At 41.3% G+C, this 144,179-nt stretch overlaps 3 protein-coding genes and 2 pseudogenes across 3 annotated transcripts in view; 4 read left to right on the top strand and 1 right to left on the bottom strand.

The window, feature by feature from the left end:
- The window catches only part of LANCL3 (LanC like family member 3), a 98,799-nt gene extending 84,764 nt beyond the window's left edge, over nucleotides 1–14,035 (top strand). Inside the window, exon 5 of the mRNA XM_036070370.2 lies at nucleotides 4,900–14,035. Within this exon, the coding sequence (XP_035926263.1) occupies nucleotides 4,900–5,059 (160 nt within the window). The 3' untranslated portion in view covers nucleotides 5,060–14,035. The remainder of the gene's footprint in view (nucleotides 1–4,899) is intronic.
- Nucleotides 14,036–15,063: 1,028 nt separating this feature from the next.
- XK (X-linked Kx blood group antigen, Kell and VPS13A binding protein) lies at nucleotides 15,064–58,214 on the top strand. The gene is made up of 3 exons (XM_078065213.1): nucleotides 15,064–15,640; nucleotides 22,686–22,948; nucleotides 54,369–58,214. The coding sequence occupies exons 1-3, from the start codon at nucleotides 15,396–15,398 to the stop codon at nucleotides 55,193–55,195; spliced, it is 1,335 nt and encodes a 444-aa protein (XP_077921339.1). The 5' UTR covers nucleotides 15,064–15,395; the 3' UTR covers nucleotides 55,196–58,214.
- On the top strand, nucleotides 47,918–48,365 carry LOC118521681 (large ribosomal subunit protein eL30 pseudogene; annotated as a pseudogene).
- Nucleotides 58,215–90,911: 32,697 nt separating the features above from the next.
- Nucleotides 90,912–125,873, top strand: CYBB (cytochrome b-245 beta chain). The gene is made up of 13 exons (XM_078065210.1): nucleotides 90,912–91,009; nucleotides 92,916–93,011; nucleotides 94,350–94,460; nucleotides 103,306–103,390; nucleotides 105,832–105,977; nucleotides 108,001–108,191; nucleotides 111,283–111,412; nucleotides 113,792–113,884; nucleotides 116,399–116,652; nucleotides 117,581–117,743; nucleotides 119,499–119,645; nucleotides 122,103–122,227; nucleotides 123,535–125,873. Exons 1-13 carry the CDS (start codon nucleotides 90,965–90,967, stop codon nucleotides 123,659–123,661), a joined length of 1,713 nt encoding a protein of 570 aa, XP_077921336.1. The 5' UTR covers nucleotides 90,912–90,964; the 3' UTR covers nucleotides 123,662–125,873.
- A 3,123-nt stretch (nucleotides 125,874–128,996) lies between these two features.
- Nucleotides 128,997–130,490, bottom strand: LOC118528903 (G2/mitotic-specific cyclin-B1-like; annotated as a pseudogene).
- Nucleotides 130,491–144,179: the final 13,689 nt, after the last annotated feature.

Here is a 144,179-nt window from a genome sequence, read left to right as displayed (position 1 = left end):
ATATTTTATTATTCATTTTCTCTCATTCTTCCAACTGTATTTTAAAATCAATTTTCAGATTAAAAAATATTCTGTGGCAATTTGATTGGAATTTCAATAAATTTATAGGTTACTTTAGTGAGAATTAAAATCTTTAGAATATTGTTTTTCTAGGGCGGCTGGGTGGCTCAGTTGGTTAAGCAACTGCCTTCGGCTCAGGTCATGATCCTGGAGTCCAGGGATCGAGTCCCACATCGGGCTCCCTGCTCAGCAGGGAGTCTGCTTCTCCCTCTGACCCTCCTCCCTCTCATGCTCTCTCTCTCTCATTCTCTCTCTCTCAAATAAATAAAATCTTAAAAAAAAATTTTTTTTTTAAATATTGTTTTTCTATCCAGGAACGTGGTATGTTTTCCCTTTATTTAAGTTTTTAGAAATGTCATTTGGTAAGGTTTTGATCTTATGAAGAAGGTCTTGCATGTTTCTAGTTAATTTTATTCCTAGGTATTTTATGTTCCCAGGTTTGTGAGTAGAATCTTTTCCTGCACTGTATTTTCAGGTCATTTATTACTGGTATTTACGAAAGCTTTTTAAAACGTGCATATGGGCGCCTGGGTGGCTCAGTCATTAAGCGTCTGCCTTCCGCTCAGGTCATGATCCCAGGGTCCTGGGATCGAGCCCCGCATCGGGCTCCATGCTCTGTGGGAAGCCTGCTTCTCCCTCTACCACTCCCCCTGCTTGTGTTCCCTCTTTTGCGGTCTCTCTCTCTGTCAAATAAATAAATACAAATATTTAAAAAAATAAAACGTGCATATTATTGCAGTTTAGCAATCTAAGATGCACTTCTTTCATATAAATCTGCATTGTATCTTATAAACATCTTAGTTTTGATAGATGTAATGATATATCTGGCCACCTTTCTGAACTCCATTACTGTTTCTATTAGATTTTCATTAGAGTCCATTGGGTTTTAGACAGACATATTTGCAAATAATTATAATTTTGTTACTTCCTTCCTCATTTGTATTCTCCCCCCTCCTCCCCCATTGCATGGGTCAGAATCTCCATGAAAATGTTCATTAATACGAGCAATAGTAATGATGATTTTATTAGGAATGCTTCTATGTTTCACCCTGACCTTTGAAATTTGCTTCTTATGATGTATATCATGTCAGATCATGACACTCCTCTGTTCAGGAAAATCCAGTGGCTTCCCATATGACTCAGGAAAAGCCAAAGTCTGTCCTTTGCCAAAAGGTGCTACAGGATCTTGCCTCCCATTACCTCTGTGAGATCATCATCTGCTCTTTTCCACCTAGTTCTTTCTACCACAGTGGCTTCCTTTTGGTTCTTTGAAGGTGCCAGGTGCAACCTACCTCACTGTTTTGTTTCTCCCCACCCCACCTGTAATGCTCACTTTCTACATGTATCTCCTAGGCCCCTGACTTCATTCAGACCTTCACTCTAAAGTCATTTTCTCAGAAAGGTCTTCCCAAGCCAACTTAGCTAATATTCAATGTAAAAAAAACCAAAAACATAAAATACCTTTTATGACATTTGCCAGTAGACACTGAAGGAAAAATACTAATATATGTCAGTCCTCCATTTGAAGCTTCATTGTCCAGGAATTCTGTTAACATATTTTGATTCATGGCTCCCTAATCTGTTTGGTTGCAGCCTGACCCTTTATTTCCCAAACGTAGAAAAAGAAAGTCCTTTTGGATTCTGTCTAGACTAATGTGGTATCACCTTTGGGATTGGTTTCATCAGAGATTGTCAGGCCCTAGAAAGCCTAGTCAAAAGAGCCAGAACAACCCCTCTATTTTTCTGGCAGACCAGTCCTAGATTACACACTCTCTTAGTTATGAGGTTCTGGGGTCCAGGGCCCTTCAGACAGGTTCCATTTCTCACTTCCAGGTAGAGCCTGAAAATGTGCAGGTCATATCTGAATATATGGGCGGCATTGCATTTAATTGCTTTAGTGTACTGAAATTTTCACTTCATTATAATTCAAAGTTAAATATTCTATGGCCCAAACTGGGGAAACTTCCCTAATTTTGGCAGTTCCTAAAACAGTAATGTCAGACAATATGTACCTTCTTGTAATAAACATTACTTAGTCACTGGTTGAAATTTATAGTTGCAGAAAAATAGTTGATAATGGTTTCAGTTTCTTCTATCATTATTTAATTATTCAGGGTTTCTACCTCTTCTTGAAATAATTTTGGTAGTGAATATATTTCTATAAAAACATTTAGTTCATATGGATTTTCAAATGTTTGATGTAAAGCTTTAACAGTGTAGTTCCATGATATTTTAAATTTCCCATGTCTGCGATTATATGCCTTTTTGCATTCCTAATGCTTTTCCGTTTTGGTCAGATACCAACATTTTGTCTATGTCATTCATCCTTTCAAGGAACTGGCTTTTGGTTTTGTTTATTGATTCTTTTTGTGTTTCTTTTGCTTCTTAATTCATAGAAACTTTCTGCCTTTCTTTTGATTTTCTAGTATTCCTTTCCTTTGTTATTTTCTACAGTTAAAAAAAATATTTCATTAGAATACCTTACATCTTTCTGATAATAACAGTAATAAAATTCTCAGATGGATGAATTTTCCAGAGTTCAATTCTTGTCATAATCAATATGTTTTGATATGTAATGTTCTCAGTGTCTGTAATTCTTTTTAGTTCTAGAATTACCATTCTGACTTCTATTTTGACAGAATTTTTTAGAAAAATAAATTTGTTGGCTTGAAATTTGCATCACTGAGTAGATTTTGGGAGCAGTCATTTTCACTTTATTTATTTATTTATTTATTTATTTTTTAATTCAAATTCAATTGGTCATTTTCACTTGAATGTGATAACTATACCGGTCAGAACACAATGAAACTGCTACTCTCATACATTGCTGGTACTCTTATAAAATACTATATATCATTTAGAAATTATTTTGAAAAGCCCAAAAAATGTTTATCATATTACTTTTAAGTAAAATGTAGGATATTAATATTATACAGACTATAATTTCAATAATGTGCTAAATAAATCAAAGCTTGGGGGGGAAAAGGTCAGGAGGAGAAAGAGCAAAATTAACTATGGGTTTCTTTTCAAGAATGGTAGAATGGTAGTCTCTGTTTTATAAACATTCTACTATGTTTATGTGAAAAACGATATTTACCATTTATCAAATGCTTGCCATAAGCTCAGAGCCTAACATATGGTATCTTTAATCTTTACAGGTAATCTTACACAACTCTGCAACTTCACCATTTTAAAGTCAGATTAAGAAATTTGCCAAAGGTCATATAACATGAAATTATCAGAATTGGGGATCTCAACTCCAAAGCCCTTCCTCTTTCTGCTCTACCAGAGCTTCTTAATCTAGGGCTTGTGAATTTACTTGAGAAAAGTATATCTCAAACTGAAATGGAGCATTACCTTCAATTCTGACTGTAGGTAATAAGCCACAGGAGAAGCAGCAGTAGCCGTGACTCTCACCAGTAGAAGTCATAGATATTCTCACGTCGTATTGCTCTTATTGCAGATATTATGAAATATATTTGACTCTCATAACTACTTAGAAATGTCAGCAGTTATTAGACCCACTACTAGATCTTGTTCTTTAATGTGTTAATAAGGAATCCGTATATTATTATTTCACAAATTGGGTTTTACAACTTTTGCTAACTGTGCCTTGATATAATTAATTTCCTTGGGAATCCTGTGTATTTTATTTTCTGTATTTGAAGACTTTTTTTTCTGGGAGGAATCCAGACCGCGAAATGATCCGTGGCACTGTAAAGCTTATGACTCCTTGAAGCTATACTTTGAAGTTTCATTGCATAATGACAAATTTTGAATTAACTCTTTAAGAGGCATCATCATTATACTGTTTAAAATCTTTAACTCCATTTAAAAATTGTTGCATATTCAGGAAAACAGTTGATAAAAAAATTGTACCAAACAGAATTGCAGTATGTTTCCTGCTGACTTATTTTAAGCTGCTGTTGATAATTCCAAGAGCCCTAAAAAGATCAAATAAGTAATTACTCTTCGTAGGACCCCCCCCACACACACATACACATAGTAGCAATAATCTAAATGTATGGCAGTATCAGTTCTCAGGCCTTACCAACCTGTGGGTTCCTCTGAATTGGTGATTGTGTCAGCAGGTCCGAAAAGAGATAACACAGATCACAGCACTTTCAAAGCTGTAAACTACTACAGTGTTACTCACTATCAACAATTTGAATAGGATTTGTGGCAAATACACGTAGAAGAAAAAGGATCTTTCATCGAGAATCTAGAGGCTAGTGATGTATTTTTAAGGCAGATGTCCTAAAAATAATCTATCTTAGAGCTGAGTTTGCTATTTGATGTCATGATTATAAAATGTTGCTTGCCTTTTCCCATTCATCTTATTCCTATGTTTGCCCAAAGCACAGGTTGTATAAAATCTTGCCCATTTATTTTCACAGTCTCTGCTCTCTGTCACATAGCTCAGAAATGATATGCCTGCAGAATCACAGCATATTTACTCTTTTAAAGGAACAGTCATACCTCAGCTTGCTTCTATTCCAGATAAAGAAAAATATGCTTATTTATCTGTCTCTTTTACTTTTAATTATTGGATGACAGAAGGAATGAAATCCACAGAAAATACCAAACTGCTTTGCTTTGCAAACTCTGACAATAGTTGAATTTGCTTGTCAACACAATTTGTTGTGAAACATACACAATTATATAACAGATCCTCTTTTCTTTTTTTTTTAAACAGAGAAAAAGGTTTTCTTAAAATATTATATAGTTCTGCAAAGAAAATGGTGCTAGAACTTTAACTTAGCAGAGAGGAGGAAGAAGCAACTGAAGGCCAATAATATGGAAACACTCTCGTGTTCATATGTTCTTTTCTTCTCTTAGGTTTGCTGAGTTTTTATTTACGGAGGAATTCAAGGCCGGCTCTCGGGTCCTTGAAAGTATATACAGCTTGTATGAAGGCTTCTCCGGGACGGTGTGCTTTCTGATCGATCTGCTGCAGCCCAATCAGGCCGAGTTCCCTCTCTTCAGCGTCTTTGTCTAGAAGGCTCCATCTCCCACTGTGGCCCTGCAGAAGGTCACTGAGATTTCCCGAGCCTACCCGAGGCAGTTTCCACATAAGCCACATTCAATGGTTATCACAACCATGAGCCTTAACATTGCCGCCAGAAGGAGGGATGGGCGGGAGAAGGCAGGTGAAGGCAACATGGTACCAGACTTAAGGGAGAACAGTTTGAGAACCTGCAGAATTAAGACCCCACAACTCTTCTAAAAACCATAGAGACTTAAAATTTCAGGGAATAGGTATGAAACCAGAGATCAGAGGAAAAAGGGAAAGAGAAATGATCCATTTTTCAGTTATGGCATAGAAAACAAAACTGAAATGTGGACTATGTAAATAAAATGCCAGTACCTTTGCAATTGGAAAGAGAATTTGGCCATTTGTGGGTGCCCTCCACCCATAAATTCAGAAATAAACACAATCAAAAACTAAAGTAATTGCCCAGCTGAAAATTGCTAGGAGGAATGAAATGTCAGGTTGCTGAAGGACAAAAAAAGGAAACTCTTGGTTGTCTTAGGCCTTTACTTATTGAAATTCATGGTTTTTACTGAATGGATAAATTTGCATATGAATCTCTATTGTTAATCATTAATCTGGGCACTTTAAAGGAAATATATCATAACCTTTTTTTTTTAAAGATTTCATTTTTAAGTAATTTCTATGCCCAACGTGGGGCTCAAACTCACAACCCCAGGTGCCCCTAAACATATCTTAACTTAGTTTAAGTCCTGAAATTCAAAGTTCCTTTAGACCTTACATCTCTTTTCCTGGTTCCTTTTTCTTTCCTAAAGCTCAATTAGAATAGTAAAATTCATAGGTTAGCAAATACTATAGCAAGTGTTGCTGTCAAGTGTTTTTCTCAATTTGAAGCGTGAGCTGTGTCTTCTCTATTGTTAATATAAAATGCTTATGTAATCCCTATGAAGCTATTAGCTGAACTGTAAAATACACTCGTGGTAAAAATCACTCATCGCAAAGATCAGGGTAGCCACTACAAAGATATGTCATTTCTGCCTTTGCGGGAATACTGTGTTTCCTGGGACAGGCAGACCCTGGCAGAGAATGGGACCTAGCGATGGTGAAAAGAACATTGCTAAAGTTTATGCTGTTAGATTAAGAGATGAGTGAACTCCTTGGCTGATCACCTTAGTCTCCAAGACACAGGCTCCACTAGAAACTGTCTACAATACCCACTGAGCCAAGTTGTTATATTAAATTCTACCCTGCTATATACACATAGAAGTTGTAAAACTACTTCAGGTAAATAGGGGATTGCAGAACACGGTAGGAACATCTGTCAGGTCAGAATGCGAGCTTACCCGTTTCCTAGAATTTGGTCACTAGTGATTTCATATATCGGAGTGAGGAGGGACCTGCATGCCGTACAAGATTTAAGAATTATTCAAATAGTCATTAAATATTTGCATATATGTGATAGATGTAAAAATATATATGTATATTCTACATCTATCTCCATGTAAACCCAAACACTTATTAAGTTCAGTAATTCCTAACTTCTTGATTTATAGATAAATGGGAGGAGTTGGGAATACTCTGTTGCCTCAAAATATGTGTGTGTGTGTGTGTGTGTGTCTGTTGGCATGTATGTGTGTGTGCCATGTGCTGTGTATGTGTGTGCACATGTGTGCACACTTATTTTCCTGGGAAGAGGTTCTCTAGCATTCATAAGATTCTTAAAGGATCTGTGGCCAAAAAAAGGTAAAAACTACCTTTGTATATTTTATGACTTTGTTTGCACTCATCAGAACAAGTTAGGACAAAATGGTTTTGGAAAAACATGCACCTTTTTCATTTATTGTTCCATTTTCGTATCCTCAGATACAAATATATGAAATTGGCTTCAATTGTTCATTTTGAAAATACTCAGGTTAGAGCAACACCACATAAATAACAGCTTCGGATGACTCTCAAAGTTGGTCTCTAGAAGTTCTTTCATGAATAGTCTAGGCCCTCTCAGAAAGCCTTAAAGTGAAATGCCTTCTATGGAGCAGTCTCCTTTTGAAATGATAGTGGTACCTGCTTTTCAGCATCTTGTTTCAATTTCATTTCCTTTGGCCTCTATAGGCTGAAAGAAATAAGCATCCAGTATACAGGGCTGTATGGAATACATGCTTTTGTCATCATCCATCAACGCTTCAAGATGATTTAGGTCATTGATCCAAAGTCTCACAGCTAGGAAGGGGCAGAATGAAGATTCAAATCCAGGGTTTCGCTTCACAAGTATATTTATTCAGTACTCTAGACTAGAATCTGGGGATACAGCAGTGAACCAAAGTACCCCTGGAAGGTACCTTTTGTTTCTGTTTGCTTATCCTTTCACCATTCATTCTTGAAACCTGAAACCTAACACCCTAAGAAGTGATAATCTAGTTCAACATATCAGTTTCATTTCTAGGAACTTCAGAACAACTGGACTCATTCATGCTCGCCCACCCTTTTAAGGTCTAGCAGGGTAACCATGACATTGTGCTGACCCTTCTGAAAAGGCAACGCTCTTGTGTGTCAAATGCAAGCAAAGGCCATGTCTGAGTGTGTCTTTATGAATTGACACCTTGGTAAATTAGAAACAAGGTTAAGCTTGTTAAAAGTTAAAAGTTTTCATTTTCCTGAAAGAGTAGAATTGTAGCTTTTGGAAGATCCTCTTCTATCTTGTTTTCCCAAGAAGGGGGAAAAGACCCTTAAGTGTTGCAGTAGAAAGCATGGCATGTCCACTTCTTATTTAATTAACCAACTTGTTCCCTTCTAAGCAGTAACATCCTTTTCTGAATAAGTGCTTAGGCAGGTTGCCTCGTGAAGGTGACAGGGGCATTTTCACCACCACTAGTGTAATTTTAATATTAGTTACTCTATGTGGCATGAATAGTTATAAACCCCGAAGGTAACAGTGGAAATATTTGAGGACAGATTGAAAGAATCTCTCCACAACGGGGAGACTGCCGTATACTTTAAGAATGGGAAGTTTTGGAGAATATTACAACTCTGTGAATTTGCTTCATTAACACAATTACGGACCTTCTCTTCCATACATTTCCCCCAAATATCATATATTGTGCCCAATCACATTTCAGTCATCAGTTTCTACTTTTTTGCTCCATTCTAACCTAATAACTGAGGTTTGACGAACAGGTTTTTCAGCACATACACCCCTGTGATTCTTTAGGCAACTGACGACACTATTAAGATAATAGTATTTACTTTCTGATAATTCGAGAAACACTCATTTTGTTGTTCTGTGTTAATTTGGAACTCTTCCATGGCACTATATAACTTTAACTTTCTTTGACACACTAAGATTTTAATCAAGGTAGTACTCAAATTGTTTCAATTCCTGTAGAGAACAAATCTCAATAATTTCAATGCAACTAATGTAAGCTTGTGATTTATAACCATGCTAAGGAAACACATGAATAAAAGGACAAACATTAGTAATGCAAACAGCCCTCTGCACCTCACAGGATTGTCATGAGGTTGCCAATGATAAAAATGAATATAAGAGAGTTTTGTAATATGCAGGTCCTTTATATATTTTAGAAGGAACCTATATTTTAAGTACGTACTATGTGCGTAGAAAATTGTGCTCAATTTTTGACCTCAAATAAGCATTTCAGCCAAATGGAATCTCCATATGTGGATGCAGTGCTTGGGGTCCGGATCACTTGATGGGTAAAAATGAAGTGTATGTTTTTTTTATATTCTAGAACCAATCCTGACCATAGTATTTATGCCTCAGAAGGTTCTGATTCACTGGGGCTTAGTAAATAGGGATAGGCTGGTTTAGCTCGGAGCTCCTTTTAATGCAAATATTTATTTTGCTTGCTGGAAACAAAGGATTACAGTGTCAGTAATGTGAGAAAAGGAGCTGGTAGGCGAGCTCTGCAGAGCAAAAATGACCTGGGAAATAAAGTATTTTTGGTCTGCAGTATAATTCAGGCCTCAGGACTGTGTGACAATAGCGATAGAAACATACTCTCAATTACATATGAGGCCTTCTTTTGGGGATCTGGGTTATTTATTCAACACTGTCCCAAATTAATAGCTAAATGACCAGCCTCACATTCGCCAAGGCCACGTTATCTTGGCATAAACTTGGCCAGGAAAGCAAATGAAAAGGCAACCAAAGGGGTGGGTGGGGAAAGCTTGCTGGAGCTCAGCATCTCAGCGTGAGTTGCTGAGGCACTTTTTAATGCTAAGAACCAGTCATCTTACTTGTGGGTTTTATTGCTTCCTGGGACCTCTAATCCCCGCCCCCCCCCCCCCCCCCCCCCGCACCAACCTCCCCACGATTCAGCAACTTCTTGTCCTCCCTTTGGTCTTTAAATAGTACATTCTGATGTTTATTTTTTCCGGTGTGTGCTTAATCATGTGACCTCCTCTTGCCTGGGAGGGCAGGATTTCTCCTTATCTCTTCCATCCATGTCAGTTTGTAGCTAAAAGCTCCAGGCTCAATAAGGCTGGACTCCCCTCTGGCCAGAAGGGCTGACCTCAAGGTCAGCCGCAGCAGGAGTTGGGCCCATTGTGTAGTCAGGTCACAGGTCCAGAACAGCTCACCCCGAGCGCAGCTGTGCCAGAGAACAGAATGACGGCTGCATCTGTCCTGCTTCTCCTCCATAAAGAAACCTCGTCATTTTATTTGCACTGCTGTGAAAAATCCCAAAGTTGATGCTACATTAAGTATCTGGGCCTCCTGCATTACCATAACTCTCATACCGGGGGTGCCCTCTCTCCCTGTTTCTTTAATTGAAAGTGCTAATGAATTGAGGCCTGATGGATGATGCCTTTAGGGTTAAGAAACATTTTCAAAAATTCCCTTCAAATATTGAACCTTGTCATTTCCACCTAGACTCTTCCACAAATGGCGAAGTCCCTTATCTGCAGAAATTCCTGAATCTTCTTTCGCCTTCATGTACCTGTTACTTTCACCTCTGAACTGAATTTGAAAAATCATTTAAAACGAAAACCAAATCATATCTTTGTTCTTTGGAGACGTTTGTTGGTGAGTCAGATGGTGAAAAGAGCAGGCTGGCCTTCCTTTTCTTGCCTTTCTCGTCCCCGTACAGTATCAAGGAAGAAGAAGCGAGACAGGGAGAAAAGATGCAAGAGGCGAGGCTTGACTGTGGAGGACTGTGAAAACACAGTTTGCAAGCCCTTCCTATTTGTTTCCTCTTTGGTTTTTCCTAGTCTCCCCCCGCCCCCCCCCCGTAGGAAATTCTGTGTGTGTGTGTGTGTGTGTGTGTGTGTGTGTGAGAGAGAGAGAGAGAGAGAGAGAGAGAGAGCAAGACTAACTTAGGGAGAGTCAGTATCACATATGATATAAAACCCAACAGCCCTTAGATATATCTGAGTGGTGAATAGGTATATGCAAGCATACACTGATGAATGAATGGGTCTTCACTGTGTGTTAACTGCCCTCTAATAAATGAGTACATAATTAATGAGGGCCCTAGTTACACTTCTAGTTGTCTATCTTAAGCATTCATTTTCATTAAAACTTCTGCCATGTTAGAGCCATTAGTAGCCAGCTATAGAAGATAACAGATGTGAGTTTCACAAATAAAGCCGCAAATGCGAGTCACAAGCAATTTTAAAAAATTTTTCTAGTAGCCACGTTAAACAAAAAGAGGAAATTAATTTGAATAATGTATCTGATTTAACTCAATGTATCCCAAATATTCTCATCTCAACATGTAATCAGTATACAATTATTAATGAGATATTTTACCTTTTTTTTGTCTCGGGTCTTCAAAATCTGGTGTGTATTTTACACTTACTGCACGTCGCACATGGGACTTAGCCACATTTCAAGTGCTCACGAGCCACATGTGGGCTGGCTACTGTATTGAACAGCGGAGGGCTGGCATATACTGCTGTTTCACGGTACTGATGAGGTCTTCCCACAGCTGATGTATGTGTTTGTTGTTATGAGAGGAAATGGAGACAAAACACTGCATGTTATTTGAGTCCTGTGGTGTTTCCCCAGATTCCGAACACTAATACCAAGAGCTGCCCTGGGGAAAAATAGATTCTGTGATTAAATAAGTTAGGCAAGTGCTGTTCTTTTACCCCCTTTTGGAGATTTTTATGGTGTATTAACATATCACAGACTCGGAGAAAACCCTCTTGGATAAAGAAAGTTGTTGTTTGTGTCTGTAACGTTCAACCTCCTGATTGTCGCTGTCGCCCAGCTGCCAACTATAAAAACATCGTTAGTCTGGCATGCTATGTTTATGGTATACTTATAAAATTTGTTTTTTCTATAGAGGAGTTTTAATACTCTTCCCCACACCCCGGCCCATTAAAGATATCGGAACAATGGTTCTGTCCCAGAGTATTAATCCCTATTAATTATCTTGTCCTCACAGAGACCTGAGGTCATTCTTTACTACACTTCTGGGGACAAGAATTCTGAAAATTGCCACAAGTGTCTCTACATAAGAAAAATTTTGTGTCTTCCCCTCCTTCTCCACTCTTCTTGGAGCCTATCTCTACTTATTCTTTGTATTCAGAATCACCGGAGAGCCAAGATATATTGTCTTGTTCTAGAGCCACCTACTAAATTGAAACCAGCAGATGGCTTTAATGTCTTGCGCATGGACGTAGATCTTCAGAAAGTACCCAAATGCACACCTTCCTCTCATGCTTTCAGAAATTATGAGCACTCTAGAAAGACCAGGGGAGAAACATCTGAATGTGCATATGTGTAAACACAGAATACAGTCTCTTAAGTAGAGTAATGCCACCCTGCTGTTGCTTTCTTTTTGTATTTTGTGTGTGGTGTTGATTTACATGCTTTAATGTGTACTGTTTTTGTAAAGTGAGTAAAGTAGCCATGTTAGCAGTCAGTTTCAAGAAGATATAAACTATACTTAGCAGCTGTCAATCTTCAGCAAATGACCTTTTTGCCTTTGTTTTAGTGGGACCTCTGAAGCCGCCCCCATAAGTTTTGTTTTGCTGTCTGTGCGCTTAAGTGGCAATTACCGATTATCAACTTCTGTCGCTGAATTTGGTCCAAGTTGACTGCAGTAACTCTTATAATGTGTATGTATTCAAATAAGAAGATTGATCTTAATGATCAGTTTTGTCTCTGTTTTTTAGCACTTTAGTATTTCAATATTAGAAATGTCTTCTGAAGACGAGCCGCAGAATCCCTTTGCTCTTGAAAATGCAAAGTATACCATCGGTTTTATATAGACTCTCCAGGAGTAGGAGTGGAACATTTGAAATGCAAGAGTTTGGTTTTAGAATCTGTCTGATAATGACGGGCAGCCCCTTCTCTAAAAAGGTAACAGCTCCCCCAACTATGAACATCTGGGGGAGCTCTACTTGGAAAGGCAGTCTGAATTTTAATCTCATGGATTTAATGGCGCTAAATTAACAAACATTTTTAAAATGGATTTTGTAGAATCCAATTATTAAGGAAACACTTTGCAAAGCCATATAATGGGGAATAGTCAAGCACCACATGTTAGTTTTGGAGTGAGCATTTACCAAGTGAATAGAATTTACTTCACCAAAAAGATTTTTTGCACAATTGACAATACTTACAGTAATATGATTGTATCATTGGAGGAAAAAAAAGCTCACCCCCCTAATGATACATTTCACATTCTCTAGTAAACTAGTGCAATTACTTATTTTAGGGGATACAAAAGAATAATCTGTCAATAGAATATAACTGCTTATTCCTAATTGTATCTAGGAATGAATACATACTATTATTTAAAGTAGTATTAAATTTTGAAGAACTGATCAATAAATATTAATAAAATTGTACTCTTTGCAATACACTTGCCTCAGCACAAATGCAGAGTTAACATAAAATTATTAAAAAATACACCAAATAATAGAGATTAGTTGTTATTACTTTAAACTCCTAATTTCCATTAACATTAAATCCAACACCAGTTATGTTGCATATAACTAAAATTTTGAAAGTCTTGCACACAAAATGAGAGGCTTCTTCAAAAATGCCTTTTTGCCAAAAACAGGTTCTAGGACCTCTTGCTAATTATATTTCTTTAGGGGTACTTTGAGGCGCGTTTAAAGACGAATCGTTAGCAGTTAGGTCTAAATTTAGAGCAGAACATTCTGCCAGATATTTTACTATATCACAAAATGTTGTAGTACTGTATTTTATAATGAAACCAAATTCTCAAGTATTCTGGTATGTTACATATTATTATACCAAAAAACCACTTTCTATAAGTCTATTATTATGTACATAATATTTTAAAAAATGGGTATTTCAGTCCTAGGGAGAAAGTATAATGCAATACATGACATTAAATTGGTCTTTAGTCAAAATCCATTTAGGTATTACAGGGAAAGAGCAATCATAGGCTTGAATGTATACATTATTTTCAAGGACAAAATGGTAAATGATAATATATAAAGACATGGTCACTGGGGCAAGTTAGCTGGTGTGCGCACTGAGAAGGATCAACTTGCAAATGCTCATCAGATTTTAGCTTTTGCTCTTGGTTGTTCCTGGAGGGGAAGTGTACAGTCAGTTGATCTTGCCTCCCCTTCATGTGGGGGGGGGGGAGCTTTTCTCACAGCCACTGCATGGTATAATGAAATCTCTTTAGAAGCAAGATTGAGTCAGAAGCTTAGAGATGCACCTTACTGTTTTAAAAACTGCTGTTACGATGTTCTAAACACTGTGATCTTTCCAAATGTGTTTTCTGTATTAGTTTTGTACTGTAGAAAATAATTCACCATAAACTGGACTCTATAGTGTTTAAAGCAATGTTATTTATGGCTTATCTTTCCCCATATTTATGTACAGTCTACCTAATAATATGAAACCTGTGATAATTCTTTGCCTTAAAATAAAATCCAATGCTAAATATTGAGTGCGCTCTAATTAATAATTCTAAGCTACAAATTAATTTTTCCTTTAAAGCTTAATACAGTGTCAAATAAAATATTACCCAAATATTCTGTGGAGTGTTGCTGCCTATTCTGTGTTTGTGACAGTGTGTGTATCTTGATCCAGGACACGGTGGCCTGCTGGGTTCTATAAATAAATATTAGTAATCCTTTCAGAGAATGGGCCTGCTACCTCTCAGCTGTTGGCTGAATCCTCCCCTTAACCCTTGTAAATAGATTTTCCCATGCCACACAAGAATGAAGAAAAACAGCCCTTCATGTTCTCTCCCTCTACAATTTTTGTCTTGCTTTCTTCTGAATCTTCATATTCTATTTGTGTTGACATCATTTTCCTAACTAGAAAAATGACAGATATTCCTACGATTGATGGAATCACCTAATTTCAGCAGGGAAAGGGACCTTGTAATTATTAAGGTCTAATCCCTTATGGAACAGGTTAGGACCAGAGTTTTAGAGAGATTTAGTGACTTGCTCAAACTCTGAGGGACAAGGGGGTGGGCTGAGCCTATCCTGAGGTTCACAAGGTTGTCACAAGCTCAATGAGTGAAGAGGAGTTCTGGGGCTGGCACACACTAGCAAGCAGAGGTATGCCTTGGGCTAGAAAACCGTTTCCTTATTAGGTCCTGGTCTTCACTCTGTGCGAGTTAGTCACAGTTACAGAGGAATACATTATGTAGGCAGCTTTTCGGGGAGAGGTTTTGGCTCCTAAGGATTGTCTCTGATGCTCTTTAACCACTGCAAGCAACGTTTTAGACCACTGTATCTGGAAGGCTGAAGGGCATGCTTATTTGGCCCACTGAAACGGTAAATCCTGGATACAGGACTTTACGCCTGTACTTTGAAAAACATCTGTGTGGTCTGGTTATTTTTAAATGACTGGAAACGCTGCTCCTTGGAGGAATTAGGCGTTCCCTAGGCCCACAAAATAGAGACCTGGGATGGAAAGGCGTCCAGCCCCGGATTCTGTGCCCCATTGGCTGCAGTTTTTCGAAGGGATGTGAACGGGAGCGCGTGCCAAGGGCTCTAGGACCCAGAGGCTGAGCGCGGGGCCAGCAGGGCCCGCCGCAGCCGTTGGGGCTGCGGCGCGAGCAGTCGCAGGACGCAGGTTCGCGGCCCGCCTGAGGTCCGTCGCCGCGGAGACGCCGCGGGCAGAGGGTGGCGCGCGGGCGGCGCACGGTGCGCGTGGGCGTGTCTCGCCGGGGCCGCGCTCCCCGCCCCAGCCCAGCCCGGCCGGTCGCCCCCAGGCCCCGCTCCAGCGCCCCGGCCTCTGGGCCGGCCCCGTGCCCTCGGCGGGCAGCGCAGGGCGCGAGAGCAGTCGGGGCCGGGCATGCCGGGAGCCCCCCTCACCCCCCGGGCAGCCGCCGCCGCCACCCTGTCTGCCGCCGGTGCGCGCCGCTGACGCGCGGAGATGAAATTCCCGGGCTCCGTGCTGGCGTCCGTGTTCCTGTTCGTGGCCGAGACGACGGCGGCGCTGTACCTGAGCAGCACCTACCGCTCGGGCGGGGACGGCATGTGGCAGGCGCTGACGCTGCTTTTCTCGCTGCTGCCCTGCGCGCTCGTGCAGCTCACGCTCCTCTTCGTGCACCGCGACTTCAGCCGCGACCGCCCGCTCGTGCTGCTGCTGCACCTGCTGCAACTCGGGCCGCTCTTCAGGTGCGTGCGGGCCCCCGGGTCCCCTCCCCCTCTGCCCTGGCCGAGAGGGGCGGCCTTCCGGGAGGGGCGGGCGGCTGGACTGGGTGCCGGGCCCAGGCCGGCCCGGCCTGCGCGTCGGCCCCACCGTTCCAGTCACGCGAATGCGACAGAATCCGGGGAGAGTGGGGATGAAGCCGGGGCGGACCGCCTTCCTCTTAGGTTCTCGCATATGAAATTGCCAGTACTCAGCTGAACCTGACCAACAGAAATGGCAGGTGCGTATAGTTCGACCTCATAAAATACAAGCCTTCTCTGGGGTCAGGTGGGCTCTGGCAGGATTGGCTTGTGTCGTGACAAACCCTTGAGAAGTGTGGGGGGGCTAAATCGCCTTTAGAGCAAAAGCGTGTGCAGGTTCTTTAATTTATCAAACGTGGAGTTTCCTGTGTGCCCGGAACTGTTCTGAGCGCTTTACAAATAACTAATTTATTTAATTCTCATGCAGAGCTCTAGAAATTACGCATCATTCTCTTGGTGTGGAAACAGACAGGGTTGTAGAAATGCCTTCTGGCCCTGCCTAACTTACAAACATAGTGATTGAAGCTGGAACACAGTGTGCCATGAAGACAGAAACTTTCGTGCGTTAAGGAAAAAAAACCATCAGTGACATTTCTGGAAATTAATTTCTATTAACACAAAGCAAGTCGAATGCACGGTAATGAAGTAGACTGGCTTATCTAAGGACCATGAAGAGAGTTTAAAATGTGTTGTTTTGACAGCTTTCAACCCTGTAGGAAAAGCAAAACAAAGGATTCTTATCTGTATTAGAAAGCAATTTATAATACTGAATTTAGACACAGGTGATAGATGAATTGGAAGAGAGAGAAAGGCTAGAGCTCAGCTGCCAGAAGATTCGGCTAGCCAGGAATCTTTCCCTACCACTCAGTATCTCCCCTGCCCCAACACGCACAGAGACAAAAAAAAGTCCAGGAGCAAGATAGATTTTAGAGAGCCCTATTCTAAAACTTTGCACTTCACATTAAATACAGCTATCCCAGCTGACACTCAGAATACGGACCTGCAGTTCACACACAGGACAAACTGGGTGAACAAGTCTCCCAGCATCCAGAAGCCACAGAATCCTAGAAAGGAACAGAAACAGGTACACTAGCGGTACTAAGGCCTTGCTACTGACATCTGAGAGCAAGGGAAGAGTTAGGGGGGAAAAAAGAAGGAGAGAGAGAGAAAGAAAGAGAGGAATTTCAAAGTCGTGCAAACTGGCGCTATTTAGTGAGGAGGTAGTCCTCTCTGACCAAGTAGGCCCCAGCATCCTGATTGTAATCCTGCTCAGTAAAATCAATGTGATCTGACTTTGGGCAAGGCACTCATCATTTATTAACCTTATCTGTGAAAAGAAAACTCATTGCTCACGATATTTAAATGAAGTGACAGATCAAGGGGAACTGGTATTTCTCAGTGCTGCTTGTGCTAGATGGTTTGGTTGATGCTAAGATCCCTCAGTACGCTGAATCCTCACCATGGAGTAGATGTCACTTTTCCCATTTTATAGATGAGGAAAAGGACACCCCAGACCATGTTCACAAAGCTTCTTAGAAATTGAGTTCGGTTAAAAAAAAAAAAAAAAGAAATTGAGTTTGGTTAATTATGTTCCCTACACTCTGAAAGAAAGCTGAAGAGTGTGGAGTACATTTTACCAGTAGCCCCATCTTAAATTAAGGAAGTTTGGTCATCTTGGCAAAATCTAAACAAACGACCTCAATAGCTATCCAGGTGAGTGATCTCTATCATTACTGCCATTTAAAATCTTTTTAAATATTAAGAGTGACCCAAGACAAAGCTAGTGACATGATATGTATAAAAATAGGGTGGCACATATAAACCTGAGCTCAAGGAAGTATACCAAGTTGTAGAGAGTGGTAATTTCTGGATGACGGAGTTATGGGCGGTTTTAATTATCTCCTGGAAAATACAAAAAAGTGCATCATTTTTTCCCCTCATTATATGCTACTCTACATTTTTCAGTTTTTATAGTAAAAATATTTTAACTTTATTTTTAAAAAGTTTGATACTTTGAAGAGATAACCTCTCAGCTATATAAAAAGTTTCAATTCCATAAAAAGACCTCGTTTCAGAAAATTCTGAATGGGTCATTGCCTTCTTGGGGGAAAAACAGAATAAGACATAAAAAATAAAGCAACAAACCACCCCTTTCTGTCAACAAGGACTCTCCCATTCTAATGCAACTGATTTATTTCAAGGAGATACTGGACCCATGATCTTAGAGCTGAGGTACACAAAACGTGGGTCCAAACCTCTTAGCTTCCAGATTAAGAGAAAAGCAATTTGCTGACGTGTATTCGCAGGACTTAATATCTTATTGGAAGTTTTTACTGCGGGTAGTTTGATTCTATTTTAACTCCAAGACATCAGTTTTACTTAAGATCGAAATTATTTCCCCCAAACAAAAGAGAGTCATGGTCTGTTTCTTTCCCCTCCTTACTAATTTGACTTACTAATATTTTGAAATTGTTTTTGGAAAATTTAGCTCACTTTATTTTTGGTTGGGTACTAACTAGCCAAACTCATGTTCTTTTTGGGTGAGATGCTGTTTTTGAGTTCACTCAGTTAAACTGCACTGCATTTCACTGTAATAATTCTGGGCTAAATACTAAAAAGTAGGCCCCGTTCCTTCTTTCCTTTAGGGAAGCACTGGGAGAGCACCATATTTCATTTATCAGTCTTATATTTAAAACTGTAGTTGCAGTTTGTGTGGTTGTTTCCTTATTAAGCCTAGGTCTGAATGATATGATCATTGAATAGTATCTTGAATTTATTTTTTTTATTTTAAGGATGATCTTATTGTGAATGATAATAGATATTCTAGAAAACCAGAGGGGAAAAACACCTAACAACAACAAAATCTGTTTATCATCCTTTTACAATAATGTTAATTTTTTAAATAAATTGGGAGAAGGAATAAATATAAATGGGTTTCAAGTTCAAGGAGTTTTCCTCCATTTTTATTTACTGGTATAATGAGGAAAATCTGGGTTTATAAAAATGAAAGCTAAGAAGTTCTAGTAATTTTTTACAGAACATTGCAACATGATTCATGAGAGTATTTCTTTGTATAATAAGCTTTCAAAAGACTTTAAAATAATAGCCTATATTTAAGAGCTTTTTTTTGTTTGTTTGCAAAGTGCTTATACGTACAGTATTTAATTCCATCCAATGTAAAACCCTGAGACCTGTCATTTTCTTTTTTGTTACAGTTGAGAAATTGAGGCAAGTGGCTTTTCAAAGGTCACATCGTGCTTTCTATGTAACCAGTTTGGTTCTTGTGTAGCCTCATCGAGCATGTGTGTCACCTGAAGATAACATGGCGTATAGGAAATCATAGTATTTCTTTTGAAAACATGTTTTTGTTAACTGCTTTAAAGGGTCTCTGGTACCACAGGTTATTTGTGCAGACACCAACAAGCATCGTTTCAGCTATGGGATAAACTCCTTCAACTGTGATGCTTGAAAATGGGGTGAAGTGAGGGGCGCCTGGGTGGCTCAGTCGTTAAGCGTCTGCCTTCGGCTTAGGTCATGATCCCAGGATCCTGGGATCGAGCCCCGCACCGGGCTCCCTGCTCAGCGGGAAGTCTGCTTCTCCCTCTCCCACTCCCCCTGCTTGTGTTCCCTCCCTCGCTGTGTCTCTCTCTGTCAAATAAATAAAATCTTAAAAAAAAAAAAAAAAAAGAAAGTGGGGTGAAGTGAAAAAAAAATGGATCAGCCTGCTGATTATCTACATTATGGGTTAGCAGACTATGCCTCACTGGCCAAATCCCCCCACTACCTGTTTTTGTAAATAAAGTTTTATTTGGAACACAGCCATGCTCATTCATTTAATGTATTATGTATGGCTGCTTTTGCACCGCAGTGATGGACTGAATAGTTGGGATACAGGCTGTGACCTGCAAAGCCTAAAATATTTACTCTTTGTAAATCCTTTACAGAAAATGGTTGCCAACCCTTGGTCTACATGATACTGAAAAATAGCCTTGAACGATTTTGATGAAAATATTTAACTTACAGCTATATTTAGACAATCTCTCCAGCAAAAAAAAAAAAAAGAAGAAAAAAGAAAGAAACCCAACATTTGGAATAATTGGATGAGTCTTGCAGAATTTCAGGAAGAATGGTAGTTTGTTTCTTACCAGTTTTCTTAACCAGTAGTGGCAAGTAGGGGAAGTCTTAGGACCATACACACAGGTATTAAACACCTACTATGTATAAAACTCTGTGCTGAGATAAATGTATTAATTGGGAAAAACAGTGGATTGCGAGGATGTCCACTTGGGCTTCAGGGCCACCTCTGTCATTAGCCATTCTGGAACCTTCTATAATCCCGATTGGTAGACCTTGAAGTTTCAGTTTGTCAACAATTCAGTACATGGTTCCTGTTTAATACAGCACCCTCCTCAGCATCAAGAGACTGGCTTTCTCCTCTGAACCTTTATTTTCATTCATTCACCTCTTAGCATGTGCTGGTGTTTGGTTGTTTGTTTAGTCTTTAAAAGTCTAAGCTTGATTTTATAATTCAGGTAAAACATATTTGTTGTTGAAAGGACAGAAGAGCAGAAAACAGATACACACAATTAAAAAATTTAAAAAACACTAATTTGACTGCCTAAAAAGAACAATATTTACCATTTTATTGTATATTCTTACTCATATTTTTATAGAAGTAAGCTGGTAAACTATCTCTTGGGGGGAAAAGCCCTTGAATTGCAGAGTTTGCTGGTTTCTGTGATGTAAATATTCCCATCATGGCCTATTTCAAGCTACCAGTTTTTTAACAACTGGCTCACATGATTCCTAACAATTTAACAGTCTCTTGAGTCAGTATGAGCCAAATCCAGCACTCCAGTGTTTATGTGTATGTGTGATTTATATGTTTTTATATATGTGACTTTTTTTTTTTTTACAAAAAATGGAATTTTCTATGTATATTATAATTTACTCCTTTCACTTACCAAATACAGTAGACATTTTTATATATTAGTAGATGTATGTCTATACCATCAGTTTTAAGGACTGGGTAATACTTCATTGAATATATATATATTATGATTTATTTAATTATTGTTTTATTTTAGGACCCTTAGAATATTCCCGGAATTTTCCTATTGCAAATAATGCTATGATTCAAATTCTTGCAGTAGGCTTATATGAGAAATATTTTGAGAAATATTTTGTAAACCGAAAGTGCTATGTAAATATTAGTTGTGTTCATTATTATCCTCATTATGTATATGTACCCTTTTCCATTTAGATTGTGAGCACCTCTGAATGAGGCAGGTGTACCCCAGCTGTCTTTGCATTTCCCGTAGCACTGGCAAAGTCAATCTGCATTCATCACATATTTGAGAATTAAGATGATGGTCAATTTATTTTGTCTTGTAGTCCTTGTGTGAAGTTGCTAGGCCTCAAATAGTTCTTATAGATTTGAGTTTTTCTCAGAGAAAATTCAGTTGGATTAGCTGGACTTGAACTCACAGCCTGTACTTCATTATTTTCAGTTGAACAAATTGGCCCAGGCTTTTTTACCTGTTTTTATGTACTATATCAAAGTGTCTTTGACCCCATTGGACAAAATGTACCAGACAAACCTGTCTCCCCCACCATATCTCTCTTTCTCTTAAATACACACATACACTGCTATGTACCTTCTTCCTCCCAGGAAGGAATGAACAAAGACAGTAGTCACAAAGTATGTCCACTTTATACTTATCAGAGAGGCTCTTGCATTTCCTTTCTTACATCGTTTTATTATTTAATTATAAATGTATTCTTATTGCCATAGTTGCCTCGGGTGAGAGTACAAAGTTAACAACTTTCAATAAAATAGATGAAGCCATAAAACCTTCTGGCAGCATCATAAGGTTGTTATGAAAATGCATGTTGGGAGAAAAAAAACGTCCTTTAACAATTTTTAAACCTAAGGCCATGAACATTTTTCTTATTTCTAAGAAAAACCCATTTTCCCCCAGCATTATATTATGAAGATTTTCAAACATACAGAAGACAACTTAAAAGAATTATACAGTGAACACCCAAGTACTCACCACCTAGGTTCTACAGTTAACATTTTGTTTCATGCATCTTTCCATCCCTCGATTGACCCATCAATCCGTGTGTGTGTATGTGTGTGCACTTCAGAGTAAATCATGCAGTCAGTACTCTTCCTCCCTTTGGTATCCATATCATTACCTAGAGAGGAAAATCTAATTTTAAAAGCTAGGTACTCTGTCAGTCTAGAAAGGCGACTGGTTGAGGCTCCCTCCCTAGGGCAGGCTTATTCCATAAGTAAGACATAGCTGACAGACCTCCAGACAGGATTGACTTTAGTCACGTCTCATAAGGGTTTATGAGAGCCGAGAGCTAGGTAGTATATTGTGGTCTTTTAGGCGAGTGCTAGATGGCAAGCTGCTCTGTGCTAGGGGCTCTCCCAACCCGTAGCTGCTGCTTTAACGGAGGTGATATAGGGTATCTACTGGATGTGGAAAAAGAATATATATATATATATGAATACATATCTCAGTATACACACAAACATACACCCATATACTGTATTATTGCCACAACAGTGTGGCAAAGTAGGTGTTATCTCTGCTTTATAATTGAGGGAAAGGGTTCAAGGGTTAAATGACTTGCCCAGGGCTGCACAGCTAGTAAGTGTCATGAAGGGAAATTGAACATTCTTCTCTGGCTCTGGAGCCTGAACCACTTCCCCTTCCCTACTTGGTTTCCTTGCCTCGGTGGCCTTTGGCGTCCTCTCTCAATTAAGTTCACACTCATTTCCAGTCAGCCTGCTGGAGGGCCGCAAGAGGACTAACTTCATGCTCAGAACTCCTTGGAGTGGGTGATTTGAGAGAAGGGGCTGTAGTCCAGAGTAGCCACGTCAAAGCTTTGAGAATCAGGCTAAGTGTAAGCAGTGTAACTGAGAGAAGACAGAATCCTGTCTGTCTCTGATTATCATGACTTGCTGATTTGTTTCCAGGTGTTTTGAAGTCTTCTGCATCTATTGTCAATCAGGCCACATCGAAGAGCCTTATGTCAGCATCACTAAGAAGCGACAGATGCCAAAAAATGGCTTCTCTGAAGAAGTTGAGAAGGAGGTGGGCCAGGCCGAGGGCAAGCTCTTCACTCACCGGTCTGCATTCAGTCGCGCATCAGTGATCCAGGCCTTCCTGGGCTCAGCCCCCCAGCTGACTCTGCAGCTGTATATAAGCGCCCTGCAGCAGGACGTCACTATCGGAAGATGTATGTATATTTTTCATTTCTGCCTGCATTCCGGGTCAAAGTGGGGAGTAAAACAAAGTTGATTTTGTTTCATGTGAAATTCATTCATATATGCCTTCAGTTCTGAGTCTGTGTTCCAGTTACTAAGCTGAAAACTTAGTTAAAATAATAAGTGTTTATTTTGCGTATGAATCTGCAATTTGTGCAGGGCAGCCCAGAAGGGCTCACCTGCACTTCACTGTACATCAGCTGGGGTGGCTCAATGATAAGGGGCTAGAATCCATTGAAGGCTCCTTCCCTCACATTGCTTATGGCCGACGCTAGCTGTTGCTGAGGGCCTCCAATCTTCTCCATTTCATCTCTCTATGTGGGCTACTTGGGGCTTCCTCCCAGCGTGGTGGCCGTTTTCAAGGGCAGTGTCCTGGGAGCGAAAAAGAATCACCTTTTGTGATCCAGCCTCGGAAGTCACATGACATTATTTCTGCTGTGTTTTCTTTGTTGAAGCAGTCAAATATCCCATCGAGGTTCAAAGGGAGGGGAGGAAACTCTGACTCTTGATGGGGAATGGTAGAGTTCTAGAAATTCATTGCCGTGACCATTTTGGAAAAAACAGCTTGCTGTTGGCTGAAAATGCACCTGTCAGAAGCTGGGCCTCTTTGGATTTTGCCGCCGTCATTCAGTGATAGTTCTAAACCAGCTGAGCCCCTTGGTCGTAATGGGTTCTTTGTGATGAATGATCGAATCAAGAGCACTCTCCTATCTTCTTGAAGTTCTAATAGGTAGCTCAGCTTTTAAATGAACACAGTTGTCTAACCTTTGGACTGTTCTTGAATCATCAAATTGAGGGCAGGTTTTGGTTAAGCCAGATTTAAACAAAACAAAACAAAAACCTCTACATGCCTAAGACACAAGTGAAAAAACTTGATATGAGGAGAGGAAACAACTCCTCCCAAATATTATTCTGGTAGGTTTTACTATGTAGATAAGCAAAAATGAGTTAAAAGCCTTAAGTTGAAAAAAATACGTATTTAAGGTAACACAGAAATTGGAATTTTAAAAAAATAAATCACTCTTAATTTTACTTCCCTCAGTATTCTTTCTGCTGAGGCTAGAGTTTACCATCTAGGCTCGCTGGTAAAATGACTTAATTTACGGCAGGGTCACAGGGTATTTGCACGGCACAGCTCATTCAGGTTACCTCAGAGTGACTATGATTCTTAAGATATGTCAGGACCTAAAGTTGAGGTCTTGAACCTCAGTCCATTAACATTTATGTGAAATGCCTCCCACAGCCCCAGGCAGACAGTAGGTACTCAATAAATGTAGCGGCATCCTGGTTCTCTAAGGACTTATAACTGGAATGGGCATTGACCAAGGTGAGTCCTCTGCATGGCACTCTACCATTTTCCCAGTTCTTGGTTTTTTCCATGTGACAGGGACACAGCAAGAGACCAGAGGTGGTGATAGCCTACTTGATTTTGGCCAGTTGATCCAGTTTTTTTCCTCAAGTTTTTGAAAATGAAGATTGTCTTTGTTGACCTAAATGAAGAGGCCAGGTCAAAATTCTAAAAAGAGATGAGTTTATTTGGGAATAGCAGAGGAATTGTAATTTGGAACCCACACACTACAGCAAACTGCAGGCGAGTCCGCTGAAGGTTGGGGGTAGGCCGTATTTCTGGGCAGGGAATGCAAAGTGGGGAGAGTTCAGTTGGAGACTGTTACAATCCAAACAAGTAGAGACCAGCCTTAAAAATTCCTCAAGCAGACAAAACCAGTCCAGTCTTACAAACAAAGCTCAACTCAGCTCATTTTGCGAGACCAGCCGACGTGGGTCATTTCTTGTTCATGCCTCTGGGAAATCATAAGCAGAGCTTTCCAGGGTTGATATGAAGCAACCCCTGACTACTTCCCTATCATTAAGAAAATTCCAATATTATCAGTTTTGTTGTAAATCAGACACTTGCGGGAAAGCAGTCTCTTAGTCCTTAAATTTTGTTTTCCTTAGGGCACAGGCGTGAGATTTTCCATTTTATATCCTCTGGGTTTATATTAGATTGAAGTTCTTTCACATTTCCCCCTGTTGATCAAGATCTTTCACAGAAAACATTGCTGATCAGTTATGTCCTTCAGGTGTATTTATTAATTTTTGTCAAAAGTAAAGTTCTTTATAGGTGGATTGTATTGTATGTCCCATGGAGCTTAGGAGGGTTGTCCTCAGGTATTTTTTCCCATGGAGCAGAGGACCAACCTCAGTTGCCTTTCCTCACAGAGATGAGGAGGACCCCATCCTCAGGTGTCTTGTCCCACAGAGGAGGGAAATGATATGGAATTTCAATGGCCTCATTTGAACAATAAGAGGATTGAAAAATGAATAATCTCAGGTATGTCCCTTTAAGGTGGATGGCTTAGTTTCCATGATTATTTGAGTTTCAGGGAAAGCTTTTCAAAGGAAAAGGATTTTATTTTATACATACATTTGGGAAGAAGACATTTGCTTATTAATACAAAACAGTAGAAATTTAATTAAAAAGATTAAACTGAGGATGCAAAGCCCAATGATAGCTACTAATTGAAATGCACTTACCAGTTTCCCTGATTGCCCATGTTTAATAGATAAAAAATGTCCTGAGTTCTGGGAGGTTGGCCAGCTTCAGCTAGCAGCTTGATATTGTCCTTCATTATTTTTAGTTCTTGTGTTATTTTCCCTGACTTACTGACATAAAGACAACTTTCTTCTCTGAGTAGGACACAGGTTCCCCCTGCTGAGCAGAGAGGAGGTTTAGGGCCCTGCAGTTTTCTAGAACTACTTCTGCAAGGCTATCGATCTGGCTCTTCTGATATGCAAAGGCTTAGACGGAAGCATTGAAAGTGGCGGACATAACTATAGAAAGATTGCGAATGGTGTTTTTTGTTTGTTTTTTGTTTTTAATTTTCACTACTTCAACCCAAGGAAGAAAGGCTCTGGTGAAAGCAGGCCCCAAATTTTTCTGTCTACTGTAGGGTTATATATAGGTATCCAGCCATAATTACAACCTTCCCAGTTCCAATGTATCCTTTTAAATTGATAGGAGAAAGACCCTATGTTAGGTATATAAGCACAAGAGGGAAGGGTTTTTCTAATTTCAGTATCAGGGGTAAGGCAACAACCCCTCCACATCCCTTTTAGTTGAGGGGTAGTGTAGAATATGTTTCTTCCACATAAAAAGAAGTCCCTACTGTCTTCTAAGGATAAGGCATAATTGGGTCCTTTTGCCCAGATTCTTTCTCCTGGAATGAAAGAAAAGATCTCATAATCAGAAATGTAATCATTATTATACAGAGCACATGATAATCTGTTTTACTAGCATTATGGGAATGATTATGTGAGCTCTTTAAATTTCTATAGATCTGAAGTAACAAATGAGCTGATCTAGTATAAGTAAGATTTTGGTTGAAGTCTGGGAGATCTCTAGGAAAAAAGTGAGTTGAATTAAGTTTCCATCTTTTGCCAGATATTTGGTCAGTCCCCAGTGAAGTACCATTGAGTGGGAGCACATTAGCTTCCAATTTTCCCATCTTACTGCATTTCTATTGCCCCACCATAGGGAAGATGATAGAGTCTTCTGGATTCCAAAAGGGAGTGAATTCATGTTCATCTAGGTTCTATAAAATAGTATAGTTAACAGATATTTACTGGGAGATACCCTAGAGTTTTGCCATTTCCATTATTTTTTTTAAAAGAAAGATTTTTGGGTAAGAGTCCAGACCTGAGTGAGAGTATTGCTTTATGAGTGGGGGGTACCCAGTGGAAAACCATAATATTTTGTGCCAGTTTTCAAGGAGGGAAGATGTGTGGTTTCAAAGGTACCAAAGGAAGATCCTATACCTTTGTCAGGTAGGTTTTGCCATCCTTCTAAAGATAGTGGCCAGGCCACCAATCTAGGTTCATCATCATGAGTATTATTTACTCTGGCACAAATCCAGAAATCAGAAAGTTTAGCAGAATCAGAGAGTTTTTGTAAGGTGGAGCTAAAAGGATGCGTTAAAGCTAAAGTAAAGGATAGTACGAAAACTAGGGAAGAAACGATTGAAGACCTGAATGACAAGATTAAACACAGAGTGAGAAGGGAAAACAAACTCAGTACAGGCCTGGTCTATACATCTTGGGTACACTGTCTACTTCTGATGTCACCTGCTTCAGTTACTAGAAATTTTCGTTGTTCAGTCACCAGATGGTATGCCAGTCCATTCAGATTTGGGGGCTTTTTTTTTTCCAGATGAGACACATGAATCCAGGAATCTATTCCTTGAAGTTTGGCTGCTCAGAGGTTAGTTAATAACACCTGGTGTTATTTCCAGTAGGGCCTTTCCAGTGAGGTTGAAGGGAGTCTGTTTGGAGATGTCTTTTCCAATAGATGAAACATCCAGACTGGAAGATGTGATGTTTGATGTCTTGGTTTCCCAGGAGCTCACTGTGGAAAGGTTGTTCTACCAGAGTGTGATTATTTTCTATGGACTTGATCAGGCCTTTGCAAAAGTGAAGTATATCTCCCTACCCCCCTTATTAGTTGTGGGTCAAAAGAAGTCGGGGCTGAGCATATTGGCCATTCTGTAATTATTTCAAAAGGCAAAAGTTTATGTATCCTGAAGAGAGTAGATCTAAGGCTTAGAAGAACCAGCAGTAACGCTTTTGACCAGGGTATTTGGAAGATTTCAGCTGATTTAGCTAATTGAGTCTAGTAATTCCATTTGTACGTTTGACCAGTCCTGAAGATACCACAGTGCCACAGCTGCCGATCAGGCCAGGCAGCATAGACTTACCGAAGTCTTTGACCCCTATCACTATGAAGTTCAAAGGTGATTCCCCAAGTGGAAATAATCTTTTCTAATAGGAATTTAGGTGCAGAAGAAGCAGTTGCCTAGCTACATGGGAAAGCTTCAGTCCAATCTGAAAACATGCAAACCATTACCAGAACGTACTCCTGTCCAGTAGATGGGAGCAATTGTACGAAATCTGTTTGCCAAATATGAGTGGTCCCCGGGGCAAATTAAAATGTCCGGGACAGTACGGGTAGGTTTCCCTGGGTTAAACTTAGGGCATATGGAGTAAGGAAGGTAAGTGCGTTTTGCGGTCTTGTCAGCGTTTCCCCACCAATATTGATTCATGAACGTTATTTTATTAATCAGTGAGTTAATTCACATATGGTAGTTAATGTGGAAGTTTTAAATTTTCTGGCAGGACCGGTTTGTTATTGGGTCCAAACCAAGTTTCTATTCTTCATGACACCAATAGCCTTTAGATTTCCAATTTTGTTTTTCCTTTTCAGGGGCCAGTTGTTGTATTCCCCTAGCTAATTCTCTTGGGTTGTCACTAGGGGAAGCAGTTTTCTGGACTACAACAGAGGTTTGGTCTTTGGATCCCATAAGAGCGGTGTTTTTGCAGATATCAGCAAGGTGGTTTTCTTTGGCTTCCAGAGAGTCTGACTTAAAATGATCAGGGTCTTTCATAGTAGCCAGAGGTCCTGGCAGGAGTATAGCATCAAATAAATTTTGGACGTAAGGACCATTTTTAATTTTGTCTCTGCTGGAAGGAAACCCTGTTGTTTCCCTAACATTCAAAATCATAGGCTACTCCAAAGGGAGTAGCTGGTTGTAGGGGAGAGAATGTCTGACAGACACCTCCCACTCAGAAGGACAGAAATAGAGAACAGTCAGAAGAATGGCCCTGGATTTAAATCCTTTAATGGCTTTTGCTGACAGAAGAGCAGGCCTCCCTCATCTATGTGCAGCGTTGGGGACTAGATGAGGCTGTGGGCTTTGGTACCCGGGCCTCACCACTCCTTGGGTTGGGGCACGGCTTCCACCTGAGAGTAGGTGTTATCCTCAAAGAGGTGGCTCAGGTGCTGGTTGTTGCCCAGGGCCCTCTGCACGTGCTCTGGGGTGATGCACATCTTGTGGTTGTTGCGGGCCTCCTGGCCTGCCAGTTCCAGGATGTCGGCTGTCAGGTACTTGAGAATGCCGGCGAGGAAAACAGGAATGCATGAGCTCAGGCGCTGAATTTAGTGACCTTTTTTTTCAGTAGGAGGTCCATGTGGCTAATGGGGAGCTGCAGCTTGTTGCCTAATAGCATCAGGGAAAGCAACAGCAGCACTCCGTCATTAGAAACATAGAATAGGGGCGCCTGGGTGGCTCAGGTGGTTAAGCATCTCCCTTCGGCTCAGGTCATGATCCCAGGGTCCTGGGATTGAGTCCCGCATTGCGCTGAGCCTGCTTCTCCCTCTCCCCCTGCTTGTGCTGTCTAGCTCTCTGTCAAATAAATAAATAAATAAAATCTTTTTAAAAAAGAAACATACAATAGACAATAAGGGTGCTGACAAAATCTAGGAACTCTGCATATAGCATAGAACTGAAATAGTGATATTCTTAATATTTTCCCTATTCAACTTTAATCTGTGGAAGGCTGAATACCTCTTTTGATTTGACTTTTTCTTATGCAACTAATCAATACTAACATAACAAATTGAGCTATTTTTTTTTCTAATTTTTTATAAGGTAAAAAAACAATCTTCATGACTTTTTAGGGACCTCAGGAAATCTCAAAGACAGTTTTGAGTACAAAAGGTGTTGTTAAGTTTTATTTCATTTTTCATTTTGGATTCAGTGTTGGAAGGTAAAAATGAAAAGTTTCCCAGGAGATTTGAGACTTAAGATGGGATCATGGGTGCCTGACTGAGTGCATGAATGATTGTAGCTTGGCTATTTATTAAATAAAGTAACAATACAATATTTAAATAAACATACCAAAATCACTAACACATTTGTAAATGCAGGTTTCTTTTATTTTAAAGGGAATAATCAAGGGCATGATAAAGTCATAAGAAAGTGTTACTGTGGTGAGATATGGAATCTCTGCTATTTGGACAGATTACATAGAAGGTGAGGTGGGAGCTTGAATAAGGACCCTGAAGATATTCAGGTTCTAATCCCTAAAACCTGTGAATGACATTGGTGGGTCCTTAATGTAATCACAAGTGTCCTTATAAGGGAGAGGCAGGAGGACTTTTGATGACAGAGGAAGAAGATAATGTGAGGACTGCTGGCTTTGAAGCTGGAGGAAAGGGCCACCAGCCAAGGAATGCAAGGAATCCAGCTCTAGAAGCTAGAAAAGGCCATGAAAGGGATTCTCTACTCTAGGGCCTCTGGAGGGAGCAGGGCCCTACTGACACCTTGATTACAGCCCAGTGAACCTGACTTCAGACTTCTGACCTCCAGAACTGTAAGAGAACAAATGTGTATTGTTTTAAGCCCCCAGATTTGTGGTAGTTTGTTACAGCAGCCATAGGAAATTCTGGAACAAGTGATTTTACTTCAGACAGAAACATTCTCTTTTTGGCACTTAAAAAAAACCAACCAAACAAAAAAACATGTCTCATTATCTTGAGACTCCTAGTAGAGTCTCAGTCACATATAGTCTCATTCATATTTGTTACTTATAACATTTAAGCACTCGCATTTCACAGAGGAAACTAGGGGGTGGATAATTGTGAATTTCTGTCATTTTAGCAGAGCTCATGAATACACTCAACCTAGCTTTTATTCAGCTCCACGATTCCCTTATACATTTCACAACGTGGCAGAAATGAACACATTCATCTATAAACCCAAAGATATAGCCTCTTTGTAGCATATACAAATAAGCAAAAGTATATAAACTAAAATTATGCTTAGTAATGAGTGTTTTAGTATTCTTACTTAGAAATGATCTAAGTGTCCATTCTGTGTCTACTGTTTCATAATATCGGTCAAAGGTCTTCAGTTATCTAAAGATTTTGGAAACACTTCCAAGGTGACATACTACAAAGCCTCATTACTGTGGAAATACAAGTTTGTCAGAACAATGATTCAATTTGCTTAAACATAAATTGATATTTTTGTAATCTTAAACATTCAGTAGGTAATTCTAGCCCATTTGATTATAAACCTGTGTAAGTTTAGCAAAAATATACCGAAGAGGCATAAAAATGTATGCTTGTATTATATTTCACAGAAATATATATCAGAGAAAACATAGTTGTTTTCATTAAACCCCAAATATTGTACTAGTTGAAATTGTCAAAGATTTACATAAATTCCATATAAATTTGAATTTTTAAAATATATTTTTAAAATTTAGCACATTTAAAATATTTAATTTCTGTATTTTAGGAAATTTTTGTTATATTCCGTTTATATAAGCAATTACTTATCTATGTATGCCACTCAGAACAGAGCTCCTTTAAATGAAGAAAGAGACTTTATAATCTAATATATTAATACCATCGCAAGGTAAGAAAATGTTACACACTCACACAATCAGAGGTGAAGGCATTTCTGAATTACAGATATGGAGACATATAGCTCCAGAGAAACAGCTTCAATTTTACAATTTTAGCCATGGATCAAGGGTAAACACAGAAACAAAATCTACCCAGTCCAGATTTCAAAAAGCTATTTTCTTCCCAAAGGGCATGAAATTCTGAATTGATTTAAGCTTAAAAATAGACTAATAAACAAAAAGACTGACAAGCCAGATTCTCTGTTGCCTCTCACCCAGCAGGGGCTAGATCTCTATAAACCATGAGTCCATGTAAAGAGATCTCCAGATGGTCAGATCCACAAACCAAATTCCCATCCATTTCTGCCAACCATGGGGAATAACTTAATGGCCGTAAATGAACAAAAACAAAACAAATACATTAGTATGAGGCAATTTTTTAAAAGGCAGAGTGAACACAGTTCTGTTGGCACTTTGGCTTCAGCTAGGAGAGCCAAGAAAGGACACTCCTGAGCTTTAACTGTACATGAGGTACATTCTCCATGAACCATTTACCTGGTTCTGACAGGTGAACCTATCGGGCATCTCATTGTGAGTTTCAAAGCGGTGAAAAGATATTTTTCAAAAGGTGAAATCATGTCACTCATATAGATATGGATACATGTTTAAAGATTTTATTACTTATGAAGGAGTGGACAGGTGTTAAAAACCACTTCAGGGGCGCCTGGGTGGCTCAGTTGGTTAAGCGACTGCCTTCGGCTCAGGTCATGATCCCAGAGTCCCGGGATCGAGTCCCGCATCGGGCTCCCTGCTCAGCAGCGAGTCTGCTCCTCCCTCTGACCCTACCCCCTCTTGTGCTCTCTCTCTCTCTCTCAAATTAAAAAAATAAATAAATCTTTAAAAAAACCACTTCAAAAGAGAACAAAGGAATGTTGATTAGGAACATTGAAATAAAGATGTCCTTGGGAATAAAACTGGTTTTATTACACTGTGGGAGGAGAGACCATTGAACCTCCACTGGACCATGCACTTTGCATGTGTATCAGTGAGCTGACAGCCTGTATCCTGGAGCTGGCAAGCAACAAGGCCCATGACCATCGCCTCACAATATGTGGAGAAGGCAGTGCCAGACCTTGAGCTCTACCACTTCCTTAGGGATGGGGCAATCTGTCTAATTGATGACATGTCCCAATTCAAGAAGAATTGCTGATGCCGGTGTTCTAGAGCCTTGCGAGGGCCCTCATAGCCTCATTCACTGGCAAACCCACTCACAGTTGAGGGGGCCCCATGCTACTGTCATCAGCAAATGCTATTAAAGAGTTTGACTCCATGGGTATGCTTCTGACTCCTCTCAGTTTCTCTCATTTTGAGTTGGAAGTGTCTGTGGGGCATCATCATAGAGTTTGAAGATTTAGTTTGTAAGCAAGAATGGATGTATAGCCTGGAAAGCTAAATTTGGGGCCCATAGCAGGCTCTTGGATACTCTGAGCCACTTTTCCTTGGCCCTCTCGATTTTAGTGCAACTGTGGGGAAGAGTTCCACATGCATTGCCAGCATCCCACATCAACTACGAGTCCCAGGACACACTGTGGTATTTCTCTTTTTTCCTGCTTCCAGGTTTTCTCCTATGCCAGAGAATGCAGTTTAAGTATAGATGAGAAGTATGAGGGAACACTCACGAGGCCACCTGCAAACTAAAGGAGATGGTAGTCAGTGGATATAGCCTCAGCCTCTGTCCTTAAGATGGATAATTTGGGGTCCAAATGTTACAGTCCTCTGTGGATCCCCAGAGACAATGAGCCCTGCTTGCCACAGTGGTAACCAGCTTCATGTAGTCTTTATTAGCCCTGCTGCCTTCACTCCTTCACTTTGCTTCCTAGGCTTATATCCCAGATGATCCGCCTGCATCCAAATGCTTGCCTCAGGCTCTGCTGCTTGAGAGTAGTCATCTGAATGGAGGTGGTAATTTGAACCACAGCAGGCCAGGCACGGGCAGCTGTGGAAAAGGCAGCTAGATTCCTCCAGGGTACAAGTTCTGTCACAGACTGCAGAAGAACGGAGGGGCAGGTGTGTTTGAGGTTTGTGCAAGAGAATCAATGAAGTTGTGCACCAAAGATTCTTAACTGGATGGGGGGAAATAGAGGGTTCATTTGATGTGAGTGCTTGATAAGAATATAAAAAAACAGTTGTAGTAGTTCTTAGACAAGTGAGATGAATGGGTAGAAGGTGGTGGTTAGCATAGGATGTTTCAGTTAGTGATTTCAGAGGTGTTTATAACTCATCCCTACTGTTTCATTTCAGCCATATTTGGGGAAAGGCTGAAGAGGCTCTAGGGTTCATTGGTCTAATTTTATAATACGGTTCTTTGAACTTTGGTAACCTGACATAATTGCCTTCATTTTAATCAGGTCACTTCCCAGAGATGTACCTTGGCCAGACACACTGTCTAGCTTCAGAAAAAAACTTCCTTAATGTATCAGCTATTTCTAGGACCAGCTGTGTTTTATGAACTAATCTAAAGATAATAGTTACAATTTGTACATTCTTAGAGGCACATGGAAAGGATGTTGAAGGATAGCTCTGTGTGTGTGTGTAGTGCTTTGTGTGTGTGTGTGTGTGTAGTGCTTTATATAAGTTTATAAGTTTCTGCCACAACATCTCAGTTTTTTGAATGTGTGCACACACACACTCACGTGCACATATGCACATGCATACACAAAATAGAAAACATCAAAAGGAGTCTCAAAGGAAATACACTGAAATGTTAATTAGTTGTCTTGAGATAGTGAGGTTATGGGTTATTTTTTCTTCTTTCCACTTATCTGTGTTTTTCATACTTCCTCAATGAATGTTTATTAGTTTTTGTTGGGGGTGGGGAGAGTGGTCAGGCCTGATACTGGTCTAGCCATGGGTCTTTGTCTTACTCATTTGTGCATACCCAGTTTGGCACATATGGGTTCTCAATATATAGTCAGTGAATGATGAAAACTAAAGAGCATGGCAATCATATTAATTTCATTTTTATAGATGAAAAGGCAAAGGGTATCATTTAAGACATTGCAATTGCAAGTGATAGAAGTCCCAACTAAAAGTGGCTTAAAAATAAATAAAAATATAAAAATTAAAAAAAATATATAATATATATTATATATATCACCTCATATAATAAATTCAGAGGCAGAATGATCCCATGGTTGGCTGATTTATCGGCACAACAGTGTCATCAAGGACCTAGGCATTTTCCATCTTTGTGTCTGTTTCCCCTCGTGATTGCAAGAGGACTGTATATTCATAATATATTGCTGCATAGTAAACCACCACAAAACAATGACTTGAAATAACAACAGTCGTTTCTTTTGCCCATGAACTTATAATTTGGGCAGATCTCCACAGGGTCAGCTTATCTCTGCCTCATGTGGCGTCAGCTGGAGCAGCTTGACTGAAGGCTAGAGAATCCACTTCCAAGGGCTTACTCACATGGCTGGCAGTTTGGTACTCTGTTTCCTATTGGTTGCTTAGCTGGGACTGAGGGCAGAGGCCTTAGTTCTTTTCCATGTGGGCCTCTCCTTGGCTCCCTCACAGCATGGCAGCTAGGTCTTTTTTTATTATGTTAATCACCATACATTACATCATTAGTTTTTGATGTAGTGTTCAATGATTCATTGTTTGCGTATAACACCCAGTGCTCCATTCAATACGTGCCCTCTTTAATACCCATCACCAGGCTAACCCATCCCCCCCCCAGAACCCTCAGTTTGTTTCTCAGAGTCCATAGTCTCTCATGGTTCGTTTCCCCCTCCGATTTCCTCCCCTTCATTTTTCCCTTCCTGCTATCTTCTTCTTCTTCTTTTTTTTTTTTTTTTAACATATAATGTATTATTTGTTTCGGAGGTACAAGGTCTGTGATTCAACAGTCTTACACAGTTCACAGCACTCACCATAGCACATACCCTCCCCAATGTCTGACAGCTAGGTCTTAAGAATGACTGTTTTAAGAGACATGCAGTGGAAGTTTTCTGTTTCTTAATATGTTCGCCCAGAAACTGGCAGAGTCATTTTTGCCGTATCAGTCACTAGATCTCAGATTCAAGAAGAAGGAGACACAGACTCTACTTCTCAGTGGGAAGAATATCATCGAATTTGGGCGCCATGTTTTAAAACATCTACAGGTTGTTATAGGTCTAAACATCACATGTAGGCATGACCAAGTCAGGGAGAAGAGAGAGGTTTCTTCCTGTGTGCTTTTTTTTTTATTGGGGAGGAACACCTTTTCATTCAGCAGAATTCTCCTCGGGTTTCACTGGCCAGACAGAGGTCAGGCTACACCTGTCTCTAGCCACAGTAATAGAGAGTTACAGATGCCTCTAAGGTATAGATGCCCTTGTCCCTAAAGAGCAGTTGGGTGGGGCCTGGAATAGATAGATAACTTCATCTACTTAACCCAGTGAATATACCATGCAAATATCATTTTTTCCATTTGCAACAAAAAATTGTAGGAGACTGGTCTACAGAAATCTGGATTTATCCCAGGGGCCAAACCTGTGAGCATCTTCCTTTAACATGTGGGAGGGTGAGCATGTAATCAGAATTAGAGTTCTGCCTTCAAGGAAGAATGGAGGAAGGATACCAGTTAAGTGGGAGGCCCATCGTATCTGTTAACACCAAGGTTCAGGAAGTTTAAGGGCCCAAATCTAAGACTGAAACCCAGGATTTTGGATGCTTGGCCCTTTGCTAGTCTTTTAGCCAACACTGCTTCTCATGGAGATGGAGAATGTTAAGAGGTAGAAAGGATTTAAGAGGTCATCATGTCTGACTTTGTACTCTATGTAGAAGTCCCTTCTTTGGTGTCCCTTAAAGGTGGTCCACCAGCCTTTGCTTGGTTATATTTAGCAGTAGAGCTCTCAGTACTCAAAAGGCACCGTTCCATTGATAAAACTTTCTTGTTAGTATGTTCTTCCTTGTATAATAAGTTAAGTGGGACCTTTCCTTTTCCCCCAGAAGACATCAGGCCCAGGAGCTAGCTGTATGTGCCACATTCAGAAAAAAAAAAGAAAAGCCACTAAGAATTGGTTAGATTCCTTTCTTCAAGATTTTCCAAGTGTGACAAACCAGTCCTGCCACAATCAACCCCCACATCCCCAACCTCAGATTCTATAAGGACATACCTGAGGGAAAGGGTGAGAGAATAGGGGCTTCAGTAATATATGTGGTAAGAGGCTACTCCCTCACTTAAGCCACCTAAAGTGGGATTTCAAGATGAAGAGTGCTCACAACATGGGTATCCAAGCACTTTATTTCCTATCTTCTAAGCTGGGAACCCACAGGCCCACCCCACTGCTGTTCTCCTGAAATAGTTCACTGTGTGTACCCTGGAGTTTGGGAGTATTCACAAGCGTAAAGACAGACCTGATTATCATTTATAGATTTCTGAAGGTGAGAGACTTGAGGGAATAGCCTGGGGTGAGTAGAGACCAAGGTACCATAGGCCAGGAAAGGGGACAAGAGGTCTCCTTGATATCAGCTAGCCATTGTAAGTTACAGATCACCTAAGACATTTATTATTGCTCATCAGTCTACAGGTCAACCAGGCAGTTCTGGTCTGGGCCAGCCAGGCTGATCTTGGGTCATTTGGGAATGACTGATCTAGGATGACTGCACTTAGAATGGCTCACTTACAGGTGCTCTACTCCCGCAGCAGGCTAGCCTGCTGGTTGCAGGGCTCTGGGAAGAGTCAAAGCATGCAGGCTGCAGAGCCTCTTGTGATGTGTAGGCTCAGAACTGGGACACTGTCACTTCTTCCACATTCTGTTTCCGCAGAGCACAGTTGAGAGGAGACGGGCGGGGGGGGGGGGGGCGTGGGGAATAAATCCCTTTCACGCTAATACCGCACCAAGCTGACACTAAGTAGAGATTTTTCACTTGTATTATATGGAAATCAGCCTCCTTTAATCTTCAGCCTCATGGTTAGACCTGATTTTTTTCCCACTAAAGCAACACTAACACATCCACTCTCCCTTCATGGCAGACCTCCAAATATTCACAACTATCTTGTCTCCTTTTTCTTTTCTCTTCTCCAGATCTTCCAGTCATTTCTCTAATGGAATGCTTTGTAGCTATCAAGGTTACTGTACTTAACATAAAATCTGGCTTGTCACTTTTTTTCTTAAAACATGGCATTCGTAATTGCATGTGATGTTGCAGACCTATTCCACAAAAGCTGATAGCAGTGGGACTATGTTTTATTTTATTTTTTGGCTTTAATCTGAACTCTGTGATTTTATTTATGTGCCCAAATGTAGCTTCGGGAGGAGCTGAATGATACAATTGGTTTCTATGGATGGATATAAATTCTCCCAGTTTTTTGTTTTTTTTTTTTGGTCATACTGAGACCAGCTAAGCCAACATTTACCCATCTGTACCTGTACAGTGTATTTTTAAATATATAAAGGTAGGGCCTGATGTTTTTTCTTGTTCTATTTCCTTTTCTTGGATTCATGCCCAGGGTATCAGCCTGTCGAGATCATTTTGAATCATGATTCTCTTGTCTTCCCAGTTTTGTCCCAGGTATACTTGTGTGTCTTCAGTAGTTTACAAGAATGTGAGACTAGGACAGCCCCAAAGCCACAGCCTCCAGCTCCTTGATAAATGCCCTTTAGCCTGAATGGAAGTAGTGAAGAGTATGAGTACAGATTGCTTATCCAGTTGCAGATCCATCTAACTGCACTCATATTAGCATATGAGCTTTCTGTGACTTGCCCACAAGGATGTCATGACGGCTTTTTTGATGTTTCTCTGCGGTCTGCTAAAAACCACACACAATGTCTGCACTATCCGCCCACTTATTAACTGCAGATATTTTTTTCTTTGTACATTAACTCAAAATATTAAAGCATATAGACAGGAGTAGAGAATAATATCACAAACACCCACATACCTCCTTGTGTACTTTATCAGATATTCACATGACATGTTTGCTTCAGAATTATCTTTTTTTTCCTCTTTAAGAAATAACATATTAGTATAATTGGGGCACCCTGTGACCCTTGTCATGATTTCAGAATTTATCGTTCTCATGCAGGATTTATAACTTAATTGCATTTGTACTGTATCCATAAAAACCATACATTGATTTTGTAGATCTTTAATCTTTATCATACTGCAGACATCATCTTGAAATTTGCATTTTTGCTCCACATAATATTTCGAGAACCATGCATGCTGATGAATGTAGTGCTAGTTTATTTTGTGTGTGTGACTTAGAAGTGTTCTATTGTAGGCAACAATTTTTGGTAAAGGGGCAGATGGTAAATATCTTAGATTTTGCAGGTCATCATGGTCTGTGTCACTTATTCTTTGTTTTTGCTTGTTTTCCCGACCCTTTAAAAATGTACAAAACATTCTTAGCTCTTGGGCTGTACAAAAATAGGACCCAGTTTGCCAACCCTTGTTCTACCATATGAATCTAACACTATTTTTCCATTCTCCTTTTGATTTTATATGGCCTCCTAGATCTCAGTTTCTTTTATGAAGCAGAAGTGACAATGACTGTTTTGCCTACCTTCTTAGGAGGGTAGGAGGACAAGGCAGATACTGGTTTTGAAAGTGCTTTGAAATGTTACAGAGGCTGTTTTATTCCTTTCCTCTCTTCTCACTTCCCTTTTCTTTCTTTTCCTTCCCTCCTCCTTCCTTTTTGTTGGCCTAAGTAGGCTCTGAATTAAATTTCCATGAAGAGATCCGGGAGCTCATTGAGAAACCTAGGTGGTCAAGACACACATGAAGATCCTATGGGGCAGCTCGGGATTGGGGAGCTCTGAGCCCAAACAGTATTATATTCTTGCTGGAGGTTTCTCCACAGCTCTGGGGCATCAGTGCTGGGAAATTCAGGGGGCATTCTCATTCTGGGCAGCCTCAAAGCTGAAACACAGCTGGTACTTTGCTTAAATCCTCTGGGACTAAGGTCAGGAGCTTGGGCTCATTGCCTGTTCTATTATTGAATAGTGTAACTGAGCTGACCTCAGAGACCTTTTGTCTCTTAATTTATAAACTGCATCTATCAACACAGGCTTCACGGGATTGTTGTGAAAATTAAATAAGACAAGCAGAAAACATTGGCATGTGGTATAGGCCCTTGGTTAAGATGCTCACTATAGGTTAATTTACTATATTATTAATTGTTTATTTATGGAGGGTCCCCTTTTAGGGAAGCTACACTAGATGACAAGTCTGCAAGGGGTATGTGCCTACTTTTTTTTTTTGGGGGGTACAGCATTGGTAACTTTAATGGATTTTAATTTAATGAAATTTTTCACCTTATAAAAGGTGATTCAAGTGAGTTTGGATTCTGTGTTTTGGCTCCTTCTCTGGTCTTGATGCAAAACAGTGATGAATTAATTTTTCTTCATAGGAAGGTATTGCCAATGAGTTTAATTTCCTTAATAGATAGACAGCTATTCAGATTTTTAATCTCATCTTGTGTCACTTTTGGTAAGTTGTATTTTTCCAGCAATTTGTCCATTTCACCTAAGTTACTGAATTTACTGGCAAACGTTAATAATACTTCCTTATACATTTAATGTCTGTAGTGATAGCCCCTCATTTCTGATATTGGTAATTCATATTGTTTTTTTTCCTTGATCAGTCCAGCTAGGAGTTTATCAATTTTGTGATTTTTTTCAAAGAACCAGCTTTTGTATGTCTACTTTTAAAACTATTCTAAAATAAGAACTTTAATTTGAGAAAAATATGCATAAATAATAGCATTCCTCATACATTACTACAAACACCTCCTTAAGCACATGTTGAATAGCACTTGGCCTGGTGACAGGCATGTGAACATACTAAAGACTTTTTTTAAAAAGGTGAATTGAATTCACATTTTTATTTCTCAAGTGTGACATACTCAATCCTTCCTCATCCTCTGCTGTCAAAGATCACCCTGAGTGGGAGAAACAGGTTGGCTAAGGGCTGGAGATTTGCAGATGGGCAAGGGGAACATGTAGAAAGGGTCAAACTGGCTCTCACAGCTGTATTATAATGTGGGTAATAGTCATTGGTATCGCTGGCCTTTTTTTTTTTTTTTTTTTTTAAGGCTGATTCTGCAGTTTTTCAGCATGTAGGAGACTCAGAAAGATTTAGAGAGCCAAGCTTTATATTTCCAGAGATAAATAGTTTTTAATGCTTGCTTCAGATTGGAAGCTGTATCTGGTATTTCTAATTGTGCCTCAAGGGGACCTAAAAGTAATTTGGAATCAGTGGATAGAATGAAATTGAATTTTCTCTAGGGAAAATAATATTAAGCATAAATTTAAAGTATCTTATAACTATAGTGGCATATGTTCATTGTGTTTAGGAAAAAGTAAGACAATAAATTCATGACTTCAAAACTTCCGAGAATTGGCTACTTCGAGTTGAACTTAAGGACATGCAGTTGTTACTGTCTGCTTCTGTGAACATTTTCTGAGTCGTTCTGGTGGATGTGGACTAGGATCCAAATGTCAGGGTTAATTAAAGGAAGTGCATATGTGTGTGTGAGTAGGGCACTGGATTATCTAGAAAGAATCTAGAGAACTTGCTAATTCTTTGATTTCAAAGTTTTCTTCATTTTTAAATCTTTTAGAAGTGCATTTGAATTATTTTAGTTAATGCTTAGTAAAAAGGATAGTAATATATTGAGCAAAGAGTTGGTTAACTGGTCTCTTTTAAAATAACAGTGGCTGGCAGAACAAATGTGCCGTGAAACTCAGTTAAACAGTCCAAAGGAAATGGAGATTTTCTGGGCGTTTGGTTTTCTGGTAAACAGGGGCCTTCCAGAAACCTATTTTGCTCATGTACTTTTCAGCCTTATATTTGTTACCCTTCTGCCTTTCTTTGGAGAAGATCCCATATGTATTAGAAACATTCTTAAAGGATTGAGGATGGTACACTGTTGGGAACATGTTCGTAGCATATGGTTTAGTAAACGAAGAAGATATGTTATACTGGCTTGAATACACTATTTTTTATTTAATAGTAAATCTTTGTTATCACCTGACTTCTTCAACAAATATCTGTTGAACACCCACTGTGTGCCAGGCACTGTACTTATTGCCAGGCATCAGTGAACAAAACGGGATCTGTGTTTTGGTTGAGCTTGTATTCTGTTAAGGGTATGAATTAGACATATTTCTCTCTTACCTAAAAGTGAGCATTGGGTAGTTGGAAAATTGGTTAAACATAGGCTCATTGAAGTTAGTGGTTATTTTAAATTTTAGCTACTAAAAACTTTACTTGCGTATGTCCAAACTCATCAAATTGTACGCATTAAATATGTACAGTTTTTTGTATATCAATTATACCACAATAAAGCTGTAAAAGATTACTATAGCTTGTTTTCTTCTTACCCTAAGGTTGATTTAGGCGTATTGTATTGACTTTGCTCCAATATGGAAGTTGCTTAAACCTCTGCTCTATGTTAGTTGTCTGTGTTTGAACTGCACAATGCTCTCATCAGCCTATAACCAGATGAATTTATTTAGCCATTGCAAATCCAACAAAGAAGTGATAATATATATATAATACTTTTCTGCATCAAAGAGCATTCTCGGCTATATTCAGTACAGTATACACAGCTGTTATAGCAGTCTAAACAGTGGTCTCTGTGATTATGTAATGGTGTATGTCAATGTATATGACAATACGAAGTCTGGAAGACTTGAGGGTGGGTTCATATCCATTCCTCCTAAATTGAACTCACCTCTGAATGCACTGGGGGAGAAAATGCTCTTGTGTACCACCAAAACTTTTCATCCAGGCTTGGTTTCTCTCTGGGTGTAGGCTTCGATTTTCTTTTCTGGATTCTGTGGCCACAAGCCAGTGGAAGTTACTTGATGTTACTTAGTGTGAAGGACCTCCCCCCACCCCCTGTGAGAGTATGTTGTCAAGGCTGTGCTTGGCTTCACTGGAGGATGGCAGTGCTGCTTATATAGCTTCACAGGTTTCCTTCTAGAGCCTGTGTTTGAAGAATCCAGTACAGGACCTTCTGACTCCACATCCACATCGATGCAAAGTAGGTCTTGGTAGTACAACTTGGAATTGGGGGCCCTGAGCAGGTATAGTCACACACAGAAGAACTGAGGTCTTCTTTGCAAAGTCCGAGCCATTTACTTATCCACTTTTTGTTATTTATATTCTACATATTTCTAAAGGTTTTCATGTTATTTACAACCATAAGTACATACAAAATAAGGCCATTAAATAAGAAGAACAGAAAAGCATTTGAAAAGAGGGAAGGGAAGATAGATTTGGGGGAAAATTATACTGAGAATCATTGTGGGAGTTGAAAAGACTAGTGGAGGTAAGGATGTATGTGCAAATAGTTGTGTGAGTGTCTATGGCTCAAGTGTTGGCAAAGGCAGAAAATGGAAGAGAGTATTTCAGTTGTGGAGGGTCAAGTGGCCATGCCTGATTATTTACGAAGTTTACTGTACATACATAACTGTGTTTTAAGAAGGTTTGAGGTGTCTTGCCGTAGTTAAGGTGCAGCAAAATGTAGAACTTCTGTCTTGGGGTTCTGAGTGGTCCTCCTACCATTTTGCTGTTAGATAACCTGATATGGGGGCCTGCACATGGGTCAGGTACTAAATTCCTTTGTCTGGCTATGGAGGACAAGGGTTTTCTTTTCTGTAGCTCAACTCACTGACGCCTCTCCTCTCTGCCTGAGGCAGGATGATAAGGAAGTTGGAAGGGCAGATAGAGGAGCCTGCCTCACTTTTTTCCCTCTCATTTGTTGTGCCTTGGGAGGCGATTCCCAGAAACCAGCTTAGTGCAGTGAGGCCTACCCACTCCCAGGTGCCTAGACAGCATGATTTCAGGAAGTCTTTATGTAGAGAATACTCATGTTAATAGAAAATAGGTATGGAATTTGGGCTCAGTGGAAGCAAGGAAGGATTGGACAACTCCCCAAATACTTGGAGGGGGGGCTTTCGCCACACTCCTTGAGGCCCTGGGCAATTTCACGGGTACCAGATTGCTGTTTCTTGCCTCCCATTGATAAAAGAGATGAAAAGTGAAGCTAAGACTACTGCTAGGGAAATGGACCTCATTATATTTATTTAGGCAGAATTGCCTACTGGTTAAGACCAAGACTCTAGAGCAAGACTGCTTAGGTTTGGATTTTAGCTTTGCTAGTTGAGTGATTTCTGGGAAGTTATTTAGCATCTTTGTGTATCTGTTTTCTCATCTGTATAATGAAGATAATAAGAGTATTTACTTTATAGAATTGTTAGGATGAAGTGATTAGTACCTATAAAGTGTTTATACAAGTCCCGGGCATGAAGTAAAAGTACAATAATTTTTTTGAACATAAAAGAGATGAGCTGAAGGAGATTTTATCATCCAGTTTCCTTAGGCAAGAAATCAAAATATTTTGGGGAGAAAAATAGCAAAATCATTCAGGATCTCTGGGGATTGTAGACAGTAATAATCACATCATGCGTGCTATGAATGATGGGCCATAATATTTGTTCTGACAATTCTGAGTACTAAACAAGATATAAATACGTATTGAAAGTCCTCAATTTCTGATCAAACATGGTAAACTGGCAGATGTTCAAGTAAGATTTTGGTAACAGTAAGGTCTTAATCACTAGAACTTTAAAATGTATTTTACAGCATTAGAGTGTCATTCTGGTTACATCTGTAGAACCGGTTTTGCTAAAGTGAGCTAAGTAGGGGTTTGAACTATGTTTTCTATTTGGCATTTTACCAGCGTATGGAAGGAAACTATTTCTGAAACAACTTCATTGCAGTAATGAATGAGTAGTTTTTTTGCCTTTTAAAAATGTAATCTAGGGCCGCCAGGGTGGCTCAGTCGGTTGACCGTCGGTCTTCAGCTTGGGTCATAATCCCAGGGTTCTGGGCTCAAGCCCTGCGTCGGGCTCCCTGCTCAGCGGGGAGTCTGCTTCTCCCTCTCCCTCTGCCTGATGCTCCCCCTGCTTGTGCTTGCTCGCTCTCTGTCAAATAAAGAAATACAATCTTTAAAATAAAAAAAATTAAAAATACTGTCTAATAGACATTAAGTGCCTAGTAAGTATAGTAGTAGTGCATCTAGATGTATTTAAGTAAACATTTTTATTGAAGTATAAAAGGTATACAGAAAACTATACTCATCATGTGTGTGAAGTAAATGCACCCATGTAGCCCTCTATCCAGGTCAAGAAACAGAAGAGTACCCGCACTCCCAGAAGCCTCCCTATACCCCTTCTCAATCACTTTCCCAAGCCTCCTTCCCAAAGGGTAACCACTAAGCAGAAAGCAGACTTCTAACATCACAGATTAATTTTTCCTGTTTTTAAAAAATCCATATAAATAGAATCAGGCCTAGCTTCTTTCATTCGACACTGTCTTTGTGAGAGTTATTTATGTTGTGGCTTGTGGTACAAATTTGTTCTTTAGTGTAGTTGTGTAGCATTCCATTGTATGAATATACCACAATGAATTGTTACACATTCTTCTCTTGATTAATATTTAGATTATTTCCAGATTGGGATTATTAAGAATAATGCTGCTGAAAAGATCCTAGGACTTGCCTTTTAGTATACATATATATGTAGCTCTGTTAACGTCTATCCTCAGGAGTAGAATTGCTGGGCCATAGGGAATGCCTATGTTTAGCTTTAGTAGAAACTGCAAAAGTGGTTGTACCATTTTACATTCCCACAAGCAGTATATAAGAGTTCCAATGGCCAACACTTGGTTTTAATTTTAGTAATACAGTGGGTATGTAATAGTGTCTCATTTTAGATTGAATTTGTGTTTCCTGATGACTAATGAGCTTGAGTTCCTTTTCACATCTTTATTGGACATTGTGTGTGTGTGCTTGTGCATGTGTGTGTGTGTGTGTGTGTGTGTGTGATTTGATTGTTCAAGTCTCTTTGCCCATTATAAAAATTGAGTTGTATTTATCCTTTGGGTCCCTGTTCAGACCTTCCTGTATCTCCATGCTTCCATGTGGGATAAATTTCATTGGGCCCAAAATATCACCTTTATTATTTTCTTTAGAGCAGGTCTGCTGGTGACAAATTCCCTCATTTTTGTTTTGTCATGTCTTTCTTTTACCTTCATCTTTCGACGTTATTTTCTTCCCAGTTTGAGATGCTCATTCCTTTGTCTTCTGGCTTCCATTATTTCTGTTGAGATGCCGATGTCCTTGTTGCTTCTTTGAAGTTAATCTGTTTGTTCGCTTGATTGCTTTTTTAAGGTTTTCACTTTGACTTTAGTGTTCAGCAATTTTAATATGATACGCTTAGTGTAGTTTTCATATTTATCCTACTTGGGGCTTAGTTTTATATTTCAGCAGCTCAGGAAAATTCTTAGCCTTCATTTCTTTAAATATTGCTTCTGACCCGGGCGCCTGGGTGGCTCAGTTGGTTAAGCGACTGCCTTTGGCTCAGGTCATGATCCTGGAGTCCCAGGATCGAGTCGCGCATCGGGCTACCTGCTCAGCAGGGAGTCTGCTTCTCCCTCTCCCGCTCCCCCCTCTTGTGCTCTCTCTCTCTCTCTCTCACTCTCTCTCTCAAATAAATAAATAAAATCTTTAAAAAAAAATATTGCTTCTGACCCATTCTTTTTCTTTTTTCTCTCTCTCCCCACCCCCTGACATTATCCCTTTCCTGTAAGTCTCCCGTCCTTTTTGTTTCTCCATTTTCTTCTGACTTGCCTTCTGCCTGGTACTAATTATCTTTATAGCTATTTTTAATCTGTTAAACCTACTTGTTGATTTTTAAATTGTACTTACTGAATTTTTCAGTTCTATATTTTTGAGTTCAGTTTTTAAAATAGTTTCCAGTCTCTGATAAGTTCTTCATCTTCTCATATAATTTTGTGAACATATTAATTACAGATATTTTTAAGTCTAAGATAATTCCAATATCTAGATCTCCTATTGGTCTGTTTTTATCATCTGTTTTCATTCTTGGATTTTGATCATTTCTTGGTTTTGTTGTTGGCATGCTGACTTATTTTTAATTAAATGTCAGTTATTTGTATTTTAAAATAGAGATAATTTAAGGCTCTGGATGAATTATCTTTCTTGAGGAAGATTTAACTTTTTTTTTTTTTTTGAGAGAGAGAGGGCACGAGTGGGGTTGGAGGGTTGGGTGGGGAGGGGCAGAGGGAAAGGGAGAGAGAATCTTAAGCAGGCTCGATGCCCAATGCAGAACCCATCTCGGGGCTCGATCCCACCACCCGAGACCATGACCTGAGCCGAAATCAAGAGTCAGACTGAGCCACCCAGGCACCCCCAGGAAGATTTAACTTTTGTTTATAGCAGGTAATTGGATTAGAGATAGATGAATGTGATTCAGTTACAGCTTGAGTTGGTTAAATTCTGTACTTCAGTCTTCGTGAGGGCTGATCTATTTCTGGTCACCTATACTCCTAGCATTTAGTCTTTTCAGTTCCCACCAGAAAGCTTTGGGTGTATACCAGGATCATTATAGGGCCAGAATGTCAATATTTGCTCCCACACCCACCAGCTTTGAGATACTGCTGAAAGCTGTATTCAGAGTCTTAGTCCCTTAGTACCTGCTATCATATGGACAAATATCTTAAGAGGAAAAGCAGCTTCAGAATTTTTTCTTGGGACTTTTCTTTGAGATCTTGGCCCAAGAAGTACTCACTGCTTTGGTAGATCTCTAATGCCTTTGAATGGATATTTTTCCACTTGTTCTTGGCAGAAATACTAGACCAAAACAAACTAATCTACCATTGCCAGCATGAAAATCCTCTTTTCGCTTTTTGATGCCTTATTTTTTTTTTTAGGGAATTAAAACATGAGAAGATAGAATTGTACTTTTTAAAAAAATGCTCATTGATGGCTCTGGGTAAGGCTAATATATTGATTCTTAAATTAGTCTGTGCAGATCTGGCCTTTGAATTTTGTCAAACTTTTTGGGATACATATGGGACAGTGTGAAATCTCTTATGAGTTCGTTCTACAGTTAGTAATGAAAAGCAACTAAGGAAGTAGACAAATGACCAATAAGCACATGAAAAGATGCTTGGAGTCATTAATCATCAGGAAAATGTAAATCAAAATCACAATGAGATACTACTTCACACCCACTAGGATGGCTAGAATCAAAAAGTTAATAATAATAAAAATTCAAGTCAATAATAATAATAAACATTGGCAAGGATGTAGAAAAATTGGAACCCTCATACACCTGCATACATATAAAATGGTGCAGTTGCTTTGGAAAACAGTGTGGCAGTTCCTCAAATGATTAGATATAAAGTTATCATATGACCCAGCATATATGATAGACTGAAGAGAACATATTTGTACATGAATGTTCATAACAGCACTACTCATAGTAACCAGAAATGATGCAAATTTACATCAATTGATGAATGAATTTAAAAAATGTAGTATATCCATACAATAGAATATCATTTAACCATAAAAATGAAGGACTGATACATGCTACAATATAGATGAACTTTGAAAACATTATGCTAAGTGAAAGAAACCGGTCACAAAAGACACATATGATTTCATTCACATGAAAGTCCAAAATTGGGAAATCTAAAGAGACAGAAAGTAGATTAGTGGTTGCTTAGGGCCGAGTAGCGGAGGAGGTTGGAGAAATGATAGCTAACGGGCACCGGGTTTCTTTTTGAAGTGATAAAAATGTACTAAAATTGACTCTGGTGGCCTTTCTCTCTCCCGGCCATTTTGGCGGCTGCTTTTGGTTGGGGCCGTCCCGCATCTAAGGCAGGAAGATGGTGGCCGCAAAGAAGACGAAAAAGTCGCTGGAGTCGATCAACTCCAGGCTCCAGCTTGTTATGAAAAGTGGAAAGTATGTGCTGGGGCACAAGCAGACTCTGGAAATGATCAGACATGGCAAAGCGAAACTGGTCATCCTCGCCAACAACTGCCCAGCCTTGAGGAAATCTGAAATAGAATACTACGCCATGTTGGCCAAAACTGGTGTCCATCACTACAGTGGCAATAATATTGAATTGGGCACAGCATGTGGGAAATACTACAGAGTACGCACACTGGCTGTCATTGATCCAGGTGATTCTGATATCATTCGAAGCATGCCAGAACAGACTGGTGAAAGTAAATCATGCAAAATTTTTCTTTAATAAATCTGGCCACAGCTTGTTTAAAAAAAAAAAAAATTGACTCTGGTGATGGTTGCACATATTTGTGAATCGACTTTAAAAAAAACCCACTGAATTGTACACTTTAGATTGTGAGTTGTATGGTGTGTGAATTATATCTCAATAAAGCCATTAAAATAAAGAACCAAAGCAATATTTGTAGTAGCAGCTAGGGAGGGAGGGTGGCAGATGTGGATGCTCATGGTGATGATGAGCTTTCTCATTCTCAACCTCTTTATTGACAGTTTGTTAACCAGTTTTCAGGGCCTGGGGTGGAATTAGGGCAGCACACTAGAAAAATAAAGTAGAACACTGGGTTCTAGAAAAAGTGGTCAGGGATCGCTCCCAGGAGTAAGCTGTGGAATCCTGCAAGAACAGTGATCTAGATAAGTGGCCAGGAAAACCCAACACTGCCAAGATCATCCAGAATGGTCTTGCTTCTGGTTGGGCCCCCACATGCTGAAGCAGTGCTTAGCTTCCTTAGTTATGCCTGTGGTCAGAGAATATCGTACTGTTCCTACATCTCCCTGTTTTGCAGGCCTCTCATGTACCTCAAAGGGAATTTTTTTTTTTAGAATGTAGACTTGAATCTCAAAGACATTTTCTAATTTGGATCCAACCTCAGGAAATGTTGGAAACCGGTGCAACTTCTTGATTGAGAAAGGCACATGGAAGCAGATGTATTTGCATAGGAAGCCCATAACCACAGAAATCACCCTCTGGTAAGGGGCTTTGAGAGTTCTCATTGCTCACTTCAATTTTAAGTCCGTGAGAGATCTGGAGCTTAAATTCCTTATCCAGTGCTGAAAAAAGGCTGTTCACAAGTTGTGCAATTTTTTAATTCATTTATTCGTTCATTTATTCAGTATACATGTATCAATTACCTGCTTTGTGCCAGTCACTGTGCTAGGTGCTGGTGATAAAAATCTGTATGAAACAGTGGCTACACCTAGGAGATCGCGCCAAACCCAAGATATCAAGTGATGAAATAAAGGTCTGCATAGGTGGCTGGCTATGAGATCTCAATAAAGGGGCGGTTAATTGAGCTCGGAAGAGTCTTGGAAGCATTTAGCACGACTGAATGAATGTAGTCGAATAAAGGCTAAGGAAAAGCATCATTGATGAGTTAACCCTTTAACTGAACCTTGAAGAACAAGTAGGGTTTATCCAGGCAAAGAGAAAAGGAAGACTGGTGGCAGAGAAAGAAATGAGTTAGGACACTGTGGCAAAAACCACATGAGAGTTAGCTAGTGACAGAACCAGAAAGGCAAGAGGAAAAGAACTCAGGGCCGTACTTCTCAAACTGTAATGGTCATACAGATCACCTTGAAAATCCTATTAAAATACAGATTCTGGGGGCACCTGGGTGGCTCAGTTGTTAAGCGTCTGCCTTCGGCTCAGGTCATGCTCCCGGGGTCCTGGGATCGAGCCCCGCATCGGGCTCCCTGCTCCACGGGAAGCCTGCTTCTCCCTCTCCCACTCCCCCTGCTTGTGTTCCCTCTCTCGCTGTGTTTCTTTCTGTCAAATAGATAAATAAAATAAAATAAAATAAAATACAGATTCTGATTGACTGGGTCTGAGGCAGAGCACGTCTAACCAATTCCCAGTCAGTGTCCGTGCTGCTGGTCCATGAGCCATGCAGAGCAGCAAGTTTAGAGATCTACTTGGCTGTGATGGGAGAGGAAGGGGAAAAGTCCTACTAAACATATATTTTTCTGGATAGGGTGATCTGGGGTGATGGTGTCAGGGGCTGTTAGAGGAAACATCAGAGGAGTTTTCAGGAAAATAAGTTTTGTTCTGTTTGTGGTACTGTTTTGTTGTTTGTTTTGTTTTGAGGCACCTATAAGATATCTAGGAAGAGAAATCTAGGAGGCCCTTGGATAGAAGGAGACCATATAACCATGGTTCCTGAGTGGAAGAGAAAGATGTGCCTATGAATGAAGTTGAGAAGAGACTGCAAGGAAAGCGAGGGGATGATTAGGAGCAAACAGTGCAATCTCTTCTACAGGAAAAGTTTCAAGAAGGTGCGAGTAAGCAACATCCCATGTTACAGAGAGATCAGGAAGGAGCCAGACCAAAATCCAGACTGCAAGCAGTTGAGGATTAAAGTGAGTGTTTTGATTAGAGAGAACTCAAGAGGATTGACTGAAAAGTGTCAAGGAGATTGGAGTAGTAGACAGAAGTTCAGGGTGAAGGAGGGGTCCTTCCTCTCTCTTTCCCGCACCCTACTCTTCCCTCCCCTCCCCTCCCCTCCCTTCTCTTCTTCCTTCTTTCCTTCCTTTTAGCATTATTATTATAGCAGTTTTGCAACAGGCAAAAAGATTGAGAAGATCTTATAATGACTCTCCCGTATCCATCACACAGCTTCCACAATTATGTCGGTTTTTGCAAGTGAAGGATGGTTTTTTAGATGCAGCTGACTTAGGCATATTTGTACACTCAAGGAACAGAGCCAAGATAGAGGGAGCAGCTGCAGCTTGCGAAGAGAAAGATGGTAATTGATGGAGCAAGGTTTTTGAGAAGGAAGCAAGTGGTGGAGTGCAGTATAGCAGATAGTACTGGCTCCAGATAGTAAGGAAAGCACTTTGCAGCTAATAAGTTGAAAGAAAAAGAGATAAAAAGTACTGCCCTTCAGAAATCTGGTTATAGGGGCGCCTGGGTGGCTCAGTCGGTTCAGTGTCTGCCTTCAGCTCAGGTCATGATCCCAGGGTCCTGGGATCGAGCCCCTCATCGGGCTCCCTGCTCAGCAGGGAGCCTGCTTCTCCCTCTCCCTGCTGCTCCCCCTGCTTGTGCTCTCGCTCTCTTTCTGGCAAATAAATAACTAAAATCTTAAAAAAAAAAAAAAATCTGGTTAAAATTCCAATTTTCAGAAGCTTCCTGTGCTAACCCGTTCAGCTGCCCTCTGCCACCGTACTCCACATTTCTTCTGTGTGTGCCGGTTCCTTCCTTGAAGTCATTCACTAAATTTTGGGGAAATATCTATTCCACCTAAACATTTTGTAAGTTCAGTCGTTTTATTTGAAGATCCAGTGTCCATGGAGAGTAGACACATCACAGAGAACAGCCGTTTACCGTCTTCCACCTGGGGAGCAGCCTCTGTTACCTGTCCAAAGCAACAGAGAAACTGTTCCCCTTCTCCTACATATAGAATTCCCCTCCTAAGAGGAATCCCGAGGAATAAAATATTCATCATCACTTAACATAGGGATTCGGTTTTGGTGTCAAGTCAGGAAATGAGTAAATTTGTGCCTAATAACAATTTGTTTCTCTGTGAAATAGGAAAAGAGTTCATTTGGAAGGAGGTGATTTGGCAGGAATTGAGTGGGAAGAAGCTTTATAAGTGTGACAAGAGTTTGGAAAAGTGCCAAAGCCTTCTATTCAGCTTTACCTAAGGTGATGTCTTACCTTCTAATAAAAGATGAGAGCAGCAAAATGCCCCGCCCCCCCCACACACACACTCATAGAAAATGAGAATAGGATTATTAGGGGAAGTGAGACTTCTCTGAAGTGCCACTTAAATGGGCAGGACTGCCAACGGATCCCCTTTTGTGTTGACTGTGGGAGGATAAGGTTGGGAAGTGGCATCAGGGAACTTTTCTCCATTTAAGTCTGAATAAGTAGGTATTTGCATGAGCGTACAAGCTTCTTGTCTTCCAAGTGCATCTCTCTTCTTGGACCCCTTTCTATCTGTGACATTTGGCAGTGAGCACCCAACAGTGGGAGTGACGGTCGAAGTCCGTGATTTTACGACAATTTCTTTGCATTCTCAGAGGGCTTCAGTAGGTAGTTGCCACTGAGCACCAATGGGTAATCATTGGCTCATTCTCTTCATCGAGAAATAAATGCAATTTGGAAATAATTGACCTAACAAGAGAAAATGGGTAAATGCTTAAAAAAATCATTTGGGTCATTACACTGTTAAAAGTAATAAATAATTTGAAGTACCAAAAATATAAATACTGTATGTGTACGAAGACAAAATTGACATTTTAATTACTTAGGCTTAGCTCATCTTCTGCTTATGAAGTATTTTTCTTATAGTGGGAAAAACCAAAGGACTAAAAGAAAAGGATTCAATGTTAGATCCTTAGAGTGTAGAAATTTGTAAAAATAGAAAATATATAAAACATATAAAAATACATCACCGATATGTACTGCTTTACAATGCTCCGCTGAGTTAGCCTCTCAGGAAAAATAATTCAGTCCAATTGCTGCCCAGTCTACTCCTGTGATAGTGTTTCTATCTTTTAAATTTGATTAGTAGATGACAGTCTTTCCAGTGAATGAATTTGATGATTTAAATCAGTGCCAAAAGACTATGAAAAAAGTCGATGCTTTGAGTAAAATTGAACTTCTCCCAGGCAAATAAGTACCAAGGCCTCAGAGCTTTTATGTCCACCAAATATAGATGTTTTTTCCATTGATTTAGAACTTAAATAAGGAAAAAACCTTTTATTGCCATGTGTTTAAAATTATACATTTAGGGTAGAGACAATTATGTTATATGGACATTGCAATTTTATGGGTGAGAAAACAGAACCCAAAGAGATCATCATTTCCCTAGTGTGGCCTGGCGGGATAAGACTAAAACCAGAGCCAGACTCTTGGTTCCTAACCCCAAGCCCTGCCTCCAGTCTCTCCTTGCTCCAGTATTTGGAGGTGATGCTGGCCTGTCGTAAGGGATTATATTTCAGTTTCGACCACACAGTTTGTGTTCATGGCTTGGTGGCACATTTCTAAGATAGTAGCTTACAACCACAGTGTCGTGCTCTCGAACACGGTACCATGTACCATTTATTTTTTTTTAAGATTTTATTTATCTGAGAGAGAGAGGGAGAGAGAGAGAGACAGAAAGCATGAGCAGGGGGAGGGGCATTGGGAGAGGGAGAAGCAGGCTCCCTGATAAGCAGGGAGCCTGACTCAGGGGCAATCCCAGGACCCTGAGATCATGACCTGAGCCGAAGGCAGACGCTTCACCGACCGAGCCACCCAGGCACCCCACCATGTCCCATTTAAATGAGCCATATTTTGCCCCCTGCCATGCCAAACTTCTGCTTGGTATAAATTGGATAAACCCATTAGCCATAGGTCATTTTAAGAAATAAGCAGTTCGAGTTGAGACTTCTTGAAACACTAAGGCCTTTCAGCCCAGGACAAGATTTCAGTAATGGTGAGTTTCTCGTTTCTTCAGCAATCTGCAGTTATAGTCTTAAATGTAACTGAAGAGTAAAGAAAAATGAGCATTCTGTAGTCGGGATATAAATTGCAAAGGTCATGCAGATATAGAGGAACTCACTGAGCAATTGATTATTGAGACCTTTCTGTTTGTGTACCTACTGCTGGTGTATGTTGAGAGGCACCGAGACAGAACGTCAGACTTGGTCATTCTTGACTCCTCGGGAGCTTATCAGCTAAGTGAGGAAACAGAGCACACCACGTAAAGGACCTTACATATTCCGACAGAGCAAGATGGCGTTAGAAAGGCATTTCAATTTGAGTTGACCCTGAGACAAGGCTTTGAGTGCATGTATTTTTGGAGGAGGGTGCAAGGAGCACGGGAGAAGGGACTAAGACAAGGCAGGCAAGGCAGCCAACAAAGGGAGCGTGATTAGACAGCTGTCACCACGGGTGACCGGAAAGTAGCCCTGTGAGGAAACACTGGTAAATAGGAGAGGACACAGGCCTCAGAGTTATGCTACCCAAGGCATGGGGGAGCCAGGTTAATTCTGTTCCAGCTCTTATCAGGGCTAGACTTGAGTATGGAGGGCTCTCCCAGTGGCACGGATTCCCTGGCCCGTAAGCCTCCCTGGCCCCTGGGCAGAGCAGCCTTGTGCAGCCCTGGAAAAAGCCCTGAGGCACAGTGAGCAGATATGGACCACTGGAAGTCAGCCTGTGAAAAGAAAAGAGAAGGGTCCAAGGAATAAGGGTAAGGAAGTGTCTGCGAGAGTAGGATTCTTGGCGAGGTGAGACTCGACAGTGCTTTTTCTCTCCTCTCCCCAGGTCTCTTCATGGTCCTATCCCTGTTGTCCATTGTGTACGGAGCCTTGCGCTGCAATATCCTAGCCATCAAGATCAAGTACGATGAATACGATGTCAAAGTGAAGCCTCTGGCCTATGTGTGTATCTTCCTCTGGAGGAGCTTCGAGATTGCCACTCGAGTCATTGTCCTGGTCCTCTTTACCTCCGTCCTGAAGGCCTGGGTGGTAATAGTTGTACTCATCAACTTCTTCAGCTTCTTCCTGTATCCCTGGATCCTCTTCTGGTGCAGTGGCTCCCCATTCCCGGAGAACATCGAGAAGGCCCTCAGTCGGGTGGGCACCACCATTGTGCTGTGCTTCCTCACCTTACTCTATGCCGGGATCAATATGTTCTGCTGGTCAGCTGTGCAGCTGAAAATCAACAACCCTGACCTCATCAGCAAGTCCCAGAACTGGTACCGGCTCCTGGTGTACTACATGCTGAGATTCATTGAGAACGCCTTCCTCCTCCTCATGTGGTATCTTTACAAGACCGACATCTATATGTATGTGTGTGCGCCTCTGCTGATTCTGCAGTTGCTCATTGGGTACTGCACAGCCATCCTGTTCATGCTGGTGTTCTATCAGTTCTTCCACCCGTGCAAAAAGCTCTTTTCTTCCAGTGTTTCCGAAGGCTTTCAAGAGTGGCTAAAGTGTGTTTGCTGTGACTGCAGGCAGCAGAAATCCCGTGAGTCTGTAGGCAAGACTGATCTAAGGTCAACCGGAGACAGGGATGAGACACCTTCTAGCAGTAAAATAAGTTCTATGCCCAGCCAGATTTTGAATACTGATGAGCTCTGCTCTGCTTAATAGGACCTGAATCTCTCGGGGTTCAGACGTACTGTTTTCTGGGTTGATCCTTGTTCTTTCTACAAGTGATGGGCCCTGAGCAGTTACCAAGAGAGGGAAGTTAGCTCTCAACTCCTTGTGAGTTGCTCCCCTGTAGAGAGCTCTTGGGCATGTGGGAACTATGGAGAGAAGGCAAGGAAACCCCTGAGTGGTGGAGGGGCAGCCTAAGGTACCACCATTTGTAGTTGACCTTGTCCTCCCAGGCATTACTGGCCTTTTCACTGACAAGGTCCCCATGCTATCTGAGTTGGGCTGGTTAGATCCATCAGGTAGAGTGAGGACAGGAGCGTTCTTGTTTTCTAGGTTTTTTTGAACTGCTGGTGTAGGTAGCCCCCTGTCTTATTTTCTCTGAGCATAGCTTTCATCCAAGAGCTGTCCTCATGACCACAGAAGGTTATTGGGGTTTTGTCATCAGCAATATCATTCCTGTCAGAGTTTTCAGAGAGGGCTGTTCAAGTTTGCTTTTTGAATAGACAGATGTTCCATTTTCTCTCATTAGGGCTCTTTGTACATAGCCAGCTGTAGCCACCTTGGCCTGCTATCTCTGACTGATTCAAAAGTCTAGACTTGGAGACTTTATTCCCAAGGATCCATGGATGCAAAATTGAATTCTGAATTTGGCTATGGAAGCGCTAAATGTTAGGAAAGTTGTATTCCTTCAGTGTGTTCAAGAAATTCTAGATTAAGAAGGTTGTTAAAACATCAAAATGATGTAGGCTTTTATAAGCAGAAATCTTACCTTCTCAGGATGGTTGAAGATAAATGAATCTGCTGGAAGGTAGGTTTAAACCTCTTCAAGGTTCAGTCCCATCCTACAATTCTGGGAAATTTCTAGTTGAATTTGCTAGGATTTGCCTTCTTAACAAAGAAGAAAATAAAACTCATAGCCTTCTCTTCCCCTCTTCTTCCTTGCCTGTCAGAAAAGTTTTAGACAAGAGTTACATTGGTTAACTTAAGTTTTTCTAGAAAACTCAGAAATCTCTAACCAGGTGTGACTGTATAGGGCATTTTACTTTTCATTATTTGAAGGAAAAGGGTCTCCTCTCCCAAATTAGATATTGACGTCAGAAACTTTTAAATTATACAAAGAGATGAAATGACCAGAGGATTTTTGTCTTTAACTGAATGTATTTTGACTTGGCATGATTGTGAGTTTTTTGAATGATATCTCCAGTTTTATGCTCCTATGCTCTCCTGTCTCCAGTATAATTTCTCCTTTAATCTGGAACCATATTTGTTTCATAAAAGGATTGTGTAGCATACCCTCAGTTGTCTCGGGAAAATGCCTGGATCTAGTGCCATTGTGTCTACCATAAAAACCTTGATAATGAAATATCTGGAAACAGGCGACCTGTCACTGACTAGGCTGGACATTGCAGGGCAGTCAGGGTTGATGGTCTAAGGACCCCTAATGGCTGGACTTTCTGACCCACCCAGTTTCTAATAGGCAGTCTGTCAGGAGACAGGTTACACATGGTGAGTTTGAGCAGGAATCGTGGTCTGAATTAGACAGGGATGGAGGGACGGATACATCCAACCTTGGCTTGGAAGCCTGTCTCAAGAACCGTTACAAAATCTGAGCCTTCAAATGCATTTTAAATCATTTTAATGTAGAAGATAGCTAAGCATCTTAAATGACCCCAAACCAAACTAACAGTGATGGTCTGTCAGGCTCCCATAACCCAATTATAAGGCACATTTATAAGGACAAAGAGGTTTGCTAACTAAATTGGACCTTTTGTCATCTTTAACCCTTGCTAGACAGATAGCCCTGCTCTGGGGCTATGTGTGTCCATTCACTTTGGGGGAGAGAAACCACTGGTGTTTTTCTGTATGGTAAAAATTTAAGTCATAGTGAACTGAGAATTTTTGTTTTAAAATTATTTATATTATACCTCTGAAAGTGATAGTTCAGACTGCAGAGCTAGGTTGCCCTAAAGACAAACAAGCAAGCAAGTTCCCTCATGTGTTGAGAGTTAAAATGTTTTTCATTATAATTCCAATATTTAAAACTCTCAGTGCTTTGTCTAATTAATTGCATGCCATAACTTGTCATGACAACTGCTCGAACTGAATCATGATCATTTAGCTGAACGGAAGTGAAGTATTTCATCAAAATATATTGAAATAAGATCATCAAACACATTTAGGCTTTGTCTCTTCGTTCCTGGAGACAGCACAGTGTAGAGATTGGCACCTCCCCGTGTAGCCCCACAAGTTAGTTAATTGTTGTATGCCTCAGTTTCTTCACCCACCAAATTTGGATGATATACTTGCCCAGCCTACCTCACAAGGTTGTTGGTTGAAAGATGAAAGTAAATAATAGATGTGAAAATGCTGTGAAAATATTTTAAAGTGCCATGCATATTTAAGGAGTTGTTAGTATAGTTATTCAAGTCCATAAACAGGTTGTTACTATGTTTTTACTGTTAGAAAAGAAACAAGCAGTGTCATCCACATGAGTGTCTTGAGTGAATACGTTGGGCATGTGTAAATGGTTTTTATTCTTGGAGAGAACTCAGCACTTGCCCTTTCTCTTGCCGTTAGTTGCTTACAGATATTAGCACCCAAACACATGGTACTTGGAGGAAGAAAACCCACTGGAATCTGAGAAATTGCTTTTGGTGATCATGAGTTGATCATTTTTGTATCTTGCATCTTTCATTAAGGACATAGTAGCTAGTGTCTTTTGACAGTTGTGCTTTACAAATTGAATGCCTGATCCTGGTAGACTTTAATTGAATGTGGGTTTAATCTTTTCAGCCTTGTAAATGGGAAAATAAATATTAAAAGTGTCAAATACAGCATTTCTTTGGAAACCACCTTAGAACATTAGTGCTGTGGTTATGAGTGTGATGTGTCAGTACTTCTCAGTCAATAAACTGTGGATGTGAGCTTTTGCAGGCTGCTTCTATGCAGCCATTGACTCTAATAAATACTGTTTATGTTTCTTCATATAATAAATTAATTTTTCAATTTCCCCTTGTGTTTCATTCCTTATACAGTCCTTTCCTGGCTTTTTGATGTCAGGGAGTATTTTAAAAACAGAAATTTGAAAATGGTTTCATTGTGATTAATTATGGTTTTGTAACCTCACCTGGAAATTCCTTCTGCAGGATGAGAAATTTGAGACTGTTAGGACTGTGCCTTGCAAGACACCAACAGTTCATGGAATTTTCTGTTTTATAAGCATTTATTCCATTTGTTGAAGCTGCACTGCTGGATACTAAGATTCTGCTCAGCTGTCTGTTGATTGCTGTGTGTGATACCAAAAAAAGAGAGGCAATACAACTCTCTTCTAGACAAACATAAATGGTGTACTGATTCAGATATTAACATGAGTAATCGTATGTAAATGACAATCCATTTACAAACTATCCATTGATACTTTTGGAAGAAAAACTATCAGTTATTAAAGGGGTCATTTCAGGGCGCCTGGGTGGCTCAGTCTTTAAGCATCTGCCTTAGGCTCAGGTCATAATCCCGGGGTCCAGGGATCGGGCCCCACATCAGGCTCCCTGCTCAGCGGGAAGCCTGCTTTTCCCTCTCCCACTCCCCCTGCTTGTGTTCCCTCTCTCGCTGTCTCTCTCTCTCTCTGTTGAAAAATAAATAAAATCTTAAAAAATAATAAAGCGGTCATTTCAGAGCATGAGATAGATGTGGATTGTTTGAGTAATTCCTTTTCTTCTGAAGATGGCCTTGCAATTTGAAAAGACTTAGCTATAGGATAAGTCTTTTTCAAAGAGAGCTCTTGGCATTCAGTCAACCCCTTGAGAAAAGTGAATGTCAACAAGTATAGTGTTTAAGTAGGTCAATCTAAAATTACTTCATTTGGTGTTTGTAAATGTTTCATTTTGAAATAAGTTCAAACTAATAGAAAAGCCTCAAGAACACTGCAAGGGATTCCTTTTTATCTTGCACCTAGGTCCACCTATTAACATCTTGCTGTGTTTGCTTTGTCATTCTCGCTTTGTCTCTTTCGCCCGTTATTCTGAAATATTTCAATGTGTGTTTCCTAAGAGCAAAGCCATAGTACAGTGACCGAATTTGGGAAATTTAACACGGACACAATACTAGTTATCTAATCTGGCGTCCACAGTCCATTTAACAATGGTGCTAATCACTCCGTTTGTTTTCACAAAGCTTCCCCAACTATGTGAATCTACGCAGTCCTCTTCTCAGAGGGTCTCTTTATTTAAAGTTATGAGTAAGTTTTAACTTCCCTGTGAACACTGGGACATGTTACCAGTACTGATGAACAGCTTAAAACCATACATTTGGGATGTTTACTGGTAAACTGGGTAGTTTTTTCAGGGATGTACATTTTAGGCATCAAGATTTGCTGCTTAATACGTGAGCCTGTAGTTTACTTCCTCCCCCCCTCCTCCACTGTGATAGTTCTGTTTTACAGTGTTTAGGCCCAAGTTTGTAAAGATTATGAAGGAGATGAGGGAAATATATGTTATTCCTCTATGGCCATATTTCTCTGGGTGCTCCTCTTCCAGGAGAGTATATTCTCTCTGCATAGCTTTCCAAATGGGAAGGAGCTCAGAAATGTCAACTCTATGTACTGTAATTAAATGAGTAACATTTTGAATCTTTCTCCCCCCAGAAAAAGGCACTTCATAACAGCAGAGATTTGCACAGAGCTGGGAATTCAGAAACATCCCCAATCCTGTTGTTCCCAGCACGTAATAACCCTTATCAGACTAAGAAGGTGTGTCTGTTGCAGAAGCCTGCCCTAGGGAATGCCCCACTCCTTGTCACCTCTTTTGCATAGCTGTTTAGGCCAAAGAGAAGCAGTGTCGGTTTAAGCGGGTTTTGGAAGCCAGAGCATCTATGAGGAGTATATAGCAGTATGCCTCAGCATCTTCTTGCAGCAGGCTATCGGAAAACCTCCCAGCTGGCCTCCCCTGCCTGCAGCATACACCCCCATGTGACATGGTTTGCCTCCTCCCAAGGAGGGAGTCATCCAGTTAGATCTTGAGATCCTGCCTGTGCTTCTGCTCCCTCCCTGCCTCCCATCCTGAGTTAATTCTTTCTCTCTGAATGATGGGTTCCTGATTGAAACCTGATTAGCCTGCTTCCTAGAGCCCTGGGAATAATCACCCTCCTTAGACATCTGCATCATGCATACTGGTTTCATTTCTTATCAGTCAGCTTCCTCTTTTAATTACCTACACTGTACAGTTCATGCGGCAGGTTTTCAGGAGCGGTAACACTCAAGAAACAACAGGATTTAGAAAGTCTGTTTTGGAGTGGTGCTGTAAGACCATCCCTGCCAGTACCCCAGTGCAGAGGAGAATGATTCCCTGGTATCACCTTCTTCTAACAAGGTGACTGTAAGCAGAGTGGCAGAATTTTTTAAAGCAATGGTGCCCAGCCGTAGGGCTGCCGACCTCCAAGAATTGGGCAGGCATTGCCCTCCTCTACACTAACGAGAGATGTTTGCACGCTAACTAGAGATGTCTGGCACACACTTGTGCAGTTAATTTCCAAACCGATGGGAATGCTGTTGGGAGTGATAGAACAGGACTGATTAAATGTGTTGCTGTATTTAAAGTAACTTTGTCATCATCCCCCCAGCCACTACCATGAACAGGTATTAAAAATTCAACTACTGTTGTGTGGGAGGTGACCTTAAAAGACCTCCTTTGTAACTAGAAATATCAGGAATTACTACCCTTGGAAGTTGTTTGGTTTTGGTTTTTGTTTTTTGGTTTTTGGTTTTTTTTTGCTCTGCTGGAATATTGTTCTCAAGCATACTTATCATATACTCTTCTTTTGGAAATGAAGGTTGTTCACATGCAAATCACTTGGCTTCTCTCATTTGCAGCTTGATTCAAGAGATGAGAAAATATTTTTAGTTTTAAAATGTAATGTGAATGTTCTACCTTCACAAAGTAAATTATCCACCTTCACACAAAGTATGTCATCAAGGTGAAATGTTTTTACACTTTCAAAGCACTAATAAATGTATATGTTAGCAGAATAACCATCACAATAATGAAGTGATTTCTGTGCATTCTTCACTTCACCTCCCAAGTCACCCCCTTGGACTTATTAGGAATTATAGCAAGGTACCTTTAGCTACAATTTGTAGAACACCCGATTAAAAGTGATTTTGAAACAATAGGATTGTGTTACCTGACCTAACAAGAAGTTTGGAGAGAGGTGGTTCCAGATTCCAATGGGCCAAAGAGCCTCAGGCCCCAGAGGCTTTCCAGCTTCCTTTCCGCTGTTTCCAACCTGTCACTTCACCTTCGTGCTTGCCTCCTTGTAATTACAAGATGGCAATCTGAGTCCCAGGCATCACATTTACACAACCGAGTCCAAAATTAGGGGATTTCCCTTTGGGCAGCTCTATTACTTCTGGAGAAAAAACTTTCTTAGAAGCCCCCCAGCACCTACAGCAGAACTTCCCCAGTTTCTTCCTGGCTGGGGTTGAGTCACATCCCCACCTCTAAAGCTGTCTCCGGCAAGGAGAATGCAATTGCCATGCTTTCCTACGACTGTGCAGCGTTCACCCCCGGGGACTGGCAAAGGGGCCACCATCCATTAGCTTATGGGAGGACGAATACTCACAAAAACCGGGTTCTGCTAACAACAGCAAGTGGGGGAAATAGCCATTTGCTGGGCAACCTGTAGTGTCTTTTTTAAAATTGAAGTATAATTAACATAAAACGTTAGAGTAGTTTCACGTGTATAACGTATCGATTCAACAATTGTATACATTGCTCTATACTTAACCACCATAAGGGTACTCAGGATCTGTCACTGTGCAATATTAGTGACTATATTCCCTATGCTGTACTCTTCATCTGCGTGCCTTGATTTTATAACTGGAAGTTTGTACCTCTTAATCCCCTTTATTTCTCCCATCCCCCCACCCACCTCTTCTCTGGCAACCACCAGTTTGTTCTCTGTATTTGAGAGTCTGTTTTTGCTTGTTTGTTCATTTGTTTTGTTTTTTAGATCCCACATACAAGTGAAATCCTATGGTATTTGTCTTTCTCTAATTTATTCCACTTGGTATAATGCCCTCTAGGTCCATCCGTGTTGTCACAAATGGCAAGATCTCATTCTTTTTTATGGCTGAGTAATATTCCATTGTATCTATATATCACATCCTTCTTCATCTATCAGTGGTCACTTGGGTCGCTTCCATGTCTTGGCTATTGTAAATAATGCTGCAATATACATATGGGTGCAGATATCTTTTTGAATTAATGTTTTCATTTTCTTTGGGTAAATATGCAGGAGTGGAATTACTGGGTCATATGGTATTTCTATTTTAAATTTTTGAGCAATCTCCATGCTGTTTTACCCAGTGGCGGCACCAATTTACAGCCCCACTAACAGTGCACAAGTGTTCTTTTTTCTCTACCTCCTCACCATCACTTGTTATTTCTTGTCTCTTCGATTCTAATCATTCTGGCAGGTGTGAGGTAATATCTCACTGTGGATTTGATTGGCATCTCCCTGATGATGAGTGATGTTGCGCATCTTTTTGTGTGTGTTGGCCACTTTGGAAAAATGTCTATTCCAGTCCTTGCCCATTTTTTGTTTTTTTTTTTTTTGATGTTGAGTTGTGTTAGTTCTAGACATTTTTGAAAATCAAGATTCAGCTAAGCTGATGAATTGGGGAAGAATGCAAAAGCTCCCTATCCTCTCTATCCAAAAAGAAAAATCCTATACTTATCTCTTCTTGCATTATGTGTCCCTGGTTAAGAAGCACTCTGGAAGAAGTCATGTATTGAATAAATAGTGGCAATTACACCTGGTTATTCTGTGAGGGCGCCTACTAGTGGGGTTGTCTCAGCGTCACAAGATTGAAATCGTGGAGCTGTGGGCATCTAGAAAGGGCAGGAAGGAAAACTCTCCTCAGCTCTGGAGAATCGGGAACCCCAGAGGTTCGATGGGGATGGGGAGAACCAGGTATTCATTCATGAGTTGCACACACATTTAGAGTGCCCCTGTGTGCTGGATGCTGCACTCGGCACTGAGGGTGGACCGGTGAGCAAGAAACTCGTCTGGTTTTCAGAACTCAGAGTCTATTTGAAGAGACAGCTATCCAACCTGGTGATTTCAATGCACAGAGGTCAGAGCTATGATGGCGGTCTACCTAGGAGGTCCTAGGGAGAGAGATAAGGAATCCAGATCTGGCCTTGGAGGTTCAGAGAAGGTACAAAGAGAAAGTGACATAAAATCTGAGACCAGGGGTGAATTTACCCTGAAGTCTATAAAGCTTAAGCCTCAGGCCCCCAGTGAAGGCTAGGAGGTGTAGCATGTTCTGGGTGGGAAGAAGTCAGGAAGCAATGGGGAAGCACATCTACTAAGCATTTCTGCCTCCACTGTCTGAAGAGATCACAGAAGGAAGGGACCTGAATCTCTAAGTAATTTACTGTGATTTCTGGTTCATTCTGAATATTCTTTCATGTTGTACCAAATTTGGAATTAATCTTTTTTCATTTTTTTTTTTTCAAAGCCTCTCCTGAGACCAAATTATCTGTTTCAGGCACCATAAAACTTGGATCTGCCCTTGCTTGAGATCTGAATCATGAGGAGGCATTTGCCTGATGAAGGCACTAGAAAGAACGTTCCTGGTAAAAGGGACATCATGTGGAAAAGCCTGGAATTAGTACAAGGGACATTTATAAGCAGCGAAACAGCCTGTAGGTCCGTGTTGCTGGAACATGGGAGAGAGGTGATCAGGAGGCACGCGGTGAGAGGGAGAAGGAATGATAGTGTTGACATGAGCCAAGCCTATGCTAAGTGTCTTGTACACGTGATCACTTCTATTCCTCACCACAATCCTATGCAACAGTTACCACAGTTATGTCCATTCTGCAGAAGAGAATGCTGAGACTAGTGAGCTAAAGGAACTTTCCTCTGATAGCACAGGAAGTAGCAGGGTTGGAGTTCAAGCCCAACGTGGTCTGGTGCCAAAGCCCAAGTGTTTAATCCCTAGACTCTCGTGGCTCCTAAATTGTGCCCAATTTGCAGATGTGGTTAGGTCTGGCAGATGACAGAGACTGAGGGAAGAAGCAAGCCTGGTGGCATTTCCCGGGGTACCCTGGTATGAAGAGGCAGGAGCTTGTAAGGTAGCCCTTACTCTGTAGGGAGGAATTGTTCCTGTTCAGGCCTCAGGCTGGGGGCTGAGGCAGGGTGCCCTCCACAGCTCCCAGCACTGGAGCCGTGCTCTGAAGAGCCAGAAGGGGGTCACTGGGCTGGAATCATGAGGGTCCCAGAGGAAAGAATTCTGGGGTTGAAATCCCATTCTTCTACAATATTCATGCTCAGGGCCACTCTCCTCTTTTCCTGGAAAAACGGAGAGGACTTACCGAAGTCCAACTAATGAATTAGAGCACACCTGAGCCTAGAACCTGGTTTATCAAGTCTTATTTCTTTGTTCTTTGGAACCAAAAAAGTTACCACTATTTGAATAGATAAATTAGAAAAAAAAATTCAAGCTGATATTTTAGGAGGGAGACTATTAAGTGCTCGCATTGCGGAGGAAGACAGTTGGATTAAGGGGTCATAGTTACATGACATTTGATGGTGTCAGGACAGGGAACAAGAAATACTTCAAGTTCTACCCAGATCATTCACTTCTTTCTTCCAAGTCCCCAAGGACAGTGTTTCCTGAGAGAAGCAAGGAAGAGATTTTATTTTCTCCCCTAACCTGGATGCAGAACTTTAGTTAGCTGGTCTGACACATCTGGAAGGATCCTTTTCCCCACATTGGAAAGGTTTAGGTAGCTTAAATGTTTAATCACAGGCTAAAAGACTTCCCCTATGTAATTTCCTCTCACTGCCAATACTCAACTCTTGGAATTACAAAGACCAACAGGCCAAAACGCTCAATCACCTGTTCCAGAGGGCACATCTTTCACCTGTAAAGGATTTCATGCGGACTAATCCTGGCCCTGAAATCTGACCAATTGGCTCTGGACATCTTGAATTACGGAGAGGGTCCCAGGAGTTGCAAAAGGAGGCAGAGTGATCTTCAGCCGCTGGGGTGACATATCTCTAGTACCGTTGGGTTACAGGGCAGGGGGAGAAAAGATCCTAATTCTTCTGCCTGAATGTTGACATCACTTTTTAGGTCTTGGAACTCCTTGGGATTGCTTTACATTCATCTCCCATCAGAATTCATTCTCTACTTCCTCTGGAGAACTGATTCTGAAGGAAAAGGATAAGCAAGGTTTCTATTAGGTCCCAAAGAACTAGTAAGGCAAGGTGGGACTCTGTACCTGACGGGGCTACCTGGGATTACAGGAGGAAACAAACATTACGTTCTCAGGGCCCTGATATCATTGACAAATTTCCAAAGGGAAATAAACTTTGTGCTAAAATGTCATCTCCTTAGATAGCACTCTGATTCGGCATCCTATACTAGTGAACACCATGATGTCTAAACCAGCACTGACTGGTATTAGCAGCCACTAGCTACGTGTAACTACTGAGCACTGAAAATGTTCCTAGTCTGAATTGAGATTTGTCATAAGTGTAAGACACATCAGATTTCCAAGACTTAGTATAAAGAAGAATGGAAAATATTAATAATTTTTGTATTTTGTTACATGCTGCAATGATAATATTTTCAGACATATTGGGCTAAATAAAATGGCTTAAAATTGATTTCATCTCTTTCTAGTTACTTTTTAGATGTGTCTGTTATAAAATTTTAAATGTCATACGTGGCTGGCACTTGTGGTTTGTGTTATATTGGACAGTGTTGCTGTGGACATTTGGATAGATACATTGAAGACCTGCTTTTCTATGAAGAATGCTAAGTACACCAGAAGAATGCCAGAGCAGCCAGGTCTGCTCCTTGGATGGCATTTTCCTCCTCTTGTGTGAGTAAAATTGTATTTACAGTAAGAACATGTACTCCTCACTATTATTTCTGTATTCAAAGAGAGTGCCCTGAGCAATGGGGAAAATGTTATTCTATATAGCGGTTCTCAAACTTGGCTGTCCGTTAGCATCACCTGGGGGGAGGGCTTTTAAAAATTCTGAAGTCAGGCTACACCCAGACTAATTAAATGGTAATGTCTGAGAGTGGGACCCAGATATCAGGTTTTTTTTTTTTCCCCCCATTCCCCAGGCGATTACAATGTACCTGGGCTCTCCAGTATTCCAGAAATCTTGCTTCATAAGCAGAGGTAGGTGTCTGGGGCTTAAACAAATGAATCTTTCATCAGATATATGTGTCTAAAGGTAGCAAAATCACTGATTTCCCCACACTGTGCTCAGATGTCCAAATAAAATATATCTTTTTAATAGAATGCATCTGAACTTCCTCATGATTCCGAATCCCCATTTGGCATGTGAGCGCGCACACACACACACACACACACACACGACCCACAAAACCTTGCTAAGCTTGGCTTCTCTGCTAAATTAAACTCTCTTTGAACTAACTGGACATGTTAGATTAAAATGCTCTTTCAGAATGCTTGCCCTGCCCTCCTCCTTTCCTAAGATGGCAGCACCCAAGTCTGTGGGAGAGAGACTGTGTGACTTCACAGGCAGAGGACCTGTGGCCTGAGGCTGGTCTTGAGGCCAGGTCAGGCCAGTGTTGGCTCACACCTGGGTCCTACACATTCTGCTGGAGTACTGCTGCTGAGGTCTGCAGCTGGGGGGGCCTGTTCTCTGTCTGCTTCCTCAGCCTTCCTTGGCTCGCTGTGAGCTGCAGACCCCAGAGTCCATACCATTCCCTCCTTTGGGCCCGGAGACTGGGCTGTTCCCCACAAGGAAGAGGGCATATGGAAGGCTTTTGGCCTCAGCCTCACGTCCTTCCTCCTCTGGGCAAGGCTGGGCTTCCAAAACCCTATAGCCACACCAGAGGGCTAGTCCCTGTCCTCTGTCTGACTGCACCTTTCCTCCTCCTTGCTAACACACGCTTCGGTGGGGCCCCAGATAAATGTCGCTCAAGAGTCACCAATGGGAAGAGGAGTGAAAGCTCCTAAACCTTTGGTATTCTCTCAATCGATTCAATATGCCCCTGGGAATGGAGACTGGCATCAGGATGCAGGGGGTCCCCTCTTCCCATAATTACCCAAGGACCCACTGTCCACTTCCTCTCCCTCTAGCCTGGCCTTCTCTGGGGCAGCATGTCTCCTGTTCTATGTGCCCCAGGCTGAAAGAGTGTCCTCTCTGCTCTACAAGGGCAGGGTGGCCCCAGCCCTCTAGGATTTGCTTTTGTGCTCAATGAGAGCCAAAGGAATTTAGACAACGGTTCTCTCACAACAAAGCCTGAGTTTCAAGATCGTGTCTTCAACTCAAAAAATCTTTTTTGCCAAGTTCAAATGGAACCGCTCTGCCTTCCTCTCCCCAGTTCTATCCCATATGACATCCCTTAACCCCCATCCTCAGCAGCTGCTGCCTCAGGGTTACTAGGGACACGGTCAGCCGCGTGGAATGCAAAAGGGAGAAGGCCATTACTATGCATCTCCAGATATGATTATCACTGTCATTACAATTATATAGGAACAGTTTGCTAAGTGCCAGGCCCTGTTCTGTGGGCTTTACACGAATCAAATCATCTTAATCCTGGTGACAACTTCATGAGGAAACAGGCACAGAGAGGTTAAGTAACTTGCCCAAAGTCACACAGCTGTCAAGGTCAACCAGGGATTTGAATCTAGACTGCCCCCAGAGTCTTTGCTCTTAACCTCCCGAGCTCTTCTCTCCCTCCACGTGGCCCCTTCGTCTCTGGGGCTCTTCCTTTCTCTTCTTGGGAGACGCAATGGTGACAAGCTTCGAGGAAGCATTCTTTTCACGTGGGAGACCCAAGAGATCTCACTACTGAAATGCCTTCTGGGAGAAGTTGGAGTACAATATTCAAAAAGTAAATAAACGCTTGGGAAGGCGACTTCAACTGTATTTACTATCAACCATTAAAGCGCCCCCTCCCTACAGTATTTAATCTGTCTCTGTGGCATCCGAGTCCTTCGCTTCAGGCTCTTTTGAATTCCAGACACTTCGTTAACCTAGAGTTGTTTATTACGCAAGGCTCCCATCCCCACTCGGGTATCTCACTCATTACTGCCTCCTGATTTCTCCAGGCCATCACCGATACTCGGCCCTATGCAACTCACACCATGCCCTGATGTGATTATATGTTGCTCTCTGGTTGCGTCCTCCATGCGCGTTTTACTTCCTCACCTTGACTGGGAACTCCTTGGCGGGGGGGGGGGGGGGGGGGGGGGGGGGGCGGTGGCGTCCTACATCAGACTCGCAGCCCTCCCCCCCCCCCCCACGCAATGCAGGAAGTGTGGAGTAGTGGCTCAGTAAATTTGCAGAGTGATTCACTTGCGAAAAGATAATTTCCCTACTTGCTTACTCTTCAAATCTTTGAAAGTTACGTGTTGTCTGTGGGTCCCTTTGTATTTCAAATATATGCAGTGGGCTCTGTGCTGATCTGCTCGCGTTGAAATGTTAGCACTGCCAGCATTCATCCCTCTGTGCCTCGGTTTCCACAGCTGTAAAATCAGGATACACTTGTACTATCCCATAAGGTTGAGGTGAGGAGTAGATGAGCTGACAAACATTCAACACTTAGACTAGGGCCTGGCGTGTTGGAAATATGCAATAAATGTCCGCTATACAAAAATAGATGCATTTTCTTCATTTGCCTTTTAATGTCACTTCTGCTAGCCTCGGGTTTCTAGACCCCACATTTACCCTCGCATGGTGAAACACGATATTTTAAATATTTTAAAGTTTCTGTTCATTCACCCGTTTCCTCACATTTTTCAAGTATGTGATTTCCGACCGGCCTCCCCGACAGAGGCACATTCTCCTTGGCCACCAGGTGGCGGTGTTTGTTTAGCCAGGTACAAAGCAATGGCGGTCCCCTTAGACTGGAGCCCAGCCTGAGCTTGGCCTGCTATTTCAGAAGTCACACGCTCCCTCTTGTGTCCTGTGATGGGCTATTCCTTTCCTTCTGCTTCTTTCCCCCTGGACTGCTTGACCGACCTGTGTCCTACATCTAAGCACCTCCTCAAATGTGCACCCTGTAGACGGTGGCCTTGCAGAGACATAGTTGAGGCTTGCATACCAGCCAGCATGGTGCCTCCCAGAAATAATGCTTTCAAAAAGAGCTACTTTGAAAAGTCTGGAAAATTCAATAGTAAGTCACCAAATATTCAATCACTAAAGGGGCAGGAAAGGCAAATGCCCAGCCGGTGTCTTCACTCTAAACTCGTCACTCCATTCCAAGCCCATAGTAGGCTAAGATGACCAATCATGACATCTGTTGCCACCCTGACACTTGCCATGACCTCAGGATCCTTGTCAGCACAGCTCTCCAGGAAGCTTCCAATACACAACAGGCCAGCAAGATAAACCCACATTTGTGGTCCCAGGTAGGGCAAGTTTCTGGGTCTGAGGGTGTATATGTGTAGTTCCCAGGCATTACATCCTGCACTTCGGGCCGCTGCCTAGACCTCTCCACCATTCCTCTTTCCCAGTATGAGAACAACAGCAAAGCAAGCAGCTATCACAATGAGCCCGTTCTATGTGCAAGGCATTAAGTGAGTCACATGCATCATCTCATTTCATCTTCAAAACAGGGCTGAGAAGTAACAGTTATGCATGTGGAAACCATGGTTGAGGTTAAACAATTGGTCTAAGGGGCACCTGGGTGGCTCAGTCGGTTAAGCGTCTGACTCTGGATTTCGGCTCAGGTCATGATCTCAGGGTCTTGTGGGATCGAGCCCCCTGTCGGGCTCCGTGCTCAGCAGGGAGTCTGTGAAGGTTTCTCTCTCCCTCTCCTCTGCCCCACCCCCTCAAATAAATAAATAAATCTTTTAAAAAATTGGTCTAAGTCATGCAGCCAGGAAATGAAAGAACCAGAGTTGAGTCCAGGCCATCTGACTTGAAAACTCTTGCTCTTAACCTCCCACTCCCTTGAGGGCTTCCAAGACATCACATGTTCTTGCTTCAGCGGCCAAAAGTAGAACAATGCCTGCCATCACCCTTGTGCCCACCCCACGTCCACACTTGCCAGATGTCACTCTCCCTCACCACCCATGGCTCACAGCTCTGCAGAAAAATCAGAGTTGGCAACTTGACCTGCCACTCCGGAAAGGCTGTGCTCCTTTACTCCGGGGTCCCATCTCCAGCAAGCTGGGAAAGAGCCCCTATAATCCCCACAGAGGCAAGTTAACACAATGGCAACAGGTGATTGGACATAGGGTGAGGGAGGTGACATGATCTGCAGTGCCGAAGGAGGCCGGGTGAACTTGCAAATGTGGGGAAAACACAAAGGGCGCCTTGCAAGGAAGCATGCCCATTCAGAGCTGAGGTTTGGCCTCTCTGAGTAAGTCAGTCATTCCTCCACACCCTGGGGAAGGGCTGGCTCCTGAAAGGCCGATACAGAAATAAAGAACTTACCCTCCGAGCGCCTGTTGAGGTGAGGGAAGGGGTCAGCCCTTCCGTAGCCTGGGTGAGATACGTTGACACATCAGTTCTGGGACATGATGCCTTCCACAAAGGCTGGTGACGGATTCCGCAAGCCTGCTGCTTCGTTCCTGTGCCGCATATGCCTTCCGGTTCTGATGCCGAAGAGGGGAAGAAACAGACTGCCATGATAGTTTTGGTTCACTGCATGGTTGCTTTTATTGGCCAGAAAAATGGGTAGTCATGGAAACTGTGGAAGGCTTGTTCTGGAAGGGCCCACTAGCCTGGTGTTGCCATCCGTATCTTTTGTAACTTACATTCCAGAAATTTTTTACCTGTGGCTGGCAAACCACCAAGGGATCCCAAAATCAATTTGGGGGGGGGGCGGTCACAGTCAGGATTTTTTTAAAAAGGGGACGTAGACTAGAATTGAATACAAAGGAAAATAGAAAAGTGCATCCCACATATCACATCAAATATTCTTTGGGGGGATTTTTGTTTCCATTCTATACATTTATGAGTCACAGTGTAAAATATATTCTTATTGTGACTGTGGTCAGAAATGTTTGTAAATCTCTTAACCCAAGTCTCACCTTGACAGAATGGAAAATCCTCCTTTTTTTCAGAGAAGGACAGTATTTGTAATAGTCAGACACTGGACACAACTCAAATAGCCACCAACGCTAGAAAGGAAAAATAAGGTGTGGCGTAATTATACAAGGGGAATTTTATATATACAGCAAAGGAAGTAAATGAACTATATGAAACAAAATGGATGAATCTTACTAAGGTTCTTTTGGACATAAAAACATGAGAAAATGCCTACTTTACGATTCAGTTTATGTGAAATTTTTTAAAAGGCAAAATTAAACTCTGTGACTTAACCCGTAGGTGGTAAAATCATGAAGGAAAATGATAATTGCATAAAGTCAGGTTCCTGGTTACCTCTGAAAGGAAGGCAGCTAGGCTTTAATCAGGAAGGGATAGACCAAGTGAGGGACACCAGAGGACTGGTGATGTTCCATTTCTTAAACCTGGTGGTGCTTACATAGGTGTTCACTTTAAAATTATTAGTTAAATTGTACATTAATTTTTTTAAAAAAGATTTATTTATTTGAGAGAGGGAGAGAGAGCACGAATGGGAAGAGGGGCAGAAGGAGAGGGGCAGGAGGGCAGAGAGAAGCAGACCGGGCAGGGAGCCCGATGAGGGATACGATCCCAGGACCCTGAGATCATGACCTGAGCTGAAGGCAGTTGCCTAACCAACTGAGCCACCCAGGCGCCCCTGTACATTGATGTTATATGCACTTCCAGATATGCATCTTGCATGATTTTTAAAGAGATTTTCAAAAGTGATCAAATTGGTACCTTTAAAATCTACATTTTTGTTAGTTGCTGTAAAACATCTTGTCAATGAAAGGTTCACAGAAGCGATGATATGGTTAAATTACGCCAGGGCCCGTTAGTGTTGTCCAATAGAAATTTCAGTGATAATCGAAGTGTTCTACATCTGTGCTCTCCGATACGGAAACCACAAACTACATATAACTATTGAGCACCTGAAATCTGGCCAGTGCAGCTGAGAGAGTCAATTTTAAATTTTATTTAAGTTTAATTATTTTAAATCTAAAGACCCACATGTGGCTAGTGGCTACCATATTGGGCAGTACTGGTCTAGACCCATTTGCTTGGTATAACTGGAAGTACTAATGCTTTGTCTTCAGACAATCCTAAATTTGAATCCTACCTCCATGACTACCACCATGAGAATTTAGATGAGGTACCTGGTTTTTCTAATCCTCGACAGACTCATTTGTAGAGTGGGGATGAGAAGAAATACTTCTTAATCTTGACATGAGCACTGTATTGAATTAATGAATGCAGACCACCTATCACAGACCCTGCCAGTAGTTGATGGTCACACAGTGTTGTTTTCCTTCCCACATCTATGTGGCCATCTTGAAATTGTGTGGCCTTCAAATAAGGAGTGGGTGAGAGAACTCAGATAATGTGATGCAATCAACTTCTCACCTCTGACAGCAGTTCTAAGCCCCCTCCTTGGAGGGCCACAGCACCATCATTGGAACTCTTTTGCAGAGCTTCTTTCAGAGCTCCAACTCCCAAGAAACATGTCTACCCATGTTTCCAAGAAGAAACATGTGTTCAAACACCAGCCCAACTCTTAAATACAGAGAGAGACCGCCTGCTCGCATGATTTTTTTATTTTGTCTTGTTTTGTTTCTTAGATTCAACAGTTTATACATTTTATCTTTACAGAGCAGGATGCATTATTTATTTGTTCCCTCAGTGAATAATTTTTCAAGGTTTTTCCCTTTTGGTAGGAATATTATATTAGTATTATTATTATTTTTATTATTATTATTACATGTTACTGATACTTAGTTCATATTATCTCAACATTTTTACTTTTGTGTGTTTCTAATGTGTCTTAAAATATGACCGGAAGCCTTGACAAATTTGCAGTGTTTTAAAATGGAATTCTCATTTACAAATGATGTGGGATGAATTGTGTCCCTCCCCAAATTCACATGTTGAAGTCCTAACCCCCAGGACCTCAGAATGTGACTGCATTTGGAGATAAAGTCTTTAATGAGGCAATTAAGTTAAAATGAAGCCATTAGGGTGGGCTCCAATCTAATATGACTTGTGTCCTTATAAGAAGAGATTAGAACACAGACACACACAGAAGGAAGAGCATGTAAAGAAAAAGGAAATGATGGCCACCTATAAACCAAGGAGAGAGGCTTCAGAATGAAACCGACTCTGCCAAAACTTTGATCTTGGACTTCTTAGCCTCCAGAACTGTGAGACAATAAATTTCTGTTGTCTAAGCCCCCCAGTCTGTGGTATTTTGTTATGGCCACCTAATACAACAGCCCTTCCTCCCATGAGGCTTCACAATTTATATATACTTGGCCTGAAATTTTTTATCAGATACCTCAATTGTTGCAGTTTCTATTAAAATGATCTGGTGGTTGAAATTGATTGCACATTTCTATGTGAGCCAATAATGTGAGGCAAGTCTTTAAGAGGGTAGCACAATAGGTCTGAGATTGCACCACAGACATGCTATCTTTAAAACATAAGAAGTCAAGATCCCCCTTCACCCTTGACTAGTCAGGCAAGACCTAGAACATTTTTCTCAGTTCTGTGCACCACATTTATAAGGGAGGTAAAGCTCATGCATTGTTGAGCACTATGTGCACTGTATACCCTTCATTATCCCCCCAACCCAATTAGGTAGGTATTAATACCCCTCTTCCATTTTTCAGATGAGGAAGCTGAGAGTAAGAAAGGTGAAATAGATTGACTAAAGTCATACAGCTTTACGTAGAGGGTCTGGATTCAAACAGAGTCTTTGCAATTTCATTAACCCTTTTGCTACCAGAGGAGGGCCTTCATTCTGGGTGACTTGAGTGGATCCAGACCCTGCCTCACTCTTCCTTTGCCTCCTCATTCAGAAATCTTCATCTCCCCCCACTTCAGCCACCCTGTCTCATAGCCATGCTCTGAGCCTGGTCATCTCTCAGAATTATACCACCTTTAAAGTTTCCATCTCAGACATGACCCCTTGGATCACCACTTTCTGCTTCTCTCTCTTCCCCATTCACTCACACCCAAGGTGACTGTCTCAACCTCATCAAAACCTTTGGTTTCTCTTTGATTCTTTGACTTTGCCTCCCTCCTATGTGTTCACTTCCTGGTGCTCTACCCATCTTAGACTCTACCATCCATCACTTCAGCGTTCTCTTGCACACGTCCTGAACTCCTCGCACACTGTCCTTCTGTACCACCTGTCAGGCAAAACCCAACCCTGATCACCTCCACTGCCTTCTTCCTCTACACTTGCACATAAGTTGGTAAGGAGAGCTATGAAAGTTACCCCAGATTCATACCACTGCTGATCTATGATCTCAGGGCCAATTGGGTTCTTAACTCTGTCTTGAATCATTTTGTTCTCTATAGCCGAACCCTACATCTGAACAGCAGACATGAAGCTTGAAAGCTTTCTTCATTTTCCTGAAATGTTCATTAACCACTTCATTTTCAACAGAAAACCTTTCCTGTTCTTTCACAAAGAAAATGGAAACCACAAAGAGGAAGTCCCTCGAGCCCCTGCCACCAGCCCTACAGACCTTTTTGCATCTGCACTCTCTTTCCCTCCTTTTACAAGAGAAGAGCCCCTCCCCCTCCTGCCTAAGGCTCCTTCCATTTCCTTCCTTTCAAGTACTCAGGAACCTTGTTCTATCAAAGATCCTCCGCATGTAGCTCCTTCCCTTTGTCCTAGCTCGTTCTCACCAACACTTACAAGCTCTTAATTAAAAACAAAATGAAACCAAATCCCTCTGATGTCCACATTTCTTCTCGAATCCAGCCATGCTCTCTCTTCCCTATCAGAGCCAGCCATTTTGAGGCGACTCCAATCTTTCATCTGAGCCCATTAACATCTGGCTCCCCTTGGATCACCACTGTCTACTGATCACGCTGTCTACTGAAACCTCTTACTGAGGTCACTGATAACTTACACTTATTGCTAAGTCTAGGGTCACTCATTAGTCTGTATTATACCTAATTCTTGACATCAAATGACTAGTACCTGAAACTCTAGTGGCTGCCAAGCCCCATAGTTGCAGGTTCGCCCTTATTTCTCTGACTGCTTTTCCTCTTCTCCATTTCAGACTCGTTCTCTTCTGCTATCCTTCAAACCAAAGTCTCCAAGGAATATCTGCTCTTGGCCTCCTTCTTTCTTACTGCTGTATTCTCCTATGGCCTTGCTTACATTCTACTTACTGTTGGCACTCACACCTGTGTCTCCAACCAGGCCTCATTATTGTGTTCCACATTTATACATCCAACTAGCCAGCCAATGCTTCCCCTTGGAAATCTCTCCTTCCCGATGCACCTAAACTCAGTCCTGTACAAAACTGAATTCATTGCCCTTCTCCACATAATGGTTGTTCTTCCTGGCCATTTTCTCCATATGGTGTTACTCTTAACACAGCTGCCCAAACCAGAAACCAGAGGTCAGACTTGACTCCTTCCTGTTGCTCAGTCTCATCCAACTAATTCCTCAGTCAATAAATCCTAGCAATATTGCTTCTGAACTTTCCATTTCTCTCCCTTGCCATTCTCCCTAGTCTATTCAGGTCTAATTCACATCACTACCGTCTCTCACAGTGGTAGGATAGTGTCTATTTGCTGTATTATTTGAGAATATCCAGTTCTGCTGTAGAAGACAAGAAAACAAATGGGACAGGTGAAACCCATACAATGTGTTAGGCAGAGATCAGTGTCTTAGTCAGCTCAGGCTGCCATAACAAAATACCATAGACTGGTAGCTTAAATAATAGAAATTTATTTTCTCAAAGTTCAGGGAACTGGAAGTGTGAGATCAGGGTGCCAGGATGATTAAGTTCTGGTAAGGCCTCTCTTCCTGGCTTATAGATGGCTGCCTTCTTGCTGTGTCTTCACATGGCCTTTCCTTGGTGTGTGTGTGTGTGTGTGTGTGTGTGTGTGTGTGTAGAAAAAGAGAGACCCCTTTCTCTTCCTCTTTTTACAAGGACACGAGTCCTATCAGATTAGGGTTCCACTTGTATGATCTCATTTAACCTTAAGTGTCTCCTAAAAGTCTATCTCCAAATACACTCACACTGGGGGAGGGAGCTGCAACATATGAACTTTGGGGTAACAAAATTCCATCCAAAACAACGAGTAAGTTATTAACCTGGAAGACATGTGAGGTAAGTAAAATAAGTACAGAATATGTGTATGAACCTAGATAGAAAAGAATGGAGGGGCGCCTGGGTGGCTTAGTCGGTTAAGTGTCTACCTTCGGCTTGGGTCATGGTCCCAGGGTCCTGGGATCGAGCCCCGCATCTGGTTCCCTGCTCAGCGGGAAGCCTGCTTCTCCCTCTCCCACTCCCCCTGCTTGTGTTCCTTCTCTCGCTTTGTCTCTCTCTGTCAAATAAATAAATAAAATCTTTTAAAAAAATTAAAAAATAAGAAAAGAATGGAAAGAACAAGAAAACACTAGTAGTAATGATATATATGATAAATATACATGAGGTACTTGATGATACTGTTTTACATGAGGATGATGAGGGATTCCATATTCGTGAAGCCTTAACGTTGGCCACCCACTGGTTACACCTTTCTGGTCCCATGTGTCCTCTCCCTAAGAAATCCAAATAAAACCCTCGGCTGTTCAGTAGACTTACTGACAACTATAGCTGTGGCTGGCTGTCCTTGTCTCTGCATCCCTCAGAGGAAGGGCATGCCATTGGTCCTAGGCACTTTCTGTCTGTGGACCCCGGGCTCAAACCTCAAGTCTAGTGCTCACAACCACACCATCAGCAGGGCAGGCTGGCGCAGTAAGAGACAGACAGACAGGATGTATGCCCACTGCCTATTCCAGGGTTCAGGAAGCGTGGGCCTTCTGCTTGTTTGCATCCTGTGTGCAGTGTGCAAACCTACCTCATCTCTTTCCCCTTGCCATTTGCTGTGTTTTTTTTTTTTTTAAAGATTTTATTTATTTATTTGAGAGAGAGAGACAGAGAGAGGGCACATGAGAGGCGGGAGGGTCGGGAGGGTCAGAGGGAGAAGCAGACTCCCCGCCGAGCAGGGAGCCTGATGTGGGACTCGATCCAGGGACTCCAGGATCATGACCTGAGCCGAAGGCAGTCGCTTAACTAACTGAGCCACCCAGGCGCCCTGCTGTGTGTTTTAAAGTTTGTCTGATAAGCTATGTCAATCAAGCCTTTTCATGTGGTCTGTGGGTCTTTTCTGTGACCTCTGGGACAGTTTGCCTGGCAGGGTACTTGGAGGCCACCATTACATTAAGGTAGTTCCCACATGACAGATGGATTGCGTTAATGGCCTCCATTCCTCACCCCTCCCTCTGTGCACACCCTTTGTAGTGTGACTTTACAGTTCCTCTCAAGAAGGGACGAAATGTATTTTCCTGCCCTTTGAAATTGAGCTCAACCATGTGCTTTGCCCGATGGGATGTTGGCAGGCGTGATGCTAGCAGAGGCTTGAAAGAGCACTTTTCTGCTTGGGCTTGCTCTCCTGCACCTCTTCTATCTGTAGGAGAAAGTTGTGCCCATATTTGCCCACTGTCCCCAGGAGAAGGATAAAAACCGCAGGGTGTGGAGTCACGGCCAGCCAAACCCAGTCTAGATCAGCTGACTCCCAGCTTGCCCAGCCTAGATTAGTCATCTATCAACTGATCCATATACTCGCAAGAAATAATATCAGATGCTGTTTTAAGCCACTAAGTTTGGGATATTTTCTTACACAGTAATAGCCGATTTACATAGTCACCGAGACAAATTCTGGAGCCTCCTAACTTTTATTTGTGTCCATAGTGCTCCTTCCCAATCTATTTCTTATTGGAATCATAGTTCTCTTCTAAGACAAAGATCGGATCATCTTATTCCCCTTCTTAAACCTTTCAATGTGTCTTGTCTTTATCTTTAGGATAAATTACAAACTCCTGCATAATCTGGCCCCTGCTCATTCATCTAGCCAGCCTCATTTTTGACATTCCCCTCCTCTCTCTCTTAATTTCAAATACACTGAGCTATTCGCAGATCCTTGACTTAGCCATGTTCTCTGTTGCCTCCAGGCCTTTGAGCGTGTTGTTTTCTCTACAGGAGGCATATATTAGTTTCTTAGGACTGCCATCACAAAATGCCACAGATTGAGTGGTTTAAACAACAAACATTTATTGACTCAGAGTTCTGGAAGGTAGAATTCCTAAACCAAGTTGTCAGCAGGTCGCTGCTCCCTCTGAAACCTGTGGAGGAGAATCCTTCCTTGCCTCTTCCTAGCTTTTAGTAGTTGCTGGCAATTCTTGGCATTTCTTGGTTTGCAGCTGTTAGCACTTCTTCTTCCCTCATGTCTTCACATACTTTGTTTATAAGGACACCAGTCATGTTGGATGAAGGGTCCATAACACCCCTATATGACCTTATCTTTCCTTTTCCCTAGCTTTATTGAGATATAACTGACAAATAACATCGTGTAAGTTTAAGGTATACAACATGATGATTTGAGACGTGTATATATTGCCAAATGACTACTACGATAAAGTTAGTTAACACCTCCATCACTTCACATAATTAACGTTTCTTTTTTGTGGCGAGAACATTTAAGATCTAGTTTTGTAGCAACTTTCAAGCATGCAACACAGTATCATTAACTATAGTCACTGTGCTTCACATTAGATCCCCAGAATTTATTCATCTCAGAGCTGGAAGTTTTTTTTTTAAGATTTTATTTATTTATTTGAGACAGAGAGAATGAGAGAGAGAGAGAGTACATGAGAGGGGGGAGGGTCAGAGGGAGAAGCAGGCTCCCTGCCGAGCAGGGAGCCCGATGTGGGACTCGATCCAGGGACTCCAGGATCATGACCTGAGCCGAAGGCAGTCGCTTAACCAACTGAGCCACCCAGGCGCCCAAGAGCTGGAAGTTTTTGTACCCTTTGACCAACATCTTCTCATTTCTCCCAACCCCCAGTCTCTGGCAACCACCATTTTACTGTTTCTGTGAGTTAGACTTTTTGCGATTCCACGTATAAGTGAGATTAGACAGTATTTGTCTTTCTGTGTCTGGTTTATTCACTTAGCATAATGCCCTCCCAGTTCATCCATGTTGTTGCAAGTGGTAAGATTTCTTTCTTTTTTATGGCTGAATACATTTTCTTTATCCATTCATCTGGGCCATACTTTCTTCATACCTTCTTGTTTCTATGCATGCCTTGTAATTTTTAGTTGAAAACTGGAGATCTTGAAAATTATGGGATGGAGACTTAGATTCTCCCTCATTCCAGGATTTGTTGCATGCTACGGGTCACAGTTGTTTGTTTAGTGACTTTCCTAAACTGCTTTGTAAAGAATGTATTCTTTGCCATGAGTGGTATATGAGGTCTCTTTCCTTTAACTCAGTGGTCAGCTAGTTATTTGACTGAGATTTCCTTAAACACCTGGAGCCAAACTGAAAAAGGAAGGAAGGAAGGAAGGAAGGAAGGAAGGAAGGAAGGAAAGGAGGAAGGAAGGAAGATTGGCTCTGTGTTGGGGTGGTCCTTCAACCCTTAGGCAGGCCATTTCCAATTCTATCTTAGCCTTCACTTTCTACTGGCTCACGGCCTAAAGATCAGCCAGAGGTGGAAGGTTGCGGTTTTCTTAGGTCTTTTCTGAGCATGTATCCTGCCCTGGACATGTGTGTGCATGGCCTTCTAGCTTCCCCAGTCTACACAGCAGGTTGTCAAAACCCTTAGCCCCCAAAGAATATCACACCCCAGCTTTGTCTGCCAGGCTGTCGGTGTTTCTATTGTTTGCCTTAAGTCTTATGTTTTTGCCCCAGGTGTCAGTGGATTTCCTTCTAAAGTCTTTGAGGGAGGACCTTTGCTTAGCCACTTCACCTTGAAAGAGCTCTGATTTAGGGGAAACAAAGTGCTTATGTCCCTCAGGGGAACCCCCAGATAGGTCAAAACAGACCAGAGCTGTTCCTCAGGGGCAAGGTCTGCTCTGGTCCCACTACAAACAAGTACCGGCAAAGGGAGTGCAGCGTGCTGTCTTCACGACCACTGCCACACGGCGGAGCCACACGGCGGAAGGGGGTTGGACACGGTCGAGTGAAAATGCCACAAAGCTCTCCTACTGTGTTTTAGTGGCTGTTCTCTTACTTAAGCATTTGCTCCCTTGCTAGAAACCTTTCATTATCTTCCAGAGTTCAGATAAGGTTTATCCTGTCAGTTTTTCCCAGGTTTTCCAATGATTCTGGGGACGGACAAGCCCCGAATTTCCTTACTTGCCTGTATTAATCGTCTCAGGCTGCCTTAACAAAGCATTCCAGACTGGGGTGGCTTAAATAGTGTATCTTGTCACTGTTGTCGAGGCCAGGAGTCTCAGATCAAGGTGCCATCATGGGTGATTTCTAGTGCAGCCTCTTTTCCTGGCTTGTAGACTGCTGCTTTCTAGCTGTGCCCTCCCCTGGCCTCTTCTCTGTGCCCATGCAGAGAAAGAAGTCTCTGGTGCCTCTTCCTCTTTTCACAAGGACACGGTCCTCTGAGATTAGGGCCCCACCCTTACAACCTCATTTAACCTTAATTGCCTCCCTAATGGCTCTATCTCCAAATATAGTCACATTGGGGGTTAGGACTTCAACATATGAATTTTGGAGGGACACAATTCAGTCCATAATACCATCATTTTTGCTGACCTCATCCTTGACTTTATTTTTTTTTTCAATAAAATAAAAAGCTTTTTGGGGCACCTGGGTGGCTCAGATGGTTAAGCGTCCAACTCTTGGTTTCGGCTGAGGTGGTGGTCTTGGGGTCATGAGATCAAGCCCCATGTCGGGCTCTGTGCGCAGCATGGAGCCTGCTTGAGACTCTCTCTCCCACTCCCTGTGCCCCTCCCCCACCTCAAATAAATAAATAAATAAATCTTTTTTTAAAAAAGCTTTTCTGGTAAAGATTTGTTCCCTGCCCCCTGGAAAATTTTATTTTGAGGCTACTTACAAGGAGTTTGGGGAAGTTTGGGAGACCTACTATTTGTTTTTTTCATTCTCTGTATTGGGAGGCAACAGAGGAGAAGGAAGTTGAGAAAATCTTTGGAATAGTCAAAAACAACGCCTGTTAATGCTGGTTTTTTTTGTTGTTGTTGTTGTTTTAAGATTTTTTTAAATTTATTTGACAGAGAGAGTGAAAGAGCACAAGCAGGGGGAGCAGCAGAGGGAGAGGAAGAAGCAGGCCCCCCCACAGAGCAGGGAGCCTGATGTGGGACTCAGTCCCAGGACCCTGGGATCATGACCTGAGCCAAAGGCAGATGCTTAACCATCTGAGCGACCCAGGCACCCATAATGCTGGTTTTTAACAGACTAAATTACCCTGGAGAAATGTGAAGTGGATACAGCCAGAGAGTACCTCATTTTGACTCTGGGCTTGCATTGCTCATGGTGCCCCTTTGATTTCAGCTGTTTCATTAATGATAATTTTATACAGTCACCTGAGACCCAAGCGTTGCTCATCATTGGGCCATATTGCTAGATAGTTTATGAGAGTTTTGGCATCTATATTCATATGTGTACCGTATTTCCTTGGACACTGCCGTTTTTGATGGGCAAGTTTCATTTTTAAGCCAAATCAATAGTTATAAATTTGAATCACACTCACAGGACTGAGAGTTATCCAATTATATATGTATGGATGTAGATATTTAAATTTCAAAGGCAACTGAAGAAATTTTAAATGTCATTCGTGGTCTTCAAATCTGTTTTTAAAATTGTGGTTTCATTTCCACCAAACTGTCTGCCTTTGTTCAAAATTGTTAATCCACTGAACCCAGGGAGGTTTAGAACGGGAAATGAGTGTGGTCTCTGATTTATATAAAAGTCTGTCTTCAGTCTGAATATCTTCACTTCCTTGAACTGACAGCAATATTCACACTGTTAGCCTGTACTTTCAAGTTCAGTGTGTGCAGATGTCTTCCCAGGTGAGAAAATAAAACCTTATGATTCATTTGAACTCTTGTTGGTTGAGTTTCGTAGACTTCTTTAATTACTGAGATCTCAGACTCAAGAAAGAAGTTCGGTAAATCTCACGAATGACCACAAATTAATAATATCACTGCATTAAAATAAAATAAATATTTATTATCTGCTTAATTTTTTTTACACATGGTCCCTAAATTAGCAAAGTTTAAAAGTGCACACGTAGGAAAATTCTCATTCTTTTTTCTTTTTTTTTTTTTGAGATTTTATTTATTTGACAGAGACACAGCGAGAGAGGGAACACAAGCAATGGAGTGGGAGAAGGAGAAGCAGGCTTCCCGCCTAGCAGGGAGCCCAGTGCGGGGCTCGATCCCAGGACCCTGGGATCATGACCCGAGCTGAAGGCAGACGCTTAACAACTGAGCCACCCGGGCGCCCCGGAAAATTCTCATTCCTGATCTACCTCATCTACAATGGATGACTTTACCTTGCTAAATGAGAAGTTATTCTCTTAATGATTGTTGCAGTAAGGGGTTGGCACACCATCTCTCTCCTTTGGACGTGAATAAACCTTTGAAACATGCATATACATATTTGCCATTTCTTGTATATGATTTAATAAGTGGCAAATGGACGTTGCTTTCCCGTACGTAATCGAGTTCTCCAGGGTTTTGCAGTCTTCTTCCCTTTAATATGCAAATCACTACAATCCAAACCCCAGAGAATGCCTGCAAGTCCACTGTATTTTCCCATATATCTCTGGGGATTTTTCAGCTGTTGGTAGCCTCCTGGTTGTCTCCTGCTGCTCCTGGGGGGGTCATCTCTGATCCTCTCATCAGGACTTCTCCCTGCTGCCTCAGCCCCTTTTAGCCTACTTCAGCCATGGCCAGCATCTACCTTATCCTCCGGGATGACCATTAATTCAAGCTAATGCTTTGTTGTGCCTGTTAATCAGCTTTAGCGAAGACACACAAACAGCACAAGAGAATTAACAGTATAGGAAAGGGAAAGCCAGCAGTCATTACTGTGTCCCCCTGTTCTCTGAGATTGTCACCATGAACAGGAAAGCCCCTCATTGGCCTTGTCCTCTCTTGGGTTAGACATTCTGTCCTGTTCTGGGGCATAGTCATCATCTCTGTGAGAACCACTTGTATCTACCATGACATTCTCTTTCATAATCTCCAGTGTAAGCTTGAAATCAGCTATAAGTTTCTCCACGCAAGGATGTCACCCTTTCATTTTACTGTGCTGAGCAGTTAAGCTCTTTCCTGACTACACCCTGACACCTAGACCAGGTGGGGCCTTTGAATTACCAAAAAGCCCATCAAACTGTCTTCCCCAGCAAAAGAGCAGCATCTTGCCAAAATGTATTCTGCCCCCAATTGCCAGAGAAATCTGTAAACACTGAAGACAGCCTTGAATGTCAGATTTTAAAAACCTTTTTATTTTAAAATATTTTCAAGCATGCAGAAGAATGACCAGGATAGTACAAAGAAATCCAGTATGCTCTTGACCCAGATTTATCAACTATTAGTATTTTATCATACTTACATTATTCTTGTCTCTCCATATTATTTTTTTCTGAGCCATTTCAGCCAAAGTTGCCTACATTTAGTCTTAAACACTTTTGTGTGCATTTCCTAAGAGCAAGGCCATCACCAGTGATAAGACAAACCAACGTCCTGTGCCTCCTGATGTGGTGCACTGAGAAGGACACACATCACTTCTAGGTGATTCCTGCCCAAAATGCATAACCTGAATCTCGTCATGAACGAATATCAGACACACCTCCAATGACAGACATCCTACAAGATAACCAGTCTGCATTCTTCCAATGTGTCAGTGTCACGAAAGAAAAGGAAGGCCGAGGAACTGGTCCAGATTAAAAGACACTGAGGATACATGGCAACTGGATTCCATGCATGATCTTCGATTGGATCCTGGGCTAGAACAAAAAGAAAATGTTGGTACTTGTACCGTGGTTATGTATGCTAACAGACTTTGGCATGTGACTACACGTGTTTTGCATAAAACTGCTTCAGTTTCTCACTAGCAAGCAGGAAGACCATATTAGTTAGTTTTGTTAGGCCAAACATTATTTGCTGAAAGTATCGAGGGAGCTAGGCCCCTGCCGGTATCCCTAGGAGAGCTGACTCTTGAATCTCTCACCTGACTAACACTTAACTTACTGGTTGACATCCTCACAAGGATGAGCCTTTGCTAACTGCCCAGCGTGGGACTGTGAGGGAGCTCACATACATTCTGGGGCAGGGAAAATTGATGGAGAAGACACAGAGACAGAGCTTTCCTCCTTCAGGTCCAGGTAAAATATGCAGAAACTGGTTGTAGGGACCTAACACTTATTGTTCAACAAACTTCTTCAGGCTTCTTGGTCTGAGCTGGTTGTACATGCGTGTGGTTACTGCAGGAAACTGTCAGTGACACTTAGGCTGTCAAAAGGGGACAGGAGTCCAAGGACTATTCTATCTAACAAAGAGTTATATTATGTGTTGCAAACAAAAGCAGGATATCAGAGTTCAAGTTGGGGCCTTGGGCGGCAGCTGGTACTCATAAAATCATTTTATTATTTATGATGAAGCCCTAGCTTTACAAAATGGTTCTGGTGGCTCAAATAAGCAGCAGTGCAACAGACTTCCCCAATTTCAATCTCAGCTCTGGCATCAAGTAGCCATGCGACTCTGGGCAAGCTACTTCATCTCCCTGGGGCTCTCATCTCTCATCTGTAAAATGGTGTATGAGTTTCCTATTACTGCTGTAACAAATTACCCAAAGCCAACTGACTCACAGGAGCACAAATTTGTTTTTTACAGTTCTGGAGGTCAGAAGTCTGAAATCAGTTTCACTGGGCAAAAAGCCAGGTGTCCGCAGGTTTGTATTTCTTCTAGAAACTCTAGGAGAGGATCCATTTCCCTGCCTTTTACCAATTCTAGAGCAGCATTCCTTGGCTGATGGCCCCTTCCTCTACCTGCAAAGTCAGCAGCATAGCATCTTCTCTTCTCTTATTTCTGCTCCATTCCTCACATCCTCTCTCTATGCCTCTGAGCCTCCTGCCTCCCTCCAATAAGGACCCTTGTGATTACATTGCACCCACCCAGAATAATCCATGCTAATCTCCCCATCTCAAAGTCTTTAATCACATCTACAAAGTCCTTTGAACCACATAAGGTAATATATTCACAGGTTCCAGGGATTAGTACTGTTGGGGGACATGATCAAAAAAGACGTGACCACTAATCGACCCGTGAGCTGTTTCTGGGCACTCAGGGGCTCCTTAACCACCACCCCCCCGCTCTGTCCTTGGACTGTGGGTTCCACTTGCCTTGCCTGCTCCCAGAGGCTGCTCCAAGGACAGAGCCTTGAGATGGTGATGTGATGTTGAAAACACTTGCACAGTATATATGACTGAGCCCAGTTGTCTTTATATAAACTTTTAAGATTTGGAGGTCAAGTGTGGGAACCTATTCCTCTCGCTGCCACCCAATCCAAGACAAGCCCCATATGTAAGTTCCCTTTGCTATTATTAAAATGACCACCTACCAACACCGTGTGGCTGCCTCTTCCGCCTGTCCCTGACCTCTGCCTACAGGGGCTGGTTTCAGATTACACCAGGAAAGCTCCCGAGAGAGGGTTGTGAACCTACAAGTACCTAAACATCTTTGGTGGGGGACGACCCATATTCATCCTACTACAAATGGATATGATAATTTGATATACCTTGCAGGGTGGTTATGAAAAATGAATGAGGTAAATCACATAAGGCACTTGGCATGTATAAAATGCTTTACAAAGCTGTTATGAAGACCAAGGTAAATCTGTAAATATTGATTTTTTTCAAGAAAGACAGAGAAAATAGCCAATTTACCACAGGAGGCATACTGAGAAGTTTTAAATTCAAATCAATGATTAGTGAGAGAAACTATGTGAGCTTCTCTCATTTTCTTCCTTATTGTGATCAATTAATGTATGCAAATCACATTTAACCTAAAGAGTTAAAAATTTAAGACATATTAGCTTTCTATTAAATGAAATACCAGTTAAAAATCATGTTCTTAATGCCTTTAAATTACCTATCTCACTAAATGTCTCTTCTTTTATTTTTTTCCCTCAAACAGGGGATCGAACATCTGAATCCCATTCTAGCAGCTGTACTCAACTTTCACTAACCTTTGAAACTGTGGTTATGGAGTAGAAGAGGGTTTCATTACACCATGTGTTAGTAGGAACCCTTCTAGGTATAAGTGGTAGAAAGTCAACTCAAACTGTTTTTTAAAAGCAGGAAGTGGTAGTGGTGGGAATTAATGGCTTATGTAACTGGGTTTGATACTATACTGTGGCCACGGGGCTGAACTTTAGGAACAAAAGATTTACTCCCCTGCTGTCAGCACCTACAGCACCCATTGTCTCAGTGAAGACGGCCATCTTGTCCAAGAGCATTCAGAGTCATCCCAGCTTCAGATCTCCCCACACGGTTGCTGAGGCCTTACCGTGACCACACAGTGATCATTCAATTTCCCCTTCTGCCCACTCCTGCTTTCTTATTTTTTCTTCCTTTCCATAGGTGTTTACCTCCAAAGGCACTCTCTAATAAAAGTCCCAAACGCTAATCTCCAGCCTAGGAAACCCAGTCTATAAGAATAACTAAGATGTCCAAGTGTCTCAGGCAGATCAGACCTGAGAATTCAAACATTGTCATCGTATCTGTCTCCAAACCTCTCCAGCCTTCCCTAGCTTCTGATTTGATTTTGTGTTGGCATTCTTACGCAACTTCTTAGCACAAGATAATAGAGTCTATGGCAACTGCCAGCACCAAGATAGAAAAGCTTCACCCTCTGTACTCCAGAGTCCCTAATGACTCCTCCCTCAGGCAAAGAACTCTAAATGGCCTTCTTTGGGTCGAGTGCACACCCCTGGGACAAATACTGTGTCCAGGGAGATGAAGTCCCCTCATTGGTCATACTTAGGCAAAGAAAGTGGGGCCGTATAACTCATAGAAACATAGAGTGGGAGCATGGCAGTTCCTGAAAGAACAGCACACACAGCAGAGAAAAAAGGAACAGAGATCAAGGCGCCTGGGTGGCTCAGTCGGTTAAACATCGGACTTTGGCTCAGGTCATGATCTCAGAGTTGTGAGACCGAGCCCCACATCTAGCTCCCCACTGGGCGTCCAACCTGCTTAAGACTCTCTCTCTCCGTCTCCCTCTGCCCCTCCCCACCCTGTGCTCACCACCCCTGCCACCCGCTCTGTGCACATGCGCACGCTCACTCTCAAAAAAAAAAAAAAGGGAACAGAAATCCATTTCTCCTCATCACCAGGAACAAAACACATTGGGAAACACACCTCTTCTTCAGCAATTTCACACCTACTTCTGGGAATAAATTAGAAGCCCAATTTAATTTGAAAAATCAAGAAGGAATTATACCTTTCCTTGGGATGCACCGTCAGGGAATTTCCTGGAGACTTGGGTCTGCTTATTTCGTCTTTTTTTCTCAGCCAGAGGTGTCTAGGATTTCAATCACATCTGAGGGTGTTACTCATGACTGCTTACTGGGAGGGTGAGTACTGCGTTCTATTCGCCACAGTCTGGCTTGACACCAAGAGCTTAGGAAACAGTGGAAGCCAAAGTGGCTGGGAGAAGATACAGAGGTTCAATTTTCTTTATTCTCCATGTCCAGTCAATCCCAGTCAACCATTACCTGTTGCTTTTTTATCAAACCCTCTGTCTTTCCAAGAGCGGTGCACATTACAATTTACTTGAACAGTGTTCTCAAAAGGGAAAGTACTTTCTGTAAAAGAAAGCTTTTACTCTTTTTTTTTTTTTTTTTTGCAACTGATCTCTCTTCTTCCAGCTGTGAAACTGATTGAGGTCCTTAAGGCTCTCAAGAAATCTCTACTCACAGCCCTGTGATTACTTTTACAAGGGGGGGCAAAAGCCATGGGAGGGAATGCTTGATTATCCACGGAAAATATTCTTTCTCTTTTGCATTTTCTCACAACTCATGGAGGGAGGGGAAGAGAGTTGGAAAACGTTCAAGAAACAGGTTTATGTGAAACAAAGAGCATTATTTCTTAGCATATGAATATTCATGCTCCCCTTAGCATTGCCTCCCCAGCAGAGCACAGGCATCAGGAGGTCAGTGAGAAAATGTGGGAGAGGCTTGAAGATTCCGATGGGATAAAGGAAGATGAAGCAGCAGGCTGGGGGAAGAGAAGAAGGGGACCAGTGGAGAGGAGAAGATTTTGAAAAGTTTCACAGAGCTTGATGGAGCTGCCGTTTGCAGTACCCGCCCCCCCCCACCCCTGTGGAGGAGCCTGAGCGGGGCAGAGACAGGGAGAGCAGATGTTTAAGCTGGTTTATTCCTCCTTGCCTCACTTCTTTAATTACATGAGAAAATGAGTACATGCCTCAATTACATTTTGTGTATCAGGCAAAGTCCAGTCTAAAAAACAAACTACATTTTATTTTATTTTATTTTTAAAGATTTTATTTATTTGCAAGAGAGAGAGAGAGAGAGTACAAGCAGGGGGGCAGGGGCAGTGGGAGAGGGAGAAGCAGGGAGCCGGATGCGGGGCTCAATCCCAGGACCCCAGGATCATGACCTGAACTGAAGGCAGACGCTTCACCGACTGAGCCCCCTGGGCGCCCCCAAAGCACCACATTTTAACACAGGGAATTTCATACTAGGAATTTGTTGTATGGCTGACGGGAAAGTGCAGAATCCCCACATGGTTGTGGAGGCAACATAAAGATGAACAACTACAGGAAGTGGTTACCACCCTCGGGGTTGGAAGGACACCGGAAGGAGGTGATATAGCTCAAGCCCAGAAAGCAGGGCCATCTGGTAGGGGCCAGAACTCCGGCGGCAGCGATGGTCAGCAGGAGCTCAAGCTCGAGAGGGAAAGGCTGACTGGCAGGAGCTGGAGCCTTCGTGGAAATGCAACCGCTTTCGAGATGCCACTTGAAGCAGAGAGCTGAGGGGAGAAACACCCTGGCTTCTCTCCTGCCCCTCATCCTCCCGTTGGGCTGACCACACCAGAAGCCAGAGGGCCAAGGAGCCTGGCAAATGCAATTCTCCCTGAAACGGAGCAGAGCAAGGAAAGGGTGGGGAGTAGATCGCAGTGCAAAGAGGCAAATAACGGGCACATGTTTTCATTGTCTAACTGTGTTTCTTTGAATTCACCTCTGTGTGGAATGGAACCATGAAGCTGTCTGTCCTTTACGTGGGTTACTCATGATCCAAGAGCAATGGAGAAGGTCACGGTTTAATACCTTTCCTTAAATATTAAGTGCAAAATAGTATTACTTTGCCAATTGTCCTAATTCTGTAGGCTGTCTCAAGTGGTTCATAAATAAACAACAAGCAAAACGGTCCATGCTTCTCCTCTTGTTGATTCTCTCATTCCCATTTGGCCCTGCTAGTTCTGCTTTTACCTCTTCATTAACTATAGCTGTTGTACAACCACCCTTGTGTAATTTGTCAGCTTTCATCTCATACTGGGGTTACCATCCTACCCTTCTGTAGGTTACCTCCTACCCTTTCATGTCCTGAAGACAGAGTAGTAGTCAGGAAAAAAAAAATATGCTAAATCTGGCTTTTGGCATCGGCCACATCTGATGTACCTTTGTTTTGACCCTGTGTACATACCTAGCCTAGAGGATGTCATGTCTTCCTAGGAATACTATAGTCATCCAAACATTTTGCTGTATTTGTTATATTTTTATTTCCTGTAGTTGTATTTGGAGTGATTTTGGATGGGGTTGACACAGTTAGGCCTTTTTTTTTTTTTCCTGGTATCTGGTTAGAAGTATAGCCAAAGTACTTGGATTTCAAATCCCAACTTTACTATTTCCTAATTGCATGACCGTGGCCAAGTAACGTAAGTGTTCTGGGTCTCAATTTCCTCATCTGTAAGTGTAATCATAGTAGTAGAAACTACTTTAGGGGCGCCTGGCTGGCTCAGTCGGTAGAGCATGTGACTCTTGATCTCAGGGTTGTGAGTTTAAGCCCCACGTTGGATGTAGAGATTATTTAAAAATAAAATCTTTATGAATCGCTGAATTCTACTCCAGAAACGAATATTGCACTGTATGTTAACTAACAAAATTTAAATAAAAAATCAAAAAACCTTCTAAAAAATCTACTTTATAAGGGTTGAATTGTTAGAATCAAGTGAATTTATTTGTATACTGAATTTAATATATGTGTGTGTATGTGTTTACACAGACATATATGTATCAATTCTTAGGTAAATATATGTGTATGCACATACACATATGTATCTTAGAAAATTGGCACGATGTAAGCATGCTATAAATATCAACCATCATTATTGTTATTGTTCTTCTCAACAAGACTGTAAAATGCTGCTCAGCCTGTCAAAAGATATTTAATGATTTTTATCCAGCACGAAGTCATGGCTAGTTGAGTGACTTTTTACAAATTGCTATTTAATAACTGATCAGTCAAAAAGTCAAGTCCATGTGTCAAATATATCCCATCATTGGACTGTTATTTGTCTCTCAGTTGTAGAAATCGATTTCATTTCCTACTATGGTTAGTTATGATTAGATTATTACAGACCCTTTTTCTGCAGCTTTTTTGTGGTTTAAAGATTTAAGGTTCTTATGGAAACAAGATTTTCAGTTGACCAATGATTAGCTAATTTCTGATAATAGAAAAGGAAACTGATTGCCCCAGGCTGCTGTTTTCATTTCCTCATGGGAAGAAGAAGCAGAGCAGAGAAGAAAAGCAGACACAAGGCATTGAACCTCCATCACCATGGGGAACTGGATTGAGAATGAGGGGCTCTCCATCTTTGTCGTTGTAAGTACCAGTGAGAGAGAAATGATAAATTCTCGAACTTGTCTGGGTTCTCCGGGAAACTAAAATAGGGCAAAACTTTTTGTTTGTTTGTTTTGTTTCTTTGAGAAATTGTATTGAAACTGATTTACTGTGTGAACATACGTCTATCTGTAAGCAGGACTGAGTGCATTCTTTCAAACTTACTAATGAAAAGAATGTATCTGGGGGCTCACTTCACCTACTCTATTTCTTGACTCTTTGGGAGTACTAAATCAGTCAGCATTTCGCAAAGGGGGTAGAAGACATTTCATGCTAATGATCTCCGAGTCTAAGTTGTTTATCAATATTTACTCAGAGGTAAATTCTCTACTTTTTATGTGCTTATACCATTTAAAAATCAGCAATCCTAATTTTACACCATTTTCCAAATAACAGGTACAAAATTGGCTCATGTATAGGAAATGGCCTTTATTTCAGTGATGACAGCAAAAATAATTAAAGTTCTCAACTTTCTTTTTTAAAAAGTACTTTTTTTTTCCTCTGAGGTAAACTTGAGTTGTTTATGAGGTTTATAAAAATTCAAGGAAGGAAATTGAAATAAACTAGACTCATATATACAGTAGATATATACATTATATATGACTATATATATAAATCAATCTAATCTATCTTGAGAAACAATTTTTGTAAGTAAAGATAGGGCTAATTTTCAAATAGATGTGTTAATCTCTTTAGTTTTTTACCATAACAAGGACCAGCTATTAATTTAAGATGGCAGTCTCAGCAAAGCAATCACGGACAATTGGGAGGATAGAAATGTGATTTATAAATAACCTTTCCAAATAGCCGGTGAAAGTATTGTACTGATGTTAAAAAGAACACCTATGAGTGGGGAATTTTTGAAAGAATTTATCATGAGGTAAAATTGAGTCTTAGAGTTGTAGACACAGAGAGGAATTGGGGGCGCAAATAAAAGAAAAATAAGAAATATTGTGTCATTAAAAAATTATGCCAAACCAACATTCTAATGCAATATAGAATACTGTTAACTTGATTTCTTACCACCATTTTGAAAACAGATTACTGCTATAGAAAACAAGTTCATATTATACTTTTGGCTCCTAGCACAGTTTTCCCCAGGAGATGACCTCCTCCTAAATTGCACACTCATATGCTTGACAGTAAAGACACAGTCTGGAAAGCAAGAGTAAGAATGACAAGGTTAGGGAATGGAGAAGTTGTTTTAATACCTTCTTCATAAAGAGATCGTTCTCAAGCACCTATGGACCTTTAATGGCGTTAAAGCACAGGTAAGAAAAGATCTTGATGTATGTGGTCAGTGCTTGGGATGAAATGAGCAGTCAAAAGGTAGAAGGGTCGCTTTAAAAAAAAAAATCCCCTGCCCCTCACCCCCTCGTTCATGTTCAATAGTCCCTCTTTCAAAAGTTAAGCAAAAGTTCCCAAATAGAATTAAAGGCTTGATGTTTTAGCTGATGTGACTCTCACTGGCTGGGATGGGGTGCTGTGTGCTGGAGGAAGGTGACGGCACCCATGAGAGTAGAACACAGTGTCTTATTGGTGCGGGGGACCGTATAGTCACCTATTCCTTTCCCCTCTCTTTTCAAGAAGACTCACCTGCTACTAGTTAAGAAGAAAACAACAGAGGGGAGAGAGATTGTTAATGACCTGGCATCCTGGCCAGTAGTAGAACAATCATGGGGAACAACGCAAGGTGGACATGTCAATCACGAAGTGTAGTGGCACTGTTGTAGGAAAGAGCTGACTTGCAGCTGGTTACACCCAGATGTGTAACCACCTTTGTTGAAGGCTAGACTGGGGAAGTCCTGACCCTAGTCTGACTCCAATCTTGTGTGAAATCTACCGATTGAAATGTGGAAACTTCATGCAACTATTTCTCTTTTTGCAGCTGGTGTGGCTGGGGATGAACGTCTTCCTCTTTATCCACTTCTATGGGATATATTTCTCTAGACCTCAGTTCTATTACACTCGAAAACTTCTTGGGGTAAGTATAAGTTCCATCTCATGCAATATTGACTGGCTTACATTTCTAATCAAAGATTCTGGTTCATATTCCTTTCAACACTTTATATAAATCTTCTGACCAACCCAAATGGCACCATTAGCCTCGCTCCCTCCCTTGCAACCCCCTGGGCAAGAGTCTTTAGGCCTTCCAGTGTGAGATAAACTAAAGTGTGTCAGGGAGTCCCAGCGGCATCCCTCCCATGCCAAAAACTACTGTGCCACTGTTTAGCTTAAAGAAGACATCTAATGCCAACCCTGGAATTGCAGGCAAAGTTGGAGATTGATCCAAGGGTGACACAAGTGGGACAAGTGAGACTTCCCGTATTCTTTAAAGCATGTGATTCCTGATAACTTTTGTGAATGGAGAGCCCTGCTCCCAGTGACATGTAGTGAAATGACCTTCAGGAAATAAGCCTCTCCCTCAGATGGAGCCTTTGAGGAACTTGCCCAAGGGTCATATTCATTGACTAGGCCAGCAGAGTGAAGGCCCCCAACTTTCCCTGGGTCCATTAGCATTCTTGATTTCCTTGAGCTGCCAGGACTCTTCTTCATGACAAGTGAGAATAATTACAATGACAGCTGCCCCCACAGGATACCATTTGTTACATCATGCTGAAACCGTGAATTCATGACTTAACACTAATTATAATAGGTATCATATATCATCTGTATAAATAATTATAATACGTAATAATACTGCACTATTGTAATTGTTGTTAACTAATTCTGGCTGATACTGAGAAGGATGATTTCCCTCTGCTTTCCCCTCCAAAATATGCAACTTCTTTAGGCATTACAAAGAACAATTATAATGCCAAAGCATTACACCAGACCAACTTAAGTTACTGCTGAAGTGAGTCTGAGAATTAAGAAAATCTTCTTTAGAAAGCCCCAGTTTCTATACTGAACTCTAATTAATGATACACATGCTTAAGTATTTAGGGTGGAAGTGAACTGATGTCTGCAATGCATCAAAAATAAGATGTATCTATGGATGGCTAGAGGGATGGGTAGATGGATGGGCAGCTATGTGATGGTGGAACCTGGGAGATGGGAAAACAGGTGTTCATTGTGAGATTATTTCAAATTCTCTTTACGTTTGAAAATTTTCATAGTAAAATGTTGGGTTGGGAGAGAAGGGCCAAATTAAAACAAAGGATCCCAGCAGGCCCTCCAGGTAGACTCTCAGTTCTGAAGGATCTTCCTTCTCAGATAACTTGACGTCTCTGGTGGGCCTCATGCTGGGAACCCTGGAGAAGTGGTGGAAGGGTGTTCTGTGCTCATAGGAATTACCTGCTTCCTATCCCACATCTTCCAGTTTGCGCTGCCATTGGCCAGGGCCCCTGCAGCCTGCCTGAATTTCAACTGCATGCTGATTCTGCTGCCAGTCTGTCGAAATCTGCTCTCCTTCCTCAGGGGTTCCAGCGCGGTAAGAGCAAACATTTATAAAGTTAACGATTCTTGAAATTTTCAAAGGACATCACACTAAATGTCCTTTCTAAGGAAAAGCGGACTAATGGAGTGTGAGGATTCCAACCTCTGTCCAATATTCACAAGCCAAGGGATGCCTGATTCTCCATTTTATTTGCATATTAGTTGTTGATGGAGCTCCCTGAGACAACTATTTAACTTGGAACAGACATTTAAAAAAAAAACCAAAAAACCAAAAAAACAATCAACCTACACCTCAAGAAGAGCCATAAAACACTTGTGTGCGTGCACGCACACGCACGCACACACACACGCCAGACATACATAATATAATATATTACGGACTTTATGAGGCTGACATGGCATTTGGGAATTAATCCTACAGTGCCATGTTTTTCAAAATTTTTAAGTCAGAGAAAATTCTCTTCGTGGCTAACATCCCAAGCAGGTGGAATCAAGGAGCGATGAGTCACAGTATAATGAAGGTAACTAAGAGGTATTGAGTCCGTGGAATTGAGGAGTTCAGAGATTTCTAAATGCCCAGGGCGTTTTTTTTAACTCTCATTTCAACAATTTGGTGAGCCCCTAAATGTACTCTGCTAGAAGAAAAAAAAAGATTATATAAGAAACTTTGTAACCTAGGGTATATGAATTTCTTATTGTTGTTATCATACAAAGATGAAAAACAAGGAATTTAGAATCTACTTAGATCTATGTACTCAAATAAATATGATACAAAGCAAAATCTGATGGGTCCCGCAGAACATTAGAAATAAGGGGCTATGGGGGGAATCAAAGAAGGAGGGATTGGGAATGAAGGTGGGGCAGGGAATGAAGAAAGGCTTCTTCGAAAAGGTGGCATCAAATATGGGCATGTAAGGATCAAACGAGCCACTAGGAGATGTAAATAAGAGAGAAAGACATTCTACATGGAGAAAATGGAATGGGCCAACACAAAGAAGATAGTAAGGAAATGACATTCTTGAAAGCCCCGTAGAAGCATGACACTTGGCTTCTGTTGGGATTTGTTTGCAGTTCCTGATCCCACCCAAGAGGGTAGCTTGGAAAAGTTAGGGATTGATGTCTTGGTGAGACCCATTCTACTGGATCATGAGTAACGACTAGCGTCTGTTTTTCCTCTTAATACAATGTATGTGTCTGATATTAACCAGCCTTAAAAAATCTATTAAGTAGAGATAATTTATAGAGGAGAGCAATGACAATCTACTTTGATGGGGACGTAGGGACTGTAAAGGGCAGGTGTCTGAGGTAAGGCTTTGCTGGTAAACTAAGACTTAAATGTATAGCTGAGAAGTTAATACTTAATTTGGCAATCACGGAATATTTGGGGGAAGGGAAGTGATCCAAACTGTCAATAACAAGTAGAATTTGCCTTGAACTCTGCCTTATTTTTCCTTATCTTACTAAATTTACTAGTTGATTTACGAATACAGGATTAGCAGGATACAATTAACAGTAGACACTGACTACAAGGGTTTCTAAATCATCTTCTCAGTCTAAGAAACCACGGAGGTAAAATTCCATTTGATTTAAAGTTTTAGCAACGAGCCACCTGTAAAGTACAGGGCCTGGCGTACTGTAGGTGCCCAGTGAACATTGGCTAAATGAAGCTCATGTACTGTAACTTTTTGTTTTTAGGAAGGCACGATTCATTTTTTTGGCCTTCCCCCCATGCCCTGTTTGAATACTTTCTATTTAGAGGAAGTAAACCCTGAGAAACAGGCAGCGTTTTCACCAGGATGGCCAGTTAAGAAATCCTTGTTACCGCCCAGGCCCAAATTGCACTGCCGTTGAGCTGCCATGCCCCGTGAAAAGCACATGTTGTAATGGCCGCTTTCAGGCTTCCTGTGGCCCAGGAGGGAAGATCTTCACGAAGGTCTTCAAAGGCAGGGACGAAATAAGGCTGCTCTTCAAATTGCAGAGAAGCTCTGAAAATCGGAGAGATCCGTATGTAAGAGAATATATTTTTAAAAATTAGCAGCAAGCAACATTCTTTTAGAGACCGGGAGTGTCCTTCCTTCCATGTTTCCCAACCTGAAATGTGAACTTGGCAAACGAAACTTCTTTTCTGATTGGAATTAAAATGAGTGACCATGCTGTGACCAATGTTGGAAATCCAAATAGCTGTCCCCTACTCAGTCTTCATAGAGCTCACCTCATAAAAGCTGCACGTCAAGTCAGTGAGATGGGGATGAAATGAAATGGCAATGTTGGAATTCAAACCCGGCTCTTTGTGCCCCCAGAGCCCATTCACTTTCCTACGTGCCACCTACACTCAAAACTGTCTTCTTGTCATATGACGGTCTTAAAAAGTCCATCATATATGTGAATGCTGGAGCATCCTGAATAGCCTAGGCCCGAAATGGCAAGATTGTTGTAACTTCAAGGATTTGTTAGTAGGTTGCAAACTACACAGTCACAGAATGTCCATTCAATTTCTAGTGGTCTTAATCAGTTAGACTTTGCTTTATAATCCTTCTGATTGTTTGGAGAAGTAAAGCCCCAATATTGGCCCACCCTGGGGAAAGTAAAGGTAAAGGCTCTCAGCCTGCTTTGTTGAGGAGAATGGGGAAGGATGGGGCCTAGCATGCAGAAGTCCCTAAGGAAGCCTTAATAATCCCACCTTGCCATGCAGAAACTAAATTCTAATAGGATGGGAGTCCTAGTCTTCAGATCAGAAAGAAAAAAGAAGGTGAGAGAGTCAGCTCTTATCTGTAACCTTATATAGTCTGAGAGTCAGAGACCCTCAGTGTGGCTCTGTGTCTAACCACGTGGTCTAGGGAAGTCTCTTGGACTTCCTGTCTCACGGGTTTTTTTTTTTCTTTTTAGCTAAAAAGCAGGTGAGACAATGCAACTGTAAGAATGAATATAACATTCCAAAAGTATATTAATTGACTAAGCTGTCAACTGCTGAGTTGTCAGTCAACAAACATTTGGTTGAGTGCCAGCTATATGCTAAGTACTGGGGACACATGGTGAGTAAAGAGTAACATATGGATGGGCCATGAACTCAAGGAGCTTAGAGTTCTATGGAAGAGATAGAGAAGAAACATGTGACTTCAAAGTTACAAACAGTGCTATACAAATAAACTGATGTTCTTATTTATCACATATCCTACTGCCATCAATTTGGACATTACTGTCAGCTTCTTTGCCTGAGTTCTATAGATTCAAGGGTGGCTTTTGTAATTTCTCCCAAATTGCATATAAACATCTAATTTAAGTGAGTTCATGGCAGGTGTACATAAAATAGAACTTTTAAGTTCCTGTATTGGCCATGTTATAGAAACTCATGTTTACCCCATTAAATATGCAATCCTTTTTAGTTCCATTTCTAACTTGAAAAAAAAATATTTTTTCAGGGCACCTGGGTGGCTCAGTGGGTTGAGTGTCCAACTCTTGATTTCAGCTCAGGTCATGATCCCAGGACCGTCCCTGTTCAGCAAGGAGTCTGCTTGTCCCCTCTCCCTCTGCCCCTCCCCCCACTCTCCCTCTCTCTCTTTCTCAAATAAATAAAATCTTTACCTTCAAAAAAATTTTTTCTCTCCTGCAGTTTAAATGCAGTGTAGAAATTTGCTGAGATGACTCAATAATAATAATAATAATAATAATAATATTAGCTTAGTGAGATCGGGCTAGGCTCGAGGTGACAGTAACAGAGAAACTTCCCTTTAGAAGTCAATGGCAAAAGGGGTAGTTCAGTGAGGAAGCCATGGGACATGATGGCAGCTTGGGTAATTAGGAGATTGCTGGCGATAATCCAGAAGGGACTCAAAAGCATAAAAATGGTATCTGTGTGATGAGGAGCAAGCCCTGGGCAGTCAGAGGCAGCAAAGCCCTTCCTTCCCACACCACCAGCCAGTGGGCTTGTTCCCATTTCAGGAAATGGTGAGGAGATTGTATTTGGAAGCCCCATATAAACATGACTTGTGACTTCTCTTTGGATTTTTTTGCGGGGGGCCATCCTGAGCATATCCTAGAGGGCAACTGGGAAAAACTAGGGATTGGTGCCTTGGTGAGATCCATTCCAATGACCCGCTGGTAACTAATGGCCTCTGTTTTTCCTTTTTATGAGATGTGTGAGTTTCATATCAACTAGCTTTTTAAAAAAAACCTACCTATTAAATTCAGAGTATTACAAATGGACCTTTTATTTCTCAAGCACATCTCTCCATTGTTCTGGCATTCAATTTCTTTTTCTCTAACACTCTGCTGCTCAAGCTGATGGGGGCATCAGAATCTGTTGTTCCATATTTTTGATGACCTATATTGATGATGATAAGGGTAGAACTATGGAGACACTGTAGAGGCCACATCAAAACCATATTTCTTTTCTTGAAATTCAGCATGCAGGAGCCAGTGTATTTTCCCCCAAAATTTCAAAACAGTTTGTCAGGAAGTAGAAAAGAAAACAGTGTGGCAAGTATAGATATATGGGTAAATACATCTCTATAAGTTTAGAAAAATCATCTTAGGTTCTAGAACAGTGAAAATGTAATTCATTTAACCAAATAATTATCAAGCAATTTTTTAAAAAAGATTTACTAATTTATTTTAGAGAGAGAGAGAGAGAGCGTGTGGAGGGGGTGGAGGGGCAGAGGAGAGGGTGAGAGAAACTTAAGCAGACTCTGCACTGAGCATGGAGCCTGATGTGGGGCTTGATCTCACGACCCTAAGAGCAGGGCCTGAGCCAGACCAAGAGTCGGACACCTAACCGACTGTACCACCCAGGTGCCCCAAGAGATATTTTTTTGAAGCATATGATATATTGCTCTGCATATAGGAAGCTTACTTTCTAGCTGGGGAGCCAAGACATACTAGCTGAAGAGTTAAATAATGATACAAAAAAACACTCAAATATTTATTAAACACCTCTTAGTGAATCTACGAAACAGACCTATGAGAGAAGAACTATGATAAATACATAGGTAAGGAAGTTAGAAACTAAGCATATTGTTCAACGTCACACAGCTAGGTGGTAGGGCTGAGATCCAACACATGTATATCTGATGGCAAGTTTTGCAGAACTTGCCCTCTGAAATGTAATTCAGCACTGATTTCTGATCCTACTGTTCCCATTCTCTCAGTCTTAGGACTCCAATTGTGTTCCATCACTCCAGTAAGGACTATATTAATTATCTGTTGCTGTGTGAGAAATTTCCACAAATTCAGTGGCTTAAAACAACCCCAATTTATTAGCTCTCAGTTCTGCCAGTGAGAAGTCCAGCATCCTGTGTTTGGTTGGGTTCTCTGCTCAGCATATTACAAGGCTGAAGTCAAGGTGCCAACTGGGCTGAATTCTCAAATGGAAACTCTGGGTAAAAATCTTCCAAACTCATTTTTGTTGGCAAAAATCAGTTCCTTGCAGTTGTGGGACTGAGGTTCCTGTCTCCTTGCTGACAGCCATTCAGGGGCTGCTCTCAGATCCTGAAAGTCCCTGTATTCCTTCCATGTGGCCTCCTCCATGTTCAAGCCAGCAACATTGCACCAAATACTTCCCGTGCCTTGAATCTCTGAGTTCTTCCGTTTCTGAGTTCTGGACCCAGATTTAAAGGGCCATGTGATTGGCTCAGGCCCACCCAGATAAACTTTCTCTTAAGGTCAATTTGGGACTTTCGTTACCTCTGTAAAGTGCCTTTTGCCATATAATGTAACAAACTCATAGGAGTGACATCCCATCACATTCACAGGTCAGGTCCCACCCCCACTCAAAGGGAGGAGATTATATAAGGTCATTGGGGATCACCTTTGAATTCTGCCTACCACAAGGACTCCAAGAAACTATGGAGGAACCTAGCAATTGGGAAACAGGAAAAAGATATTTCCTTAAAATTGTAGAGAATACAAAGTAGTAAAACAATGTACAGCACTTGAAATAAACAGAAAAGACGACAAGGCTGTGTAAGAAACCAAAGACAATTTTTCACCAACAGAAATGTAAGCTAAGTGATTTCAAATAGGAAACCCTTATTTTGAGAACCTGAGTCACTGCCCACCTCCACCAGTGGACACTTAGCTGTAGCTGATGCTGTTGGTGTTTCACTCATGTTCCCTCCACACTTATGGTTCTACAGCACATGGGGTAGCTGCCTTCTGCAAGCCCCACTCATTCTCTGCCTGAGGATTTTCTTTCAGCCCTCTCCTGGGGCAAGCCTGAAATGCCAGGGAGTTGATGCCCTGGGACCAGCCCTTGGCCTGTGACAGATGGGAGTCGGGGGGTGAATTCCTAAGCTTTCTAACCGCTCAGGTAAAAAAAAAAAAAGAAAGAAAGAAAGGAAGGAATGAAGGAAGGAAGAAAGAAAGAAAGAAAGAAAGGAAACAAAGAAAGAAAGAAAGAAAGAAAGAAAGAAAGAAAGAAAGAAAGAAAGAAAGAAAGAAAGAAAGAAAGAAAGAAAGAAAGAAAGAAAGAAAGAAAGAAAGAAAGAAAGAAAGAAAGGAAAAGAAAAGAAAAGAAAACCTCTGGAGCATTTTCTATATCTCTCAGAGTCCTCTAATCAAAGAGACCATGGTATGGTATGATATGATATGATATGATATGATATGATATGATATATGATACATGATAGTGGTAGCTGATCTGATAATACACCCTTCATTGGTAGCCTTCTCTTCCCAATCTCACTTCCCCTGACCTTGTTTTCTGTGATCACCTTGCAGTTGACTTAAATTCTTGTCTTGGGTTTTTTTTTAGACATGTAGAATAATAGTGACTATATCTTTGCATTTGGTTTGGTGGAAAAGGGTATGAACCTTAAAGACAAACAGACTTGGATCCCAGCCAATGTGAGATTTAGCTTTAATTTTTTTAATCTGTAAAATGAGGACAATAATCCTTATCACATTGTCACTGAATGAGGTAATGATTATGGCTAAACTGCCTGGCTCACAGAAAGCATTCAATAAAGTCTAATTCTTTCTTCCTTTCTCTGGAATCCTCTGTGTCTTCCTCACTAGTAGTATTTCTGCAGTCCCGGGAATCTGCTGTCATGGTCCCATGCTCTCTGTAGATGTAGCTAACCCAGAGATAGTAGAGTAAGCACAATTCTCCACACAACTACATTTTTTTCTATAAAATCAGAACATGTTATAAAAATAACCAAGCCGGGCGCCTGGGTGGCTCAGTTGGTTAAGCGACTGCCTTCGGCTCAGGTCATGATCCCGGAGTCCTGGGATCGAGTCCCACATCGGGCTCCCGGCTCAGCGGGGAGCCTGCTTCTCCCTCTGACCCTCTCCCCTCTCATGCTGTTTCTCTCTCTCTCTCTCTCAAGTAAATAAATAAATAAAATCTTTAAAAATAAAATAAAATAAAAATAAAAATAACTAAGCCATGGGGCACCTGGGTGGCTCAGGCGGTTAAGCATCTGACTCTTGCTCTCAGCTCAGGTCTCGATTTCAGGGTTGTGAGTTCAAGCCCCATGTTGGGCTCCATGATAGGCATGGAGCCTATTTAAAAAAATAATAAGTAAGTCCAATATTAAACACCCTTAGATTAAATTGAATATGTTTAGAACCAGATACTTATAATACCTAAGATTTTTTTTTTTGGCACTTGGCTCTCCTTAACAGTTGTCTGTATCTTGCAGCCAGAGCAAACATTTGACCAGGTTTCAGGAGGACAAAGCTTTGATTCAACCATAAAGCACAGTTTGTGTTTTTTCTACTTTGGGCATTGACCTGAATCAAGATTCAAATCCAAATCTTCCTCCCCCCACCACTTATTTGTTTATTTATTTATTTATTTTGTATTATTATGTTCAATTAGCCAGCAAAATCCACATCTTCTAACAGGTATCAGGACAGTCCCACTTGAGTACTGACCAAAATACTATTTTTAATGTCAAGGTAATCATAAAAGGTATGAAAACATCAGAATATTGATACTCTGGCATCAGATAGCCTGTATTTAAATCCCAACTCTGCCGCTTATTAATTATGTGACCTAAGGCAGGGGTAACCTCTCCACTTGTTTCTCCCTAACCTGTTATACAGTGATAATAATGGTACCTCCCTGCTAAGATTGATGCAAAAATAAAGAGTCAGAATGCATATAAAACACTTAAAACAGCTCCTTGCAGAAGCTCTTTGTAAATATTAGCTATTGTTCTTTTTGCTATTAATATTTGGTTAATGATATCTCCTTGCGATGTTGTCTCTGTCAACAGAGGCGGGTGGACAATTTTTTCTCCTCGCACAGTGTAGGTCTTAGAAGGGTGTTGTTCTAAAACTATTCACTTGTTCTAGAACTGTTCACTTGTCTGTGTCCCCATTAGACTTTCAGGGTCATGTGAAATGCATACAGCTTTCCTATTACAATGCCGGTGTCCCTAGGAGAGCTGACTCTTGAATCTCTCACCTGACTAACACTTAACTTACTGGTTGACATCCTCACAAGGATGAGCCTTTGCTAACTGCCCAGCGTGGGACTGTGAGGGAGCTCACATACATTCTGGGGTGGGGAAAAGTGATGGAGAAGACACAGAGACAGAGCTTCCCTCCTTCGGGTCCAGGTAAAATATGCAGAAACTGGTTTTAGGGACCTGACACTTAATGTTCAACAAACTTCTTCGGGCTTCTTGGTCTGAGCTGGTTGTGCATGCGTGTGGTTACTGCAGGAACCTGTCAGGTAGGCCACTCACTGTTTGACCTTGGGAAGATGACTACAAGTATCTGAGCCTCGGTTTTCTCATCTGTCAAGTGCATAGAATGACATTGTTTTTAGGGTGGTTATGACAATTAAATGAGGTGACACGTATCTACTGCCTGGCACACAGAAAACCTTCTTGTTAACAATTACTACTTTGTTCTTTTCTCCTTAATCAAAGTGCTGTTCCACAAGAATTCGAAGACAACTGGACAGGAACCTCACTTTTCATAAAATGGTGGCATGGATGATTGCACTTCACACTGGTAAGTTTATTAAGATATTTGAGATTGCAAAGAAAACGTGGAACCAGAGAGTTCCCTCTATTCCTAGATAGCTTTTATTTTTAGAGGAGATCAGCATTTTTAGGTAGATTAGGTGGTGATTGGATATGTTGTATTTTTTAATTTATTTTTTTAATTGAAGTATACTTAACATACAATATTATATTGGTTTCAGGTGTACAACATAGTGATTCGACAATGACATACATTATAAAATGCTCACCATGATAAATGTAGTTACCGTCTGTCACCACACAAAGTTAGTACAGTATTATTGGCTATATTCCCTATGCTGTACTTTACATCCCTGTGAGTTATTTGTTTTATAACTGGAAGTTTATATCTCTTAATCTCCTTTACCTATTTTGCCCATCCCCTCACCCCTAACCCCTCTGGCAACCATCAGTTTGTTCTCTGTATTTATGAGTCTGTTTCTGTCTTGTTTGGTTTGGTAGGTTTGGTTTTTAGATTCTACATATAAGTGAAACCATATGGTATTTGTCTTTCTCTGTCTGATTTATTTCATGTAGCATAATACCCTCTAGGTCCATCCATGTTGTAGCAAATGGCAAGGTTTCATTCTTTTTTATGGCTGAGTAATACTCAATTTTGTGTGTATATATATATATATATATATATACACACACAATTATACAATATATATATTATATACCACTTCTTCTTTATCCATTCACCTATGGATGGACACTTAGGTTGCTTCCATATCTTGGCTATTGTAAATTACGCTGCTATAAACATGGGGATGCATATATCTTTTTTTCAAATTAGTGTTTTCATTTTCTTTGGGTAGAATTATTGGATTGTATGGTATTTCTTTTTTTAGTTTTTTGGGGTAGCTCCATTGTGTTTTCCATAGTGGCTGCACCAATTTACATTCCCAGCAAGATATGTTGTACTTTTCGAATGAATTCTGTTAAAAAATATTCACCACTCTTTCTTCCATCCCAATATTAGGGTTTATTCCTTCAAGTCTTAAAACTTTTTTATCTTGGGCTCTTCTGACAAAATCCGAGTGTCTTCACCCTTTTCCATGCTTTTTAATATAAAAAAAGTTAGTCCACAACTGAGAGCTTTTATTTATCGATTAAAAAAAATACTAAGGTTGAACATGTAGATTTGTGGATTTCTTGCAGTAACCCTAAGATAAGATATCTTCTCAACTTACGGGTTGTGGTTCTTGCCACAACCCATAAGTTGAAAAGATATCTTATTTTAAGGGTAAGATAGCCCTTATCAGCTAAGCGTGTTCTTTATTATTATTGTTATTATATATCTAATAGGTATACATATGTATATATGTATTCTATATTATGTATTATTATTATAATTATTAAAATGGCGGTGTTGGCACAAGGGATGTATCTGGGACCATTATCAAATCTTCACTAATTCACTTAACAAATAAGTGATGTGCCGGGCAATAGGCATGCACACAGGCACAGTGATGAACAAAAGAGATTTTTATTCTGCCCTTAAAGAATTTCCCCATAATTTGAGTAAAATAGGCTTAGATTGCAGGTGTTTAACTGGGTTTCTCTTCTATTAGTAGATCATGCAGGCTTTCTGAGCTGTGGCAAACAAAATGGTTCAAAAGCGAAATGCATGATAAAATCTTATTAGAAAGCAACATAGCGTAATGATTAGGAGCAAAGATTTGAGCACCAGATTGCTTGGATTCGATTCTTAACTCTGCTGCTTCCTAGCTTGGTGATCTTGGGCAAGATATTAAAGCAATCTATGCCCCAGTTTCCTCATCTGTAAGATGAGATGATACTAATAGTACTTACATCATTACCTCCATATAAGGATTAATTATAAAGCACTTATAACAGTTCTTGGCACCCAGTAAGTTGTATGTAAGTGCTTGTTAAGTAAGGAATGCAATTTTCAAGAAGATATTCACTCTTGTGGCCATTGGCTTATATCAGTTCGATAAAATATTATCTCTCTGGAGTAATGTCAGAGTCAGGTGAATGGGCCAGCCAAAGGCATACATTACATGAGCGTCTTCTTGTTTGAGCATAAATATATCAGGGGGAGAGAAACAATGAGAGCACACCTAAATATCCTCAGAGACCAAGGTTATTTTGTAGAAGCTCAGAACTTGATTGGATCTTTAGGATAATGTCGTTTAACATCTGCATTTTACAAATGAGGAAACCAAGACCAGAGAGGTCAAGTGATTTGCGTATGATCACACAACTAGAGAATAGCTTACCCACTAGAGTTCTAGTCTTGCCTCTCTGGCCTGGAGACCCAGTTCTTGTTTCTAAGTGTCCTGGGCCATCCCTGTGTCTCCCTGTATCTTATCATAGAGTCGGGGGTTATAGGCAGAAACCCAACTTACACAAAAATTGTCCACACCCTTCACCTTGTTTGTTTCTGTTCTCTGTTCTCTTCAGCGATTCATACCATTGCCCATCTGTTTAATGTGGAATGGTGTGTGAATGCCCGAGTCAACAATTCTGATAGCTATTCAATAGCACTCTCTAACCTTGGAGATAAACCTGGTGAAAGTTACCTCAATTTTGCTCGAAAGAAAATCCCGGTAAGTCTATTTCCGGATTCAGATGGTCCCTAGGCCATTAAAACTGAGGACTAGATTTCAGCAAGTGAAGAACTTTACTTGGGCAGAACATCAACAATGTTAAAAGTTGACTATCAGTGGGCCAAGTCTGTAGTTTCTAAGAATGTGGGTACAGAGAAAATGTCTTCCACACTCCTGATCCCATGTGTGGAGGGTCTCTAGATGTTTTCCAGTTCCTTAGGCTCACCTGTGGAATCTGGAGTAACTCAGGCTCACCCATGACAATGCCCACCACCAAAGAAAAGAACACACACCTAGTCAAACAAAGTTGAGTTTATCACTTCCTGCAGCAAAAGAGACCTCGCACCATGAGAAAGTCTGGGACATTCCAGGAAGGTGTTCGTAGAGGCTCGTTATAGGACAGGGACTTGCGTTAGGTGGTTCTGGAGGGGTTTAAGGAAGCAAGGATTTGCTCTGCATCAGGTATGGTCAGGAATTGGGGGTCTTTCTAGGATTGGGTATCTTAGCAGCAGTCACTTGTGTTGTTGTCTTGGCTCTGACATAATTCCGGAGTGGTCTTTTTTTTTTTTTTGTCTCACTCCCTCACAGTCACCGAATGACCTCGTCTGATGTGAGTGTTCTAGGAAATTGTTTATGTGAATTAGGGAACACTCCGACCTCGGTGTTAGTACTAGGCTAGCCACCAGCTGACAGCCGACAGAGATGCATTTCTTCTTTCTTGCCTACGACATCTGAGGGGTGGCCTATGTCTGCTGATTATTGGCCCATGGGAAGCACGGTGCACTGGGAGTAACTCCACAGTCTTCCAGGGGCAGCCATTTGGGGTATCCACAGCAAGGACTGCTTCCCATCCAGCAGTTGTTAGAGCTTCCTACACTCAGACGGAGAAGCTCTGAGTCATCTTCATGTGCCCTATGGCTTGGGAGGATGGCCAAGTCACATAATTATATACTGAATCCCAAATGTGTTTCCTCGTGTTTAGAAAAGATGAGAAGAAAGTCCCTTAACATTGCAGAAATAATTCTCCTCAGGCTAACATGAAAACAACTTGCATAAAAGAAAACAAATTCCTTTTCTGTAACTTCTGGGATAATTTTTCTTTCATATTGTTCATTGTTCGTACAATGATATAGAAGGAAGGCAATGTGAACATACTCAGTGAGCCGACGCTGTCATGCTCTGCCCGGATCTCTGGACCACTTGTACCCGCCCCCACCTTTCTGTGTGTTTTCACTTCTCAATTTCTGATGCCAGTGTTTCTTCCTCAGAGGACCACCCTGGCGCTATCGGAGTCCCTTGGCCCACAAGCTCAGAGATCTGGAAGGGTCTGGATGGCTACCTCTCTGTGGGCAGCCGTTAACCAATAGCTGATGGGTGCAGGCCATGAAAGCCCAGCTTCCTTGCCTTGAATCAGGGATGAACTCTGAGGTGTGACCTACCCTCCACAGTTCCTCCGCAGCATCAGGCTGAAGCTACCTTCTCTAAAGACTTGGCCTGAGATCACCCTCATGTTTGACTTGTTCCTCTTTCCTGTCCTATTGCCCATCTTTTACCAGTTTCTTCTGGAGCACACCTTTTTAAAATCACTTGCTCATGAATCCTCATCTCAAGGTCTGTCTGCTTCAGGGGAACCCAGCCTAAGATGGGAGGCATGTCCAGAATACATTTGCCAACCAAGCACTGAGGCCCTTTCCAAACCAAAGGGAGAAGGAGCCTCAGACCCTTTTAGGACATCTTACAGCTGGCTGATGTCCTTTATTCGATACTCCCTTAGGACTATTTCAGTGTATCAGTTAGTACTTCCTGTGACACCCTGACCATGTAAGACAGTTTTAAATTGAGAAATATCTATTCTAAATCTATCTCACTCTGTGAGGGATGGTTAGGATTATCGCAAGGGGGAATGAAAATACCTATTGGCCTATACACCAGACGCTTTATAAATAGTCTTGCATTTGAGAGCCTATGAGTAATGTCTGTGTGTGTGTGCGTGTGCGTGTGTGTGTGTGTTTGTATTTTGCAGAATCCTGAAGGAGGCCTGTATGTGGCTGTGACCCGGCTGGCCGGCATCACTGGTATTGTGATCACACTGTGCCTCATATTAATTATCACTTCCTCCACCAAAACCATCCGGAGGTCTTATTTTGAAGTGTTTTGGTACACACACCATCTTTTTGTGATCTTCTTCATCGGTCTCGCCATCCACGGAGCTGAGTGAGTGTTTAATCTCCGAGGTCAAGTACTTTAAATCCTTTAGATTCCAGGTGTGAGGCTGTTAGAGGTACAGCGACCTCCTTGTCTGTGTGTCGTCAGACTCTCTGCTGGGGGAGTATGAGGGGACACCAGAGGTCAGTTGGCTAGAGGCCACTCAGCAGCATTTTCGTTTATTGCACCCGATTAACAGCTATTATTTCTGTAGTAATTTAACAATAGCTATTATTAATGCAGTTAATTCTAGCAAGCTTGAAAAATACCCCAACGTTTGAGTACCTCTCCAAGTGTGTAAAACAGGTTAAGGGTGCTGGAGGGGTCTTGGATGTCTGCAGTGATGTTTCTTATGGCTTAATCACTAGTAAATTAGGCAAACTCCCAAACTAGAGGGGCTAAGTTAGTCAGGTGAAAGGGTTTGCTGTAGTTCGATGAGCTTTGATTCAAGCTGGACATGTATTGATTGCCTACTGTGTATGAGGACTGGTCTCCGGCACGGTGGGGAATACTAGAAGGAAGAATACATGGTTATTGCCTTCCAGCATTCTAATACAATAAAGGTAAGAGCTCGCTTCTAGGGGCGCCTGGGTGGCTCAGTCGTTAAGCGTCTGCCTTCGGCTCAGGTCATGGTCCCAGGGTCCTGGGATCGAGCCCCGCATCGGGCTCCCTGCTCCGCGGGAAGCCTGCTTCTCCCTCTCCCACTCCCTCTGCTTGTGTTCCCTCTCTCGCTGTGTCTCTCTCTCTGTCAAATAAATAAAATCTTTTTTTTTTTTTCTAAAGAGCTCACTTCTATTGAACACTCATTATAGACATGAAATGTTTCTTTTAGGTAGAGATCCTCTTACATCCCCATTTCCTGGGGGAAATTGTAGACAAGGAAACAAGCTAACAAAGGTAAACTATGTAGCCCAAGTCAGCCAGTTTGTAAGTGGCATAGCTGGGATTGGGGCCCAGGTGGTCTCAGGCAGGCCATGACAAATACTCTCACAGAGACTCACAGTGCCTGCATGTGTGGTTGGGACAGTTCGTCTTATGGGAAATCCTATTTAATACCAGGTTTCCTTTTTATGCTGTTTCACACCAGCTGTTTCTCCCACCTGCACACAAAAGTAGGCTTGGGGAAGTCCCCTGGTGGGTTTGGGGCTCCGCATAACTAAGCATCAAGAGAGCACCTGCTCAAGGTTCAATGACTGTGCTGGGAGCCAAGTTGGCCTGGAGGTGACTAAGACCTGAGTGTGAAAAGGGGAAAGGGTGGGAAGATGCAGCATTGGGCAACCACTTTGTATGCATTCTTGATTGACTTGCTGACTCTGACCCCTGATCAACTCTTTCTAAGCACTGAAGAATCTGTGTAGGCAAAGAATCTCTTGACTCTCCTAAAGCAATTGAGTATCTTTAAATGGGATTTGATCATAAGCCAGCTGTTTCAAGGAATCCTAGAGACAAAAAATGAATCTCTTCCCCTCTCTAGCTTAGTACTTCCACCGCTTTATGCTTGTATAGTTTCACAACTATGCATTTACCTTTGGAGCAGGCAGACGAGGTATATTTGCCCCACTCTCCATCTGAAGAGAATCTGCCACTTACACTGGTTGGCTGATTGCTCACAGTCTCATGGCCTTGGCAGCAGCAGCTGAACTGGGATTAAAAGCCAGGTTTCCTGACTTCTGGTCCTTGCACTGAGAAGAGGGGAGAATCCAATTTTGTTTTCTCTCCCTTACTCCCCATGTGAACTTGGGACTTAGGAATTTTGACAATTATCATTTGTTGGACTCTTACTTTGTGTTGACATATCTTATGCATCAGGCCAATTGATCACTAAAATACACCTTTAGTTAGGTATTATTATACCTATTTTACAACTGCAGAAACCGAGGTTCAGAAGAAGTTAAATAACTTGCCCAAGGCCACCAAACTAGCAAGGGGTAGACCTGGGATTTGAAACCAAGGCTGTCTGACACAGGCCCAAAATTGGTTTCTCCAAATTATTCTGCTTCTAAGTTACTAGTTTCTCTAAGCCTCGGTGTTCTCATGTGTCAAATGGGGTTGCCAATACTTACCATTCAGGCTTGTTATGAGGGTCAACTGAGATAATTTGTGTAGAGTAACTTTCCCCAGGCCTGGCACATAATAGATGCTCAGTACATGGTAACTCTCTGCCCCAAGGCCTAGGGATAGAAAAGGATGGTTAACAGCCTTGAATTAAAACATTCACAGAATATACCAGTGGCACAAGTTTTAGGTCCCCCATAGAACTATTACAAAGGGGGCCTTCTGTGTCTCTTCTTCATATATATTCTGAAGACCCTGCCATTTATGTTCCTTGAGGTCAGGAACATTACTTACCTGACTTTGTGCCCCCCTTCTTCTGTTCCCAGTAAACCCACATTGTCTTGTGTGTTAGCAGTTGCTCAATTGAAATGTATGGAATCGAAATGAATGTGCTCTGAGCGCTTCCAAGGACGCACCATTAGTGTTGATATCTGGGAGAATGTCATAATCCCCACAAAGTCTCCTTAAACTGATTTCAACCCTTTCGGTTTACTTTAGACAATTTTGGAACAACAAATGAAGCGCTTGGACTAAGCCTCGGAGCTACTGTGTGTGATGGTATGGGCTGTCAACCACACAGGGTGCCTGTCCATGGGGCGTAAACTTCGCCCCTGCTTTGCTGGCCAGGCTCTTTGCTTCTATGACTGTCCTCACAGAGGGGGCATCTTTTTGTAATTCGCACAAAGACACTGTATGGGCAAGTACTTGCTCTGTTAGATTTGCAGTTTTCCTGTTTTTGTCTGTTTGTTTACAAATGAAAATAATACTCGAAACAGAAGCACAAATGCTCCCTTTAAGAAAACATGTACTGATGATCCAAAACCTACATATTCTTTGTGTCATTGTACATATGTTTTTTTATATTGCTGAAGAAGACATATTTCCTTTCCCTTCCTCAAATCTACTCAGAGGGGTCAATGAGATATTACTGTTAAGTGGAAAGTATAGGATCCATACTAGAATACTTGAAATATGCCCAGATTCTCTAAAAACTAAGAACTTAATTTCTTGCTACTAAATGGTCTGGATTTAATTTCCTCCCCAGGCGAATCGTTCGTGGGCAGACCCCACAGAGTTTAAAGGAACACAAGCCTGAGCAATGTGACAGAGACCCCTCAGACTGGGGAAAATCAGAACAATGCCCAATCCCACAGTTCTCTGGGAACCCTCCTATGGTATGTACAGTTCATTGTTACTATTACAATTTCATTACCAACAATCTTCCAACTGTGTGTAAGAAATATGTACAAATGTCATAGAGCTGTCCATTACGAATGCCATGTAACTGCTAGAATGTTATAAGTATCTACTTTTTTCTGCTATACTTATTGTCTAGAATTATTTTTTGAAAGGTAAAGATTGCATTGGTCTATTATGAACATCTTGATATAAAACTTGGAAAAGCATTGTTTTTGAAAGTGCTGTTGGGGTTCAAGAAATTCCATCTCTTCTCTTCTGGATGTGAGGGCCACAATAATACCAGTTAATGGTTTCCAGAGGGATTCCATTCTAAGCTGAGTTGGATAGCTCAGATAATCACTTATAAGGAGCTAAGAGCCTTTTCAGATACCAGGAAGTAAGACTTTCTATACAGCTTTCAAAGCTGGGAAGGAAATTATGAAGTAACATATAGGGCTGCCCTTAAGCATCAGGAGGCTGTGTCTACACCACATAAAGGACACTGGACAGCCAGGTTTGTACCAATGTAAGAGGATGGCAAGGATGACCAAGGGAAAACATGGTAGAATATTCACCTTCTGTTGGGAGCTCCTCTTGCATGCTCTGCAAAGTTCCGTTTTGTGTATTCTCAATATCTCCGCTCCATTGAGTGAGAAGTGGGCCTTATGTTCTTCATATCTTTTCCTCCATTAGCAAGCAGTGTACCTTATTGGTTACCATGCTAAGCACTGGTATAAAGCTAGGCAAAAATCAACGTTGGTACAGGGCTTCTGAACAGGATTAGTATTTTTTTAAGCACAGTATAATGTAAAGGCAAATGTCCCACCCCATTGTCTCCTTTCTTTTTTCCTGCTCTCTTAACATAGGAGTTTTCTTCCTCTAAGACACAGTCTGCTGTCCAGGGACTTAACATCTTTAAGCATCCTTGCTCATTAATGAAAGCAACCAGATGTATCAATGAACTGCCCCCACTACATGCACACATCAATAGAAAGGATAAAAAAAAGAACTGAATCGCAGGTCCTCTTATGGGTTAGGGGAAGGCACATTTCCTTGAAGACAGCTGGAATCAAGGTACTACTATCTTAACAGGCATCTACCTCAAAGGAGCTTCTGGGTTTCTGGGATTAGAGGCGATGTCCAAGACCTCACTCCATTTGATGGAGCCCATTGTGGCGCCCAGGAAATAGATGGATGGTGCCGTGCTATTTTAAAAACCTGTCCCATGAAAACAAAGGCCAGCAGCAGAATATTTCCGACTTTCAGGGCAGATAGTCTTCAACTTTGGCGGAAGGTGGGGACATTCAGGTGCTCTCAACTTCCAATCTACAGTTTTTTCAAAACGTTTAATAGAAAGATCATATGTGAGACTGTAGGAAGCCCTTTGTGATTTCTTTTTCTTTCTTGAAATCCATTCTGAGATGCCATCCTTTAAATGATATTGCCTCCTAAAGCTCTTTACTACTTCAGGTATTAAACTAGGAACCTAACTGACTGAGTCCTAGGATGGATCTGTTTATCCTAAAGGTTTTCATATAGCCAATAATACTACAGGGTAATTCCAGTGTTGTGAAACACTGAAGATTCTGATGAGAGAGGAATCTAAAGAAATCTGAAAATCTTTGGGCTTGTCCCTCTTCAGCAGGTGCATTGCATAGCTCCTAGAACTTACCAGGATATTGGAGAAACAGCTAAATTCTTGCATGAAATTTTTTATCTTGCAAAAGATTAAGCTTTGACTACATAGTTGAGAGAAAGCAGCTGCAATGTTGCATTAAAAAACATATGGGGTTGTTGAAATGCTATCCTTAAGAGAAATGTTAATTCTGAAACTAATCTTGCTCTGCTGTAGGGTTACAGCAACTGCTGTTGCAACACCGGGAGGAAATCCCATTCTTGTGGGCAGTTCCTCTTGGGAGAGTCTTATACTGTAGATAAAGTTCCCCGGGGTGGCCAAAGGAGAATGCTCATTTCTACTGGCTCAAAACTTTATTTTAACTTTCGGTACTTTTCATGCATTCTGTTGTATGAGAAATTTACGAATCGGATATCAGATATTTAAACACGCCTACAGGGGCGCCTGGGTGGCTCAGTCGGTTAAGCGTCATGATCCCAGGGTCCTAGGATCGAGCCCCGCATCAAGCTCCCTGCTCGGTGGGAAGCCTGCTTCTCCCTCTCCCACTCCCCCTGCTTGTGTTCCCTCTCTCGCTGTGTCTCTCTCTGTCAAATAAATAAATAAAATCTTAAAAAATATATATATATTTAAACAAGCCTACAAAGATTAACTTGACTTCTAAAATGTTTTATTCCCATTAATCTTACATTAGCTATTACCCCTTAATACATCCTGTTTTCATTTTTTGTTCTGATTACAGACGTGGAAATGGATAGTGGGTCCCATGTTTCTGTATCTCTGTGAGAGGTTGGTACGGTTTTGGCGATCTCAACAGAAGGTGGTCATCACCAAGGTATTGTCTGGTTTAGGAATTACTAGTAACATCTAACTATATCATGGACAAGTTTACCCAAGTTCTCTGTAGCATTGGTCAGAGCTGTCTTTCACTCGGTTTCTTTTGATTAAATGTAGAGCAGAGAGAAGACCTACAGTTGAATTCAGTCAGTATACTTAGCCTGATAATCAAATGGTTGGACCTTTTAACTGGGGCAAGTACAAGTTAACATTTTCTGTTGAAAAATGAAGCTGACGGTTTTGTGTACATGAATCTCTCTCTCTCTCTCTCTCTCTCTCTCTCTCTCTCTTTCTCGGTGTGTGTGTGTGTGTGTGTGTGTGTGGAGAGAGAGAGAGAGGAGGAGCATACTGTGATGAATGTGAGCAGGTTAGAGTGAAGAAGCAAAGCACATGAGTTCAAAAGGGTACACACTGAGCCTTAAAATACTCAGATGCCAAAAGAACCAGGGAGCCAAGGGCAGGTCTGATTGAGGTTGAGGTAGTTTTCCAGGTCTCCCTTTACCTGCTTTTCTGTGCTGTGTATGTAATCACAGAATATCAGAGTTGGAGGACCCAAAGTCTCAAGGAGGTTAGTAACTAAACTGCATCTAGAATCGAGTCTGTTGACTCCAGGTATATGGTAGCTGCCCGCCCCCCCCCCCCCGACGCTTCTGTGCTGCTTCTCATTACTAACTAAATAAATATCCAACTCAATAAATAGAAATAGAAACTCCTGGTTATAGTTTCAGGAAACAAGAGACAAAACTAGTTTTATCAAATAAAATTGAATTCAACTCAATACAGTTCAAAAAGTGTTTACTAAAACCCTGGTATGGGCTATTCTTGCAAAATGCATGAATTCTTCCTGCCCTCCACCCTAGCTTTTCTTTCTTGGCATCTGTGGAAGGCCAGAGGAAAGTCAGTCCAGCTGGCACTGGAAATCTTGAAATATAGGAAGCTACAGTAGTTCTCCTTTTATGATACTTATACTGTATTAGAAGAAAAAGCCCACAGAAGAGCAAAAAAGGCTGCCACAGAATTTCCCTTACTAGGCTAGACCTGACTAAGCAGGCAAGCATTTCCCTTGAACGTATTTTAAAGGCAAATCTGTTTTCCTGTGGAGAAAATAGATACTCATTTTCTTCTCATAAAAACAGATATTCATTTTCTTCTCAAAAAAAAAAAAAAGAAACAAGGTGTCATCCAAAAGTATGCTGATGTCAATTCTGCTAGTGCATTTTATTTAGTTTAATCCCGATTTCACCTGTGGCAGCAAAATTGCAAAAGGGGGAAAAGAATGTTTTCACCATACAAAATTGCCACATGGTGAACATCACTTTCAAAATAATTTTTGTCGATTTTTATTTTTTTGTTTTCCAAAATGAAGCTTTAGGAGTCTTTATTTCCGTGATGGAAGGACGTTGGGTACTGCTTTTATCATTTAAGATGGAGTGAAATCACAGGTTTGGGAAATGCTTGGCAATATTTATAGAAAGGGTTGCCCGTCTTACCCCTCCTCACTCACGGAAAGAAAAGCTTGACACTATCAGTCAACATTTAGGGAGATGCTATTTTGTTTCTGTTGATTTTTCATTGCCCTGATGTCCCTTGGTTTGTTTTTCAGTTGTACATAGAAAGTCCTGGGTATCTCAGGAATTGTCCCAGAAACAGTGTATTGCTGTCTGTATTGTAATGACAGTTTTTCATTGTGCTGCTTTGTTTCTTAAAATTATTTACCACCTCACCAGCTGATGGATGTTTGGACTGTTTCCAATTGTTTGCTGTTCTAAACAAAGCTATGACGAACACTTGTACACACGGAGAATGAGGAAAGCAATGGGGGGGGGCTGGCTTTGGGAGAGACCGATGGTATACTTCCCAGGTAGGTAGAAATGTAAACACAATGCATGCAATCAGGCAGATTCAAGGTGTGACTCAGGACAAAGATAGACCAGTACACGCAGCTTGGTTTGGGGGATGTTGCTATATAGCCAGCCAATAGGGTGTCCTTCTTCTATCCAGCTGCCAAGGCTCTCGATGATCCTCTGGGGAGACAGGAAGGCTGAGCAAGCAGCCATCTCTTCTTTCTGTTGCTAGCACATGCCTTGACTTCTTGGAGAAAAAAATATCACAGTAGGCTGGTGTCTTAGGCTGGACTCCCTGGCAAAGACTCTGAGACAGAGAATTGCAGACAGAAGGTTGACTGGGGCATGTTCTCAGAAGATGAACCTGTAAAAAGAAAGATGGTCAGAATCAGGGAGGAGATGAATGAGCCTCATTCAGTTGCTGCTGCAGCCTCAGCTCATCCTACAGGGAGTGCGGGGGTCGGGATGATGTCTGGGAGTTGGCAGGCCGTGGGCTCCAGCTGAGGGCAAGTCGCCACGAGAGATGCATCTGCTCGAGGAAATGCCTCGTTGGGCCTGAAGAGGGGATGTGGGTAGGGCATCTTAGCTCAGCCTTTTGTCCATGTGGACACTGAAAAGGCAAGTATTTGGGGAAAGTGTAGTTTCCAGAGACACGTTTTGTTCCGTAGGTGGTCACTCACCCTTTCAAAACCATTGAGCTACAGATGAAGAAGAAGGGATTCAAGATGGAGGTGGGACAATACATTTTTGTCAAGTGCCCCAAGGTGTCCAGGCTGGAGTGGCACCCTTTCACACTGACCTCCGCCCCTGAGGAAGACTTCTTTAGCATCCATATTCGTATCGTTGGGGACTGGACGGAAGGACTTTTCAATGCTTGTGGCTGTGATAAGCAGGAGTTTCAGGATGCTTGGAAACTACCTAAGTAAGTGCAAAGCGCATATTTACAGAAGTGTACGAGTTCAGGAAAAATGTCACCAAATAGCTCCCCTTTTCCCATCTCTCACTGCACTGTCTCCTGGGTCTGAGCAAACACACAAGTTCTACAAATATAGGTAGCTATCTCGGTGTTCCCCATTTTATGTATGTGGTACGTTTAGGCATATACTAATAAATCTTGTGTGAAGTATAAAGTATTTGAATCAAATATTAATAATGAATATTCCCAAATTCCTTTAAATACGTAAGAGTCAAGGCCAAGGTGTATTAACTTTTCTAACAAACAAAGTTATAGTGTATCAAAGATATTCTTAAAATTTAATTGACATATGTCATTTGAGGGTAAAGGCCAAAAATTATTCGCTTTGCCCCCTTCTTCCCACATGTTTGAGATGGTGCCAGGCACTTAGTAGATGCTAAAGAAAAGCTTATTGATTGACTCAATGAATAGACAAATGAAAAGTGAAGATATTAAATTTACAAGATGCTATGACAGAAAATTCTCACTTTATTTCAGTGTGCAATGTGAGCAGGAATTTCAACTGTGGGATGCCCTGGCAAGAGGTACAGGTGTATGTGTGTGTGAGTGTGTGTGAGTGTGTGTGAGTGTGTGTGAGTGTGTGTGAGTGTGTGTGAGTGTGTGTGTGGCAGGTGAAAGGGTGGAGAGATGAAAAAAGTACCCCTGAGAGTTACCAAATGTTTTCAGTTAGCTAAAACTTCCTCTTCTTACTTCCAACCACTATGTCGACACCAGGTGGGTTACTTGAAAGCTATTTCATAGAAGAAAGTGCCCCAGAGATACATTGTCCCAGTTTGATGTGACATATTGCACACCCCCAGTAATACGCTGTGCCCCATCCTACTCTGCAGTGCAAGGTAGCTCTCTAACCACCTCCTCACACGCTTCCCTCCAGGATAGCTGTGGATGGGCCCTTTGGCACAGCCAGTGAAGATGTGTTCAGTTACGAGGTGGTGATGTTAGTGGGAGCAGGGATCGGGGTCACACCCTTTGCATCCATTCTCAAGTCCGTCTGGTATAAATATTGCAACAATGCCACCAATCTGAGGCTCCAAAAGGTAAGTCCCTTCATTTTTTCAGGGGGCTTGCTTGGGGCTGTCACCGCACTCTGCTGAGTGAAGCGTGAGAGAGCCTTCGGGGCAGAGACTGGGGGGGACCAAAGGAAGTGGAGACAAGTTCCTGGTGGTTTCAGAGAGACAGACTTCTCATAAAAGGGCTATTTGATAAGTCACATGTGCTTGTATATAAGCAGGTCTATTACTGCAAGTAATATACTGCACTTGTATAGCGTTAGAAGAAATTGGGAAGAAAGGAAGTGGGGACAGAAAGTGTTGACAACCCCAACTCAGCAGCTGCCCTTTTTGTGGATTCTCTTCCAATATTTTCTCATACTCTTTGAAAGTTGTAAATATTGAGTATGTATACTTTCATGGCCTGCTTTCAAAAAAAACATAGTGTTTTTTCAGTGTTGTCACAGGCTTTATGATGATCCTTTTTAATGATTCCTTTGTGTTCCATGGAGAGGATACAGAATAATTTTTCTATCATCCTTTATTAGATATTGAGATTGATTCCTTTTCCAGTCCCCCAGTACTTTATTTTTTTTGCAAGGAGAGGGCAGGAGACACGTCCTTTCATGAAACTTTTACTTACTTTCTTTTTAAAAAAAAAATTATTTTATTATGTCATGTTAATCACCATACATTACATCATTAGTTTTCGATGTAGTGTTCCATGATTCATTGTGTATTACACCCAGTGCTCCATTCAATACATGCCCTACTCAATACCCATCACCGAGCTAACCCATCCCCCCACTCCCCTCCCCTCTAGAACCCTCAGTTTGTTTCTCAGAGTCCATAGTCTCTCATGGTTCGTCTCCCCCTCCGATTTCCCCCCCTTCATTCTTCCCTTCCTGCTATCTTCCTTTTCTTTTTTTCTTTTCTTTTTTTTTAACATATAATGTATTATTTGTTTCAGAGGTACAGATCTGTGATTCAACAGTCTTGCACAATTCACAGTGCTCACCATAGCACATACCCTCCCCAGTGTCTATCACCCAGCCACCCCATCCCTCCCACCCCATCCCCCACTCCAGCAACCCTCAGTTTGTGTCCTGAGATTAAGAATTCCTCATATCAGTGAGATCATACGATACATGTCTTTCTCTGATTGACTTATTTCCCTCAGCATAGTATCTTATGGGTATCTCCTCAGAATTAATTCCCAGGGCATTTTTTGGTCACATGTAAATTTGGTTTCATTGCCCGATAAAGGACATCTTGCATAAAATGTGAGTCATTCGAATAACTTTAGAGATAACCTCGAATAGGGACATTGAACATATGTTGACTTTTTATTCTCCCCTTTCTCTCTTTACTATATGGAGGAGGTATGGGGAGAGCGGCTTTTTTCCTGGCAACTCAGGAATGTCCAGCATAGTAGGCAGCGAAGTAGTCCTGTGGTCGCCCCCTTAGCCTGGATCCCACTGGTCTTTCTGAGAGGAGGTACAAAGGAAGCCAGGGACCTGAGGTGGGCAAGAGCAGACCTGGAGGGAAAGTGGTGCGCTAATGTTGTTTTCCTCAGCCATGCATTTCTGAGACCAAGCTCTTTATTTACTGCCCCACAGGGTGAAGGCCTGTGCAGGTTCATGTGAGCTGGCTTGTGAAATGTCCAGAGCTTTCTGAAAACCTGTTTCTAGGCGTTCTGAGCAGGAGGCAAAAGTTGGTGGGAGGGGAGGGTAGAAATCCATATGTCAATTCCCATGAGGCCCGTTTACATAGACTCTGTCTCATGCTCTGTTGTTCTCGCAGATCTACTTCTACTGGCTGTGCCGGGACACACACGCCTTTGAGTGGTTTGCGGACTTGCTGCAGCTTCTAGAGACCCAGATGCAGGAGAGGAACAACGCCGGCTTCCTCAGCTATAACATCTATCTCACGGGCTGGGATGAGTCTCAGGTGAGGGCGAGATCCCAGCTCCCGGGTCCTCCCCACAGTGCCCGGGGCTGCCTGACTACCCTTTGGTTATCGGAGTGTTTTGTGTACTGTTTTTACCAAGAACAGTTGATGGAATTGGGTGATCCGGCCCGTTCACTCTCACTCAGTGTCCCCACATGTTCAGACTCCTGAGACTAGATTCAAAGCTCCTATCTGCGGAACCTAAGGAGCCCACAAGGGAATAAGAGCCATGCCTTTGGCCTTATTAGAGTCATGCTCCTACCAGGGGTCTCGAACCAGCTGGACAAGACGATCCACAGGGTAATGGGAAGAAAATATTAGCTGCCTTTCTCCCTCTCTTTATGCCTCTCTCTCTATCTCTACCTCTATCTTTGTATCTCTACACACACACACACATTCCTTTAATTTTATGTTTATGTGTATTTTACAATATACACAATACATTTAGTAAGTAGTAATAATAACTGCTCATAGTTATTAAGCATATACCATGTGCTAGGTATTTTTATTAGTGTTTACATAGATTGTCTAATTCAATCCTTTACAACAACCCTATGAAGCAGCTACTATTATTATCCACACTTTACTGATAAGAAAGCCAAAGCCCAGAATAGGTTGGGTCATTTGTCCAAGGGCACCCAACTAGTAAGAGGCAGGGGTAGAATGTTCCAGAGCCTGCACTCTTAGCAACTCCCACTAGTTCATGATTATCATTTATAAATAAATCAAAATGTATTTAATGAAAATGATATATGTGTGCATATGTGTATATGTATATATGTATATAACATATACATATGTATGTATATGTGTGTGTAATGTAACATAATGCATAATACATAACACATTATATGCACACACACACACAGCCCTCCCTCCAGGGACATTTAACAATGAAAACATTCTACAATTTATAAGACAGCAACCCCCCCCCCAACAAAGAATTATCTGGCCTCAAACGTCAAAAGTGCTCAGACTGAGAAACTCTGAAACAAGTTAATGATTCCTAGGAGGTAAAATCTTTCCTTTTTTTTTTTTTTAAAAGATTTTATTTATTTGAGAGAGAGCACAAGCCAAGGGGAGAGGCAGAGGGAGAAGCACACTCCCCGCCAAGCAGGGAGCCCGATGGGGGGCTCGATCCCAGGACCCTGGGATCATGACCTGAGCCAAAGGCAGACGCTTAACCAACTGAGCCACCCAGGCGCCCCTAAAATCTTTCTAAATAAGCAAACATCAGTGATTTGGCCTGGAAGCAGCAGAAGCAGCATGAGCTCCCCCTGTGTGAGGAGCTAAGGCAAAAGCCTCTGCCTGCCCCTGGCTGGTGTCTCAGCTGTCCACAGCCACTCATTGCCTCCTCCACCCCAGGCATCTTTCACACACACCTTGGATTGTGAAAACTGACTCTTCTTTTGGGTTTTTGTGTACTGTTTATCATAGGTCCTCCAAGTCTTAGAAGAGTCTTATTGCATGTAGATACAGGAACCTATGACCATGAACATTGCTGCTCCAGAAAAAGGGATTTTAAGAGCCATTTCTGCAATTTAAAAACAAAACAACAACAAATATTGATAAAAAATGAAACCCAGGGGGAAAATCTATAAAATATAAATTACTTTGCAGTTTTATTATTTAAAAAGCCAGACACAGTTTTTTAAATGAGAAATTTATTTGCATTGAAAAATAACTGTTTTGCTTTACAAAACGGGTCCCTACAGGATTATTAAACCACAGTGGTCACCCTTCTTAACCTCCTCCATCCCCATCATCCATCCCCTGGCCGGTGAATTTAAAATCTGATTCAAGTTTTAAATAAATTTAATTCACCACTTTTATGAAAAATATCTGTTGTTTGAACCGAGGCCCCCTAGAACGGTAGCAGAAAACAACATGTGACTATGTACACACACACACACACACACACACACACACACACACAGACTAGCTTTAGGGTTGATTTGTTGTCTCATTATGTTGCCACTATATGAGTGCACTTTAATCTGTGGTTGTTTTAGTTCTTAGCGATTCTCCTAAAGGAGTGGGAGTCTATTAGGGTGAAGAGAGAAAGTCACATGTAGAACAGAGAGAAAAACAGTGAGACAGAATTTAAATCCTACCCACACCTTCAACGCCCGACGCCAAGTGTTGCCAACCTGCAATCTTCCCATATCCTCCCATCCCACTTCCCTCCCTTGCTCTCAGATATTTGTGCCTCTCCTGCGGCATTCATGATACCCTATTCTACAAATAGGATTATTCACGTTCACACTTCAAGGTCTGCCCTTCTAGATTATAAATTGCCCGAGGAGACCCAGTTTGTTCATCTTTGTATACCTTCTAGCCTTCAAATATATATATGGTTAGAATGGGTAGTGAGAGCTTGGCTTGTGAGATACGTAAAAATAGCTGTGTTTTTCTTACAGAATGTCTCTTTTTGTGAATTCATGTCCTTTCCCACAGGCCAATCACTTTGCTGTGCACCATGATGAGGAGAAAGATGTGATCACAGGCCTGAAACAAAAGACCTTGTATGGACGGCCCAACTGGGATAACGAATTCAAGACAATTGCAAGTCAACACCCAAAGTAAGGAGTCCCCCACCAAGGTGTTCTTGAGGCTCACGGTCTGCCGAAAGCGGCAGCTCCCAAACACAGCTAGATTTGTATATTCCAAAAACTAAAATACCTAGATTACTATATTCACACCCAATAAAAGGCTCTAGATACCTATGAATTTACGAGGGAGGCTTTAGATCACAGCAAAATTACCTGGAGAGTTATTATAAACAAAGATGCTCGGGGTGCCCCCCACTTCTGCCTTTCTGAACCCTGCTCCTCCCAAGTGGGGCCATAACTCAGTTCTTTTCTTTCAGCTCCTAAATCTCACTGGCGTATCTACTTCTTTTAATTCAATATGATTTAGACTTTTATCATGAAGGAGATACCGTCTCCACTTTCAGTTTTAGTTTTTGGGTCTAAAATCCTAAGTTGCCAAACATCCTAAGTTCCTTTCTGCCTTCATTAAAGCTTTACCCATTCTGGAAGTTTGAGGGGATCCTTTCTCTTGCTAGAACACATGATAGACTCAAGAAATCACCACAAATATACCCTTCACGCCTCTGCTTTTTATCCTTTAATGAACATATGAATTACTTGGGGATCCTTTCACAATGCAAATGCTGATTTAGTAGGTCTTGGGTGGAACCTGAGAATCTACATTCTTTTTTTTTTTTTAAAAGATTTTATTTATTTATTTATTTGAGAGAGAGAGAGCGAGCATGATCAGGGGGAGGAGCAGAGGGAGAAGGAGAAGCAGACTCCCCACTGAGTGGGGCTCAGTCCCAGGACCCTGAGATCATGACCTAAGCCGAAGGCAGAAGCTTAACCGACTGAGCCACCCAGGCGCCCTGAGACTCTACATTCTTAAAAAGCTGAGTAGGAGGCTACTGGTCTGGGACCACACCTTGAGGAACTAGGCTTTAAAACAGAGAGGATCAAGCCCCACCCAGCTGTTGTCAGGGTCGGTGAACCAAAAGCAGATTTGTTCCTGATTTCTAGATGCTGGAGAGGGTTTGGGGATATAGAGCCCTGAAGGGAACTAGTCCACAGACTCACCACTTCACCACCATTTTCTCCATGGCAGAGGTTTCTATAAACTCTCCTTGAGGGCTATTTCCCAGGGAAGTCAACTGCCTTTTGCAGCTGTCCCCACAAACAGGGCTGAACCACTCTCCCACAGGGTAATCTGAACACTGCCTGTAGTGGAAAAGACAAAGGAGCAGGGGGACTCTGCCCTAGAGCCTAAAATCAAGAGGAAATGCCCTCACGTGCTTTGTAGTCTGTCTCATCCAAAAGCCTGACACTGTTTTATTTTTCCTTTCTTTCCCCCAAAGTACCAGAATAGGAGTTTTCCTCTGCGGACCTGAAGCCTTGGCTGAAACCCTCAGTAAACAGTGCATCTCCAACTCTGAGTCTGGCCCCCGGGGAGTGCATTTCATTTTCAACAAGGAAAACTTCTAACTGGTCTCTTCCCGGGAGATCAATGTGGGTTATGCCGCCAAGTACCTAACCCAATAATGCTAGTTGATCATGTAAATTCCCCCCTTAAAAAAAGAGAGAAAATGAAACTATAAGGGGAAGGTTTTCCCCGAAAGGAGTGTTAAAGATTGTTTGATAGTGATAATTTGCATTTGTATGGGGCTTTATGGTTTTCAGAACACTTTTACAAACTTGATTTCATGTTTTACTCACAATAATGCCAGAGAAAGGTAGGGCAAGGGTTCCTGGACTCAGTGTTTAGGATTTAAAAAAAAATAGGGACTCAAAATGGTGAGGTAACTTCCCGAAGATTATGAAGCGTGGACCAGATCTAGTCCATGCGGCCCCAGGTTTGGTGGTCTTTCTGTGATACCAGGCCACCTGGAAGTAGGTTCATATACTCCCCCAAAAAAGCAACAATCCAGGGAGTGGCCATTCATTTTCCATCTTGTGTTATCTTTGTTATCATTGTTGTCATAGTGAATGAACTCTTCCAAATATTTAGTAGATAATATATGCCGAGAAGGATTGTACACTTAAGAGGGACAGGATGGCTATCGGAGCAGTCTCCAGCTTAGCTTTGCTAATTAATGTATCACTCGGCATTTACAATGATGCTTGGCAGAGTGGATACTCGGTGAAAGTTTGTTGAATGAATGAATGAAAAGACATTTAGAACCATACAAGGCCCAGATAGAAATAATTTAAAGCCTTAAACTAAGAATTAGGCCAAGTATGTATCTGATATGCCCAGCTGCTTTAAATAGCATCTACCCCTTGTTTTATTTAAATACACACACAAAAATGGCTCTTATTTGTGTGACTACTGGTTTCTTGTTACATCATCATCATCATCATCATCATCATCATCATCATCATCATCAAATTCATGTCCTAGAAACCAAAATCCTCAGCTTACTGTGTAGGTATTGGATTCACACCCAGTAGAATGTTCTAGATATCCATGAGTTCAAGAGTCTCTAAATCACTGTTAGTGTGGCCAGAAACAGGGTTTTTTTGTTTGTTTTTTTTTTCTTAGAACCACTCTTATTTCTGGAAACTAAAAATAGCTTTATTTGCCCTACCCTGTGGAGCCACAGATATTTAGAACTACTTAACTTTGGTAATGAGGAAGAAATGAGAAGAAAGCTGGGGGAAGGGCACAAGACTGGGTTAGGAGAAAAGGGGAGGGCAGGGGGAAAGAGAACAGGAGGCGAACGAGAGAAAGCAAAAAAGGCACAAGGGAAGGGGAGAGGTGGGGGTCTCACACAGGTCACTTTCCACCCCAGATTCCTTAGTCTTGTATGTATTGAATGTAATTGAAGGAGACTTACACATGCTCATTTTATGTTGGTTACATGTGGTATTGAATCTGAGATTCTGGCTGCAAATTCTGATGCTGGGTGGGCATATTCAGAGGACCGGGATGCACTAGTAAGAACTCGGTTGTTCTCTCAGGACATGCAGGTCACTGCGGGTCCCTCCTGACAAGTCAGGCTTGCCGTGGGCATGTTGCCTCCCCAAAACGTCCCAGCAAGGCTTTTACTCGGAGAGACTTAGGTCCGGCCTGTTCACACTGCGCCCCAGGTATCAGTTCATTCATTCACCAAATTTTTATTGTGCTATTACTCTGACTCAGGCTCTGGTGCTCCCAGTCTCAGTTCTTTCCACCAGAGCGTGAGCGAGAGGGGGAACCACAGTTCTAGGCGGCTGAGAACCTTGGCCTTCTCTAACCTCTGTGGCATAAGTAAAACTGACTCATCTGTTGCTCTGAAAGTGTGTGTCCAGGGTTTTTGTTTTTTTTTTTTACCTTGATGCCAACATAGTTACCATAGCAGAGAGCCCTGCCCTGCCCTGTGTTACCCTGGTTATGAGATGAAAAATGAGTGTAAGAGTGCTCCTCATTACTCCATTCTTCTCCCAAGCCGCCGGCTTTCAGCTGCCCGCAGAGTTCTTCTGGCTTCCAGGACTTAGCACTTAGTAACAGGTACTGAGAGCATGATAAAGCATTGCTTTTAATCTCAAGGCTCAGAAGGCTTTTCTTAGTTCCCCTGCTTTTGCAATATTGCATTTATGAAATCTGCATACTTGTAGCTGTTGTATTTGAATAGTTTGGGGGGGGGGCCTGGGGGACAATTCCTAGGAAGAACTAATAAAGCTGTGCTCGGCTATTAAAACAAATGAGCTCTCTTGGTGTCTGTGTTATTGATCTTCTTCGTATTAAAGGGTGGATTCACATAGCAGAGATGTGCTCTGCCCCAGTGGGGCTGAGATTCTCTGTGTTTTTGCATGTGATGAGCCGAACGTGTCATGATTTATGGGTTGGGAAGGGAAAACTGAATACTGAGTCCATTGCTCATGGCATGGTGATCCTCATGGCACTGGTAGGAGACAAGAGTGTCACCTCACGTTGGGGACAGAATCTCAGAGGCAAAGAAGCCCTAGTACGAGACCGTTTTTGTTTTTTTTTCCCCACTTCCACTCGTTTTGTAGGCTCTAACTTTGCAGTTAGGTGTCATCAAATCAGATTGTGAATATATACATATGCTCACGGTTCAGTCTTGGCCGTTGTTCTGAATGGGTCCATCAGTTAGGATCTGCACAGTCTAGGAAATGGGTAGACGTGTGGGCATGTGTTCTTCTCGGGGGGTCAGCCACAGGGGGAGAGGACAGCACCTGAAACAAACCCAATTCATGCTCATTTTTACTTTCATTTATTTATATTTATAAATAAATATAAATTTAATATAAATATAATTTATATAATTATATAATTATATAATTATATATATAAATATAATTATATAATTATAAATAAATATAAATTATTAATAATGTTTCTTCAGCTTTATTGAGGTATAATTGACCAATAAAATTGTAAGATATTTAAAGCATTACACCGTGATCATTCACCAAATAATGTTTTTCCAAAGAACAACTTTTACCTATATAACCACAAGGCAATGAACAAATCCAAGAAATTTAACACTGATACAGAACTATTATTTACTCTATCGTCTATGTACAGGTGACTTTGTGTCCTCAGTGCATTGCATTAGGGGGTAGGTACTCTCAGTTTGTCCTGTTATTGGCGGTTTTAAGTTTGATCACCAGATTTCTCTGTTATAAATGTAAAAGCTTCATTTTACTTTTGTAAATAGTAAGTCACATTTGGGGGATACTCTGGGACCGTACGAATCTCATTTTCTCCAATAGCCTTTTACCCAGTGATTTTGGCATACATTAATGAAATTCCACCGAATCAATTTCAATGGTGGTTACAAAAGATCTGGATTCCTAAACCTCAATAATCTGTACAATGGACAAAGGGTTGATTTAATACTTTTATATATTGCAAAATGATTACCACTATATCATTAGCTAACATTTCTGTCCTGTCCCTTAATTACCATTGATTTTTGGGGGGTGAGAACATTTAAGATTTAGTCTCTTAGCAACATTCAAGTATATAATACAGGATTAGCCATAATCCCATTCTGTACCTTAGATCCCCAGAACTTGTTCATCTCGTAACTGTAAATTTGTATATACTTTGACCAATATCCCTCAATGTCCCCCACACCCCAGTACCTGGTAACCACTACATTACTCTGTTTCTCTGGGTTCAACTTTTATAGATTCCACATATATGTGAGATCATACAGTGTTTGTCTTTCTTTGTCTGATTTATTTCACTTAGCATTATGCCCTCAAGTTTCATCCAGGTTGTCGCAAATGACAGAATTTCCTTCTTTCCCATGGCTGAATAATATTCCGTTGTATAATTATAAATCATCTTCTTTATCCATTCACCTGTTGCTGGGCACTTAGGTTGTTCCACATCTCGGCTCTTGTGAAATAATGCTGCAGTGAACATGGGAGTGCAGACATCTCTATGAGATCTAATTTCAATTTTTTTGGATACATACCCAGAAGTGGGACTGCTGGATCATAGGGTAGTTCTATTTTTAATTTTTAATTTTTTGAGGAAACTGCATATTGTCTTCCATAGTGGCTGCACCAATTTACATTTCCACCAACACTGCACAAGGGGTCCCTTTTCTCCACATTCTTGCCAACACTTGTTATCTCTTATCTTTTTGATACTAGCCATTCTAACAGGTGTGAGATGACATCTCATTGTGATTTTGATTTGCATTTCCCTGATGATGAGTGATGTTGAGCACCTTTTCATGTACCTGTTGGCCATTTGTAGTCTTCGTTGGAAAGTTGTCTATTCCTCTGCCCAATTTTTAATTGGATTGCTTGATTATGCTATTGAGTTGTAGGAGTTCTATGTTTTGGATATTAACCCCTTATCCAATGTATGATTTGCAAACATTTTACCCCGTTCAGTAGGTTGCCTTCTCATTTTGTTTGTTGTTTCCTTCACTGTGTAGAAGCTTTTTGGTTTGATGTAGTCCTACTTATTAATTTTTGCTTTTGTTGTTTGTGGTTTTGGTGTCATTTCCAGGAAATCACTGCCAAGACCAATGTCAAGGAATTTTCTTCTTAGGTTTTCCTGTGGGAGTTTTCTGGTTTCAGGTCTTATGTTTAAGTCTTTAATTCATTTCAAGTTCATCTTTGTAAGTAGTGTAATATAGAAGAATTTCATTCTTCTTATGTGGTTATCCAGTTTTTCTAGCACCACTTATTGAAGAGACTATCCTTTCCCCCCATTGAGTATTCTTGGCTCCCTTGGTAAATATTAGTTGACCCCATATGTGGGGATTTATCTCTAGGCCCTCAATTCTGTTTAATTGGTCCATGTGTCTGTTTTTATGCCAGCACCATACTGTTTTGATTACTATAACTTTGTAGCATAGTTTGCCTCTGGCTTTGTTGTTTCTTAGGATTGCTTTGGCTATTCTGGATCTTTTGCGGCTCCATACAAATTTTAGAATTGTTTATTCTATTTCTATGAAAAATGTCTTTGGCATTTTGATAAGGATTGCACTGAATATATAGATGGCTTTGGGTAATATGGACATTTTTAACAATACTAATTCTCTTGATACAGAACATGAGATACCTTTCCATTTGTTTTTATCTTTTTCAATTTCTTTCATCCAATTCTTGTAGTTGTCAGTGTACAGATATTTCACCGCCTTGGTTAAATTTCTTCCTAAGTATTTTATTATTTTTGATGCTATCGTGAATGGGATTGTTTTATTTCTTTTTTAGATTTGTTTTTGTTTTTGAAGGTATAAGAAGTAAAAGGGACCACAAATTTCATTAAAAGTAAAGGTAACATATAATATGTACAGATGGCACATGGTGCCAATTTTATTTGCAGTTACTATAGCACTCCAACTCATGTTTACAAGTTACACCTTTGCCACAGCCTTGGCTAAATCTTGAACTAGTGCAGAATTTAACTGTGCCAGAGTGCTGACCTTAGCATGCTTAGATGTGGCATGCTTGTTCTTGATAGTCATGGGCTTTGTAAGCCCGCGATTCACCATGACTATATTCTTAGCCAAGTGTTGCCTAACATTTAGAAGGGATTCTTCAGTGTATGACAGATAATGCTGTAGAGTTGGTGTTCATTCATCGTTATCGAGAATTTTCAGTGCTAGGCTAAAAGCTCCTGCTGCAATCTGAGAAGGAGGAAAGTGCACCATATTGTAGTCCAACATAGTTCGTTCCATCAGGTATTTGGCCAAAGTATGTTGCTCAACATCAACCTCTCCAATCTTAGATGCTCTCCAAAGGAAATGCAAGGGTAGAGGGTGGCCCAGACCAAACTTTAAAGATCTTAGAATCTTCATTTCTATCTGTCTGATTTGGTGCTCAGTGTAAGTGTTGTCAGTCACGAAGGCAAAGTCACCAATTTCTGGAGGGTACATTTCTTCATATTTGCTTGCAATAAACATGGCAGTGACCACAACCAGCTGAAGCATCTTCTTGGGCACACAATTATTCTGCATGAACCAATCAATAATGGAAACTGTCATGTACATGGTCTCCTGCAGTAACCTGAATTTCATTTGAACCTGTGCTAGCCAGTCCATAAGGATGGCTTTCATGTTTCCGGTGACTTCATGACCCAATAGGTATTTTGGTCTGACTGCTTGCTCTTCCTCAAGTTGTCTCAGACCAGCATAAGTACCTTTCACATAATTCACTACAAAGGTTTGGATCAGCTCCATCTTCTGCATCCACATCATTCACTGCAAGAATTACATCAGAGAATGCCTGACACAGATATTATTCTGCAGGGGTACATCCAGATGTTTCCACTGGGCTCGGAGAGGGAGTATCAGTCGAAATCGTCTCAGGCGTAAGTTTTTCTTCTTTAACGGGCTCAAGGTTCTGGCTCTGGTTCAGGCACAGGCTCGGGCGCCTTTTCCAGAGGTTTAGGTATTTTTTTTAGCAATAACTTTTCCAGGAACCAAAGCTTTTGCTTCCTTTTTTTCAGAGGCAGTTTGGCCTGTGGTTGTTCACTGACTTTGTTACCAGTGTTTCCGAGAGCTGTTCTTGCCCTCAGCCCGGGCTTGAAGGTCACAGTCATGGCCAGAGGCACGTGCTCTGCACCTGCCATACTGATCTTCGCCTTATTTTCAACATTAACTTTTGTGTTGCTGTTGACCCGGAGTGCAATGGCTTCCTTTTCACCAGGCAGCAGCTCAGTGGGGAGAAGCAGAGCACGGGAGCCACCAATGAGCTGGGGGCCTGAACCTACCGCAGACCAGCAGCCATTCCTCTGCAGCACGCCAGGCTCTTTTTTAGATGTTTTGTTGTTAGTGTATAGAAACACAACTGTTTCCTGGATGTTGATTTTTGTATCCTGCAACTTTACTGAATCCATTGATTAGTTCCAGCAGTGTTTTGGTGGAGTCTTGACAATTCTCTGTATGCAAGATCACACCATCTACAAACAAAGTCTACTTTACTTTTCCCTTTACTATTTGGATGTTTTTATTTACTTTTCTTGCCTGATTGCTCTGGCTAGGACTTCCAGTACTATGTTGAATAGAAGTGAAGAGAGTAAGCATCCTTGTCCTGTTCCTAATGTTAGAGAAGAAGCTTTCAACGTTTCACCACTGAGTATGATGTTAGCTGTGGGCTTGTCATGTATGGCCTTACTGTGTTGAAGTATCTTCATTCTATACCCAATTTGTGAGAATTTTTATCATGAAAGGATTTTGTATTTTATCAAATGCTTTTTCTACATCTATTGAGAGGGTCATATGATTTTTTTTTAAGATTTTATTTATTTATTTGAGAGAGAGAGAGAGCACGAGCAGAGAGAGGAGCATAGGCAGACTCCCCGCTGAGCAGGGAGCCCGATGCAGGGCTCGATCCCAGGACCCTGAGATCATGACCCAAGCTGAAGGCAGACACTTAACCAACTGAGCCACCCAGGCGCCCTGGTCATATGATTTTTATTTTTCTATTAATGTGGTATATTACATTTATTGATTTGTGTATATTGAATAATCTTTGAATCTCAGGGACAAATCCCACTTGATCAGGGTGTATGATCCTTTTAATGTGCTGTTGAATTTGGTTTGTTAGTATTTTGTTGAGAATTTTTGCATCTGTGTTCATTAGGGTTATTAGCCTATATTTTATTTTTCTTGTGATATCCTTATCTGGTCTTGGTATCAGGGTAATGCTGGCTTTGTAAAATGAGTTTGGGAGTGTTCCCTCCTTCCCAATTTTTTGGAAGAGTTTGGGAAGGATTGGGGTTAATTCTTCTTTTTTTAAAAAAAGATTTATTTATTTATTAGAAAGGGAGAGTGTGCATGCACAAGCAGAGGGAAGGGCAGAGGAAGAGAATCTTCAAGCAGACTCCCCACTGAGCTGGGAGCCCAACACAGGGCTTGATCTCAAGACCCTCATATCGAGATCTGAGCCAAAATCAAGAGTCAGACACTCAATGGACTGAGCCACCCAGGTACCCCAGGGTTAATTCTTTAAATGTTTCGTTCTAGAGTTTTCTGTGTTGGGAGGTTTTTGATTACTGATTCAATCTCCTTACTCTTTTTTAGTTTCTTCGGATTTGTATTTCTTCATGATTCAGTCTTGGTAGCTTGTATGTTTCTAGGAATTTATCCATTTCTTCTAGGTTATCCAGTTTGTTGGTGTATAATTATTCATGGTATTCTCTCATGATCCTTTGTATTTCTGTGGTATCAGTTGTAATGTCTCTTTCATTTATGATTTCATTTGAGTTCTATCTCTTTTATTCTGAGTTAGTCTAGCTAAACTTTTGTCAATTTTTTTCATCATTACAAAAAAATACCAGCTCTTAGTTTCATTGATCTTTTGTTATTTCTCTGGTATTTGTTTTATTTATTTTTGCTCTGGTCTCCATTTCCTTCCTTCTACTAACTTTGGGCTTAGTTTGTTTTTCTATTTCTAGTTCCTTGAGAATTAAAATGAGGTTGTTTATTTGAGTTGTTTCTGTAGGCATTTATTGCCATAAACTTCCCTCTTAAAACTGCTTTTGCAGCATCCCATAGGTTTTGACATGTTGGGATTCCATTTTTGTCTCTTTAGGGATATTTCTTGGTTTACCTTTGATTTCTTCTTTGGTCCACTGGTTATTGGTTATTCAGGTGTACTTGCTTAATGTCCACATATTTGTAAATTTCCCAGTTTCCTCCTACTATTGATTTCTGGTTTTGTACCATTGTGGTCAGAAAAGACACTTGGGATTTCAATCTTCTTAAATTTGCTAAGACTTGTTTTATGACCTATCATTTGATCTATCCTGGAGAATGTTTTGTGTGCATTTGAGAAGAATATTTATTCTGCTGCTTTTGGATGGAGTGTATGTGTCTGTTATTTCCATTTGGTCTAAAGTATGGTTCAAATCCAGCATTTCCTTGATTTTCTTTCTGGATGGTCTATCCATTGTTGAGAGTGGGGTATTGAAGTCCCCTACTATTGTTGTATTTTCTATTTCTCCTTTCAGATCTGTTAACATTTGCTTAATAAATTTAAAGACTCCAATGTTGGATGCATATATATTTATGATTGTTATATCTTCTTGACTAATTGATCCATTTATTATTATATGACCATCTTTGTCTCTTATTACCATTTTTGGCTTAAAGTCTTTTTTCTGATGTAAGTATAGGGGCTTCTGTTTTCTTTTGGTTTCCACTTGTGTGGAATCTATTTTGCCATCTCTTTCAGCCTATGTGTGTTCTTAAACCTGAAGAGTTGCTTGTAGGCAGCATACAGTTGGATCTTACTTTTTATCCACTCTGCCTTTGATTGGAGATTTCAATCCACTAACATTTAGAATAATTATTGAAGGCAAGGATGTACTAATGCCATCTTTGAAATTGTTTTCCGGCCATTTTGTAGTTCCATTTTTCTTTGCCTCCTTTCTTACTGCCTTCCTTTTAAATTAATTATTTTCCATTGTGCCATGCTTTGATTCCCTTCTCTTTATCTTTTGTGTATGTATTGCACATTTTTGCTTTGTGAATCCCATGAGGTTTACATAAAACATCATCTATACACATCTATATCAGTCTATTTTATACTGATAAGAATTTAATTTTGATCACATACAAAAACTGTATGCTTTTACTCCCCCTTTTGTTTTTGCTGTCATCATTTACATCTTTTTATATTGTGTAATCATTAACAAATTGTTGAAGTTATAGCTATTTTTAATACCTTTTTCCTTTAACCTTTACACTAGAGTTAAGTAGTTAACATATCACTACACTACAGTCTTAGAGGATTCTATATCTAACTCTGGGCTTTCCTTTACCAGTGTGTTGTATATTTTCACATGTTTTCATGTTGCTAATCAGCATCCTTTTGTTTCAGCTTGAAGAATTCTTTTCAGCATTTCTTGTGGGGTAGATTTATTGGTGATGAATTCCGTTGGCTTTGTTTATTAGGGAAAGTCCTTCTTTTGCCTTCAATACTGAAAAGGAGTGTTGTTGGCTAAAGTATTCATGGTCTGCACTTTCTTTCAGCACTTTGAATATATAATCCCATTCTCTCCTGGCCTGTAAGGTCTCTGCTAAGAAATCAGCTAATAGCCTTATGGGGGTTTCCTTGTATGAGATAGCTTTTTTTTTTTTCTCTTGCTGCTTTTAAAATCCTCTTATTGTCTCTTGTTTTAGATGGTTTTGTTATTATGTGTCTTGAAGAAAATTGTTTTGGATTAAAATTTTTAGGTGACCTATTAGCTTCATGAACTTGGATGTTCAGATCTCTTCCCAGAGTTGAGAAGTTCTCAGCCATTATTTCTTTAAATAAGCTTTCTACCCCTTTCCCCATCTCTTCCCCTTCTGAGCCTCCAATGATGTATATATTATTTCTTTTTATGGTGTCCTATAACTTACCTAGGTTAAGGTAAGTTATTCATTCTTTTTTCATTTCTTCATTATTTTTCACTCTTTTTTTTTTTTCTTTTTTGCTCCTTGACTAGATCATTTCAATTGATTTATCTTCTAGCTCACTGATTCTTCTGCTTGCTCAAGTCTGCTGTTGAAGCTCTCAATTGGATTCTTCGATTCAGTCATTGTATTCTTTAGCTCCAAAATTTCTGTTTGGTTCTTTCTTATTTTTTTTATCTCTTTGTAGCGCTCTTCATTTTGTTCTTGTATTGTTTTCCTGATATTAAATTGTTTATCTGAGTTCTCTTGTAGCGATCTGAGCATCTGTAGAATAATTACTTTGAATTGTTTGTCAGGCAACTCCTGGATCTCCATTTCTTTGGGGCCAGCTGCTGGGGTTTCACTGTATTCCTTTGTGCCGTCATGTTTCCCCGATTCTTTGTGATCCCTGTAGCTTCGCCCTGGTGTCTGCACATTTGAAGAAACAGTCACCTCTCTCAGACTTTATGCACTGAGTTCAGTAAGGGAAACCTTTCACCTGTGCGTGGGGGCACATTGGATCATGTTGTAATCCACTGGGTCTAGTGGTGCAAGGTGCCCAGTGTGGGGGTATGTGGCAGCACCAGGTCTGGGGAAGTGTGCTTTCTCTTTGGCTGAGGCCACTGGGACCCACAGCATCAATAACTCTGTGGTCCTTGTGGGCACTATGAGGAGTCTGCAGTGGCTGCAAGGGCTGTTGGGGTCCTAAGTAGCACCTCCAGATGTAGTAGTTAAGGATCAGGGTAGGCAGTGGTGGTGTACGGAGCTGGTGGCACGCACACACGTAACTATGGGGCCAGCTGCCGGGGCTTTGCAGTGGCTGGGGCCAGTTGCAGACACACTCGTAGTGATGGGCACCGGGGCAGGTAGCAAGGGCTGGGGGCTAACTAGGGGCCCACTAGCAGCTGCAGAGGTCCTGACTGGCCGCTGTGCTCTCCTGTGGCTGCATACTGTCCCCGCAGGAGTGCATGCTGGTGACAGGTTCAGGCTGGGGGTGTGCACCTGCAAAGCTGGAGGGGCAAGCTATAGGTGGGCATGCTGGTGCTGGCCGGTGATGGAAGACAGGGCCTGATCGGGGCCACAAGCAGCTGCACAGGGGGAGTGTATACAGCCATGGGTGGGTGCACCAACAACTAGGGCCTTTGCAGCTGCTTGTGGCCCCGATCAGGCCCTGTCTTCCATCACCGGCCAGCACCACCATGCCCACCTATAGCTTGCCCCTCCAGTAGAGGCCGATGACTGGTGTCAGGCCAGTGGTGGGCAGGTACACAGCTGAAGGGGCTAGCCCTCAGGGCAGGCATAGCAGGGGCGTCAGCTAGGGGGGCCTAGACTGATGTGTTGCGTTTGTGCAGCTGCAGAAGCTAGAGCTGGCTGGGAGCATGGCTCCTGGGCTCTGGTGGGCGTGGGCGGGGACTCTGATGGGTGGCGTCTTACAGTTGCCCAGCCACAGAGACTTCAATGGCTGCAGGTGCTGGTCCCGGGCCCTGGGGGGCGGGGGGGGGGGGGGGAGGGGGGAGGGGCAGGAGAGACTCAAGCAGTTGGCATCAGCAAGTGAATACCTGCGGGGCAAAAGCTCCAGCGACGTGCAGGACGTCCCCGGCAGCTGTGCCGACCTTTGGCTTCATCAGTGGCAAAATGTGCTGACTTTTTCTGCACAGCAGATCTCTGTGAACAATCATTGCTGTACTGTGTGTTTGCTAATAACAGCCTCTGCTTTTCTTCCTTATTCTTAGCTGGCTCAACTCGTCTCAGCTTTGCAGGTCTGGGTGGGGTGAGACTGAAGCGGAACCTTCGCGCCGTGTCCCAAGAGGCTGGGGAAACTGGCCACTCAAGCCGCGCTTTTCGGGTGAGAGGAACTCTTTCTAGTTGGGAAGTTCCTTCTTGGTGTTGAACAACGCTGGCCTGGGAGATGGGATGATGTAGGCAAAATGAATCCGTTTTCCTTCTCTTTTTGTGTGACTACTCTCAGTGTTTTTTTGTTCCGCTGTGTTTCTAAGATGTCCTACGTGGACTCTAGAGCTCTCCCAGAGCTGTTTCTGTTCATGGACAGTGTCTAATTATTAATCTTTGTGGGGAGGGAGACGGGGAAGCTGGGTTCTCCTATGTCACCATTTATTCCATGTAACCTAATTTTTACTTTAAGATCGGACCTATCAAGCAATGAAAGTATTTTGCTTGGAGAAAAGAAGGTTCTAGGATGGCTCAATGATATTTATGAAATTTACTTTTTGGTATTTATTTATAATGTATTTCTATCTGGTAGAGAATGGCCGGTTATTGTCCATATCGTGTGGTGTGTGCGTGTGGGTATTATGAAATAAAATTGTATGAGGAAGAAGCTGAGTTATAAAAGGACAGGATTTCACAGCTGTTAAGTGTTGTTGGGTAAAAAACAAATTGCTGATGAAGGCCAGGATGTCGGACCCCTAGAGATTTCTAAAAATTCGACAGAAGATCAACCAGCTGGCCTGAGATTCTTTTAAAACTGTCATCTTTATCATCTTGATGAGGAATGAGGCGGTCTCAGCAACTGGATATTCCAGTTAATGCTAATTATTGCTAACAGATGATCAGTTTTCAAGGAATCGGGATACCATAGTTTAAGAAGAAAGTAAATTTTGATGTATACTGTGTTGTGGATAAAAGGAAGTACTAAGCAAGACTGTACATGAAAAGCAACCACTGTGAGTTGATTTTCAACAATCCCACTCTGAGAATTAAGGACCTGGAGACTGTGCTTGTCTGTCTTTTGGAAGCAGCCCAAAGGATTATACTCTGAACTGTATCCTTCAGAGAAGACCACTGCAAATACTGATTTGTATTTGTACAGTACAAAATTGTATTTTATATAAATCAGTAAACCGGATTTATATAAAAAATCGGGCTCAAAAGTTCTTCATCAATTTTAGAATTACATTAAAAGATTAAGTAATCACAAAGTTTACCATTATGTTAGATCACTCGATTGCTAAACATTGCTTCCTCTTTTCGGTCATGCAATTCCCAATTAAGTAACAATAAAATCTCTAACCCTCCCACTCACATGGGAACAGCTAAACATCACTCTTTCAGGTCAGATGGGGGGAAATTCAGGGCATGAGGAATGAGTCACCTTTGTCCCTCCTGAGGGATTTTAGAGCAAATTTCAGAGCTCCTTGCTGTGGTTGATAAGAAATCCCCTCCCCCCGCCCCGTACTATCTAAACATCTCCTGAGGTTAAGTAATGCGCTTGGCACCCAGGGCACACCATTCACATGGTGGTTATTCCAGACCCAGCTACTGAAAGCAGAACTATCTGATCATCCTGTTCCCCAATTGGAGGCTCTGTATCACCCACAGCTAAAATATTAAACTCAGATATCTGTGTTGTCAACTTCGTGCTGCCTCTATTACCTGGTGTTTCATTCTGCTAGCGCAAAGGTGCCTGGGCCTTTTCTGAGATCAAAGGCAACAGGAAATTTGACTACGTCCAACTCACAGTGGAAGTAGACAGTACAACACTCTTTAAGAAAATGAGTTTTTGCACTTTTTCTTTTGTAGCAAATGTTCAGCAACTTTACTTTCCGTTTGATGTATATAACAATGCATTTTGAGACATCCTCTTTAAAGCATTGTATACCAAAGGGTGAGGAAATGGGAACAGGGAAAAAAATGAAACAGAAATAGATGGTATCAGCATTAACTACAGGGAGTGAAACAAAATAGGGACTATTAAAATAAAGTGGAGTAGTTATTTTTCCTTGCTTTTAAAAAAGTAAATAATGCTTAAATTGATAGCAGTTTGGCCCCAATTTTCTACTTCTCTCTTTATCCATGTCCTCTGCAATGTGACTTGCCGTTCCTTCCATCAAGAGGAGGAGTCTGTTTGCTCACCCCTTGAATCTGGGCTATTCTTGTGACTTGCACTGGCCGATAGGATGCAGCAGACTTGATGTGTGAGTTCCAGAGTCTACACCTCAAGAAACCTGGCATGCTTTTGCTGTATCTTTTGCTCTTTTACCTTTTCCATGATAGTGTGTCCAAGCTAGCTTGCTTGGGGGTGGAACGTGTGGGCAGAGCAGATACAGTCTAGTGGTGCCCATCAAGACACCAGACATATGGGAGAGAGCCTGAGATTAAAAGAACCTTCTAGGCAACCTACAGCTGACTGCAGATGCATAAGGGAGGCCAGCTCACATCAACAGAGCCACCCAGATGACCTATAGATGCATAGAAAATGTAAATAATTGTTGCTTAAAGCCTCTAACTTTAGGGTAATTTGTTATGCAACAAAGCTACTGATATAAATGGTATCAAAAATTGATGAAAGAGACGGACGGGTCCGGGATGAGGGTTTTAGGGGATTATATTCACGCGTACATCGCATGGCAAACTCCTCTGGGGATTACCATAAGGAACATACCGGCTTTACTTTGAGGAAAACACTATATCCTCTGAATCGTCATGACTTACATGGAGTTATGCTTGCTTTGAAAATCCCAGGGCTCATAGGGCCTAAGGGCATTGCCATCTAGAAAATAGAGGTAATTTATATTAGACAAATCTACCCAATAGCTAGCACATCGTTTCATCCATGTAGAAATAAGCTATCTGGCAATCTTACTATCTGAAATAGAAATAAAAACTGGGGATGAGGGCAGGAGGAAGTGTCCGGGCAACCAAAACGGAACTAAAATCCACAAACAGTACATTAAACTCTGGCAAAATCAATCAGAAACTCACTCAGAGCTTTTTTAACTTGCCATAACGAGCTTCGTGATCTTGGTCCCAAATCCATACTTAATGAGAGGTGGTGAGTTAAAAGAAGAGAGAAGGGTTTTTAGAGGTAGGTATACACACAATGGTAACAAGAGACATAGAGACAAGAGAACCTAAAGAAAGGGCAAAGAAGGAACACTACAAGCAGACTCAAAAACTCAGAAGCACCGCAGTCTGGGGTCATTTAGTATAACAGAAAATAGTCTCATATACCTCAACAGAACCTAAGAGCATCATCATACTGCATTTCTTCCTTCCTTCCTTCTTTCCTTCCTTCCTTCATACATTTATTCAACAGATGCTATGTATACTGAGCTTTTTCTCTGGTCAGTATACTGTCCGGGACCTAAAGGACTGAGAATATTAATTAGAACTTACAATTTGGCTCAATAATACGTGTAATGGCAATCATGTTTTAAACAGTCCACAGATAAAACATGTTAAGTCAGCTAAAATATTCATACATAATGGTTAAGATTTTTGCCCATGCCCATGTTTAAAAGGTAAATCTTTAGTCATCCGGAAAGTGCAGACTTTGAGAATGATTTGTATCAGGTGTTCCCAGATGGCTTAAATTTTGTATCACTAGTATGTCTGATTTTTTGTAAGTTTTGTATCATTAGTATGTGCATTTCCAGGACAGTAATGGCCAGGTTTCTGGGGGAGAGGAAAACAGAACTTGTGTAGATTCTGCCTAAATAAGTAAAATTTTGTTGGGTGCCTGGGTGGCTCAGTCGGTGAAGTGTCTGCCTTTGGCTCAGGTCATGATCCCAGGGTCTTGGAATCGAGCCCCGCATCGGGCTCCCTGCTCAGCGGGGAGCCTGCTTCTCCCTCTCCCTCTGCCTCCCTCTATCTATCTCTCTGTCTCTCATGAATAAATAAAGAAAATCTTAAGAAAAATAAGTAAAATTTGTTTATAGATTAATTTAAAGGTAAAAATAAAGAATTAGGTTACTTTAAAATCAGGGAGGCAAATTAAAAATTATGTGATGTTTAAGGCATTAAAAGAAGAAAAATAGAGTGTTATTTTTCTAAAAATAATTCCTTATATCTGCTGGAAGTGAAAAATACAGAATATACTAACAACTTTTTCACTTTCCGCTTTCTTAATGGTATTTAAAAAACACAATTAGTTACTTTCAGAAATGAAGATGTGTTGACCTGCTGGATAAAGGTCTGCTGCAGGTGGTATTGATTGCTTTGAGATGGCAGATAACTATTAACTTGTCTCTAAAACTTTATACAGGCCAAATGGACCAGAAACATGCCTAACGTTTAGAAAAAAATAGTCCTGTTAAGCAGTCATGAAACACACAAGTCACATGGTAAGGACAGATTCAACTATGTAATAAGCATTTAGACACTTCCAGTTCAAGGTGGTGAACTGACCCTAAGCAAATTTCCTTCTCTCTCCCCCAAGGCTCTTAAAGTGCATTAAAAAAAAGATAATAGTATAACTACCCATGCAAGGAGACTAGATGAGGACCTCAAGGAATAAAAGGTTTCAACATATTCCTAGAAGCTGGATAATTGGTGGAGAAATGATAATTCATGAATTAGGAGGAAGGAAACCAAAACCAGAAGTATCTGAAGAGGAGGCCAAAGCTTAGATAGATGCTGTACTTATCCTGAAGAATGCCAGAGAGTTTAGGGACATGGGAATGCCAGGTATAAAGGAGGAGAATAGTGACATGGAATTGAAGAGTAGAGTCCGTTATCCAACCAATAGAAGTTCCAGAAAGACAGTACAGAGAGAGCAGGTGCAAGAAAAGTATCAAAGAAAATAGAAGATTGGTTATCTGAGCTAAATAACACAGAGCATCATATTGATAGGGTTCATTGAATAACCAGTACATATGACATATATGTACATGTATATACATATTAATAATATGTGTTACTATTTTTAATCTTGAGCTGAGTTGTGCGCTAGGATTATTTTTCCTTCTGTATGGATCTAATGTCATGACTATAACACTGAAAAGGGACTATTCCTAGAGTGATATTTAAATGGATTCCCCCCCTTTTTTTTAATATCTTCCCAGTGTGTTCCTGTCTGTTTTCCATTGGTCAAGTTCACTTCAAGGGAATATAACCCTTCATGATATTGTGATATAATAAGAAATATACATACTTTGGTCTTCATTCCAGGCTTCTGGCCAGAGCTCCTAAAACCTTTGTAAGTTCCTAAGCAATAAAGGCGCTAGAAGCATCTTTTGTTCTAACATTTGGTCTTTGACCCAGTTCCTGACACAGAACTCCTAAATCTCTTGGAATTTTCTGAGTGATGGGAACATGTTTGGTTCTAATGAAGCGACTCTTGATGGGCTCCTGGATGGCTTCAGGATGGAAGCTGGTCACCTGAAAGCCCGCACCATGATTAGAAACTTGAAACTTTCAGCCCTACTCCCCATTCTCCAGGGAGGGGAGAGGGGCTGGAGACTAAGTTAATAATTGATCCAGCCTATGTGATGAAGCCTCCATAAAAAACTCTGAACCACAGAGTTTGGAGAGCTTCCAGGTTGCTGGACTCATCAGGGTGCCCAGAGGGTGACACAGCCCAAGAGGGCGGGAAAACTCCTCAGTTCCTCCCATATACCTGGCCTTATGCGCTTTTTCCACCTGGCTGTTCCTGAGTTGTATCCTTTCATAATGAACTGGTGATCTGATAAGTAAATGGTTTTCCTGAGTTCTGTGAGCTGCTCTAACAAATGACCAAACCTGAACTGGGAACTCTGACTTATAGTCCGAAGTACAGATGACAACCTGAGACTCGTGACTGGCGTCTGCAATGGGAGCAGTGTTGTGGGACTGAGCTCTGAACTTGGGAGATCTGAGTTAACTTCAGGTAGATAGTGTCGGGACTGAAGTGAATTGTAGGACACCCAGCTGATGTTGGAAATTTGGTCAGTATGGGAAAATGTCCACACATTTGGTGACCAGAAGTGAAGTAGTGTACCAACACACACACACACACACACACACGCACACACACGCACACACTTTTGGATTGCCTCATCCAGCCTCAGTGGCATGTCAGGACCTAGACCTCTTATGCTGTGTTGGGACATTTTATTGAGGTCTGGAAGAAAAGGAGCAATCCCACACAGATGGGGCTCTGTCCAAGAGGGCCATTAAGGAGATATTTGAGGAAACCTGAGAGGAAGCACACAGTTTGTGTCCTTTAACCCAGCTAAACACTCAACTGTGAGGCAGAACAAGAACATTTTCAGACTTCCATTTCCTTTTTTAAATTTACTGATATATGACATTGTGTAAAGCAAAGTGCATAACGAACACTGATCTTAAATGTACAACTCAGTAAATTTGTACGGACACAGGTACCCGCGTAACACCACCCAGACCAATATACAGAGCATTTCCGGAACCCAATTTTCATCATGCCCCCTGCCAGGCAACACCCTGCCCCCTAGAGGTAACCACTATTCTGACTTCTAATATTACATGTTTAGTTTTGCAAGCTCTTGAATTTCATAGAAAAAGAATCTTGTAGTATAAGTGGTTTTGTGTCTTTTGCTCAAAAATATTCGTGAGATTTGTCCATGTTATGGGAAGCAGGAATTTGTTCTTTTTTATTGTGGTGCAATCTTTGTATGACTCCACTAAACTCCACTAAATTCCACTAAAATTCATTTATCCATTCTCCATTTGGTTTATTCTCAATTCTTGGCTATCATGAATAAAGATACAAACATTCTTATATGTCTTTTGGTAAACATATGCATTGATTTCTCTTGGGCAAATATGTAGGAGTCAAACTCCTAGATCATAAGGTAAGTGTATATTTAGCTTTATTAGACACTGCCAGACTTTTCCAAAGTGGTTGTCCCAATTTATACTCCTACTAGCACTGTGAAGGTATAGTAATTAATATAGTGTGGTATTGGGGCAAAAATAGAAAAGTCGGCAAATTATATATACATACATATATATGTATATATATATTTAAATTTATATATATTCAAGTTAATATTATATATTATAAGCATATATTAATGTGCCATTGCAATTAAATCAAGGGAAAGGATGGTCTTTTTTTATAAATGGTGCTGGAGCAATTATATATTCATATGGAATAATATGAAACCTTGACTTTTACTTCATACCACACCCCAAAATTAGAGAAGTCATAGGCCTAAGTGACCTAAATTGAAAAGGTGACAAATAAAACTTCTAGAATAGAACAGAGGAGACTACATTTATGATCTTGGGGATAGGCAAAGATTTAATAAACAGTATACAATGATCACGAACCATAAAGAAAAAAATTAAAATCAGACTTTATAAAATTAGGAACTACTGTTCATCAAAAAATGTGAATAAGAAAATAAAAAGACAAGTCACAGACTGGGAGAAGATGTTTATAATAAATATGTCCATAAAGGACTCATAGTCTGAATATATAAAGAACTTGTACAGATCTATGACAAAGAGACAAAAAAAAAAAACCTTAAAAATGGACAAACCACTTGGACAGCCACTTCACAAAAAGACATATCCAAATAACCAATAAACATGAAAAATTCTCAGTATCATTAGCCATCAGGAAAATGCAAATTAAGATCACAAGGCAATACCACCTCATATGAACTAATATCACTTAAATTCAAAAGTTTTGGTGTTGGTGAGGATGTGGAGCAGTAGGAACTCTCAGATGTTTTCAGATTTCTAGGTGTACTAAAATGAACCTCCCATAACTCTTTCATGAGAAGTCACTTGAGGCTGTATTTTTTTTTTAAATGAGGAAGTAATCTAAAACAAATGAGGAAATAAGATCTAAAGCAAAATGTCTTCTAACCCAGGGGAGCAGGGAAAGAACGCCTCAGGATTATGGCTGTGCAGTTTTTCAGGCTGAGCAGCTATTTCAGATAGAAGAAGAGAAAAGAACCCTCCAACATGATCTCCAGGAAATAAAGAAACATGATGGAATAAGCAGGGATAGAGAGTTGGGCTTCTTCAGCATATGGTAAAAGCATTTGATAGGAGTTTCAAAAAAAGGAATCCATTCAAACATCAGTCTAGGAATATTCCCTTTTTTGTGGTATAGTCATGAGCTTAGATCCATAGAGAAGGAAAAATAATCCTAGCACACAACTCAGCTCAAAGTTTAAAAATATACATATTATTATCATTACATAATATATTATATGTCATAATGATGTAAATATTGTCTAACTGTTTTTAAATTTTAGAATTAATTAATAGACAAAGCACAGAAGAATTAGCTGTGCTTAAAAACTGGAAAGTAAAATTGTCAACCTTGACAATATAAAATTAAGCCCTGAGGGAGAAAAGGGATATGCCATCCGGATATGTGGATATGCCCATGGGAAATCTCCTAGAAAGAATTTCATGTGCCCAGATGT

Source organism: Halichoerus grypus, chromosome X, assembly GCF_964656455.1.
Source record: "Halichoerus grypus chromosome X, mHalGry1.hap1.1, whole genome shotgun sequence".
In the NCBI taxonomy this organism is placed as follows: domain Eukaryota; kingdom Metazoa; phylum Chordata; class Mammalia; order Carnivora; family Phocidae; genus Halichoerus; species Halichoerus grypus.
The sequence above is the reverse complement of the archived record's forward strand: the minus strand, read 5'-3'. Positions and strand labels throughout refer to the sequence as shown.

Coding starts and splice junctions, on each gene's coding strand:
- CYBB (XM_078065210.1), top strand. CDS start 90,965: ATGGGGAACTGGATTGAGAATGAGGGGCTCTCCATCTTTGTCGTT. Junction 113,885..116,398: donor AGAAGGTGGTCATCACCAAG/GTATTGTCTGGT, acceptor TTTGTTCCGTAG/GTGGTCACTCACCCTTTCAA. Junction 116,653..117,580: donor GATGCTTGGAAACTACCTAA/GTAAGTGCAAAG, acceptor GCTTCCCTCCAG/GATAGCTGTGGATGGGCCCT.
- XK (XM_078065213.1), top strand. CDS start 15,396: ATGAAATTCCCGGGCTCCGTGCTGGCGTCCGTGTTCCTGTTCGTGGCC. Junction 15,641..22,685: donor CAACTCGGGCCGCTCTTCAG/GTGCGTGCGGGC, acceptor ATTTGTTTCCAG/GTGTTTTGAAGTCTTCTGCA. Junction 22,949..54,368: donor GGACGTCACTATCGGAAGAT/GTATGTATATTT, acceptor TCCTCTCCCCAG/GTCTCTTCATGGTCCTATCC.